At 46.4% G+C, this 144,179-nt stretch overlaps 2 protein-coding genes and 2 long non-coding RNA genes across 4 annotated transcripts in view; 1 reads left to right on the top strand and 3 right to left on the bottom strand.

Annotated features, from left to right (window-relative positions):
* Positions 1 to 52,002: 52,002 nt before the first annotated feature.
* Positions 52,003 to 102,570, bottom strand: LOC139050179 (uncharacterized). Its single transcript, XM_070526387.1, has 8 exons — positions 101,736 to 102,570; positions 86,629 to 86,842; positions 84,367 to 84,520; positions 81,827 to 81,954; positions 72,894 to 73,041; positions 62,015 to 62,191; positions 58,904 to 59,026; positions 52,003 to 52,376 (listed from the first exon to the last, which is right to left on the bottom strand). Exons 1-8 carry the CDS (start codon positions 102,568 to 102,570, stop codon positions 52,194 to 52,196), a joined length of 1,962 nt encoding a protein of 653 aa, XP_070382488.1. The 3' UTR covers positions 52,003 to 52,193.
* LOC139050180 (uncharacterized) lies at positions 102,569 to 103,076 on the top strand. The gene is made up of 2 exons (XM_070526388.1): positions 102,569 to 102,976; positions 103,065 to 103,076. Exons 1-2 carry the CDS (start codon positions 102,569 to 102,571, stop codon positions 103,074 to 103,076), a joined length of 420 nt encoding a protein of 139 aa, XP_070382489.1.
* A 20-nt stretch (positions 103,077 to 103,096) lies between these two features.
* On the bottom strand, positions 103,097 to 111,545 carry LOC139050001 (uncharacterized). The gene is made up of 3 exons (XR_011508703.1): positions 111,439 to 111,545; positions 108,384 to 108,545; positions 103,097 to 103,235 (listed from the first exon to the last, which is right to left on the bottom strand). It is a non-coding gene; the product is annotated as an uncharacterized lncRNA (long non-coding RNA).
* A 22,774-nt stretch (positions 111,546 to 134,319) lies between these two features.
* LOC135907205 (uncharacterized) overlaps positions 134,320 to 144,179 on the bottom strand; it is a 10,412-nt gene continuing 552 nt past the window's right edge. The window contains exons 2-6 of the long non-coding RNA XR_010565930.2: positions 138,341 to 138,470; positions 137,833 to 137,911; positions 137,707 to 137,739; positions 136,852 to 136,878; positions 134,320 to 134,567 (exon numbers count right to left, since the gene is read on the bottom strand). This is a non-coding gene — a long non-coding RNA (uncharacterized lncRNA). The remainder of the gene's footprint in view (positions 134,568 to 136,851; positions 136,879 to 137,706; positions 137,740 to 137,832; positions 137,912 to 138,340; positions 138,471 to 144,179) is intronic.

Here is a 144,179-nt window from a genome sequence, read left to right on the forward strand (position 1 = left end):
GCGTCGATGTACAAAGGAGCAGTAGGACAAGCTTTTGCTTCGATAGTATTTCAAAGAGGATAACTGTAGCGGAGTGGTCTTGAACTCATTCTTTAAAGACTGTGTTACACCTTCATCGGCGTTGTAATGCAATATGCATCTCCTTGACTTTCTTGCTTTTCAGGCGGGCGGAATAGTAGCAGATTCGGTCCTCACAGAAGAACTGCAGTGAGTCGGCACCGTAGTATGGCATATGTGAATATGAATTGACAACACTTTTGATAGCGCCCATGCGCGACACAACGTCCCTACGAGCGTTGCCACGGCAGGTGTTGCTGCACTGTTGTCATTCACGCAACCAATGGCGGTCCTTGAAGGCGATGTCAAAATAATAAGCGTGTTGTCTTGACACGTGAACTGCATGTTGTTTCAGTTGTACTCTACATAGCGCTTCAAAAGAATTACTGGATATGTAGAAACATCCTTTGTTTAGGTAACAACGTGACTGCGTAAGATACAGGAAGCATATTTTGAATTCGACACAGCCAGCATGCTCCTCATGTTAACTAACTAGTAGAATTCCTAAACCTGAAGATGGTTACGTATCGTCTGTTATGTGAAGTGCTTTTATGGTGGTGCCGAGTCAAACCAGATTTAAACACCACTAAGAGCGAAGCGCTTTTTATTTCAGCTATCAATTTTGTGAAAGCGCACCGTAAATACAGTAATTGACGTGAGTTCCTGCTCCTCAGCTTGCATATATTTGGTAATTGACTGGTGAGTCATTATAATGGCAAGAGGTGGTCACGTTCGGGCACCAGCCGGCGCTCCGTGAAATTGGAAGAGGTTCAGGAGACATTTGATAATTAAGGTACGTAATGACAAAAGATGTGGAAAAATTGTGCCGATGTGAGTATACCAAGATGGTATACATTCGCTCTCTGTGCCAATACTCAGTTTAACAGGCTGTATGTGAAACATTATCTCGTAATGGCTGAAATATGTGTACGCTTTATACGTGGCAATGGTATATTATTTTGCCGCCACTAATGTAACAGACCATCTCGCCAACCAGGATGACCCTATCTCGTAGCTGGAACGACTGAGCCCCTTCAGCGCTGATATTTCTTGAGCACAAGCGCCATTTTTACGTGAACCGGAAGCTTCTCAAGCTCCACAAGTGCCTATGAGCCAGCAATGCATGGCCAGCCCCACAAGTTCACTACCTCCACTTGTTCGGAAACGTAGCGTAGAACGTAGAATGACAAGAACTTCAAAGCTCGAAAAAAAAAAATCCACCACCGCTGGAAGCTCTTGCACCACGAAGCGCTGATTCGCGAATGGAGCACCTCCTGCGTAGGGGAATTATGAGTGCTTATCGAAAAGAATGGAAGGTCATCAACGCGCAAATACTTAAGTACATTGAAGCCAACGGAGTCCATCTGAATTTGAATATATGCAGCTGCTGAAAAAGCACTTGGAATAACAATAATTTTTTTTCAGAAGCAGTGTTGTTTGTGTGTTCTTAGAGAGAACTGTAACGAATAAAACGCCTGCGTTCTCTAAACCCATCTTCAGAGTGAGGTTGCTCTAGCTCATCAGGTGGCAATTATGGACCAAGCTGTGCGGCAGTAGGAGGAGATGCAGCAGGAGCTGGGGGGCTGCATTCAGGTGTCACTATGAATGTGTGCCACTGGAAGAACCCTTGCTTCGTTGTCCACAACTTTGGTGCAGTGCCTTTCGGCGCCCGTTCCTGCGCTGAGCATCGGCGTTACCGAGCAAACGAGCACAGGGAAGGATAAGATAGCGAACGCGAAGGGTAGCAGGATATGAAAAACGGCGATATCGGAGAGAGTTCGAGGAGGAGTGAGCAACGAAACCATGAGGCAGAAAGCGGAGGGGGATGGTATGGCGAAACAGTGAGAAACAAAGCGCAGTGCCGCGAAAGACGGGCTCGGCAGCGCCGACCGCTACGAGATGGCTCTAAACTAGCGCGCTATCGTCTGTTTACCGATCGCATGCGGAGACCGCGTACACCGATACCATATATGGAAACAATGCGCTGCTTGAGCGTAGGTCCGTATGCGGCGGCTGCTGTGAATCGTGCCTCAACGCCACCCACGCGCTGCCTCTGGCAATCTCCCGATTAGCGAGCCAGTCCCGCTACACTTCGCTCCGTTTGAAATTTCTCGGACGAGATATATTGTCTGCGCCAGCAAACATACTGCGAAGTGAAAACACGCATATATTTCGCATTAGAGAATACCGTAATCGTTGGTGAAAAATGGTACAACCTGGACCGAACCAGAAGGCGGTTCAATGTCTCGCAGCGGCTTCGTCGCATTCTGCTACGAGGAAATGACTGGTCAATGATCGCCGGCTGCAACTGCAACCCCAAATGCGGCGTTGCAGTTTAACACAGCGTCCTAAACAATAAGCTGCCACAAGTTGAGAATAGGACAAACCTATAGCTGCCACTCGTAACGCAAGGAAGAAAATAATTAATTCTTGTGGCTGAAAGGAAGCTACAGCGCACGCAACTGCACCAGCTCGCGCTATGTGGGACGTCACTTATACGTGCCAGTCATGTCAGAGAACTTGAATGCAGTAGAACGCCTTTAAATCGGATTGCTTGGGTCCTCCGGAATCCTTCGTATTACCGGTCACTCTATTGTACAGGTCCAGCAGCGCACAACTCGCACAAGAACGGGGGCAGAGTTATTTCTTCGTTATACAAGTCATCTGGTTCTAGAGACGTTTGTTAGTGAGGGGATAGCGTACAGTAGGCGTAGGCAAGAGAGACGCATGCCTACGGTTTGAACATCGCGTCCGTATGGCTGCGGCATCATCGGTTCGATCCAACCAGCTAGGCGAAGGTACGGGACATGAATTCTAGTGTTATTGCAGCCGAATAACAGACGTACAATCCTACGTGTTATCGCTCATACCCATGTATACACTCTGGTAAACTTTGTAGTCTTCTGACAAATACTTCCTTATGGTGCGATGATCGACAAAATCGAAACAGTCTTATTGAACAGCCTCGGTAGCCACGAAAGGTTCTTTATATCTCTTACGCAAAGCCTGAGAAGATCACAAATGCGATCTTGAAAGTCAAAGTTACCGAAAACGCGCTTTTTCAGAGCTGAAAAAAAAATTACCGTAGACGCCGACATTCATTTGCAAGAAAGATCGCTTTACGTGAATGTCGCTGGCTATGTGTGATGTGATACATGCAGTGACCCAATTTGATGTCAAATAAGGTTTCCTGAAGAGTGGCCGATTCCCTGTTTGTCCCTGGGGTACACACCCATTGCCCTCATGGCTACTTAACCAGTCAAATGTAAGTTATACATTTCTGATACTTAGTCGGCGAATTATTTTGTGCCATTTTCCCATTTACGTGATTGGGCGCGTGGCAATGTTATTGTGCACAACAAAATAACACGTGCAATATAAATTTTAGTGCTCCATGCCTGAGCTTGCCACGTTGAGCTCTGTCAGCCGGGTGCATTTTCATCCCAATTTGCAATAATCTGTTATATATTACGTCATACCAGGAATATGTTCTCCCTCGTACAAGTGGGGACCTTTAACTGAAGCGGACACACGAAAATGCGTTTTCCGTAACGTCAGGCCTTAAAACCCGCAGTGCGATATCACTGAAAGAACCGTGAGCGCAAGAGACTGCTGGCAACCAGTCCTTCACAGTGGAATACATTTAAATCAAGTGCAGGCCGTCCAGAAGGCCCACGATATGGCGTTGACGTTAAACCTTACTGTCCGGACATGGCCACTGCCTGCGTCAACCTCAATGTTGATCTCTAGGACGTGAATAGATTTCATCATACCATACCACACATTGAGCGCTGTCGTCCCGTCGTCTGCTTCACATACCTGTGCTCCGACTTCTGCCGCTCGCCAGCGCGTCGCTGGCGTACTTCAAAGGCCGCCCGGTGCCCATAAGCTCCCGATGAAAGTCACACGGGCGAAAGCACTCATTCGAGAGTACATTTCCTATTTGGTGAACTTTAACACATGGTGTCACACGAGACAAACCTAGCTTTCAACCAAGGGCACCACAGCTACAAGAAGCAGAACCGGCGGATTGTCGATGGAGCCAGCCCTTTATGATATTCGCACTCTTGCTACGTTACACAAACTCCGTTCATGGCCTGGAATCTTTTCATAACTTTACCTTTATTTCTGAGAAAGTACTGTACATCTGCAAACATTCACAAAATAAAATGCATGTAAAATATCTGCAGCTTACATATTTATATGGACAGTCTCTTCTTGCGAATGAAAAATGCTAGTTTCCTCTTTTTTTATTTGGAAAGTATGCTTCGCTATCGACTGCGTAGCTTGACTGCGCAACAAAGTGCGACATCGTCATGATCTTATCGCTAAACTATTAAAATAAACCTGGGCGTATAATAACCGTCCACTTCAAAGGGGCCGCCAAGTTGCTACCTCCAATATTTGTGATGTTAAAATTTTGCGAGAACTCCTATGCGAGAGCTAGCATTTACACAAGCAGGTACGACTGGACAAGGTGCCTATACCAAAGCCAAGGGGAGGGATCCTCGGCACCTCGAAAAGGCACGTGGAGTTTCCAGAAACCAGAAAGCTTGCGTCCCCAGATTTATATGATTACGATACGTTCTAAGCAATGAAGTTTCAGTATAATGAGATAGGGGGGACGTTCCTACGAGGAGGCGGCAGCTGCGCCTTAATTCGAAGTCTAACAATACCTACTTTTTAGTATTGACACTTCATTTAACTATATATTTCCCCTATTTCCACATCGCTGCGCATCACACCACAGCGTATCTAGCAGCAGAGCGAGGCATCCCTTCGAAAATTCAAATATGTTTAATAAGTTCGCTTGCTGTGGTAACTAGCAAAGAAGAAACCATGGTACTCTAGAGGGCTGTATATATAGGTGCCCGTAAAAACGACTAAGCCTTGCTCACGCTTGCAAGACTTACAGGATACCTGAACCAGCCACCGGAATTCGTAAAAGAAACACGCCGAGGATAACATAAGCTGTGCAGAACCTCTTAGCCGGATTTTGTACCCATGCGCAGCGCGCGGGGGTCCCTAACAGAGCGTAAGGTGACCCTTTTCTCGAAGAAGCGTGCGACCTGTTGGGCAGGGAACGGTCACATTTGGGGTCAGTGGAGCAAACCTTTAGAACCGTCAGACCATGACGTCATCATGAATAGGAACAACGCGTCGTACATTTTCAGTAATGTCACCAGAGTTGCGCACCCGGACGCCACTTTTTCTAACGACTGCTGAAATTATCTGGTGTTCGAAACCGGAAATGTTACAGAAGTGAGTGAGCCGAGTCGACAATGGGTCGCACAGTAACACCTGGCTTCTGTATCTTTGGTAGGCCATGAAGTGCAGGAGCTGATTCGTTGTGGCAAAGCCGTCCGTAACAAAGTGTTTGGGCTGGGGCGGAGCCTAGCCGATGGCGTGAGCTCAAAGTTGCAGTTTTTTTTTGTGGTATCAAGCGTCAGGCCAGTATAGGTGGTGGCGTCACTAACCAGTTTCAGCGTCGCCTTGGCGCAGTTGCCGTAATCAAGCAAAACAGTTGCGCTTCCTTTATCAGCCGGAAGAATGACGTTGTCTAGATTGCTTCGAAGCTTGTCGATAGCCTCAGGATCCTCTATCGACAGCGTGGATTTTGAAGAAGGGTTTCGAAGTCTAGAAAGTAGATTAACAACACGCGTGCCTGTTGAAAAAACGTTCAAGAAAAGTAATCGGGCTTCGCTTGTAGGTAGGTGGTTTGAAACGTTTGGTGTTTGCACCAAAAAAAGCCAAATTCAATATATGGCAAGCATGGCGGTCATGCGTCAAGATTGCAGGGAGTCCCTCAACGAAGACGAGGGGAATGATGAGTATGGCGAACAAATTGAGTCAATTGGCAAACATTCTGATTTCCACGCTAGGCTAATAAAATGCAGAATGTCCAGGATGAGCTTGTAAAGCGGATCGAAGAGCTGAAAAATGAGCTCAATATGTGGTGTGATACACAGAAGACGGCAGAAGAAAGACTCCACGCAGCCGGCGAAAAAGTGAACATGGCCGTCATCATGAACGAAAATGTAAGTGATGGTGGTACACCGGTTGTGCTGACAAATTGCATGGAATGCGAGGAACATGAGCCATGGGCAACAGGAAGGGGGGTTACCTATTTTGAAGGTACCAGAAAAGGAAAGCGGGGACGCAAGAATCAATGTCCGAAGTCAAATACGAATCACGCGGAAACGGTTGACAAAGGGAAACAAGTAGAGGCCTCTTCAGTAGGAAAGATTGAAAAGGTAATTATCGCCGGAGGCTCACTTCTGTCTACGTGAACAGAGGTAGTTGTGGAGTGTGTAAAAGTCGACAAAGGACTGGCAGTAGGGGCCTTTCTAGGGCGTATATTGGGGTACGTGAGAGAGCTAGCTACAGAAAATGCTGGCGGAATGCACAGGGAGAAAACCTTGTAGTAGTAGCGGATGGTATCAATGACGTGTGAAACCGGAAAGCGGCGGGGATAGAACAGCATTTGGCGAAAGGTTTAGGCGACCTGAGCGTGATGTACCTTCTGTCGCCGATTGTGGTGGGCAAAGTGCCTCAGTTCCGTATACTTGACGCTAACGTACAAAGAGCAGTTGGGCCACTAATACGGAGATGTGGAAAGTGAGGCAAGTGAAAGGTTGCTATGTTGTAGAAGTCAACAGGGAAGTGAAAAATGGCTTAGGCTTAGCTAAGGTTAAGCCCAGGGTGCGAAGCATACTAGCCTTTATTTTAACGCGATAGCGTTAAGGAGCTCGTGTCGCAGAAAAACCGGTGTCGTCGGCGTCGGCTCAGGCGTGCGGCGCTTGCTCAGGCGCACATTTCGTTGTCCCGCCGAATGCTGCGTTGCTCGACGCTCACCGCGTCCGATGCGGGGGGCGACGCCGCGAGCGACGGCGCGAATTGGAGCCCCGTTTCTCCTCTGTCGTTACGTCACGGCGTCACGTGGTATTGAAGGCGACACCGCCGCGCCTGAGGAGCTGGGTTGAGCTCTAGTAATATGCTTCGCATAAAAGTATGCCGACTTTCAAAGAGGCGGAATGCACTTCACTCACCTGCTTTGACGAGAAGTTTGCAGGCGACTCGCTGGTCGTGCATTTGCATTCTTCTTTGTTTTTATTGGGGGGGGGGGGGAGGGGGGGTGGCACACGGGCGCCCAGGACGCCTGTTTAAGTAGTAAAAAAGAAGGCGCACTAAGGGCACTTCAGGCTGGCATCACCGAGAACAACATAAAAAGGAGGAAAAAAGGAAGAAAAGAGCTCGACTTGCAACAGGTTAGTCAGTGTTGCAATCCCACCGCTGCCACCAGCTGTTGGAATCCCTCCGATGGCACCGGTTGTTGGAACCTCAGTGCTGACACCCGTTATTGCAATCGGACCGCTGGTGCCCGTTGTTGCAAATGGGTCGCAAGCCCCAAGGGTAGCGTTGGCCTGGCGGCCTGGGGCACACTGGAAGCATCCGAAGGTCCCGGCAAAGCATGAGTCGACTGCTAACAGAACAACTTGTTTATTCTAGCATCGCAAAGAGCGGGCGATCAGGTCGACCGAAGTGGAGAGACGGGAGAGCACGTTACTCAACAGAAGAAATCGGAGCCTCTCTCCTGGCGTCCGGGGGCAGCTGCTCTTATACTCTCGGAGTTGAGGGCAAGAGGGAACGTCACGGGACTAGGTCACGTGACGGTGGGGCACAGACACGCCGACAGACACGTTGGGACAAGGAGGTGACGCATCAGCCGGGCCGGCGCCGGTCAGACCTCCTCGCTTTATACTGGGGGAGCTCCTCTCCCCGGCTGCCGCGCTTTGACAAGCGTGGGCACACACACACACACGCACACCCAAAGACACGTGGCACTGAACATGCCGGGACGCGCTCAGCGGGGATGCGTCGCGGCCGCTCCGAACGGGCCAAAATGTCCGCCGCTTTGAACGAAGCCCCGGCGTTCGTTGCATCCGCGCCGGATACACCGCGCGTCGTAGGCGAAACGTAACATCAGCCATGTAAGGCGGCTGAAGAAAAGTGGTTACGGATTGAGGATAATTTAATAGAGAATAAATTGGTGTGTATGTGATTACGGAAGCGCACGTTAGAGACGAGGAAGAGCAACCAGGGAATTGATAATCGCGTTTGGGCACGTTGTAAAAGAACAAATTGAGACAGAAAGGGAGGGGGAGTCGGAATGTTCATACATGCTGGAGCCAAATGAGAAAGACTAACGTCGAAGTGTCAAGATCATCTCTAGTTATCAGGCGCAGTCAGCCGAAAGGACTTGTCTAGCCGTGACGTACTTATGGACACGTAAAAATTGCCAGGAATAGAATCAGCAGTTAGTGCAATGCCTAAGCGGTGATATTAAGGGTTTCAGGAATGACAGCGGAGTTAATCTGTTTGTTGACAATAATGCTCACATAGAGGATCTATACGGCCGTAACGACAACAACGTCAATATTATGCTAGGTTTATGTGAATAACGTAACCTCGTTATCATGAATACGTGGCTGAAATGTGATGGCCAGATTACGCAAGTAGGCAAATTGAGACAATTTGCGATCGATTACTCTCTAATGATGGAGTTTGTGATCCATTGGGAGAACTGATCATTGATGAGGAAGGTGTAACAGTATAGGGAGTAGACAAAAACGCATAATTTTGTATATGGTATGTGTTGTTGGTAAAAAGAGCAAAGAAGGAAGAATTTGCAGGGCAAGTGTGAACGCTGAACTAATAAATGTGGTTGGAATAGTCGAGGAAAACTTACCATATGGCCAAGCAATGAGTGGGGATATAGTTAGCTTTGATGTCTAATGAAGAGAGAAATGAGGAAAGTGGCGAAATATGTTTGCTGGAAAAGAAAAAGGAAACCGAAAAGTTAGTGGAACAGGGAGGCACGAGAAGCGATCGACCAACGACAGAAAGGATCACGAGCGCATAGGGAGGCAAAAACGCACGGTTGCCGCAGATTGAAAACTGTGATTGAGAAAACTGAGAAAACTGCGATTTGAACACTGTTTCCATCCAAAATAAGAATGAAGTGGAAGTTCGTTGTGAGAAATGCGCTAGAAATAGAATGCTGCACCTTGGATATTTTGGAATCACAATAACTCAGTATTGAGAGAGTCGGGTGCAGTACATTATCTAGACGAGCACGGCAACAAACTGGAAGGGGATGCCGAGTTAATTTAATTTGAAAAAGAACAGCCGAATCATTTCAAGGCCATGGCGAGGTGGCTTGTGAGGGAAGTAAGAGAAGGAGCGAGAACCAGACGGGAAAGCAGCCGGTGCTGAGAAATTCAAACTGGAAGACAGCTGCAGAGAAAATTGCTAAACGCATAGCCACAGGTTTAGGCGACCTTCCCCTTTAGGCTAATTAATAAGCTGGTGCCCAAAAGTAAGGAAGCTCTGTTGAAAGCGATAGAAAATCAAGATTATATTGTAGGCGAATACCTGACTGTTTGCGACAAAGGAGAATGAAGTTAATCTGTAGAGGTAAGGTCGAAACAAAAATCACCCATACATACCGTTGACCACTACATCGGTAGTGCACAGGTTGGCAACGCAGGCGAGTAGATAAGAACTGGAAGCATGGGCAAAACAAAATGTTGTATTGGGAAAACTACAGGATGGCCTGTAAATCAGTTGGCGTCGGCTTGATAACCTATTTGTTCTCCATCGGTGTATTGAAATATTGAGATTACAAAGAAGACCATTACATGTGTCTATTTTTCTGCATTACCGGAGCGTATCACAGTGTAGAGCGCCACATTCTGTGTTATTATTCTGGAAGGAGAAGGTGTAGGCCACGACTGTATCGAGCTTTTGAGGGAGATTTAGGGAGAAAATGCCGTTTGCTCTGAAATATAAGAAATGAGGAGCAAACAGGAAGTTGATATCACCAAGGGACATAGACAGGGGCGCCCTTCATCAGTGCTGCTGTTCATGGTGCATATGGTAAGGATGCAAATGACGATAGAAGGAATGACTATTGGTATTTGCCACTGATGCAATCAAGAAGGAACAATAGTGGAGAAGCAGGCTCCAGATTTATTTTATGCGGAGGATATTATGTTGTTTGCTAAAGAACAATATGATATGTAACGTCGGGCTTATTTCTGTCGGTGAGAAGGTGAGAATTTAGAATTAATATTTTGCGTCCAAAGATGAGGTTCTATAATATTAAATGAAAATTTGTCAGCGAAAAGCTTTAATACAGCGCCGGGAAATACGTCGTATAAGGAAATACAAATACATTAGTGCATCGATAAAGGAAGGTGGTAGATCTACGGAGACACAATCATCACAAACGACAGCATCCGCGTCTTCGACCTGAGGCACAGCGTCTCATCGACCGCATCGCATACCTCCAGCTGTCAAGAAGTAACAATGTGGTATTTTTTGTTAGCACTGTATATTATTATTATTATTATTATTATTATTATTATTATTATTATTATTATTATTATTATTATTATTGTTGTTGTTGTTGTTTTGAAAATAAACAGACACTAGAAAAAAGGGGAGAGTGAGGGGCTGGCTAGAGACTGCCCCCTTAAGGGGCACACCAGCTGCCTACTCTGAGTAAATGGGGACAGAAACGTGCGAATGGCAGATAAGCATGAAACAGAAAATAAACAGGAATATGACCAATTTCAAAGTTGCGCAGAACACACAGAGTACAGGTCGTACATTTACAGGAGTACAGCAGCGCCAGTCACTGCTAGTCGCGCCAGTAAATAATGCCGAAATACAGGGAATTGTGTTTGAGGGCCTATAGTGAATGTATAAGAACACTAGACGGAAATATGTGAAGTGAAAGGTCAATGAAACAATACATTTAGTGGCTTTTCACTGCCTGAACGCGAGTTACGCGCAAGCGAATGGACGCAGCGAACACGCACAGCGAACTCCTCGTCGTCGGTGCAGAAACGGGAAATGCGCGAATGCTGTGAATCGCTTCTCCACTTTCAAGAGCTTTCCTCCTCCGGCCCTCGCTTCCGTCGCGTGGCAAACATAATTTTGTCGTTTTGACAAACGGGGGGCATCTGTGCTTTCTCATTGAAAAACTGGACGGAGACACTTAAGAATCTTTACGGGTGCGAACGCAGAAGAACATGAGTCCCTTTGGCAAAATGCTTTGCTTTTTTCGTGCGTTCCTGGTCGGAGAAAGCTCTAGCCTACGTTCTAACTACACCTCGGTAATGGCAAATGACGAAGTGTCGCTGCAGACGTTCTCCTGGAAAACAAAACTGAACGAAAATTATCTGCGAATAATATAAGCCGATTCTTATTTAAGGCAGACAACATGTGAATCGTTGCAGAGGCCGCAGTAAAAACGCCAGGCGAACTCCTATTTGCTGTATTCCTGCAATGAGGCGGGGGGGGGGGTGAATGGGAGAGAGTAGCCTTAAATTAATCCGGTACTTTTTAGCTATTACTCAACTATTGTTTAAGCAATACTTGGTAAACGTAATCAATAACGGATTGCTAAACAGGTCAGCGTGATCGGTTACATTATTAAGGTCACGTGTACAAGTCTGGCTACCGCACACCTTCGAAAACAGTGAGCAGTGAGCACTTTTATTTCGCAAAGTTCACTACTAGTAAAGAGTACACTTAGATAAGCACTCTAGCGCATGACCATTCATTTCGGGAACGCATAGCTCCCACGCATGAACACGCGTCGGTGTCAATAGTGAAGCCGTTCGTAGCTGAACGACGCGATTGTTGAAGGCTGGGGTATTGAGGGGGCACCGCCTGTTGCTCATTTGGAATTTGAGGCAAACAATGCATCTAGGAAGTTAAGTAAGGAGTCACCTTACCAATACGTTCACTTGCACTTATTTGCACAGCCACATTTATTAAAGCAAGCACTGGGAGGGAACACGTGTTGCAGCCTTCGAGTAGAATAATGTACGTATGCTTATTGTCTGCCGTACCGCCATTTCTACCTTTTTGGCTATGAGCTTTACAAAATAAAGAGCGGTTGATTTCATATCCCTAGGGCGAAACATGAATTATATCAAAAGAACCTTTTACTGGCACAAGCATCGATTGACCCTCTTGATCATTGCGCAGCACCTATAGCTCGCCTGCTGAGAGGACACGGGAGAAAATTAAAAATAAATCAGACACAAAAATACAAAAGACGCTGCGGTAAAATATACGCGTTTTGTTATAGTGATCATATGAGAACCTAAGTTTAGCCATGAGTTACTGAAGGGCGTGGCAATAAATAAAATTAATCAGAAATCAGTGATGACCGCACACTGAAGCACAGAATCATAAAATTTCGAGACCCGGCAAGTGAACATGATTTTAGCAAAATTTCGTGAATTCTGGTATAAGAAAGCGGCGGTAACGACATCACAGAAAAAGGGTGGCATGGTGTTTACCCGCTACTATATGGAAAACAGTTGCCTGGCATAGACTGAACATCTGAATGGTAGAGTGGATGTGACGTCACTCCCCCTAGTCGCTTTTATTCTCCCGGCGCGCCCTTGCTCACTCGCTCAATCGCTTGCTCGCAACAGCTGTGCGCGTGGTGCTGGTTGTATCTTCACACGTTAGCACCAGAGAGGGCGCGAAGGGTGGGCTTTGTGCGACGCCTACTAGGGGCTACACCCCTCCAGGTGGCGCGCGTTTCGATTCCTGCTCGGCCTCCCTCATTTCTCGCCCGTATATTGCGCCATGGTAAAGACGTTCCCTCGCGTAACCTAAAGAGTACCGACATCGAGATGCAAGTGCCACTTAGAGGCGTACAAGTGTAAGATTCAGGTTATCTACCATATTTCTTTTCATTGTAATGGCTGATGCTTCGCTTCAGGTCTTCCAGTAGCAGGCACACCAAATCAGACATAGTGCGAAGCCTAACCTTATCGGATTAATGCGAGAGACATTTGGCCAAGCTGTGTTTCCGGCGCGTGAAGACTGAAGCTTGTGCATCGAACAACATATGACGACTTATCAATTTATTTATTTATTTAGCCTATACTAAGGGCCATTACGGCATTATATAGGGGAGTGGTTACAAGGAAAACGGGTAAATTCAACACAAAGCACTTACTAATGCCAAAATTAATATGTATGTACACACAAAAAGATTTAACAAATGGCACCTAGATATACAGTGTTAGCTATGGCGTTTGTAAATACAGGTTGAACAATGTGAAGGAAAAGGTTGCTAGTTATAGAGTGCTAGCTATGGCATTCTTGAAAAATTGGTGGTCTGCGATGGTGGCAATCGAAGCGGAAAGGTGATTTCACTCATTGGAAGTGCATGGTACAAATGAGTGCAAGAAATGGTTTTATCTCCAAATTCGAATGCCGACCTTATGAATGCGATCTAGTCTGGGCTATACATACCGAGGCAGAGATGTAAGTTTATTGCGTAGCCGCAGGTGATTAAATTTTTTATCAAAAAGCCACAAACGGAACATTGTGTGACGTGATGGCAACGACGGTAAGTTCAGGCTAGATTTCATCATCATCATCATCAGCCTGGTTACGCCCACTGCAGGACAAAGGCCTCTCCCATACTTCTCTAACAACCCCGGTCGTGCCTGCAATGCCGTGCCTTCAAACTTCTTAATCTCATCCGCCCACCTAACTTTCTGCCGCCCCCTGCTACGCTTCCCTTCCCTTGGGATCCAGTCCGTAACCGTTAATGACCATCGGTTATCTTGCCTCCTCATTACATGTCCTGCCCATGCCCATTTATTTTTCTTGATTTCAACTAAGATGTCATTAACTCGCGTTTGTTCCCTCACCCAATCTGCTCTTTTCTTATCCCTTAACGTTACACCTATCATTCTTCTTTCTATAACTCATTGCGTCGTCCTCAATTCGAGTAGAACCCTTTTCGTAAGCCTCCAGGTTTCTGCCCCGTAGGTGAGTACCGTAGTGAGTATTATACACTTTTTCCTTGAGGGATAATGGCATCCTGCTGTGCATGATCTGAGAATGCCTGCCAAATGCACTCCAGCCCATTATTATTCTTCTGATTATTTCCGTCTCATGATCCGGATCCGCCGTCACTACCTGCCCTAAGTAGATGTATTCCCTTACGACTTCCAGTGCCTCGCTGCCTATTGTAAATTGCTGTTCTCTTCCGAGACTGTGAAGCATTACTTTAGTTTTCTGCAGATTAATTTTGAGACCCACTCTTCTGCTTTGCCTCTCGAGGTCAGTGAGCATGCATTGCAGTTGGTCCCCTGAGTTACTAAGCAAGGCAATATCATCAGCGAATCGCAAGTTACTTAGGTATTCTCCATTAACGTTTATCTCCAATTCTTCCCAATCCAGGTCTCTAAATACCTCCTGTAAACACGCTGGATTTCATGGCACTGGTACTCGCGGTTCTGTTGTAGTTTGAAAGAATCAAACAAGGAGAGTTATTCTGAACCCTTCGCAGTGAGTGCGTTAGATTTATTTGACCTGAATCCCAGTTTGAAGAAGCATACTCAATTTAGGTAGGATTAGAGTTCTATAGAGGATTAATTTTAAGGAAGAATGTGCTTTAGAAAAGTTGCGTCGTAAGTAACCTAGCATCAGGTTAGCGTTACTTATTAAATGGGTGATGTGGGTATTCCAAGTAAGATGAGAGGTGATGTGAAGGCTAAGGTACATGGAAGTTGTTACCAAATCTAATGGAGCGTTATAAAGGGAGTACAGAGGTGGTTCACTGGTAGTTCTAGATACACGCATGAATTTACACTTGTTAAGCTTTAGTTCCATTGGACATAAATTGCGCCATGCAGAAACAGCGTGAAGGTCAGCTTGAAGCATGGTTACGTCCTCATCTCAAGTTATTTCGGTGTAAATTACACAGGCGTAAGCAAATAGCTGAATTTGATATGAAACACAGGAAGGTAAGTCGTTAATTTATATGAGAAATAGGAGGGGTCCAACCACGGAGCCTTGTGGTACACCTGAATAAACAGGACTTAGATTAGAGGTTACTTCGGTAGCTGAAACAAACTGTGATCGGTTGGTGAGGAAAACCTCAAGCCAGTATAAAATTTTAGGATCAGGGTTTAGTTGTTGCAGTTTGTAGATTAATAAGCTATGGGACACTTTATTGAACGCTTTTGCGAAGTCTAAAAAAATACGTCTGCAACCATCACATAGCCCGTTCACAGGGCGTGTAACTTCTCGCGACAGCAACATCTCCCGCCGAAACCTGCCTCATGATTGTCTACTTATGGGTGCTGTCGTCTTCCACTGATTCCCAGCATGCTCGGCGTACACCGCATTACAATCATAAGAAAATGTGGCTAGTAATTGAGGAGACGACATGGTGCCAGGGTGAATGAGAAAGTATTTGATCTTATTTTTTTGGCCAAAGTATGGCTCTAAATGCGATGTCAAGATATCAATTCCCAGCAGTGGACCTTTCTTGGAACAGCCAAGCGTTAGATGGCGGTGGCACCGTGACACGGCGCAACAGTCAGTTGTTGACGACGGAGGTTGTGCTTCACATTTGCACGGCGTACTTAAGTGTGATAGCAACGAAGTGTGATTTGTTGTTTTCTGTGGAGAAAGGGACAAATGCCCATAAATATTCACAAGGAAATGCAGCCCACATATGGTCATAGGTGGTACGCTTTAAAACATGTGAGACGGTGGTGTGATTTCGCAAAGGCCACGAGACTTGCATGACGACGAACGCTCGGGGAGGCTGAGTGCGTCGATGACGTACAACATTTTTCAAAATTTTACTCCACGATGGCACAAATGTCTTAACTATGACACGGCTGGTGTAAAATATTCTGATGCTGTCGTTGTAGCCTGGCCAAATGGCGACAATATAAATAAACTGAAAACAACGGCTGGTATAACGCAAAACTATTCCATTTTTTTTTATTGCAAATCGGACATCTGGTCACCGTGACAGGTCAAAATGAATCGGACTCTACCCATATGTGTGTGCCATCCGCCCATGTGGGCTGCACCCGGACCATTCTTACCTATATATGATGGGTGAATTGAAATTAAAATAGATTGGAATAGTTTCAGGTTACAGGAATCGAGGTCCTGTGATTGCCTGCAATAGGATAAATGCAGCTATTATTAAATGCTTTCATGAAGGCATGCATAAGGCACGTCGCATAATACCCTTGTTGTAATGTGAAAGTGCATCATTACTGCAATGGAACAGTAAATCTGGTGAGCTGAACAAATTTGCCATGGTAAAATGACACTTTAATCTCTCAACATTCTTTTGTGTAGTAAGTAGTGCAGTATATTTGTAAATTGAATAAAAGAAAGCTTTTATAATCTTAATAATTCCGTCCCGATTCGATTACAGCAGCTGCAAACAAATATGTTCAAGGAGATGCCGTTAGTGCTGAAAGCCATGAAGCATAATATGTTTTGAGTTTAAAATAATAATTTAGCTTAAATTTTTTCTCAGAGTTTCTTTAGAAGCTGCAAGATAAACCGAATTTAGCTTGCGCCCCCATTTTAAAAGTTTCATTACTCGCTATAACTACAACATGAACTTTGCACATACCTGAACAGTAAAATAAAAACATAATTTCCTTCGGTGAAGCACTTCCGCGTTATTGCCTACAGGGTTCCTGATTCAGATGTGCGTGCCGTCCATGCAGCCTATCACGCATGAAAACTTCGCTATGCGATAAAATTTTTCCACCCCTCGAGACGCTTGTGCGACATCGGGACGCTTCACGAGTGTTGTGAACAGGGTAGAAGCGATGACAGCTTGTGGCATGTTCAACGATGCGAGATGCTGTAGGCTGGGAGACGTTGAACAAGTCACCAGTAACTATATGAAATGTCCCCGCGCCATAGAAATGGAGGGCCACCATGGTGTGTACAAGTGGCGGTGCGAGAGGACCGCAATCGCCTGGACTTGGAGCAAGTGGCAGCAGGGAGAGAAGGTGGACCACGGCTTGTTTCGAAGAGCAGAACCAGCCAAGAAACTCGCCGTCGTCGTACATATCCGTGCTATTCTGACGGTCTCCGGGTACACGCAGTGTTAGTTGTACGCATGGATGCTCTTCGCGAACATGGCTTCCTTTAAAAGGGCAACAAAATCGACCATCTCAGAAAATCTACTTGCATGGCCGGCCATTGTTCCCTGGCCCGGGTTCCCTGGCCGGCCATTGGAGCCGGCCAGGGAACCCGAACCCTCCTTGGTCGAGGCGATAACGTTAAAGAAGGATTCCACTTAAGTGTAGGGCTACTTTATGAATTGCAATAAGGCGCTGAAAATGTATGGCAAAAGATTAGTATCAGGTAGCTTTCTGAATACGGGCCCCAATTCAGCTATTACATCCTTGAGGGTTCAAGAGACGATATTTCAGAAATAATGTCCAAACAGAAAGTAATCAGGTCTAATCTTTCCCTCGCGCATAAGAACACGAGTGCAAATTCTCCAAAGTCATCAATATACTGTTTCTGTGGTAAGTGAATAATGGCAAAATGTATGGTTGATCTTACCTGGTGACATGATTTCAAGGCCATCGTCCATCCATATTCCAATTGTACAAGCTGAAAGATCGAAAATGTTTCTAGAAATCTAGTAGAGATAATGTCTTTCCTAGCAGAAATCTAATATGACAATTTAGAAAAATCAAAGATGTAGTACTTAGTTCTCACTTTTTCGCTCTTCGGCTCGTTCCTCAATCACCGAAATTTGTACGGCCAGTTTCAATGCAGGTCTCCTTAGTAGGAATCCTGAGACTAGCACAACTTCTGTTGCATTCCTCTTCAAAATCTGTCTACAATCACAACAGTGTTCCACTTGACTTTGACCTGCCTTACTCGACGAGAGCTTCTTGGAGCTCGGTTAAGTACAACTCGCTTTAATATTTAGGAAAGTTTGGTGAGGAGTATCGAGCGAAGAATTCTAGCTGCCGCTTGAATTTCACTGTCACAGAGTAGCGTCTTGACTGATTTTATGAAGAAGTTATTGGACATGTATAGCTAATAAATTATTCAGTGTTTACAACATATTTATTGATAATTGACTGTACGAGGCGCCAGCATCTCCTTACGTACATTTGACCAAAGGAATGATATTTTGCGCTTGAAGCTATTTTCATGAAGCATGTGCTTGCTGTAAATTAAGAAAATGTTTGAATAGCTGATTCAAGGCATTAACAACGAAAAATAAAAGAAGCTCTCGGGCTACTAAAGTAAACATGTCCTATGGATGCTACCACCGCTCAATAATGAACTTCATTGATTACTCTGTGCTTTGCTCTGTACCTCTAAATATTTATTACGGCGAATTCTAGAGTTCAAAGGATGTCCTTGACTGTGGCTGGAGACGTTCCTCTGCCCGAGCACATCGGCCATGCCTTAAATACCGCTGGGTTGAGAGCTACGCCAATTTCCTTACAAAGGAATTTCATCAAATGTCTGAAACCACATGCTAGAGGAATAAGAAATTCCTTGCCCCTCATTTTTATTATTCGAATTAAAGTACATACAGGTAATTACAAACATGCGTAATATTGTACGCACCCTACACATCTTTTTCACATACCCCCAAATCGGTTAAGACACTTGTGCCATGTTGTAAAAATGTTGTACGTCATCGACGCACTCAGCCTCCCCGAGCGTTCATTGTCATGTAAGTCTCGTGGCCTTTGCGAAACCACCGCCTCACACGTTTTAAAGCGTATGCCCTATCGCCATATGGTGGCAGCATTTTCTTGTGGATTTTGATGGGCGTTTGTCCCTGTCTCAACAGGAAACGAATCACACTTCGTTGCTATGGTACTTAAATACGCCATGGACATGTGAAGTACAACCGCCATCATCAACAACTGACGGCTGCACCGTGTCGTCGTGCCACCTCCATATAACGCCTGACTGTTCCAAGAAAGGTCCACCGCTGGGAATTGATATCTTGACATCGCATTTGGAGCCATGATTTGGTTAAAAAAATAAGAGCAAATACTCTCTGATTCGCTCTGGCACCTTGTCGTCTCCTCAATTACTGGCTTCATTTTCTTCTGATGTAAATGTGTATGCCGAGCATGCTGGGAATTAGTGGCAAAAGACAGTGACCAGAAGTCGTCAATCGTGAGTCAGGTTTCGGCGTGAGATGTTGCTGTCGCGCGAAGTTACGATCCCTGTAAACGGGCTATGTGATGGTTGCAAACCTAATTTCCTTAGACTTCGCAAAAGGGTTCGATAAAGTGTGCCATAGCTTAATAATCTACAAACTGCAACAAGTAAACCTAGATCCAAAAATGTTGTACTGGTTGAGGTTTTCCTCACTAACCGTTCACAGTTTGTTTCAACTAACAAAGTAAACTCTAATCTGAGTCCTGTTTAGTCAGGTGTACCACGAGGCTCCATGCTTGCACCCATCCTATTTCTCATATAAATTAACGACTTACCTTCCTGTGCTTCATATGAAATTGAGCTATTTGCTGACGACTGTGTAATTTAAGCTGAAATAACTTGCGATGAGAATCTAACCAGGATTCAAGCTGACCTTAACGCCGTTTCTGCATGGTGTAATTTGTGGTTAATGGAACTAAATGTTAACAAGCGCAAATTCATGCTTGTATCAAGAACTACCAGTGAACCACCTTTGTACTCTCCTAATACCGCTTCATTATATCTGGTAACAACTTACAATCGCCTTGGCCTTCACTTCACCTCTGATCTCACATGGAATACCCACATCACCCATTTAATAAGTAACGCTAACCCAATGCTAGGTTACTTACGACGCAACTTTCCCAAAGCACCTTCTTCCTTAAAATTAATCATCTATAGAACTCTAATCCTACCTAAATTGAGTATGCTGCTTCAATCCGGGATTCAGGTCAAATAAATCTAACGCACTCATTGCGAATGGTTCAGAATAACTCTACTCGTTTCCTTCTTTCTAACTATATTAGAACCGCCAGTGTCATTGGCATGAGATCTAGCCTTAAATTACCGTTCTGGTCATCATGTCGCAAAATGTTCCGTTTGTGCCTTTTTTGAAAAATTGTTTCATCGCCCGCTGCTACGCAACATACTTATTTCTCCACCTCCGTATGTATCGCCGAGACTAGATAGCAGAAACAACAATCACTTTCTGCATTAGTAGCTCCTGTGTGTTCAATTTAGACGTTTTGCTTCTAACCACTCCCCTCTATAATGCCGTAATGGCCCTGAGGATATGCTAAACAAATAAGTAAATCGATAAGTCGTCATATATTGTTCGATGCCCAAGCTTCAGTCCTCACGCGCCGGAAATACGGTTTGGTCAAATGTCTCTCGCATTAATCCGATAAGGTTAGGCTAAGCACTATGTTAGATTTGGTGTGCCTGCTATTGGAAGACCTGAAGTGAAGCATCAGCAGTTACAGTGAAAAACATATAGTAGGTAACCTCAATCTTAGGTTAATTTGTCTCTTAGTGGCACTAGCATCTCGATGTTGGTGCTCTTTAGGTTAAGGGACGGGATGTATTTACCATGACACGATATAAGGGCGAGAAATGAGGAAGGCCGAGCAGGAAGCGAAACGCGAGCCACCTGGAGGGGCGTAGCCCCCGGCAGGCGGCGCACAAGGCGTACCTTTCGCGCCCTCTCCGGTGCTGACGTCAGAAGATACAATGAGCACCACGCGCACAGCTGTTGCGAGGAAGCGAGCGAGCGAGTGAGCAGGTTCGCGCCGGGAGAAGGAAAGCGAAAGGAGGGAGTGACGTCACATCCGCTCTGCTACTCAGATGTTAAATGTATACCAGGCAACTGTTTTATATGTACTGGTTCGGTTAAACACAATGCCACGCTTTTGTGTGTGACGTCATTAGTGACGTCATTACCTCCGCTTTCTTATACTGGGTATCCAGAAATTTTGTTCAAATCGCGTTGACTTGGCGGGTCTGCAAACTCTACGATTCTGTGCTTCGGTGTGTGGTGATCGCTGATTTCTGATTAACTTGATTTATTGCCAGGCCCCTCAATATCTGAACTTGCGGCTAAACTTATGCTCTGATATGATCACTATAACAAAACGCGTATATTTTTACCGCAGTGTTTTTTGTATTTTTGTACCTGATTTACTTTTCATTTTCTCCCGTTTCCTCACAGCGGGTGAGCTAGAAGTGCTGCGCAAGAAACAAGAGGGTCAATCGACTATTGCACCACTAAAAGATTATTTTCATATAGCTCATCTTTCGCCGTAGGGATATCAAATCAACCGCTCTTTATTTTGTAACGCCCATAGCCACAAAGGTAGAAGTGGTGGTACGGCAGACAATAAACATCCGTACATTGCTGTTCTCGAAGGCTGCAACACATGTTCCCTCCCAGTGTTTGCTTTAATAAAAGTGGCTGCGCAAAATAAGTGCAAATGAACGTATTGTTAAGGTGACTCACTACTTAACTACCTAGATGCATTGTTTGCCTCTAATTCCAATTGAGCGAAAATCAGGGGCCCTTCTAAAACAGCCGCGTTCAACAACCGCGTTGTTCAGCTACGAACGGCTTCAGCAGTGACAATGACGCGTGTTCATGCGTGGAAGCTATGCATTCCCGAAATGAATGGTCATACGCTAAGAATCATTATCTATATGTACTCTATACAAGTAGTGATATTTGTGCAATAACAGTGCACGAAGAGCGACACATATGCATTCGTGCGTTTGATCTTCGGCTCACTGTTTTCGAAGGTGTCCGGTAGCCAGACTTGTACGCATGACCTATATAATGTAACCGATCACGCTCACTATTTTAACAATTCGCTATTGATTACGTTTACCAAAAATTGCTGGAACAATACTTCAGTAATAGCTATAAAGTGCTCGTATACTTTAAGGTTACACTGTGCCATTTTTTCTCCCTCCTCATTGCACGGATACAGTAAATAAGAGTTCGCCTGGCGTTTTTATTGCGGCCTATGGAACCACTGACGTGTTGTTTGCCTTAACTAAGAATCGGTTTCTGTCATTCGCAGATAATTTTCCCTCACTTTTGTTTTCCAGGAGAACGTCTGCAGCGACACTTCGTCATTTGCCATTAGCGAGGCGTAGATAGAACGTAAGCTATAGCTTTCTCCGACAAGGAACACGCGAAAAAAAAAAGCATTTCACCAAAGCGACACCTGTACTTCTGCGTTCGCACCCGTAAAGATTATCAAGAGTATGCACCGTACTTTTCTACCAAAAAGCGCACATGCCCCGTCTATCAAAGCGACAAAATTACGTTTGTCGCCGCGAGGGAAGGGAGCGCCGGCGGAGGAAAGCGCCTGAAAGTGGAGGAGGGATTCGCCACGTGCACGGACTTACCGTTTGCGCACCGACGACGAGGAGTTCACTGCGTCCATTCCCTAGCACGTAATTGCCGTTCAGGCAGTGAAAAGCCACTAAGTTTATTGCTTCATTGGCTTTTCACATCATACAGTTCAGTCTAGTGCCCTTGTACATTCACCATCGGCCCTGAAACACAATTATCTGTATTACGGCATCATTTAGTGGCGCGACTTGCAGTGACTGGCGCTACTGTGCTTGACCTGTACTGTGTGCGTTCTGCGTGACTCTGAATTTTGTGTTATTACTCTTTATTTACTCTTCCCTCCTTTCCTTCTTCTCTGCCATTACCATGTTTGTCACTTCTTTCTAAGAGTAGGCAGCTCGTGTGCCCCTTTCGGTGGCAGTCTCTAGTCTCTAGAAGCCCCTCACTCTCCCTTTTTTTCTAGTGTGTCTATGTTTTAAAAACAACCACATAGAGTGCTAAAGAAATATTCCCTCATTCTTCCTTTTTGACAGCTAGAGGGAGGAGATGCTGTCGATGAGACGCTGTGGTTCAAGTAGAAGACGCGGACGCTGTCGTTTAGGATGGTTGTGTCTCCAGAGATCTATCACCTTCGTTTATCGATGCACCAACGTACTTGTATTCCCTTGCCCGACGTATTTCCCGGCACTGTATTAACACTGTCCGTGGGCTGTTTTCATTTATTACCATAGAACCTGATTTTGGACACCAAATTTTAATCCTAATTTCTCAAGTTTTCGCCGAAAGATATCAGCACTACGTTGCATATCGTATTGCTTGTTAGCAGGCAACACAAAGTCATCCGCATAAAATAAATCTGGAAACCGCTGCTTCACTAGTGTTCCTTCTTGATTGCATCAGTGGCTAATACCAATAGTCATTCCTTCTAGCATCCTTTGCATCCTTACCATATACACGATGAACAGCAGCGCTAGTGGAGGGCGCCCCTGTCTATGTCCCTTGGCGATATCAACTTCTAGTTTGCTCCTCATCTCCTATAATTCATAGCAAACGGCATTTTCTCGCTACATCACCCTCAAAAGCTCTATACTGTCATGGCCTACACCTTCCCCTTCCAGAATATAACACAGAATGTGGCGGTCTACATTGTGATACGCTCCGGTAATGTAGAAAAAACAGCGACATGTAACGTCTTCTTTGTATTCTAGATTTTTCAGTACACCGATGGAGAACAAATAACTTACCACGCCGATGCCAACCGATTTTCAAGCCATCATGTAGTTGTCCCAATACGCCATTTTGTTTTGCCCATGCTTGCAGTTTTTATCTACTCGATTGCGTTGCCGACCTGTACACTACCGTTGTAGTGGTCAACGGTGTGCATGAGTGATTTCGGCTTCGACCTTACCTCTAAAGATTAACTTCATTCTCCTTTGTCGCAAACAGTCAGGTATTCGCCTACAATATAAGCTTGATTTTCCATCGCTTTTAACAGAGCTTGCTTACTTTTTGGCACCAGCTTATTAATTAGCGTAAAGGGGAAGCTCGTCTAAACCTGCGGCTGTACGTTTAGAAATTTTCTCTTCAGCTGTCTTCCAGTTTGAATTTATCAGCACCGGTTGCTTTCCCGTCTGGTTCTAGCTCATTCTCCTACTTTCCTCACAAAGCACCTCGCCATGGCCTTGAAATTATTCGGCTGTTCTTTTTCAAATTAAACTAACTCGGCATCCCCTTCCAGTTTGTGGCCGTGCTTGTCTAGAAAATGTACTGCACCTACCTCTATCACTAGTAAGTTAATGTGATTCCAAAATTTCCAAGGTGCGGCATTCTATTTCTAGCGCAGTTCTCACAATCAACTTCCACTTTCACCCTTAGTTTTGCTTGAAACAGTGTTCAAATCGTAGTTTTTTTTTCTCCAAGTATATTTCTCATTTACTGTCTGTTTCATCCTGCGGCAACTGAGCGTTTTTCGCCTCCCAATGCTCTCCTGATCCTTTCTGTTGTTGGTCGATCGCTTCCCGTACCTCCCTGTTTCACTCACTTTTCGGTTTGCTTTTTCTTTTCCAGCAAGCATGTTGCGTCTCTATCCTAATTTCTCTCGTCATTATACTTCAAAGCTAACTATATTCCTACACATTGCTTGGACATGTGCCAAGTTTTCCTCGACTATTGCAACCACATTTATTAGTTCAGCGTTCACACTTGGACTGGAATTTCTTCGTTGTTTGCTCTCTTTCCCAAAAACATATACCATTTTCAAAATTATGCGCTTTTGTCTACGCCCTATGCTGCTACATTCTTCCTCATCAATGATCATTTCTCAAAACGGCTCACAAACTCTACCATTAGAGAGTAATCAATGGCGAATTGTCTAAATCTGCCTACTCGTGGGATCTGGCCATCATATTTAGGCCACGTATTCATGATAACGAGGTTACGTTATGCACATAAAGCTAAGATAAAATTCACGTTGTTGTTGGTACTGCCGTCTAGATCCTCTATTCGAGCATTAATGTCAACAAACACGATAACTCCGCTATCATTTCCAAAACACTTAATATCACCGCTTAAGCATTGCACTAACTGCGGATTCTGGGCATTTTTTACGCGTCCATATATTCGTCACGGCTAGACAAGTCTTTTTGGCTGACTGCACCTCATAACCAAAGATGATCTTGACACTCAGAGTGTCAAGATCATCGCCATTTCGCTCTTTCTCATATGGCTCCAGCATGTTTGAACATTCGGACTCCCCCTCCCTTTATTTCCCAATTAGTTCTTTTACAACATGCCCCAACACGATTATCAATCACTGTTTGCCCTTGCTGGTCTAACGTGCGCTTCCGTAATCACATATACACCTATTTAGTCTCTATTTAAATGATCCGCAATCCCTAACCACTTTTGTTCAGCCGCCTCACATGGCTGAATATCCTGGTGCAAGTAGAGCTGTTTTCTATCTTTTTTTCTCGTTTTTCTGTTGTTACCGGTGATGCTAGCCTGAACGCCCTTAGGGGACCTTCTTTATTACTACTTGCACTAGCGTCCTGGGCGCCTGCGTGACCCCCCCCGCCCCCCCCCCCCAATAAAAGTAAGGAAGAAAACACATGCACGACCAGCATGTTGCCTGCACACTTCTCATCAAAGCCGGTGAGTGAAGTTGATTCCGTCTCTTTCAAAGCCGTCATGCCTTTTCACTTCCCTATTGACTTCTACAACCTTGAAACCTTTCACTTACCTCACTTTCCGAATCTCCTGATTAGTGGCCCAACTGCTCTTTGTACGTTAATGTCAAGTACATGAACGTACAGTACAGGAACAGTGTCTGTATTGAAGAATTGCTTTAAGCTCAAGAAAACAGGTATATCGATCTGTCACGATTACTGTAAGGCTACGCTGACTAAGCGTTCTCATCTTTGGCGGTATGGTAAGCAATTTAAAGATGAGGCGCGAAAAATTTCACTGGACTATGACCGGCTACGTGTAGACGACAACATATACGAATGGGACGAAGTAAGCTCGCAGGTTGTCGCTCTTCATAAATCTCGATCTACACGGACATCTGACTGACCCGAAACGAAGGAACTCCGTATTATCTTGCTTAATGCAAGAAGTCTTGCCAATAAGTCTAATCAGCTTGAAGATATTCTTTTTCTTCACAACCCACATATACTTGCCGTAACTGAAACGTGGCTTACACCTAATATTAATGATTATGAAATTATTCCGCCTTCCCACAAAATAATAAGACGCGATCGCGAAGGACGAGGAGGGGGCGTGGCTATAATAACAAAAAATGAAGTACAATGTGTCGAGCTTGAGGGGATCCGAAACCATGAAAGTGTCTGGTGTAAAATCAATTACAGAAATATTTGTACCTTGTTTGGCGTGGTTTACCGGCCACCAAAAAGCAATGTGTCATATCTGGAAGCACTGGCCGCTTACCTAGAGCGCATGCTCAAACCAAATCACAAGCTGGTGCTCACTGGTGATTTCAACTTGCCAGGCATAGACTGGAATGTACTCGCTATCTCGGGGCCCGATGATGCAGACAACGCACGCCTACTTCTCGATTCTTCATTTTTTCATGACATGAAACAAATAGTCACTATTCCCACTCGCACCACTGCAACTGTGCAATCGGTTCTCGACCTTGTTTTTCTGAAAAATTTTCCTGAAGATTACTCAGTTGCTACTTCTGATGGCATCTCGGACCACAAGATTGTTCAAGTTACCCTAAAGATCAATAGCACAAAAGCACCTCCCTCGGTAGCAACTTTTCATGACTTTTCTGCTGCAGATGATGAATCTGTCCTAGATGCAATGCATTTCTCACTTTTTGATTTTGAGCATGGTGGCGATGTTTCTCATCTTTGGAACGAGTTCAAGAAATTAGTGTCATCATGCATTGACAGGTTTGTTCCTTTGCGTAGAAAGATTACAAAGCGTCGGAACCCATGGATTAGTCGGGACATAATCCATCTAAAGCGGCGTATTAAGCGAAAAAGGAAGGGTAAAACTACGTCAGCATTAACCGCCCTTCAAGAACAGCTGGTTACTAAATTGAAGCTTGCGCGTAGTAAATTTTATGGCCAAACTCTTACAGCTTTCTTGAAGGAATCTCCTGAGAAATTCTGGCGCTACTTGTCAGGTTCCCAACCGCGCGTAAATTATCTAAAGATTAATGGTAACATGTGTACAAATCTTACTCTTGTTGTAAATGAATTTAACACTACTTTTCATCAAGCGTTTACAAGACCAAATGCTCAACATTTACGAACGCAATACTCTGACCCACCGCCCGTTGCAAACTCAATGCCCGACCTAGTTCTTGGTCGCGAAGGAATACTTTCTCTTCTTTTAAATATAAAAGTGAAAAAGTCAAGTGGTGCTGACGGCATACCGAATGCCTTCCTTGTACGGTACTCAGAGATTGTGTCCCATTACCTTTATATTCTGTTTAACGCATCACTCAACCAATGCTCCTTACCCGCAGATTGGCTCACGGCAAGAGTAGTTCCCATATTTAAATCGGGAGACAGGCTAGAAGCTCGTAACTACAGACCAATTTCTCTAATAAGCACATGCTGTAAATTGCTGGAGCATGTAATAGCTCACCATATATCTCAGTACCTTGAATCAAAAAAATTCTTCGTTGAGTATCAGCATGGTTTCCGGAGGACTGTCTCAACAACTACACAACTAATTTCAGTTATACATGATTTTGCTTCAGCTCTAGATAATTGTTGGCAGATAGATGCGGTTTTTCTTGACATGTCAAAAGCCTTTGATCGTGTGCCACACACTTTACTCATTGACAGATTAAGGGATGCCGGGCTTCCTGAGAGATTGATATTATGGTTGCAGGCTTATCTGAGTAATCGATCACAGTTTGTGGAGTGTGCGGGTGTTAGGTCTGCTGATCTGCCGGTATTGTCTGGAGTTCCACAAGGTTCAGTGCTTGGTCCTCTGTTGTTTTTAATTTATATAAACGGCATTGCTTCTAACATCGATAACTCTGTTACAATAAAATTGTTCGCTGATGACTGCGTGATGTATAGTGTTGTCAAGAGCTCCTCTTGCCAAATACTACTGAACAATAGCCTCTGTACACTCGCGGACTGGTGCGAACGAAACGGTATGCAAATAAATTTTGATAAAACCGTTGCCATGACAATAACCACAAAGAAAAAGCCACTGTCTCATACGTACCACATTGCTAATAAAGCTATTCAATCGGTAACGTCTGCCAAATATTTAGGACTAACCATCACAAGCAACTTAAAATGGGACAAACATTTGAAGAACGTTTGTACAACAGCGTTCAATAAACTTTGCTTTTTGCGCAGGAAGCTAAAAGACTCGCCGTCAAGTGTTAAACTCGAGGCATATCGCACTTTGGTTCGACCAGTCCTTGAGTACGCTTCCGCAGTATGGGACCCATACTACGTTAAAGATATCGCACAAGTAGAACGAATTCAGCGCCTGGCTGCTCGATTTATTGTGTCTGACTATCGATCTACATCATCTGTTACTGACATGTTGCAGCGACTGAATCTGGAATCCCTCTGTGTACGCCGAAAGATTGCGAGACTAAAGATGCTTTATTTGATATATCAAAACAAAATCGGTCTCCCGCGCGAAACTTATCTTTCCCGCTCACAACATAGATCTTCTAGAATTAATCACTCGAATGTTATCCGCCCGTACTTTGCGAGGACGAAAATGTTTCAGAAGTCTTTTTTTCCGCTCACAATTGAAGAGTGGAATTGTCTGCCAGCGTCTGTTGTTGATTGTGCCAATGTAGATTCCTTTGTGAAATCTTTGTCATTGCACTTGATGTAACCCTCTCCTGCTAGGGCAGCATTGCTGCCTGCAGTATTTTGAAATAAATAAATAAATGGCACTCCGGCACTTTGCCGACCACAACCGGCAGCAGAGGGTACATCACGCTGAGGTCATCTACGCCGTTTGCAAAGGCTGTTTTAGTCCCGCCGCTTTCCTATTTCGCACGTCATTCAGACCGCCCGCTACTACTACAAGGTTTTGTCCCTGTGCATTCCAGCAACATTTTCTCTAGCTAGCTCTATCACATAACCCAATGTACGCCCAAGGAAATTCTCTACTGCCAGTCCTTTCTCGACTTTTGCGCAAACCACAACTACCTCTGGTCAAGTAGACAAAAATTGAGCAACCAGCGATAATTACCTTTTCAATCTTTCCTATTGACGAGGTCTCTTCTTGATTGCCTTTGTCAACCGTTTCCGCGTGATTCGCCTTTGACATCGGGCATTGACACTCGCGTTCTCGCTTTCTTTTGTGGTACTTTCAAAATAGGCAACGCTCCTTTCAGCTGCCCACGGCGCATCTTCCTCGCATACCACGCGCTTTGTCGGCATAACCGCTGTCATCACTTCCATTTTAGTACGTGATGACGGCCCTGTTCCGTCAGTTGCGTGGAGTCTTTCTTCTGCCGTCTTCCACGCATCACACACATAGTGAGCTCATTTTCAAGCTCTTTGATCCGTTTAACAAGCTCATCCTGGACTTCCTCCATTTTCTTTAGCCTAGCATGGAGATCACAGTGTCTGCCTATTGACGCAATTTGCTCGCAATTCTCATCGTTTCCCTCGTCTACCTTGAAGGACTCCCCGCAATCTTGATGCATGACCACCATGCTTGCCTTATATTGAATTCAGCTTTTTCTGGTGCAAACACCAAAAGCTTTAAACCACCTAACTACAACCGAAGGTCGATGACTTTTCTAAAACGTTTTTTTCATCTGGCACGCCAGTTATTGGTGTACTTTCTAGGCTTCTAATCGCTTTTTCAAACTCCACGCAGCCGCTAGAGGAACCGGAGGCTATCGACCAGCTTCGAAGCAATCCAGACATCGTCATTCTTCCGGCTGATAAAGGAAGCGCAACTGTTTTGCTTGATTACGGCAATAGCACCAAGACGACGCTGAAACTGGTTAGTGACGCCACCATCTATACTGGCCTGACGCTTGATACCACAGGAAAACTGCAAATTTGAACTTACGCCTCCCGTTAGGTCCCACCCCAGCCCAAACACTTTATTACAGACGATTTTGCCACAACGAACCAGCCCCTGCACTTCATGGCCTACTGAAGATACAGAAGCCAGGTGTTACTATGCAGCCCACTGTCGACTCCGCTCGCTCACTTCTGTAAAATATTTCCGGTTTCGTACACGAGATTATTTCGGCAGTCGTGAGAAAAAGCAGCGTCCACGGGCGCAACCCTTGTGATATTATTGAAAATCTACGACGCGTTTTTCGTATTCATGATGACATCATGTTCTGATTTGATGTTGTTTCGCTATTCACAATTTTCCCGGTAGAACTGGCTGCAGGTGTTTCCACCAGTGACACCGAATTTGACGGTTCCCTGCCCGACAGGTCCCACGCTTCTTCGAGAAGAAGGGTGACTTAACGCTCCGATAGTGAACCCCGCGCGTTGCGCACGGGCACAAAATCCGGCTGAGATGTTCAGCACATCTTATGCTATCGCTGGCGTGTTTCTTTTTACAAATTCTGGCGGCTGGTTCAAATATTCTGTAAGTTTCGCAAGGGTGGACCAGGGCTCAGTCTTTTTACGGGCACCTATATATACAGCCCTCTAAAATGCCAGGCTTTGTTTTTTTTTTGCTAGCTACCACACCAAGCGAACTTATTAAACATATCTGAATTTTCGAAGGGTTGTTTCGCTCTGCTGCTAGATGCGCTGTGGTGTGATGCGCAGCGATGTGGAATTCGGGGAATTATGTTTAAATGATGTGTCAAAAATGAAAAGCAGTTAGTGTTAGACTCGGAATTAAGGCGCAGCTGCCATCGCCTAGTAGGAATATCCCCCCTACCGGAATATACTGAAACTTCATTGCTTCGAGCGTATCTTAATGCTATAAATAAGGGTACGCAAGCATTCTGGTATTTGGAAACTCGTCCTGCCTTGTCAAAGTGCCGCAGAACCCTCCCCTTGGCTTCGGTATACGCACCTTCTCCAATCGTACCTGCTCGTGCAAATGCTAGCTCCCTCATAACACATTCGCAAAATTTGAGCATCACAAATATGGGACGTAGGAAATTTGGGGCCCCTTTGCGGTTGACGGTTTTTATTCGCCCAGGTTTATTGTGATAGGTTTAGCGAAAAGATCATGACGGTTTCGCACCTTGTTGTGCGATCATGCTACGTAATGGATAGCGAAGAATACTTTCCAAACAAAAAAGAGAATACTAGCATTCTGCAATGGCAAACAAAATTTTCCGTATAAAAACATACGCTGCAGGTATTTTTCGCAGATATTATTTCATAAACATTTGCACATGTACAGCCTTTTCTGAGAAATAAAGATAAAGTTTTGAAAAGATGCCAGCCCACGAATGGAGTTTGTGTAGCGCAGCATGAGTGTGAGTATCATAAGGAGCTGGCTCCATCGACTACTGACGTATGGCAGACATTGCGAGACGTAATATATACCAGATTAATGCAAGTGGCGATGTAAAGGCAGCCCGCCAACAGAGCTCAACGCCGCGAGCTCCGACATTGATCCCCAGCATTTATATTAAACGTGGTATATTGCTATGCACGATAACACTTTCACTTGCCTAATCACGTAAATGGCAAAACGCAACTAGAGAATTCGCCCACGACGAATAAAAAAATGTACAACATACATTTCACTGGTTATGTAGCCATGATGCAAATGGGTATGTGGCCCAGAGACAATCGAGCATCAGCCGCTCTTCAGTAAACCTTCTTTTGTTGTCAATTTGGGTCACTGCAAGTGTCACATCACACAAACACTGTGCAATTCACGTAAAGCGATTTTTCTTGAAAATGAATGTAGGCATCTAGGGTGATATTTTTTGCCTCTGAAAAAGCGCGTTTTCGCTAAATATGACTTCGAACATCGCATTTGTGATGTTTACAGCCTTTGCGTAGGAGATATACAGAAGCTTTCGCTGCTTCCGAACTGTTCAAAAAGACTGTTACAACTTTCTCGATAGTCCCACCATAACATAGTATTTGTCAGAAGACTACAAAGGTTACCAGAGTGGATGCATGGGTATGAGCGGAAACTTGTAGGATTGCGCGTCCATTATTTGGCTCCAATATCGGTAGAATTCACATCCCGTACCGTCGCATAGATGGTTAGTTCGAACCACTGATGCCAAGGCTTAACAAGACGATGTTGAAACGGTACGCATTCATTACTCATGCCTACGCCAACTGCAGTCCAGCACATCCATAACGAACATCTCTAGAACAGGATGACTTATAGAACGAAGGAATAACTTTGTCCCTGTGCTTGTGTGAGTTGTGCGCGGCGTGAACATTACAATGAACTGACTGGCATAACGAAAGATTCCTGAGGTCCCGAACACTCCGTTATAAAGGCGTCCAACTGTATTACAGTTATGCCACCACTGGCACGTATACGTGACGTCCCACATGGCACGAGCTGGTGCAGTTGTGTGCGCGTAGCTTCCGTTCAGCCACTGGAATTAATGATTTTCTTCCTCGCGTGACGGGCGGTAGCTATGTGTTTGCCCCATTCTCACCTCGTAGCAGCTAACGCTTCGGGACGCTGTGTTAAACTGCAACACTGCCTTCGGGGTTGCAGTTGCAGTCGCCGCTCACTGCGCAGTCAATTCCCCCTAGCAGAATGCGACGAGGCCGCAGCGAGTCATTGAACGGCCTTCTGGTTCGGTGCTGGTTGTACCGTTCTTCTGGGGCAAAAGATTCACCGACGATTACGGTACTCCCCAATGCGAAGTATATGCACGTTTTCCTTTCGCAGTATATTCACAGGCGTGGACAATCTGCCTCTTGCAGGAAATTACAAACGGAGCAAACCCCAGCAAGACTACTCGCTCATCGGGAGACTGTGAGAGGCAACGCGTGGATGACGCTTAGGCGCAATTCACAGCAGCCACCGCATACGCACTTCCACTCAAGCAGTGCTTTGTTTCTATATATGGTACCGGTGTACGCGCTCTACGCATGCCATCGCTAAACAGACAATAGCGCGCTATTTTAGAGCCATCTCGTAGCAGTCGTCACTGCCGAGCCCGCCTTCCACGGCACTATACTTTTTTTTTCGCGCTTTCCCCATACCATCCTCCTCCCCTTTCTGCCTCATTGTTCCGTTGCACTCTCCTACTCTCGCACTCTGCGCAATCACCGTCCGTCACACCCTGTTGTGCTTCGCGTTCGCTCTTGTATCCTCCCCTGTGCTTGTTTACTCGGTAACACCGAGGGTCAACGCAAGATTTGGCGCCGCAGAGCACTGCAATAAAGTTATGGAGAAAGAAGCGAGAAGTACGTCTCCTTCTTTTGTTTCTTGAGCTGTTTCGCGTATCGCAAATGTGTTGGTAAGTTTTCTTTCGCTGCTGGCTGTAATTATTCTAATCTTTGTTTCGTAATTCTTAGTGTCCTCGAAACTAGCCCACTTCCGTCATGCGCCATTTCACACAGCCTAGAGCGAGGACAGCGGTCGTTGGCGCCAAGTGGGAACACGCCACTGCGTTCGCCATCGATGCACAGCAAACAGTCATATGCCGGACGCAACTAGAGCTCGGAAGCACGGCGAAAGAGAGTATACCTCAAAAGGAAGACTGATGCACAGATAAGACGGCAAAGCTGCGACTACACATTTGAGTGTTCGGCTTCGTAGCCCATGCTTCGGAGCCTTTACAGATGCGTAGGCGAAGACAGCTCATTCTCACGGGACACGAAGCCCTTCCACATGAACGGCTCTTTTATTAATGTTAGAACTACAAGGCCATAGCAAAGCAGCGTCAGAGCTATTGAAACACATAGTCGGAGCGCACGGATGCCACAGTTTCTTCCTTTATTTTTTTTGCGCTACAGGTCAGCTCTGTGTGATCTGCGTGGAACCAAATTAAGTCACCCTGCGTCACAAAGATACTCGCTTTCATTGTATACCACGATGCATCAGCTCGGTGTCCGCAGGAGTTACAGTCGGTGCAAAAAGCGCCGGCGAGCATGCCCTTCGGGTATCGCGTTTACATTTCTAGTCACTCTATGCACTGTTACCTACAGAAGGCGCGTATCCCGTCTATCCTTCTATCTAGCGAGTCCGCGATGAAAAACGACGATTGAAGTAAAAGGCCTAAGCAGCTGCAGGCGTGTTTCAGAACTGTTCGTGCACTCAAAATGCAAGATCTTTGATCGGATTTGTTTTCACGTGTTACTATAGCAACGCAATACAGAAAGAAAACGACGCAACATATTAAATCAACATAGGTGGCGGCAACGCCTGCTCAACCCGGCCTTGACGTCACAATGCCATTACACTCGTGACACCGGCTCATAAAGGCGACATCGGTCCAAGGTCATCCCGCTCCCGCAGGGGCGTCTGCGTCAGGAGGCGTTTGGTGTGTTGCGAAACCACGTACCCGAGCACACGAGTGTTGGACCCTCCCGTGTGTAGCCGTGCGGCTTAGCCGTGTCTGGGGAAAAGGGTATCCTGGGGGTTGAGCCGATGCTGGGTGTTTGGACCTTGAAGGCCCCCCGGCGGAGGCAACACACCCCTTTGGCCTCGGCTTCACATAGACGGCACCCCCGGACTGACCCACCCGGGGGAAATCGGCAGTTGCCTTTTCCTATCCCCCTCTCCATTCTGCGTCTTTTTCTCTTCCTTTCAATCTTTCCTGTCTTCTCGTCTCTTCTGTTTACTTCCGAATTTCCTGGCAGCGAGGGTTAACCTTGTGTGGGTGGACAACCTTGGGTACTCCAGATTGGGTTATAGCAGCACCGTACAACTGGCGAGGGCTTGTCTTACACATAGGATCTGCTCCGTCTCCATGTTGGGCTCGGTGGTGGGCGGTTGGCGCTGCTGCCAAACTCAAGACCCCTATATGGCTTCAAGTAAACCACTATCCCTTGATCGCCCTCTGAAAAGAGGGCGCACCGATGCAAGCTTCCAATTCTTTTTGAAGAGCAATGAGGAACATTTCCCTAAGTACCATGTCATACACAGTGAAAGCAACACAAGCGTGCGCAAATTCTCCCCATTCTTGGTGGCGAAATGCCTTGCAAGCACGATAGGACCTGGCTATAAAGCCACAAAGATGTCTAATGAACAGCTACTCCTTGAACTGAAAGATAAAATCCAATATGAGAAAATGAATGACCTGAAATGCATAGGCGATGTAGCGGTCACTGTGTCCGCACATCGAACCATGAACACGAGCCGTGGAGTAATCTCTGAAGACGACTTCATGGACCTTAGTAATGAAGAGCTGCTTGAAGGTTTTCAGGATCAAAATGTCATCAAGGTAGAACGAATTCTAATCGGCAGGAATAACGAACAACTTCGAACAAAGCACATTGTACTAACCTTTGGTACCAGTGTGTTGCCTAGTACAGTGGATGCAGGCTATATCAAAGTTGCTGTTAGGCCGTACATTCCAAATCCTCGACGGTGCTTTAAGTGCCATAGGTATGGACATGGATCCCAGACATGCCGAGGAAGGCAGACTTGCGCGAAATGCAGCTCGAACGATCATCCAACAGACACTTGCGACTCATCTCCACACTGCGGGAACTGCGATGGAAGCCATCCAGCCTACTCTAGAACGTGCCCTAAATGGAAGAAAGAAAAAGAAATCATTGCAATAAAGGTCAAAGAAAACATTACATTTCACGAAGCAAGGAAACGTCTTTCGTACTTAGATCACACAAGCTATTCCGAGGTGGCGCGACGGGGGGCAGCGTCACAAATACCTCGGGAGTCTACCGCGGTCTCTAATAGTAGTCCGGTAATCACTCCGCCTGCCCCTCTGTTGGCAGCAGCAGATGCTGCTCCATCAACATCGAAGGTGGGACTGCAGACTTCGGTTCCGCAGGCTCCAAAGCTAAACTGAACTCCACGGCCTGGGACGCGAGTTTCAGCGCCTAGTTCACGATCCTCCAGCACCTCCGAGAAGGTTATGGAGGTCGATCAGAAATCCTTGGCGTCATCGACGCCGAAAGATCAGCGCTCCCAAGAGCGCGCTAAAAGAGAAAATACCTGTAACTGCACAAAAAAGGGACCGGTAACCTAAACGGTTACCGCTCTTGTACACATATCCATCTATATTTACCACGTGCTCTTGAACACAGTCAACAAAAATCTTCCTCAAAATGGCTACACAAATAATTCAGTGGAATGCCAGGGGCCCCTTTCGCAATCTAGATGATGTCAAAGATCTACTAAAGGAATATCAGCCACGACTGTTCTGTGTTCAAGAAACACATTTAAAGTCTACACACCAGAACTTTTTAAAACAGTACATAATTTTCCGTAAAGATAGAAATAATGGTAATTCTTCTTCAGGTGGTGTGGCAATCATAGCCCAAAAGTCAGTTGCATGCCAGCATGTATCCCTCCAAAGTTCATTTGAAGCAGTGCCTGTTCGGGCTATATTGTTCAACCAACTTATACCTATCTGCTCTATATATTTACCGCCTGATGAACGGTTTGACATTGCAGAATTTGAAAAGCTGATTCACCAGCTTCCTGAACCCTATATTATAATCGGAGACTTCAATGCTCACAGCACATTCTGGGGTGACTCAAGATGTGATGCGAGAGGACGGGCAATAGAGAACTTCCTTCTTTCTACTGGAGCCTGCCTATTTAACAAGGCAGAGCCAACCTTTTACAGTTCCACACACAACACGTATTCATGTATAGATTTAGCAATAGGGTCAGCGTCACTTCTTCCATACCTGGAATGGAGAGTTATCAGTAATCCATACGGGAGCGATCATTTCCCTACACTCCTAGAAACAACAAAGTGGCACGATGGACCAGCTTACCCCAAAAAGTGGAAAATTCATAGTGCAGACTGGACGAAATTTAGAAACACATGTAAACTGTGCCTGGAAGATGTGGACCACCTAGGTGTAGAGGAACTGGCCAGCTACATTACTGAACATATTCTCTGTTCTGCTAAACACTGCATCCCTCAGTCCTGTACACATAAAGTCAATCCAAAGCCATGGTGAAACAAAGACTGCGAAACTGCAAAGAAACGCCAGAACAAAGAATGGAGTAGATTTTCACGCTACCCAACCACAGAAAATCTAATAGAATTTAAGCGCTGCAAAGCAAATGGACGCCGTATCCGCCGAATATCCAAAAGAGAAAGCTGGACGCGCTACATATCCTCAATAAACTCATACACGGCTGTTAGCAAAGTATATAACAGAGTACGCATACTGAAAGGACAACGTCCAAATCCTTTTCCTCTCGTCACTGGTTCTGGTGATTCAGTAGAAGATCAAGCAAACACTCGTGGCGAGCACTTTGAGAGAGTATCCAGTTCAGAAAATTATTCCGAAAATTTCTTAAACCATAAAAGAATAGTTGTAAATATTCCTCTGCGTCCAAAAAAGTCATCAGAAGGGAACAATAGACCATTAAGGTTCCATGAACTCAAGCTTGCCCTAGGCTCTTGTGGTTGCTCGGCTCCAGGTTCTGACGCAATAACTTATGAAATATTCAACAATCTGCCTTATGAGACACTAAACTGCCTTTTAGGAGTTTACAATAAGATATTTGCTATTGGTCATATATGTGCATCTTGGAAAGAAGCAATAGTCCTACCAATACTCAAACACGGCAAAGACCCTTCCTTAGTTAACAGTTACAGAACAATTGCACTCACTAGCTGCTTACTCAAAGTATTTGAAAAGATAATTAACCGACGCTTTGTCTTTTTGGAATATAATGGTATATTGGACCCTCGCCACTCTGGCTTCCGAAGAGCGAGGTCTACTACCGATAATCTAGTTCTCCTTGAATCATATATACGTGATGCATTTGTATATAGCCAATATTGTCTGTCTGTATTCTTTGATCTTGAGAAGGCATATGATACTGCCAGGCGATACGGTATTCTGCAAGACCTGTCTTCCTATGGAATTTGTGGTATATGCTAAGTATTTTGCAAAATTACTTATCTGAAAGAAAATTCCGCGTTAGAATTGGCAATGTACTATCGCACACTTTTATTCAAGAAAACGGTGTACCACAGGGAGGAGTGCTCAGTTGCACACTTTTTATAATCAAAATGAAATCTCTCCGCTCTGTTATACCATCAATGGTGTCTTATTCTGTCTATGTGAACGACATCCACATCAGCTTTAAATCTTGCAACCTGTCCATATGTGAACGCCAGATACAGTTGAGTGTTAACCGGCTCACGAAATGGGCAGACGAAAACGGGCTTACATTCAATGCAGAAAAGACTTCCTGTGTGCTGTTTTCAAGACGTAGAGGGATATTTCCTGACCCTTGCATTACAATGCATGGGAGAAACCTGATAAATAGAAAAGAACAAAAATTCCTAGGTGTAATCTTCGATAGTAAGCTGACCTTCATGCAGCATATAAAACAGTTGAAACTGAAATGTCTTAAAACCATGAACCTTTTAAAGGTCTTATCCAATCAGTCGTGGGGAACCGATAGGTATCGCCTGCTGTCTCTTTTTAAAAGCCTTGTGTTGTCCCGCATAGACCATGGATGTATTGTATACCAGTCGCCTTCAAGGACAACACTTAGAGTACTCGATCCTGTCTATCACTTAGGTATCCGACTAGCTCTTGGTGCCTTTAGGACGAGCCCTGTCCAAAGTCTATACGAAGAATCGGATCAGTGGCCGCTGCATTATCAACGTACATATCTGGGAGTCACCTATGCAATAAGAATCATGTCACTAAAACACCACCCATGCAAAGCACTCATAAGTGATCAGTCCACAAACCAGTTGTACTTAAACAGGCCTTCACACGCTCCACCGTTCCAGTTGGCAGTAATATCTGTTGCGGAAGAACTCGGAGTACTTTTCACAGATCTATAGGAAAGCGACAATGCTGAACCTATTCCACCCTGGGAACAATGTAGTTACCTTTGACTTGTCCTTTAGAGAACTGAACAGAAAGAGTTGTCCAAGTGCCCTCATCCAGCAACATTTCTTGGCTCTTGAAGACAAGTATAGATCAACGGCATTTTTCACTGATGCTTCGAAGTCGGCAACTTCGGTATCATGTGCAGCCCATGGCCCAAACTTCTCCAACTCTAAAACCTTACATAACCATAGCAGCATTTTTACAGCCGAAGCGTACGGTATCCTGATCACTGTTGAATACATAGTGCAGCACAAGATACAAAAGTCCATAATATACAGATTCCTTAAGTGTTGTCACAGCCCTGTCCTGTGGCCGAAACCCGGTATTAAACATGCTCCTTAAACACATTCACCTAGCATATAAACAAAACCTAGCTCTTGTTGTATGCTGGGTGCCAGGACACTCTGGGATCGCAGGCAATGAAATGGCAGACAAGAATGCTGGACAAGCGGCTCATAGGGATATTATTGGTGTAAGCTGGGTACCTGGTGTAGATATGAAACCTGCTGTACGAAAGGTGCTTCATAACCATTGGCAAGCTGAGTGGGACAAGCAAGTGGAAAATAAGCTGCACCTGCTTAAACCGCGATTAAGCAAACCTTTCCCACTGAAGCATGATAGGCACACCGAAGTCACCCTAGCACGACTCAGAATAGGACACACTTATGGCCCACACAAACACCTATTGACTGCAACTGACCCACCGACGTGCACACGCTGCGGTGAGAACTTAACCCTCCTACATGTCCTCATTCAATGTCCCGAACTTCACGGAGAGCGAGTAGCTCATTTTAAGGAACTCTACACACACCCTATACCACCCCATCCCTCGATGTTCTTATCAGAGGAGGCTCTTTTTAACTTTAAAAGAGTGTTTAATTATCTTGCTCAAGCTGACTTACTAGATATCATCTCATTCATCTCATTCCATCAGATTGTGCCTCACAGATGAAGCACCATCTGATGCACATAAGTATGTCAGAGGTCTCTTGCACTTCTTGCGTGAGCAAGAATTGTACAGCAAGGGACTCAATCAATCCGCAACAATTTAGCATGTGTGCCTATAACCAATGCGTTTAGGACTTTATATTTCTCTTCATAATTTTAGAATTAATTCACTAGTATTTATAGATTTGTCTTACGTGCAGGCCTCTATACAGCCTCTTTTTTAAAGTCATAGCATTAAACCCACAATTTTACTAAACAAAAACACATGTCCTGGCGCTCTTTGGCCTTAGATGTCCTTGCGCCATTAAACATCAATCGTCATCAACTTTGGAAATCTGCTTTTTTCTGGCAGTATTTTGGATTATAAGTGGTTTAACCCGCGTAGTGGACCAATCGCTGGAAACGATTGTGGTGATTTAGACATATATTTAAATAAATGATCAATAATTGCAGAATAGCAGTAGCCCTGGAAGGAAAAATGTCTAAGTAGTAGCAGCAAATACAAGATGCACGCATGGCACGAACGTACGTGTGAAAATGCTCAGTGATTCGATACAGAATTACAGGGCCAGCCAAGGAGGTACGAGAACATCAGAAAAACGCATAGGCGTTGGCCTATGGAGAATACGTTCCCTAAACCGCTACTGTAATTGCTACATATGAAGGACCTCAACTGTCGTAGGTCATACTGGCTAGAGTTAATACACTTTTTGTACCAGCGCTTGAAAGCGCTAGAAGCGTACTTTGCCAACCACGTTCGAAGTTTTACCAACCACGTTCGATGTCTTGATAGAATTGAACGTACCGCGAAGCTTATATTTTATGCTTACTTGTTACTTTCTGATTAAAAAGCACGTATCTCGTGGCCTTTTTCTTTGCATACCACTGCCCTCATTCCGCGGACAATTTCCTTATAATATGAGGTTTCAGACATTGAAGATTTCGTAATCATCAGTGCAAGTTACTTCAACTAGAGCTCTTTCAAACGGTTGTGCGCGGACGTCATGTGGCGAATGGAGGCAACGCACCAATTAAATTCGTTCTATGCATCTTGCCGAGTCCGTTCTGCTTGTTTCTGGGTGTCCTTGCAAACTTGGCGCAACGACGACACGCGGCGGGTGCGTCGACAAAAACCGGGTGCGACGAGGGACGTTCACCGCGTCCATACCTCCAGTGTGGTCAGTCGCACGACCAGTTGTCGACGTTGGTGTGGCGACAACTGGCCGACGGGACGTGCACCGAAGGCGTCACACTTCAAGATTTATAACCCCCGGTTTCCCGGCTTTCGTCGATTGACGTTGTCTTGTCATGGCTGTTGTCACAGCCGGGGATCGCTGCTACGGCTCCGCAACGCGTGAAGACCAAGACAAGGAAGAGTAGGAAGTTTTCGCTGCCGACGCGCTGATATTAATGGGCGGCGTACGCGATATCCATGTCTTCGCACTTCACCCGCACAAAGCTGTGGTCCCTCGCAGTGGTTGCTTGATGGCTATGGTGTTTGGCTGGGAAGCACGAGGTCGCGGGATCTAATCCCGGCGACGGCGGCCGCATTTCGATGGGGGTGACACGCGAAGACGCCCGTGTACTTAGGTTAAGGTGCGCGTTAAAGAGCCCCGGGTGGTTCAAATCTCCGGAGTCCCGCACTACGGCGTGCCTCATAATCATATCGCAGTTTCGGCACGTAAAACCCCATAATTCGACGCACTTGTCGCACACGGTGTGGGACGTAGCACACGGTCCCGATATCGTGTGGCAGCGACGTCACCTGGCCGAATGCTGGATGCGTCGAAACCCCGTTCTTTTGAATGCCACGTCAGAACGCTTCTCGTAATTTCGAGCCCACTGACAGACTCACAGAAAATTGGCGATCGGCCGCGGAACTGCACAAATCTCCCACAGTGCGATAATACCCGTTTAGGGCATCACGTGACAACCTTCGATGCTGTTGGCGCGAGCGAATAAACTGGACGTTGAACGTGAGTATGAAAGACGTCTTGGTTTCCAAGCGTTGCAGTTGACCTCCACAATCGGCTGCTTCGTTTTAACGCGAATGCGTTAAGGGCGCCGTGCCGCAGAAAATCCGGCGTCCCGCGTCGGCGTCCAGCGCCGGACGTCGTTTCATTAAAAAGATTTTCGAACCACCCATGCCCAGTCTGTCCTTGTGGTGCAAGGAAGGTTTCGAACTAATTGAATTTCTGAAGCTAAAATACGAAGAAAAATTGTTAAGAACAACTTACAACCTACACACCATAGCATCGTATTGTAATTTCACTTGTAATTTGATTTTCAATCATAATAGTAAGCTTCATCCGAAGATATCTGCTTTATTCGCTCCAACTAATTTTTATTCTTCAGTAGATTTCCTTTTTATGATCAGGGTTCCCTGTGAGTAATTGACCTAGGTAAGCGCATTCCTTCGCAGACTCTAGAGGCTGACTGGCGATTTTGAACATTTGTTCCCTTGCCAGGCTGTTGATAATTATCTTTGTCTTCTGCATAATAATACTTAACCGCAATTTTACACTCTCTCTGTTAAGGTCCTCAATGATTTGTCGCAAGTCGTCCCCAGTGTTTCTAACGTGGACAATGTCATCAAATTCACCATTGATCTTTTCCCCTAAGCCTTCCCAGTTTAACAGCTTGAATACTCCATCCAACCATGCAGCGATTAGTATTGGCGAGATTGTGTCTCCTTGTCTGGCCCCTTTCTTTATAGGTATCTTCCTACCTTTCTTGTAGAGAATTAAGGTAGCTGTGGGATATCTGCAGATGTTTTTCAAGATATTTACGAAAGCCTCTTGTGCTTCTTTATTACGTAATGTCTGTTTGACGGATGGTATCTCTACTGAATCAAATACCATTTCGTAGTCTATGACGGCCATATAAATATGCTGATCCTTGTCTGTGGATTTCGCTATTGCCTGATTGATGACGTGGATGTTGTAAACCAGACGAGTAGTAGGTAACAAAAAGCACTTTATTCCGAAGCGCAGCCGAGTAAATAAGGAGCACTGCGATAAGTAGTGGGCATGTTGCACATGCGCGCTGGTTGTCTTCCAGGCACGATACTGCGCTCCAGTACAGATGTGCTCCCTCCTAAAGCATCCCTTCCTAAAACCAGCGTATTTTCTTGGTAGACTGAAGTCCAGTGTTGCCTTTATTCTGTTGGAAATTACCTTGGTGAATATTTTACACAGTACTGGAAGTAAGCTAATGGGCGTAGAATTTTCGAATTCTTTAACGTCTCCCTTTTTGTGGATTAGTATAGTGTTGACATTCTTCCAGTGCTCTGGATTCCTTGAAGCCGTGAAACAGTTCGTATAAAGGGCCACCAGCTTTACCAGCATGATGTTTCCTCCATCTTTGATTAAATCAACTGTTATTGTATCTTCTCCTGCCGCTTTCCCCCATTTCATGTCTCAAGGCCCTACTAACTTCACCGCTTTTACAGAAGGAGCCTTTGTAACCAGTTCATTTTTGCTTCGAATTAAGCATCGCAGCTGCTCAGGGTACTGCACAGGTCAGTATAGAATTCTTCCGTTGCTTTTACTATATCTTCGAAATTGCTAATGACCTTACCCTGCTTATCTTTCAGTGCATACGTCTTGGCTTGTCCAATGTCAGGTTTCGTCTGAACGATTTCAGGCTCTATCCATTTTTTACTCCTTCCTCAGGCTCTCTTACGTTATAATTTTGAATATCTCTTATCTCCTTCCATCTGATCTCTTGAATTGGACACTATCATTCTTTGTCCTTTCTTTATTATTTCCTTTGTTACGTGGAACAGTTTACCTATACTGGTTGCTTTGAATACTGGTTACAACCCACTTCAATTTCTGCTTCGGAAACCAGCCTATTATGGTTTCCAAATGCGGAAAGTTGCCATATGCAGAAGTAATGCCAGATTAAATCTCCGTTCTGAATGTGCCCGTGAACCTCCTATAATAATTAACAAACATAGTAATAGTGTGCTCTGGTGGCTTTTTGGCACGTTCTTCGCAGGTCGTGACGCTAACGGGGGTCATGTGCGTGGCGTCACCAGGGCAAACGCTGTCTGTTGTTCGTGGAAGATTGTGAATTATTCCAAACTCTCTCCTATCTCGCCTTCATCGTGCTATCGCAGGCTATGCTCGTCTTCGTCTTCTTGCTCGCCTCTAGATAAGCCTCAACCACAAGGAACAAGTTGGCGACCCATATTGGCCGTCAGCCAGCGTCGTGAGGCGGCGGAGTCGAGAAGAAAGCGACGCGGACATGACGCTCGCACGACGTCGAAGTCTGCCCGTCGTAGATCACGGCGCCGACAGCTGAAGCAGCCAGCAAAGCACGAAACCCAGCTGACGTTGGCCGACGCCGCCTGACGCTGACCGGCTCCGACGCCGAAAATCTATTGGCAACTGATTCTTTGTGGTTGGCCCCAATACACCAATTTCACCTTGATTTTACCGAGCTTTCGACTGCGTGTGCAGGGAGGGCCCACAGCCTGCAACCATAAAGCGTGGAATTCATAGAAGAGACCCCAAACGGGCGTTATCGGCACTGATGTACACAGTGCCCGCAAGTAGGAGAGAACGGTCTTGGGGAGGGAGGGGAGCTAAGGCGAGAGAGAAACAGTCCGCGTGACGTCACAGCTACTTAAGACATCTTTATTATTTGCGCCTGCAGTGACGGGCCTTTACGTTAACTCATGATTAATGAAGAAATGTATTCGTCCAGAGGGTAAGAAAGAATTGGAGGACGCTTAAGCATCGCCTTCAAGAGTAGAATGCGATAGCGTTATCGTACCCCGTTCGCACCGCCCACTCATTCGTTGGCACTGCCCACAAAGACGAAACGTGCGCCTGAGCAAGCGAAACGAACCATAGAACTCGGTGCCTCGGAGGGAGAAAAGATCGACGCGAGCCAAACGTTGTGATCGGCACGGACACTCGGGCCGCAACGCGCCATGAAGGCGGACATGATCATGGGGCTGACGCCTCGATGGGATCGTCCTCTAGAAGCGGGCGAGTGGCGCGCCAGCTGTCGGGGTAGCGCCATACATTGCGAGAAGGGGGCTTCTGTGTTTGCCGCAGGATGGCCCTGCGTGTGCGACAAGCGCAGAAATGTAGCGGAAACGGACTTCGGACGCGTTTAACTGCGACTTTTGTATTTGACATACTCATAATTACCGATATACACCGCATCATAACTTTCTACGGCACGTTTCTAAGGCAACACCGCATTCACTAGAGGCGCTTTTCTCCCGCTTTGAAGCATAGAACTCATGGCTGAGTGGTCGCGTCTCCGTCTAGTACTAGTACTAGCACAAATGTAACTAACAACCACGTGTAAACCCACAAAGGAGAAATGAAATAAGGTGTATTTTACAAGATGGGTGGGGGGGGGGGGGGGTCTGTGTATACACCTCACCTTTACTTGGCAAACAAGGAACTACGTCAAATGGAGTTGCACAGGAAAGAAGCGCGGGAAGAAAACTGCCAAGAACAAGTAAAGAAGCCAGAGTGTAAAATAAGAATAACTTCGGTAGAATTCAACTTAAATGGATAGAGCAGTTGGCAACCAAGGCACACAAACCGCGCGGGGTTGTGTTACTTCGCCAGCCAATCGCAGAAGCAAACAAAATCGTCGCCATGTGGCCTTTTCAAAATGGCGTCGTACTTGATACCTGCGGAACATCTGCTGGTCTTGAAGAGTCTTTTCATCGGCGGAAACACTGAGGTGTGCCACAGACATAGACAAAGTGTATGGAGTCTGAGCATTTGACTCTTCAAAAGTCTGCGGGGCAGGTTCATTTCACTGATGAACCCGTTTTACTCATGAAACTTCACTTCCAACTGAAGTTCAACTTGACAATAAATAGTTACGACTAAGCAAACATGTTATTTCAGTTCAATAAAGAAAGAGGCTTTGGCAGTTCCTCTATAACAGGCGAGGCGAAAGGTATAAAATTAGGTGCTAATAATTTTCATTTTTGCGGTTACTGCCTCATTTGAGTCACAGGAAAAAGTTTGAAGTACGAATTAGTTGCAGCCTTGCGGAGAAGCAGTGGCTGGCGGTTATGAGGGCGTGGGAGGGGCTTCACTGCAGGCTTAATTTGCATCCGACTATAGTAGCGTTTTTTGTTGGAATTAGATCTGGCAGAATTATAGAGAAATATATATTTGGGGAAAAATCACAGTTATTTTGGATCCCTCGTTCATGCTCTACGAAGTGAAGTGCCAAAACCAGCGCGTATTTTTATTCGGTAAGTTATGTAACGATGCGTGGCTACAACTCCCGTACAACCGCGTAGTGCGCAGGACACTGCGATTCCAGACGTACTACGCCCACCGCAGAAGGTTAGAAAAGCACCTACATAAGCGCAGCAGAGAAGTGGCTACGTTAGGCGGCTCGAATGATAACTGTAGAACTTTCATTCAGAGCACAAGAAATTGTTCACTTCCTTTATCTAGTCTTCTTCCTTTTTATATAAAAATATATTTTTTCATAAGTATTTTCATAAACAACGTTTAAATTTGTTAATTGTCGCTTTTTCTTCCTGTCTGCCTATTGCCTTGTCTTTCTCCATTAGTAGAACGCCTCATTTCTCAATTCCTTGCGACACTTGTTTCCAGTTGGCAACTTTGAAAGAAAAGAGCTCTACAATTAGGGAAAATCCGCACGAGTTAATGGGTGACAGTCATATTGTTTATGAGTTTAAGGGTTATTCCAGGGTTTCATGATAGACACTGTCTTATATTTATTTATTTTCCATCTTATCTAAGCCACATCGCCCGTATATGGTTCCGAGACTGAGTGAGCGCTGTGGCTGGCCGTTACTCGTGGAAATAGTGAAGTAAAAGGACAAATTAAACGCAATTGGCGTTCTCTCTGGCCGCAACTCTTTCCACGTCCATACAGACCAGCCGACCACGAACCGAATCCATTTCCCAGTCCCTGGATAAGTCTAATCAAAGAAGGTTGAACTAATGAAGCAACAGCGATGCGCGTAACCGTCGAGAAGACGGTGACAACTGCATGCATCTCCAGTTATTCGCGTGGGCACAGAATGGATACAGAATGAGTATGTGCCACCGCATGTGCCACAGGAACGCATCACCCTAAATACCAAAACCATAATGGAATTCTTAAATGCACAGAACATTCTGAAAGTGATGTGTCCATGCTATTTGTGACACGTCTCCCATTGCAGGTTGTTGTTATGAGCTCAACTTCTTTTTTCTTTTAATGGATAGCAGAGCTTTGGAAACGTTGTTTACCCTGCAGCATCTTCCATCTTCCAATTTACACTGTGATTGTCAATATATCCTCATATACCATGTACATTAATGTGCATTATATAATAAGTACAAACATGTTGGGCAATTACAGGTTGTTTCACTCAAATTGAGCCAAACTTTAGATATCTGCAAATTCTTCGTAGATGGACAGAACCAAGGTAATGTTTGCCCTCGCTTGGGGATGCTCAGATTATTTCTTGCATTCCGCCTTGGAATATAGTTGAATTGAATAGTTGAATAGTGGAATGATAGGAATATCGTGACACTCCGTGTAGTAACCTCTACAATATTCTTAAGCAGTTACTGAACTCGCAAAACAGCCACACGACAGGCCGCTCGAGGCGCCTTGCGTGTATTCGCAAGCTTTTTTCACACTCGGAAAAACAATCTCACGTAGCATGTAGCAATCTCATTGAGCTGTATCGGGAGTTTTCCACGTTGCTTTAGAGTTTCGTCACTTACGCTTCCATTGAATTGTAATGTTTGAGTAGATGATTAATTAATGAAGACAAATAAGTAATGAGACGGAATGAAAAAAAAAACAAGAATGATCTGAGTATCTCCGAGCGACGGAAAACAATACTGACTCACTACTGTGCAGCTACGCGGCATTCACATACTTTTAAAACACTGGCTAAAGTTAGCCGAGATGCCCTGTAGTTAAATTTAAATTAAAATGTGGGGCTTTGCGTGCCAAAACGAATTTCTGATTTCTGCTAGGGTTGGCGTCTGAGACCACGTGGCGAAAGGAATTTCAACCGACTTCTCAACCTTCCCCGTCGAAATGAGGCGTGACTTCGCCTGCTGTTGTGGGCGTCCTGATCCACGTGCAGAAAGAACTTTCTCTCGCCGGACCTTTTACCATGCCTCGTCAAAATGAAGCGTGACCGTTTCGAGTGTGCCTGTCTGCCGGAAGCCCCGCAGTGTACAGCCTCTTTTGTGTGTGTGTGTGTGTGTGTGTGTGTGTGTGTGTGTGTGTGTGCGTGTGTGTGTGTGTGTGTGTGTGTGTGTGTGTGTGTGTGTGCGCGTACGCGCGTGCGTGCGTGCGTGCGTGCGCGAGTTGAGAGAGGCCGTTTCCTCGAATGGGACCTAGAAGAAAATTTCCACGAACCCGCAAAGCGCAGAAGAGGCTGACACGCGTCTACGATTCCGGGAGGCGGGAAGACTTGTTCCTTTCAGCAGGCTCGCTATAACCAGAGCAGGAGGGACCCTCTTTCCGGGTCGGTCACCTGACATCGACGGAAGCAAGATCCGGACCACGATTGTAGAGAGCCTATTTAGGGGCTCCGAAATGTACTTTTAATCACTTCATGCTCTTCACATTTTCATCATCATCATCATCATCAGCCTGGTTACCCCCACTGCAGGGCAAAGGCCTCTCCCATACTTCCCCAACAACCCCGGTCATGTACTAATTGTGGCCATGCCGTCCCTGCAAACTTCTTAATCTCATCCACCCACCTAACTTTCTGCCGCCCCCTGCTACGCTTCCCTTCCCTTGGAATCCAGTCCGAAACCCTTAATGACCATCGGTTATCCTCCATCCTCATTACATGCGCGGCTCATGCCCATTTGTTTTTCTTGATTTCAACTAAGATGTCATTAACTCGCGTTTGTTCCCTCACCCAATCTGCTCTTTTCTTATCTCTTAACGTTACACCTATCATTCTTCTTTCCATAGCTCGTTGCGTCGACCTCAATTTGAGTAGAACCCTTTTCGTAAGCCTCCAGGTTTCTGCCCCGTAGGTGAATAGTGGTAAGAGGCAGCTATTATACACTTTCCTCCTGAGGGATAATGGCAACCTGCTGTTCATGATCTGAGAATGCCTGCCCAACGCACCCCAGCCCATTCTTATTCTTCTGATTATTTCGGTCTCATGATCCGGATCTGCCGTCACTACCTGCCCTAAGTAGATGTATTCCCTTACTACTTCCAGTGTCTCGCTGCCTATTGTAAATTGCTGTTCTCTTCCGAGACTGTTAAACATTAGTTTTCTGCAGATTAATTTTTAAGCCCACTCTTCTGCTTTGACTCTCCAGGTCAGTGAGCATGGATTGCAATTGGTCCCCTGAGTTACTAAGCAAGGCAATATCATCAGCGAATCGCAAGTTACTAGGGTATTCTCCATTACCTTTTATCCCAAATTCTTCCCAATCCAGGTCTCTGAATACCTCTTGTAAACACGTTGTGAATAGCATTGGCGAGATCGTATCTCCCTGTCTGACGCCTTTCTTTATTGTGATTTTGTTGCTTTCTTTATGGAGGACTACGGTGGCTGTGGAGCCGCTATAGATATCTTTCAGTATTTTTACATACGGCTCGTCTACACCCCCGATTCCGTAATGCCTCCAAGACTGCTGCGGTTTCGACAGATTCAAACGCTTTCTCGTAATCAATGAAAGCTATATATAAGTGTTGGTTATATTCTGCACATTTCTCTATCACCTGATTGATAGTGTGAATACGATCTATTGTTGAGTAGCCTTTACGGAATCCTGCCTGGTCGTTTGGTTTACAGAAGTCTAAGGTGTTCCTGATTCCATTTGCGAAAACCTTAGTAAATAGTTTGTAGGCAACGGACAGTAAGCTGATCGGTCTATAATTTTTCAAGTCTTTGGCGTCCCCTTTCTTATGGATTAGGATTATGTTAGCATTTTTCCAAGATTCCGGTACGCTCGACGTTATGAGGCATTGCGTATACAGGGCGGCCAGTTTCTCTAGAACAATCTGCCCACCATCCTTCAACAAATCAGCTGTTACCTGATCCTCCCCAGCTGCCTTCCCCCTTTGCATATCTCCCAAGGCTTTCTTTACTTCTTCCGGCGTTACCTGTGGGATTTCGAACTCCTCTAGACTATTTTCTCTTCCATTATCGTCGTGGGTGGCACTGGTACTGTACAAATCTCTATAGAACTCCTCAGCCACTTGAACTATCTCATCCATATTAGTTATGATATTGCCGGCTTTGTCTCTTAACGCATACATCTGATTCTTGCCAATTCCTAGTTTCTTCTTCACTGTTTTTAGGCTTCCTCCGTTCCTGAGAGCATGTTCAATTCTATCCATATTATACTTCCTGATGTCAGCTTTCTTACGCTTGTTGATTAACTTCGACAGTTCTGCCAGTTCTATTCTAGCTGTAGGGTTAGAGGCTTTCATACATTGACGTTTCTTGATCAGATCTTTCGTCTCCTGTGATAGTTTACTGGTATCCTGCCTAACGGATTTGCCACCGACTTCCATTGCACACTCCTTAATGATGCCCACAAGATTGTCGTTCATTTCTTAGTTACTAAGTTTCTCTTCCTGAGATAAAGCCGAGTACCTGATCTCTAGTTTGATCTGGAATTCCTCTATTTTACCTCTTACCGCCAACTCATTGATTGGCTTCTTATGTACCAGTTTCTTCCGTTCCCTTCTCAGGTCTAGGCTAATTCGAGTTCTTACCATCCTGTGGTCACTGCAGCGCACCTTGCCGTGCGCGTCCACATCGCGTATGACGCCAGGGTTAGCGCAGAGTATGAAGTCTATTTCATTTCTAGTCTCGCCGTTCGGGCTCCTCCACGTCCACTTTCGGCTATCCCGCTTGCGGAAGAAGGTATTCATTATCCTCATGTTATTCTGTTCCGCAAACTCTACTAATAACTCTCCCCTGCTATTCCTAGTGCCTATGCCATATTCACCCACTGCTTTGTCTCCAGCCTGCTTCCTGCCTACCTTGGCATTAAAGTCGCCCATTAGTATAGTGTATTTGGTTTTCACTCTACGCATCGCCGATTCCACGTCTTCATAAAAGCTTTCGACTTCCTGGTCATCATGACTCGATGTAGGGGCGTAGACCTGTACAATCTTCATTTTGTACCTCTTATTAAGTATCACAACAAGACCTGCCACCCTCTCGTTAATGCTATAGAATTCCTGTATGTTACCAGCTATATTCTTATTAATCAGGAATCCGAACCCTAGTTCTCTTCTCTCCGCTAAGCCGCGGTAGCACAGGACGTGCCCGCTTTTTAGCACTGTATATGCTTCTTTTGGCCTCCTAACTTCACTGAGCCCTATTATATCCCATTTACTGCCCTCTAATTCCTCCAATAGCACTGCTAGACTCGCTTCACTAGATAACGTTCTAGCGTTAAACGTTGCCAGGTTCATATTCCAATGGCGGCCTGTTCGGAGCCAGTGATTCTTAGCACCCTCTGCTGCATGGCAGGTCTGAGCGCCGCCGTGGTCAGTTGCTACGCAGCTGCTGGGGACAGAGGGCCGGGGATTGATTGTTGTGTTCATATAGGAGGTTGTGGCCAAGTACTGCACCAGGGTGGCCAATGCTGCTCTGGTGAGGGAGTGCGTTAGCGGTTCTGGTCACCGGGATCAGGCCACACTCCAGGCCTGTTTGTGCAATTGTATCAACACGCGGATTTTTTTTTAATCCGGTGGAAAATTGCCGGCACCGGGATTCGAACCATGGACCTCTTTCACGCGAGGCGGGTGTTCTACCTCTACGCCACCGCTGCACCTCATCATCATCTTCCTTTGAATAAAGCGTGCAAGTTTCGCACTAGAAAATCGTCTCGCCCTTGCTTGGTCGACATGGTCTACCGGATGCCTGCAGCCCGCCGACAAAGCCACGCTACTCAAGAAGTAACGTCGGTCGAGCTTCGATAGGCAGGCGCCACTACTACTCGGCAGCAGTACGATAGGCTACCATGGAGTACGCAACATAGTGAGGCAAGCCGTAGTGGAGAACTCCGGAAATTTTGAGCACCTGGGGCTCTTTAACGTGCGCCTAAATCTAAGTACACGGGTGTTTTGGCATTTCGCCTCCATCGAAATGCGGCCGCTGTGGCCGGCATTCGATTCCGCGACCTCGTGCCCAGCAGCCCAACACCATGGCCACTGTGCAACAAGGGCGGGTGTCATGTAGTTCACTCATAATGAATGGAGTATCAGAAAATTCGTGCCGCTCTGTGGTTTTTTCTTCGCCGGCTCATTAGGCTAACTTTCTTTAGATAACCGCGGCTGGTCGTAATCAAACAGTCGGTCTGGAGCTCCCGCTTAGAACAACGCCAAACACAAGAATAAGAGGTACGCTGATATTGTTGAACTACGCAAAGGGACGACTAATGAGGAAACGCAGTCATCCTGTCGGGTGTCGCGCTTTTTGAAAGCACAAAACGAGGTGAAGGCCAAGGCACAAGCTTGTCACTACCGCCACACACACCACTCCACAGTCCGACGACCACTCTTCCCCAAGCTGCCTCGGTTCGGCTTTAGGGCAACCCGAGCCATGCCCTAAATAATCTGATTCGGTAGAACGGGTCGGTTCGGTCTCTTTCGCGGTACCGGGTACACGGGTTCTCTCCGGGGCTCCTGAAGTCCCCGAGGTGGGCGTTGAGCAGCAGCAGTGACATATTCGGCCGCAGGAAGGTGGAATTCTTGGCCAGCTTTTTGATCTGCGCGTGCAAGCAGAAAGGCGTTTTTTTGTTTTGTTTTGCGGATCGAGTTGACTTTTGGAGAACAGCTTGCGCTCGTCTCAGTCAATATAGAAGATGCCTCAGACAGGTTTTCACAGTGTACGGACAAGACGCTTTCTGCAACGTTTCAACACAAAAGAAAGAAAAGGAAACTAATTGAGCAGAGATCGGCAAAGCGCCGCGAAGTACCTCGTATATTTGAGGAAAAATAATTATTTTTGCGGAAGGAGAATTTGTCCTGGTAAGGGGTTGGAACCCGCGAACAAGGCCTTTCCGTGTACTTTACTTTGAGTTCTATCTACGCAGCATGCCAGCTGATTGCAGAGCGACGCTAATTTTTTTTGAGAAGTGCAATTGTTTGGGCGAGCAGGTAGCAGTCCATAATAAATACTTGCTGCGCACAAACTGAATGACGAAGGACAGGGATTTTGACAAACACAAGCGAACAATTGCGCTTGTGTTCAGCAAATACCTGGCCTTCGTCATTCAGCTTGTGCGCAACAACAATTTATTATGGTGAATTATTCGGTACCCTAAATATAGCCCGAACCCACAAATAAGACACGGCCCTGAGTTACGCAGAAATAAAGCATGCGAACATTTTTTTTTTCATTGTGACACCCGCACGCATGTCCTTTGTTATTTCGCGTTATACTCGGGCCGAATACAGTTGTCCCATTTTATGAAATTCGCTCCCATAATAATCTAGAAGTGATTAGGCAGGGTTAAGAAACATCAAGTTTTTCTCTCGTGTGCACAGACTCCGGCCTTTCGTGCGTGAAGTGACGCCTGGAAAAAGTGCTCGGAAAATTCGTCATCCAATAAAGGTTTCGATGTAGCTGCGCCCGATGTATTGCAAATAAATATTAATGATTGCTGCGTTCAAAAAACTGAGAACGGTGCAGGGGTAAGAGAAACGAGACTTCGCGACGTCTATGCAGCCGTTATTTCGTCACAAAGATCAGGAACAGATTTTAACCCTTTGGCCTTTCTGCTAGTAAACTGAAGTACTCGCGTCAACAATCTTATGTTCCAAGCAGAAAAAATTAATTAAGACACCTGGTGCAGCAGGTACACGCAATTTCACGCGCATCTTCAGGTCTACCTTGCAAACGGTGTCATCAAATTGTGTCGTCTTGATCGTCGATAATTCAGGTGAGAGTGGGTGAACCCGCATGTGGCGCCATCTGGTAGACAGTCGGGGAAACGACTACTTCAGCCTCCGACGTTTGTCTCGGTGGCGCACGTGACATAAGAGGTTGCACAAATCGTTTCCAACACTTACAATACCAAAATAGAACTTGCTATCCTAAATAAAGGTGTCCTGTTAGGCGTGAAACGAGAGGCAGGAAAATAATAAATAAAGTTGATGTGCTCAAAAAAGACAACGTCGAATGATAGTGGCACACATACACCTAAATTATACAAAACCACGACAGAGACCTTCGCACTCATGGCGAATTATGGGTTTGTGCAGGAATTTTACCGACGTACAGGTCAATCCCTGGGTGCAGCTGTTCCTGTACTCGGTCGTGTATGTGCCTCGCAGGCTCATCACTGGATGGCTAATTAGTATAAAGCTGCCGCTTCGGGACCTCAAGGCTACAATGGAAGCGGCATTACATCGCATGCACGTTAACCACAATTGTGCTTCCGACATAATTTAAGTTTGTCACCCGATGGGAAGATCGATCGAATCTTCGATTCTTCAACCGGACCGCCTTAAGGAGCTCGTGTCGCAGAAATGTCGTCGCTGGTGGTCTTGTGACGTGAAAATCCTGATTGATCGATAGGGCCGTGAATGCGAGTCACGGTGTGTCTTTCTACGGAACGCGACAGGTGATGTTTACGTGAATACATGCTCACCAGTGTAAGGGAGGAACAGGGAGCAGTATAAACTAGCCAAGGGACCACCGAGTCGGTCTCCGCACGGTGCCGCGATAATGTGACGTTATACGACTCGTCGGTCTAGAGTAGTGGACTGATGGAATCTTTCCATTTGTCGGCCGAGGAGTCTGCCAAGCGGCGTTGCAATCCTGAAATTACTGTTCGTCTGTGGGGAATGGGCATGCCGATTAAGTGCAGACTGGACCCGTTCTTGGCCTCCGAGAGAAAACACGTGTGAGATGGGTGCGGTGACGTCTTCCAGTGCGTGGTGCTCTTTTGACTCGTCTTCTTCTACGAGTTCTGATGGAACGCCTACTCTTGCTCGGCGGCGAGGTCGTCCACGCCAGACTGAAGCGGGGAAGGCGGAGATGAAGGCTGGGCACGCTGCCGCGATATGCCAGAATTGTTTCCAATAGGATTCAGAATATAGGGCGAGAGAGGCGGAGGCAATGCGGAATAAGCGGGCCGGGAAGCCGGAGTAACGAGCAAAGGAGGCCCAAGCCAAGCGACTGAGACGCCAATCCGAGGAGCAGCAACGAGCACGAGAGAGACCACCGGCCTCATCGCATTCCATTCGCGAATGCGAAGCTGAAGAGTCACCCACGATGTTAATAAATACTATTTCAGTAGTGCCCTTCAGCATAGCCATGTGATTGCTGCGGTTAAGCTTGGGAAACAATGCAACCCATTTTATACTAAAGTGAAATTATCTACCCAGCTGGGGGTTTAAACTTCTCTGGCCTCCTTGAAGCCTTAGGGTTCTGAGACAGCAGGGGTAAACATTTCAGCAAAAGGTATTAGTAAGAAGCGCTTGGGTGTTCGGTGGCCAAAAAGCAGAGACGTAAAATAAAGGTGTACAAGCACAAAATTCCTAGTAGTGGTTCAGAAAGTTTGATGCTGGGAATTCTTGGTGTCTGTGTGTGTTTCAAAAAGATTGGTAGGAGATTAGGCCAAATAAGAACAAGAGCTTGGTGGCGCAACCCACCATCCCATTTGAAAGGGGTGCTCATAGCATCCATCCATCGACCATTCCATCCGCGAATGAACCGGCATGTTCTGAACGGGGGGACTTCTATGAAACTTCGCTACCAGGTATATTGTATACCAAGGTACATTAGCATCATCATCATTATCATATTTTGCGTCCACTGCAGGACCAAGGCCTCTCCCTGCGATCTCCAATAACGCCTGTCCGGCGCGAACCGGTCCCAGCTAGCGCCCGGGAATTTCCTAATTTCATCACCTCACCTATTATTTTGCCTTCCTCGACGGCGCTTCCCTTCCGTTGGCACCCATTCTGTAACCCTAATCGTCCACCGGTTACCTAATCTGTGCATTACATGACCTGCACATCTCCATTGTTTTTCTCTTAATGACAATCAGAATATCTATTATACCCGGTTGCTCTCTGTTTCGAACCGTTTTCTCTCTCTCTTTTACCGTTATACCTAGCATTCTTCGTTCTATCGCATTTTGCGCGGGCTTTAACTTGTTCTCGAGCTTCTTTGTCAGTCTCCAAGTTTTTGCCCTGTATGTCAGCACCACTGAAAGGCACTGATTGTACACCTTCCTTTTAAATGTTAATGACTAGCTTCCAGTGAGGAGCTGACAATGTCTGCCGTGTGCGATGCAACCCATTTTATTCTTCTGTGGATTTCCTTCTCATGGTACGGGTTTCACGTGATTGATAGACCTAGGTAAACATACCCCTTTAGAGACTATAGAGGCTGACTGGCGATCTTGAAATCTTGTTCCCTTGCCCGGCTATTCATGATTATCTTTGTCTTCTGCATATTATTCTTCAACCCCACTTTTACACTCTCTCTGTTAAGGTCCTCATTCATTTCTAGTAACTCGTCTCTGGCGTTACTGAACAGAACAATGTCATCTTGAAACCGAAGGCTTCAGGATATTCGCCACCGATCCTTGCACCTAAGCCTTCTCAGTTTGTTTGCTTGAATACTTCTTCCAAACAGGCAGTGAATCGACCTGGAGAGAGTGTCTCTTCGTCGTACCCCTTTCTTTACAGGCATCTTCCTACTTTTGTTGTGTTGAATTAAGGTAGCTGTGGAAACTCTGTAAATATTTTCCAAGAAATTTATACAATCAGGCTGTAAGATTAGCTGCGTAATGCCACTATGACTGCTGCTATCTCTACTGAATCAAATGCCTTTTCGTAATTTTTGAAAGCCATATAGAGAAGCTGATTGTACTCTGCGGATTTCTCGATGACCTGATGACATGGATGTGATCGATTGCAGAGTATCCCTTCCTGAAGCCAGCGTTTTCTATTGGTTGACTAAGTGCAGTGTTTCCTTTATTGTATTCCAATTATCTTGCTGAATATTTTATATAATAGTCGGAGTAAACTAATAGACCTATAATGTTTCAATTATATAATGTCTCCCTTTGTCTGGATCAGTAATATGTTTGCATTCATTCATTTTTCTAGAACCCTTGATGTCGATAGACACTTCGTGTAGAGAGCCACCAGTTTTTCAATTATGGTCCCCCATCTTTGATTAAATCGACTGTTATTACATCTTCTCCTGCCGCTTTTTCCCGTTTCATGTTTTGCAAGGCCCTTTTGACTTCATCGTTAGCTATAGGAGGAGAGTGTGCAACCTGTTCATTACTGCTTCGAATGGAGGTAACGTGGCTCCTCTGGGTACTGCACAGGTCAGTATAGAATGCTTCCGCTGCTTGTGCTATACCTTCGACATTACTCATGATATTACCCTGCTTATCTTTCAGTTCACACCTTTTGGTTTGTCCTGTGCGAAGTTTCCTTGTGACTAATTTCAGGCTGTGTCCATTCGTTACGGCTTCTTTAGTCTTCATCACGTTATAGTTTCGAATATCACTTATTTTGGCGTTGTTGATGAGTTTTGATAGTTCCACGAATTCTGTCTTATCTCTTGAGTTGGACACTTTCGTGCTTTGTCGTTTCTTTATTAGGTCCTGCGTTACTTGGCAGAGCTTGCCTACTGGTTGCCTTGGTGCCTAGGCTCCCACTTCCATTATTACCTCTGAAGCCAGCCTCGTTACGGTTTCATTTATTACCTCTATGTCATCATCATCTCTCTGTTCTAAGGCTGCATATTACGCTTACTGCCTGTAAGTTGACCTGTTTCTTCTCCACTTATTTTACTCTTTCTCTGTTCAAATTTAGGTGAATCCTAGCCCTCGCTAACTTATGATCACTGAAATTCACCCTACCTATCACTTCTACATCATGCCCTATGCTGAGATGGGCAGAAAGCACGAAAAAAATTTCATGCCTTGCTTCACCATTAGGGCATTTCCATGTACGTTTTGTGTTGCTTCGCCTAATGAAGAAGGTGTTCATCGTTCGCACCTTATTCTTTTCTGCAAATTCTACCAGCATCTCTGTTCAAGGGTTCCTAGAATCGACGCCGTTGTTGCCAATTGCATGTTCACCAGCCTGCTTTTTCGCCACTTTTGCATTGAAGTGGTCCATTACTGCAGTATACTGAGTTTGAACTTCTCTCATCGCTAATTCATCATCTCCATAAAGCTGATCTACTTCATCACCATCGAGAGTGGATGTTAGAGCGTAGGTAAGCTTGTAGCACCTTTATTCTATACGTCTTATTATGTCTGACTGTGACTACTTCTACACTCTCACTAATGATGTAAAATTCGTCAATGTTGCCCGCTATATCCTTATGGATTAGGAATCCCACTTTGTATTGCTTTTTATCTGGGAGACCTCTATAGCAGAGGACGTGGTTATTGTATAATGTATAATGTATAAGCAATGTATAAGCCTCACCTGTTCTTCTAATATCACTAAAGCCGATGATATCCAAAACCATGTCTGATAGTTCCTGAAAGAGTCCTGCTAAGCTATGCTTACTCGACAGAGTTGAGGTGTTAAAAGTTGGCAGGGTCAGTTTTCGTTGGCGGCCTGTCCGGATACAGAGAATCTAAGTACACTCTACTGCGTGCAATCTTATTGCCTTTCAGCCTAGCCACGTACTTGCGGCGCTAAAGCCAGGGAAACAATGCAACACATTTTATTACGATGTGAAGCTATCTTCGCAGCATTGGTATAGCTCTGTAATAAAGCTGTAAATTGTCTTTAGTTCCCCAAGAAGCTGTAGTGGCGATTTAATTGGTAAATATTGCAACCATGTCAAATAACGGAGAAAGTATTTTTGCCCGACTGCCTCTCGACCCATATTGCTGGCTTCCTTGACATTGTGAAATGAACATGGCGCATCAAGCAAACAAGAGGCACGACGAATTGTCCAAGTCAATTTCATCGACTGCTGCTTTGGGAGAGGAGATAACAGTACGGCGAAATATCGTGCCTGGCCAATGCACATCTGGCCTTGTCCTGCAAATGCCCCACCATCTGAAATGCGCTATGTGTGTGCGGCTCACACTTCGCTGTCCCTCACAAATAGCATGTGTCCGTCTGCATTTGAACGTCGCACACACGTCACGTGATCTACTAGCACCTTTCACACTCGACAACACGTGTTCCGCAGTGCTATAACATCGCGCGGCGTTTTAATTGAGGCGCGCAACACGGGGCGCGCGCGTGGAGAAATATAATCGGGGTGCGCGCTTTAGGAGCGCAGGTAACTCACCTTGTAGAAGATAGTATTGTTGCTCTCGAAAAGTATGACCTGCATTATATCGGCGTGTGATTGGGCCACCTCCACGCCTTCAGATATTATGGCTCGGTTGGACTGGAGGTCTCCTAGGCAAGGCTAGAAAATAAGAAGAGCGGAATAGCATATCTTTGTAACAAGAGGTAGCGCAAAAAAAAGAACACGATCTTCTGAGACCGCATGAAGAACGAGCGCTCGTTCTTCGTATTCTACAGAGAGTTGTAGGAGGCGAGGGGTTAAAGCGTATCACTGCAGAAAATAGACGCGGCCTGGCACGGGGGCACTTGTTCGCTGTTACGATTTGCTGCTGCATACGTAGACCCTTCATACCATAATACGTAGAACCGATAGGGAAATCAGTTCTCTCCTCTAAACGGTAAACCTTTTAGCTGTTGCATGCCGAATTGATTAACTTATGAATATATTTTCGTTGTGCTAGGCGGACCTACTAATCTCTCCGGCGTCATGCGCATCGAACTTCAACTCTGGAGCAAAAGATTACAACTGTATTCGTAAATGTAAGTTACAAATTACAGTAAACAGGAAATCGTTTACGTGCACATAATAAAGCTTTGAAATATCATGCAACAAAGCACCTCGTATGACACCTGACGTCACGGACACATACTCTAAAATTATTTACGCCCTTAAAAATGGATGGCTTTGTATAACTGTTCTGTTACTCGGTTCGACGAGTTTTTGACCCACGAAATTGGGCTTGGGCCAGAGGGAACACCTCAGGGGATGGTGATCTCCCCCAGGCTGTTCAACATCTCCCTGATGAACCTGTCGAGGGCCTTGAACAAAATACCGAACATTAACCACACGATCAACGCGGATGACGTCGCCATCTGGTGCTCCAGTGGATGTGAGGGTCAGGTCGAGGGTGTTTTGCTAGAGGCCATCGATGTGACAGTGGTATCTTATCCCCACCAGGCTAAGGTGCTCCCCCGCTAAATCCGAGCTCTTGCTCTACAAGAAGAGGCCCAGAGGCGGTTCTCACCGGTCCTGGAGGCCAGCAACAGAGAGCCACATTACGTTATTCACCAGTAAGGGCTCCCCAGTACCGCGGTTAGACACTACCAGGGTCTTAGGAATGTTTATCGAGTCGAACGGGGCCAATGGAGCAGCCCTCAAACGCATTTGATCCAAGACTGAAAGCGCCCTGGGCCTGATCCGAAGAATCGCCAACAGGTACCGCGAAATCAGGGAGGACAATCTGATCCGGATTTTCCACGCCTTCATGCTATGCCACCTCGCTTATTCAGGGGCTATGCTCAACTGGCTCGTATCGGAGTGCAACAAGAATAATGCCCTAATCAGAAGGGTCTTCAAGCTTGCCCTCGGCTTTCCAATCCGAACGCACACAAAAGACCTCCTTAATTTGGGAATAGCCAACACGTTGGAAGAAGTCATTGAAGCCCAAGAACGTTCCCAGTTTGTCAGACTCCCCGATAACCCAGCGGGCCGACCCATACTTGGCAAGCTGGGACTTAACCCCATGGTCGTCAGTCTCGACGCTGTGAAGCTGCCGAGCAACGTAAGATCCAAGATTTACATACACCGGATGCCATGCAATATGCATCCCACCTACATCGAAGGACGAAGACGAGCTAGGGGTAAAGCTCTGCTCGCCAGAGCCCGCTTGAACAAGGACCGAACATGCTTCGTAGACGCTGCTTCGTACGTTCAAGAGGCCTTCTCCTCAATGGTCATCGACTGTGATTCTAAAATCCTTAGCTGCGCTACCATCCGCACTTCTAATTCCAGCGTTGCAGAGAAAGTTGGTATTGCTCTTGCATTGACGGACAGTGTGCATGACACGACTTATTCAGATTCCAAGGCCGCTGTTAGGGCCTTTCAGATGACAATGGTGGCTCTCAAGGCTCTACGTATAATTCAAAGTGCTAAAGACATGAAGCATCACTCATTGGACTGGTTCCCTGCGCACTTTGGAACCATTGAGGGTGCCTCGAATAACCCCAACGAGGAGGCGCACTCGGCTGCACGAGGTTTGACTGACCGTGCGCTGGGTAACGCGTCCTCTCCTGGGCCACCCGAGCCTCTCTGCTCGTACAACGAAATTAGCGAACATAATTATCTGTCAAGAAGATTCCTGCCTTTGCGGCACTCCTCCCTATGCAGGGCCCATGCAGTCACTCTCAGACTTCTGCAAACAAGCACTTACCCGAGCCCCGCGGCGCTGCACACAATGTACACCGAACGGTTTCCAAGCCCGGACTGCCCGTTGTATGTTGAGTATGCAGATTTTGAACATGTCCTGTGGGGCTGTGCCTCTGCCGGTCCCCTTTTCACCCAAGAGGAAATGATGAGGCTAATTAAGGCCCAGGATGAGACCTCTCAAATCCTGGCAGTCGTGAGGGCTCGGGGGAGGGCCGTCAGGTTTCACCTGATGGTCCCCGAGCGGGCCTAGTCAGGTGACGTTGAGTTTGCTTACGTCTATAGTGGACCAAATAAAGTTGTTTCACTCACTCACTCACTCACTCACTCACTCACTCACTCACTCACTCACTCACTCACTCACTCACTCACTCACTCACTCACTCACTCACTCACTCACTCACTCACTCACTCACTCACTCACTCACTCACTCACTCACTCACTCACTCACTCACTCACTCACTCACTCACTCACTCACTCACTCGCTTTTTTATTTATTCACGTCGCGTCATTTGGTCTCACAGGCTCCAGCATCGGAGCAAGAACACCCTTTTTTGGTGCAAAAGTGCGATTTCTAAACCAATCTACGCCCTTATTCACATTTAGGCTTGTACACAGTTTTACCGTGCAGTATTGCAACTCGGTCTACGAATTTCGCGCTTGTAAGCACGCGAATTCGGCGACATTGTGGTGGTCCTCGACATCTTTCTTTCCCCTTTTTTGAAGTGAAAACCAATTTAGATCACACAATTCTACGACTACTGTTGCCTACATGTATTGCCTAGCTGTTGCGCAGGTGCAAGCAAAGCCCCGCCTGAGGCAATTGCAAATAGCGTTCGGATTGCCAAGTAACATGCCAAGCAAAATGAGCATGTGGCCGCGAAAAAGAATAGGAAAAGCTTACCGCGACGTCGAAGTTGGTGACGTAGAGGCTCTTGCAGGGAATGTTGACCAATTCTGAGAGGACAACTTTATTTGCGTCCTTTACGGTGTACACGAGGGTGCCCAGCTCGAAAGATAGCCCCACCTTGGTGTGGGAGGGGAACGGCTTGTCTCTCGTCATGAGCCTTGTAATACTTTTCTACGCGCAGGGTGCAGAAATAAAATAAAAATGGCTAAGCAAGTAATGCAGGAGGCGGTTCTTTAAACGACACATACCGAACTCCCAATATATATATATATATATATATATATATATATATATATATATATATATATATATATATATATGTTGCCAGGTCGTATCAGTTATATCTATATATAGCAGTACATGCACGTGTACACTTGCACATAATAAACGAAAAAGGAAGTACATATTTGTGTTTATTCTGTCGAAGGCCGCGCCACGGCTGAAATGCTAAAAACACTAAAGATGCAATTTTCGTAAGTGTGCACCTTCGTTATATACATATATATATATATATATATATAAACGAGAGGAAAGGGAGTTAACCGAGGGACCCGATATTTATTAGTCATATAATGAGAAGCCAACAAACACTGACACCAAGTACAACATAGGGGAAATTGCATGTGCTTAATAAATGAAATAAAGTAATGAATAATTAATGGAAATTAAAGTGGATGAAAAAACAACTTACCGCAGGTGGGAACCGAACCCACAACCTTCGCATGTCGCGTGCGCTGCTCTACCAATTGAGCTACCGCGGCGGCGTTTCCCCATCCACTTTCTTGGGTATTTATGTGTACTAGTAGAACCCTGGGAGTGTTAGCCAGCGGCCCCACTCACAGACCTTGGCGACGGACGTGGAACGTTTTTGCCGCAGGCGTCACGAGAACGTGATCTTTTCGGGTGAAGGCAACTGGTCAATAAACCCACATATGCTACCTGAAGGCATCATTGTTGCCGGATTCGAGACCCTCGTTATGTAATAAACGAGAAGAAAGGGGGTTAACCGAGGGACCCGATATTTATTAGTCATATAATGAGAAGCCAACAAACACTGACACCAAGTACAACATAGGGGAAATTGCATGTGCTTAATAAATGAAATAAAGTAATGAATAATTAATGGAAATTAAAGTGGATGAAAAAACAACTTGCCGCAGGTGGGAACCGAACCCACAACCTTCGCATGTCGCGTGCGATGCTCTACCAATTGAGCTACCGCGGCGGCGTTTCCCCATCCACTTTCTTGGGTATTTATGTGTACTAGTAGAACCCTGGGAGTGTTAGCCAGCGCCCCCACTCACAGACCTTGGCGGCGGACGTGGAACGTCTTTTTTGCCGCAGGCGTCACGAGAACGTGATCTTTTCGGGTGAAGGCAACTTTTCAATAAACCCACATATGCTACCTGAAGGCATCGTTGTTGCCGGATTCGAGACCCTCGTTATGTAATAAACGAGAAGAAAGGGGGTTAACCGAGGGACCCGATATTTATTAGTCATATAATGAGAAGCCAACAAACACTGACACCAAGTACAACATAGGGGAAATTGCATGTGCTTAATAAATGAAATAAAGTAATGAATAATTATTGGAAATTAAAGTCCCAGGGTTCTACTACACTCCCAGGGTTCTACTAGTACACATAAATACCCAAGAAAGTGGATGGGGAAACGCCGCCGCGGTAGCTCAATTGGTAGAGCATCGCACGCGACATGCGAAGGTTGTGGGTTCGGTTCCCACCTGCGGCAAGTTGTTTTTTCATCCACTTTAATTTCCATTAATTTTTCGTTACTTCATTTCATTTATTAAGCACATGCAATTTGCAATTAAGCACATGCAATGGAAAATAAAGTGGATGAAAAAACAACTTGCCGCAGGTGGGAACCGAACCCACAACCTTCGCATGTCGCGTGCGATGCTCTACCAATTGAGCTACCGCGGCGGCGTTTCCCCATGCACTTTCTTGGGTATTTATGTGTACTAGTAGAACCCTGGGAGTGTAGTAGAACCCTGGGACTTTAATTTCCATTAATTATTCATTACTTTATTTCATTTATTAAGCACATGCAATTTCCCCTATGTTGTACTTGGTGTCAGTGTTTGTTGGCTTCTCATTATATGACTAATAAATATCGGGTCCCTCGGTTAACCCCCTTTCTTCTCGTTTATTACATAACGAGGGTCTCGAATTCGGCAACAATGATGCCTTCAGGTAGCATATGTGGGTTTATTGACCAGTTGCCTTCACCCGAAAAGATCACGTTCTCGTGACGCCTGCGGCAAAAAAGACGTTCCACGTCCGCCGCCAAGGTCTGTGAGTGGGGGCGCTGGCTAACACTCCCAGGGTTCTACTAGTTCACATAAATACCCAAGAAAGTGGATGGGGAAACGCCGCCGCGGTAGCTCAATTGGTAGAGCATCGCACGCGACATGCGAAGGTTGTGGGTTCAGTTCCCACCTGCGGCAAGTTGTTTTTTCATCCACTTTAATTTCCATTAATTATTCATTACTTTATTTCATTTATTAGGCACATGCAATTTCCCCTATGTTTCTGTTTATGAGCACTCTAAATGCCTGGCTTCAAGGACACATCTGACGTCATATATATATATATATATATATATATATATATGTTAGAGACATCGGAAATCGAGCGGCCCGATTTTGTCAATTATGGCCATATAATGTCAAGAGACAATGAAGCCAAGGAAAGCATCGGGGAAAATACCCGTGGTTGAAACTGCATTGTAGAACATGAGGAAAGGGAAGTGAAAGTGGGCGATAAGGTAACTCGTCGGCGTTGGGAGCCGGAACTGCGATCTCCGGATTTCGCGTGCGTAACTGAGCTACCGCAGCGCCGTTTTGTCATCCACTCTTGTTCAATATTACGCGTGTTCTAAATCAAGGCCTGCGATCAGTAGTAATTTACGCTTTCCTACTATTAACTGTCTGTTGACGTCACACGTCTGACATTTTGGCCGATGATTCGACACGATACGTGAAGTGCAGGATCAGCAAACCTCGCATAGGGATGTTCTGCATGCCCCACGATCGCCCCATGACGTAACGGTGGCCATGTGACGTCACGATGGCCATGAGTGCCGTTGGCTCGCGCACCCAGAGATACGCATGCATTAAAGGGCCTCTGAAACGGTTCGGACAAATTTTGTAGACGTGTAGAGTACAGCTTCAGTAGAACATTCGCACCACAATTTAAGTGAAGCGTTACGTATTAGTGGAGCTACAAGCGATTAGCAGTTACCCTCCTCCCTAACCATGCTTTTCCTCCTCAGCTCGTTCGCCGAGTGATCTGGGCTAAGCTCCGCCTTGACTGGTTCTGCGTCACGATGCGACGTCACATCGGCCACTTCCGGCTGTTTTGTAGCCCGCCCACGCGAAACGTATCCGCTAGCGGCTTGGCCGTCAACCCCAAGCGAGAGCTATCGAAGCAGCGTGCGTTACGAGCATACTGTCGTAGCGCCGAACGTGTCTGGTAATCCAGTAATCACACACTAGTAGAACGTTTCGCTCAAGCTGATGAAGGAACTTTAGCGCAGACGTACGTGCGCTGCCTCATCGGTCTCCACGGTCCAGCCACTCGTTGCGGCAGAGCTTTACCAGCCAAAGAAAAAGCTAATATTGCTCTAACCAAGTGTAAAACATTTTAAACATTGACAAAAACAACGTGTTAACGATTACACTTCTGTGAAAAATTTACACTAGCAGCAAAGAAGAATACATTTTGTTACTGCTATGGTGTCTGGTTGAGCTCTCTGCCACCAGGTAGCTGCACCGTGCAGACCGTTCACATTTGCGCTTCTGTTCATTTCCTGAAACGACAAGCAAGTGCACACGGCCAGGCCCCATCCCCTCGCGCTTGCGTTTACCCTAATAGCGGACTCGAGAAACGCTATTGCGTTAGTAATCTGCTGGTGTAAAGTGACGGCCGAAATAGCGCAAATCCTGGCGCCAATCGGATAGCGGCTGTCCAATGCGCTGCAGCCAGTCCTCTCGTCTATTGGCTTGCAGGAGGACACGATGTCGTGGCTTTACATTTTGCCAGTCGTTACGTTTGCAGTCCACGACGCAACAAAGTCAAATCATAGCGCTCGCGAAAAGGCAGACCGCCACTGACTGCGGAGCTCTCGTCAAAGAGGGAGCACGTTGTAACATAAGCAGACGACACTTGCAGTGTGCCGGAAGCGCTTAAGTGTACTGAAAAATTTTTCTTGTGCATTCTCCTTATGTTACATTCTTTTTTATAAAAACAAATTAACTAACATTCCAACTATTACAAACATCATTTGTTTACCCTAAAGTTGGAAAAATTATCGATCACGCGGATAGCCAATCGGATAGCTTGCCCCACTGACGTCATATGGGCGATTTCCGTCATATGGGTAGGGGCAGCTTAAAATTCCGCCGAGAAGTGTGCTGGGATCGGCAGTGATGTGCATTTTTAAAACCTTATAATAAACTACACGCTTTACGCGGAGCACTTAGTTGTGTCAACTACTGATCAGGAGAACCTACTCTAACGACTCAGTACGTTTCTAGAAAATCGTCAATATCGTTTCAGGGTCCCTTTAACACCCAAGAAAGTTAACGTGAGGACAGCCACCATCGTAGCACAATTCGTAAAACGGTATTTTTTTAATTGTAAACGGTTAATTTTTGTTTCCGAAACATGCACAATGCGTAACTCAAATATGAACGCCACTTTCAGCCAGGCTTAAAAAATTTTCTGGCTGCAGTGAACACCACGGGGATTTAATTTGGTGGCGGGGCTGCTTCCGGCAAGAGCTCGTTTACTGCGGCCGTAAACCACCGGTCACGCTATGCGAAATCCACTGCCTTGCCACCGTCGCAGCCAGTGATCTGCGTTGGTTCCTTTGTCTTATAACTATTGATTTTTTTTTGCCGCGCTGCACCTTGAAAACTGACCGAAGCCGTGTTCACACTCCTACATTTGCCTTCTGGAGCGGCGTGGAATCAATTTCGGCGGCGGCGATATCCGCCGGTATATCGCTTTCCGCGCCGATCGGTCCCGGACCCATCTTTAGTTGGCGCTGGATTCCCTCACCGCGGACCAATCAGGTGCGAGTAAAGAATTCCAAAGATGGAGCCGAATTCCGATGCGCTAGTTCGGTCGCAGTCCCTACGTGCGCTGCGACATCGGAAATGCTAACCTAACTGGTGCGTAAACACCTCGTTCTTTTCGACGAGCGCCACGTAAAGTACAAGGGCAACGTGCTAAAGAATGGCCTGGGGAATAAGGTCGGTCGCGAACACGCCACTGGCAACATTTCTTCGGTGAACGCTTCTTCTGCGCGTCATGCATCTTCAGAAAGGTGCTCACCAGCAGGCTAGCTCAGGATTTATTATCGTCGTTGCGAGAAGTGATGATGAGACGCAAAGTAAAAACACGCGAACGCTACACGAGTTGAGATAACTGCACAGTTTCGAGCCGCGGGAACAACCGTGATGCCGAGCCGGCCACGAGGCGTTCATTTGAGGAATCGCCAGCTGTTTGTGCGCCGGCGCGAGTTAGAGCGGGCGCGAGAGAGAAAATGTGGGGGCTTTTGCACCTTCAATATATGGCATTGCCTAGGCACTACGGAGCAGGTTTCATAACGAGCGTTGTATTCGCTTGTCCCCATTCATGCCGGTATTTCTGAGTGCGGTCGAGTTTGTTTACGCTCCGACGCTGGCTGCCCGCGCGGCGAGGCAGTGGGCACGGACGCCCCATTTCGTGATCACTGTGTCAGAAGGGGAAAGGTTCTGACTGCTGTTGCATAAGTCTCGGGTTGCCTTTTTCGTCATGACGATAGAGTGGATTTTTTTACGAGCACTGCTCCAGGAGGGCACATGTAACCGACAAACGGAGGCCTCAGGAAAGCAAGGTGGCGCATGATCTCCAAGGCACCCAAGAAATGGCGGGGGGAGGGGGGGGGGGAGCGGGGGGAGGATCAAAGCTGGAATCAGGATGGCCCGTGGGCTGCAGCCGCGGAGGCCGAAGCGTGCCTGCCACGCGGTGTTCGCATAAAAAAATTGGTGCTCCGCGACAGCAGACAGCCGATTTTATACTTCCGTGGCACGCGCTGTTCTAGCATTGCTCTCGCTGTTGCTGCTTTTGTGTCCACGAGGCGCCGGCGATAATGCGAAATAATGACACGTTGTTGCAATAAGTAAAAAAGAGAGTTGAATAAATATCGTTACGTCCAGCCACCAACCAACGCTAAGTTCAGCACTACCGCGCCCCGCAACTTCTGCAACATCAGTCAGAACTTTGCCTCTGAAAGTACGTCGGAAAGCCTTTCCCACGCCTGCGGCCCTGGTGCTGAGTCTGTCATGAAGGATTAAACCTTTCTTGCTTTTTACGGCGCTATACCTTTTAAAAAACCGGCTGCGTTTCCCGGGGGTACAGCAGGGGCCGTAGTATAGGTCCGGCGGTCGCCAAATCGGGCGTCAATGCCCTCTGCCTTCACCTATTGTTCCGCGCTGGCAGCCAGTGTCCGAGCGCTAACTCGACCCCACTCCGGAATGCCTGCACGCCTAGGGACAAACTCCTACAGGAAACCTCGAGCACATCATAATTGGATTTCTCCGCTCTTTTTGCGCATGCGCGAGGAGCAGTGGTTGCGAGAGAGAAATGCGGCGACTTTCGGTCCTTGAGATTTCTCTTCGCCTAGGTACTACGGGGAATAAAGTTGTTAGCTCCGTTCTTCCATAGCCGAGCTAGCAGCATAATCGACAGAATGCGTGGCAGGCATTCTGTGGCGTAGCCGGCAAGGCGAAGAAGCCGTGTCCAAGGTGAGTTTGTTGCTTTTTTGTTGCGAGGTAGCATATTAAATTTTTTATAGTCGCAAGGGGATACGTTTGGAAGTGAGGTGTCTTCTCGGATGACTTTAGTGGCAAAGCATTACATCGTGCCGATGGATTTGTTCATTAGTGTCGTTGAGCATACCACATACTTAGACATTCTTGGGAATGGAACATTTTGTACTCTGTATGTGAAAGTACTAAAAGTTGCGTCGCCATGCAATGTGAGACGCAGATCGTTGTGGGACCTGTTCAGCCACATTAGAAAAACACTACGCCCTGCGGATGAATACGGAACAAATGTATGCTATTGAAAAATGGTTGTCATCGAATTTCATAGCAGTAGACCCTTGTGAAAGCTGTACAGTAACACTGATATTGGCTACGTGGTTTGTGCAAGCAGCCAGCTCATCCAGATTCTGCAAAGACTGAAGACCAATGGAAAATTTCTAAAACTACAAGACGGCAGCCTGATTTGATAAATCATAGTTTGGATGTTTCCAGTAAAGGCACCTGCACTAACGTAAACTAAGTTGCAGCAAAAGTTGGGCTTCATAAAGTAAGTGCGTCAACATCACACCAACTATAAACGCAACTCCACTGCATGGACGACTTGCATTGTGTGAAAACATTGTTTTCACCTTTTGCGCTCGTGTTCGCTTCATAAGAATAGCGGATTAAGACGAAGTCTCACTGTTTAGTGCGATGCGTTTGTCACTGGATGACCACAAATTAATCGCTGTCAGTGCCGTATAATGAACATTAAAAGTTGGGTTCAGCTCCTACTTTCAAACTGCGGAGCCGGTTGTGCTTACATAGGTGCAGATCAACCTCCAGAGGGTCATCACTGAATTGCATTTTTTTTTAGAGGAACGTGGCCAGCTGCATAAATAGTCTTTTTTGACTGACTGCACATAGGTTACCAGGCTTTTTGTCATTTTTTTTCAATCACCCACACAGCGTACGTTATCCTCTTTTGTTAGTAAAGAGGGGTAAACATCTATAAAATGATGCAGCTGAAAACATGCATGCGTTTCCTATACGCAGTGACAGACAAGACGGCTCGAGGGTTGCATAAAGCCGTTTGCCTTAAGTCTGCTTCTTCGCAATGCAACAGTGTCGCGCAATCAAGCATACGTAGTGTATTGCGGCGAAGTGCACCAAAAGTGGAAAGCGGCCACTGTCAGAAGATATAGTATGATATACGTGCGCACCTGCCGTGACGTCTCCTGTCGCATTACAGGCACGGAAACGCCGAAAAAGTGTACTGGCAGACCTTTAGAGCTATTTAGCACGCGGTCGTAGCGATCTGAGCCCTTGTTTCGCCCAGACAGAGCGCCCCGTATAAGAGTTAGAAATCGTAACAGCCGGGATTAGTAATAGGCGCTCCTTCATTAATTACCCTTGCGCGCAAGCACCTCCGAATCGCTACGAATCTGCACCACGTAGCCAATTTGAGGGTTACTGTACAGCTTTCACGGGAGTCTACTGCTATGAAATTCCATGACAACCATGTTTCTTTAGCACACATTTGTTCCGTATTCATCCGCAGGGCGTAGTGTTTTGCCAGTGTGGCTGTACAGCTCTCACAACCATTTACGGCGCAGATTGCATGGCTACGCAGAGTACAAAATGTTAAATTCCCACGAATCTCCAAGTGTGTTGTACGCTCAGTTACATTAACTAATGCATCGGCACGGCAGTTGAATTCATAAACTGTTTCCGTTCCCACGATTCGCCAGAAGTGTGTGGTATGCTCAACGACACTAATGAACAATGCATCGGCATCGCGTAATGCTTTGCCATTGAAGTCATCCGAGAAAACGCCTCACGTCCAAACGTATCGCACTGCGACTATCAGAATTTATATGCTACCGCCGCAAAAAAAGAAAAAGAAAGAAAAACGCAACGAACTCGCATCGCACGGCAGTCAAATTCATAAACTGTTTCCGTTCCCGCGAATCTTCTGAATTTACTGTGGGGTATGCAGACCTTGTTCAACGACACCAATGAACTGCATCGGCGCAATGTAATGCTTTGCCACCAAAGTCATCCGAGAAGACCAGTCACATTCAAACATATCCCCCTGCGACTATAAAAATTTTGTATGCTACAGTCGCAACAAAATAGCAACAAATTCACCTCGGACGGAGGTAACAACTTTCTTCCCCGTAGTACCTAGGCGAAGAGAAATCTCAAGGATCGAAAGTCCCCACATTTCTCTCTCGCAACTGCTGCTCCTCGCGCATGCGCAGAAAGAGCGGAGATATCCAATTATGATGTGCTCGTCCAGAAACCTCCTCCGCAGTGCCTAGACCGAGTCAACTATTCAAGGAGCAAAAGCCCCCAAATTTTCTCTGTCGTGCCTACCCTTACTTGCGCCTGCGCACAAACGGATGGTGATCCCTAAATTGAAGGTCTCATCAACCGGCCAAATCACGCGCTTGCTTGCAGATGAGCGCTTTACGCGGCAGATGTCGCCTATATCGCGTTCGGGCGACTCGGTATGCAAGCGGTGACAACGACGTGAATTTTGGTGGCAGGAGAATTCCGTTCGCCTCGAAGCCGTATTCGCCAGTGTGAACCTGACCGTAAACCTTTTTTGCTTCCGGAAGTTCTTACCACGCTTGTCAACGAACGCCTCAGTGTCCACCGTACCACTGCGGCACTTCACCCGCAGACCAAAGGTCTCGCAGCACACCTCAACCGTGCTTTCGATGGCGCGCTTTTTTATAATGCCGCCGGTTGTGACCTACTTTGTGTACACTATTCCGACCGATTCCTTATCTCCCGTGCAAAGGTCACGTGGTCTGTATCCGATACTGAGGCCTTAGTCTAACACCATCTTCATCTACACTAGGCGTGTCTCGCACTGAACAATTACATAGCAGCCATCATGCAGTTCTTTTTTTTCTCTCTTTTGAATAGTTCTCGCGTTTCGTTCTGTCCTACGGACTCCTCATACTCTCATAATATCTGTCTCGCCATCGCAGCAATGCAGTATGCACAGGACGTTGCTCGTCTTACTGACTCGTGCTTCGCGTAACAATATGAACCCGTCAGCAGCGGATTGAGTCTGCTGGTCAGGCTGCAATCGGGTGGTCGATCTCATGTAAACCCCATCGGGTTGCGTCGCCATAGCGTCGAGTCAGGCTGAGTCAGCCCGACTGCACGGTGTAGGTTCACCGAGCCCTAGCCATTTCCTATGCGCATGTAAAAACAGACGCGTCGGATCAGCAAGTGATGCGATTTGCGCGTGCCCACTAAAACATCAGCGCTCTTTCGCGCCGGTATCGGATTTGGTATCGGGACACGGCAAGTACATGAACCGTGCAGTGAAACGTCATCCATCTGTTAAGGGGCGTGAAATTGAGCTCTTGGAAACTGCTGGTTCGCATCAAATGCCTCATTCCGACGTCCGGCGTCTGTAGCAGCGAAACGGCAGCTAAAATCCCGTTGGCTGCCACGCCACTTCACGTGCACAACTCGATGGAGTTTCCATTAGCTGAGATGCCAAGGCACGAACGCGCCTCGATGGAGCGGAGCGTGGCAAAGCTGACACTTGCTGCCGCAGTAGCACACCAGGTGTTGTGTGAGGGGAGAAGACATCACCTCGACGCCCAATTACTTTCAAGCTTGTCTTATCCGCACGTTCCTTGAGAGCGCTAGTTCACGCCAGTATTCTAACTGCGCCTCGGTAAGGCCAAATCGAAACGTGTCAAGCGTTTCAATGCTGCTGCTTGCCTGGAGGTTCATTACTCCAAGGAAAGCTCAGCGGCGTTGAATTGGACATTAATGCATTCGCATTCACAATCTTCAAGCCCACATTGCAACCTTCGCATTCACAACTCGTAAGAAATTTGTTAGGTATCCTCGTGTTTTTTGTCACGGCCCTCTCGCTTTGGGTTCATGCAAATGAAGCAGTTCTAAACCTTCGTTTGTTATTTAATTGTTATTTTAGTGAAGTGCTCGTCTCAAGGGATATCCGTAGTGGAGCGCCATGTGTCGAAGTGTTAATGCAAGAGCATTGAACCACGTGGGTTTACTCACCATATCTGGTGCCCGGTTGGCATGATCGCGAGCCACCCCTTTCAGGTCGCTTCTTTGAAATACAGATGGCGGGTGGCTGTAGCATTCGCTCTCTCGCTCGATCCAGCCCACAGAGGAGTAGACGATGACCGTATCCGCAACGTGGTTGCTGCAGCGAGTGATGCACGATGCCCCTCGTTCAGCAAACGCAGGCATACAAGCTTTGTTCGCTAGCAAAGCACCTCGTGCACGCACACACACACACACACACATACACGCATATATATACATATATATATATATATATATATATATATATATATATATATATATATATATATATATATATATATATATATATATATATATATATATATATATATCGAACGCACAAAGTTCAGGAGACGTCCCGTACTAGCCTGGAGTCTCGCCAAGGGTTCCAGTGCTTCATTAAGGCCGCAAGTGCTTCGTCAAGCACGGGATCTCAAGCTGTTCCACTACCAGTTCCAGAGCAGACGTGACCTGACCGAAGTGCAGACAAAATGTTGAGGAAATGCCTTCTGTACAAGCAGGGGGCAACTGCCTTCACCGATTATGGCCCGTCACAAAACTCGTCAGGGCTTGCTGATGGAGCCATTCGTAGAGCTGTTCGAAACTCCCGTGCAATGTCGGTCACGGTTGGAGCTTGGGTAACCACCCTTGTCCTACATTCCTCCTCGTTTTGTGACCAAATGCGCAAACATCGAGACTGGCGCGTATACCTTCAAGATGTTCTGGAGCTCCCTTTCCTGCCCCGATCCCTTTCCCACCTCTGGGAATACTCTTGGAGTTCGCAGTAGGACGGCGCCCCAGCAAAACAATCCACGAACGACTCTGCACCATGTCGCCGATGTCGCACTCTCGTGACCGACTTCATTCCAGCTGAACAGTGGCCGGAGGGCTGCCCTTAACTAAATCCAATGGACCCTGATGCCCTGAAAGGATCCCTGATGCGATCGTGTAACAAAATTCTTCTGGGGATGCCTTGCAGGCCGTGATAAGTGTAAGATAAAGGCTAAGAGCGGATACTTCCATTAAAATGTTTTACGTTGGATTGCTTATATGTCTGGTGAATTTCTCCCGTAGCATTTCCTGATAGTTCTTTTATTCTCAGGGTAAATACTTGGCGTAAACCTTGTGACAGAATTTAAGGCGTATCCTAAACAATGTATACAGCCTCGCCCATTATTGCAAGGGTCGGTGTCAAAATGTCAGACCAGCTAACAGGGCAGTGAGATTCGTCAAGCACATGTAGAGGTCACCTTATACTGCAAGTATCAGATCGGCTTCACTGTAACCCTCTGTATATTCGTTCCCTTGTTCTGAATTGTATTATACAAAACTGACATTCTCAAACAACTAAAAAGATGAATACTAATTTAGCCTTTTTTTTTTCGAATGCTCCGAAACATGGCAGGGGACTTGTGCGACCTTGCAGAATCACAGCGCAATCTCGAGCGAAGCAGTTTCCTTCGAGCTATTGTGAAAACTTCTGTTGAGTAATTACTACATTGCGGAATTTAAAAAAAGTTATCTGTATGTGATTGTAGTTCTTATAAAACTTATTCGCGAATTTTTCTGGTGCTCATGAAATTCAGTCATGCACGCGTTGAAGTGCATGATTATGCAACTTAATGCGCAGCTCCTAATCAACGAAAACACTTTTAAATTTTGCCTACACGTAACCCACACCCTACCCATTGTTCTCGTCTAATACAAACTTTGGGGCACGCACTTTCACCTCCTCGACGCTGGGAAGTGAGCGTAGACGGGCCATATGCAACGCCATCGCGTCCTTGGCCAAGAAATTGTTCTCAAAGGCTATACTCGATCAACGTGCAAGTACCTTTGCTCACAGGTGTGACATAGCTTTCGCGCCATTTTCGATAAGTTTGATATCGGTAGAATTTAGAGACCTGGCAGAGAAATAGGGTAAAATTAGACGGTTTTTAAGACACCTTTCAATCTCCGGAAGGTTGGCGAGTGTAATTTAATAGACATAACGTGAGAAACCCACCTGCGATCACCTCTACCTAAATGTTACCTAAGATCCAGCTCTTAAATTCGCCAAACATAAACAAGCCGCCTCAATTAGTGCACTGAAGTCACCAGGTAAACCTTGTAGTACAACGCATGCAGGTACCGACGAACAGGTATAATAATGATTTGTAACGCGGCTAATTAGGGAAGAGGCGTTGAAACTGCGCGATACAAAAGGCTTTAAATGCTGCCCATTGCTGTAATGTATCATGTTGCTGGCGCTCAGGGACTCCTCGGGAAACCGAAATATAGCTGATAACGGACGTGTGACACTCGTTTCGAAATGCTCTACCAAAGCTGAATTTCGTTGAAGCGCATTGAAATTTCGCCCACAGATTTATCATAGCGGTCCGGCATTTTTAATTGACCAAATGTGATCTTGCTGGCATTTGTGAGCGCCAAGTTCCATGCTCTCCGCCGCTGACAAAAACTAAAGTTCTGTCTACACACGACTCATAACATTGCCCCGTGTTTTCGCCAAATATAAATTGTGTCTAGCAAGGAGCTCGATCGGCTGCGTCGTGATACCGACCTTGAGATAAACCCACAGCGCTTTGAAGATTCTCAGAAAGGAACGTTTCTGAAGTGCTGTATTTGATACACGTAAACTAAAGTTCGCACACACATTGGCGATGGGATTCCCCTATCATCATCAACATCATCATCATCATCATCATCATCCTAGTTACGCCCACCGCAGGGCAAAGGCCTCTCCCATGCTTCTCCAACTACCCCGGTCATGTACTAATTGTGGCCCTGCTCCTGCAAACGTCTTAATGTCATCCGCCCACCTAACTTTCTGCCACCCCCTGCTACGCTTCCCTTCCCTTGGAATCCAGTCCGTAACCCTTAATTACCATCGGTTTTCTTCCCTCCTCATTACACGTCCGGCCCATGCCCAAATCTTCTTGATTTCAACTAAGATGTCATTTACCCGCGTTTGTTGCCTCACCCAATCTGCTCTTTTCTTATCCCTTAACGTTACACCCATCATTCTTCTTTCCATAGCTCGTTGCGTCGTCCTCAATTTCAGCAGAACCCTTTTCGTAAGCCTCCAGGTTTCTGTCCCATATGTGAGTACTGGTAAGACACAGCTGTTATACACTTTCTTTATGAGGGATAGTGGCAACCTGCTGTTCATGACTTGAGAATGCCCGCCCAACGCACCCCAACCCATTCTTATTCTTCCGGTTATTTCAGTCTCATGATCCGGATCCATGGTCACTACCTGCCCTAAGTAGATGTATTCCCTTACCACTTCCAGTGCCTCGCTACCTATCGTAAACTGCTGTTCTCTTCCGAGGCTGCTAAACATTACTTTAGTTTTCTGCAGTTTACTTTTCAGACCCACCCTTCTGCTTTGGCTCTCCAGGTCAGTGAACATGCATTGCAATTGGTCTCCTGAGTTATTAAGCAAGGCAATATCATCAGCGAATCGCAAGTTGCTAAGGAATTCTCCATCAACTTTTATCCCCAATTCTTCCCACTCGAGGCCTCTGAATACCTCCTGTAAACATGCTGTGAATAGCATTGGAGATATCGTATCTCCCTGTCTTACGCCTTTCTTTATTGGGATTTTGTTGTTTTCTTTGTGGAGGACTACGGTGGCTGTGGAGCCGCTATAGATATCTTCCAGTAGTTTTACATATGGCTCATCTACATCTTGATTCCATAATGCCTATATGACTGCTGAGGTTTCGACTGAATCAAACGCTTTCTCGTAGTCAATGAAAGCTATATATAAGGGTTGCTTATATTCTGCACATTTCTCTTTCACTTGATTCATAGTGCGAATATGGTCTATTGTTGAGTAGCCTTTACGGAATCCTGCCTGGTCCTTTGGGTGAAAGAAGTCTAAGGTGTTCCTGATTCTATTTGGGATTACCTTAGTAAATACTTTGTAGGCAACGGACAGTAAGCTGATCGGTCGGTGATTTTTCAAGTCATGGGCGTCCCCTTTCTTATGGATTAGGTTTATGTTAGCGTTCTTCCAAGATCCCGGTATGCTCGAGGTTATTAGGCATTGCGTATGCAGGGTGGCCAGTTTCTCTAGAACAATCTGACCACCATCCTTCAACAAATCTGCTGTTACCTGATCCTCCCCAGCTGCCTTCCCCCTTTGTATAGCTCCTAAGGCTTTATTTACTTCTTCTGGGGTTACCTGTGGTATATCGAATTCCTCTAGGCTATTCTCTCTTCCACTATCGTCGTGGGTGCCACTGGTACTGTATAAATCTCTATGGAACTCCTCACCCACTTGAACTATCTCATCCATATTAGTAACGATATTGCCGGCTTTTTCTCTTAACGCACACATCTGATTCTTGCCTATTCCTAGTTTCTTCTTCACTGGTTTTAGGCTTTCTCCTTTCCTGAAAGCCTGTTCAATTCTATCCATATTATAGTTCCTGATGTCCTCTGTCTTACGCTTGTTGATTAACTTTGAAAGTTCTGCCAGTTCTATTCTAGCCGTAGGGTTAGAGGCTTTCATACATTCGCGTTTCTTGATAAGATCTTACGTCTCCTGCGATAGCTTACTCGTTTCCTGTCTAACGGCGTTACCACCGTCTTCTATTGCGCACTCCCTAATGATGCCCATGATATTGTCGTTCATTGCTTCAACACTAAGTTCCTCTTCCTGAGTTAAAGCCGAATACCTGTTCTGTAGCTTGATCCGGAATTTCTCTAGTTTCTCTCTTACCACTAACTCATTGATTGGCTTCTCGTGTACCAGTTTCTTCCGTTCCCTCCTCAAGTCTAGCCTAATCCTATGGTCACTGCAGCGCACCTTGCCGAGCACGTCTACATCTTGAATGATGCCAGGGTTCGAGCAGAGTATGAAGTCAATTTCATTTCTAGTCTCACCATTAGGGCTCCTCCACGTCCACTTTCGACTAACCCGCTTACGGAAAAAGGTATTCATTATCCGCATATTATTCTGTTCTGCAAACTCTACTAATAACTCTCCTCTGCTATTCCTAAAGCCTATGCCATATTCCAATACTCACTTGTCTCCAGCCTGCTTCTTGCCTACCCTGGCAATGAAGTCGCGCATCAGTATAGTGTATTTTGTTTTGACTTTACCCATCACCGATTCCACGTCTTCATAAAAGCTTTCGACTTCCTGGTCATCATGACTGCATGTAGGGGCATAGACTTGTACCACCTTCAATTTGTACCTCTTATTAAGTTTCACAACAAGACCTGCCACCCTCTCGTTAATGCTATAGAATTCCTGTATGTTACCAGCTATTTCCTTATTAATCAGGACTCCGACTCCTAGTTCTCGTCTCTCCGCTAAGCCCTGGTAGCACAGTACGTGCCCGCTTTTTAGCACTGTATATGCTTCTTTTCTCCTCCTAACCTCACTGAGCCCTATTATATCCCATTTATGACCCTCTAATTCCTCCAATAACACTGCTAGACTCGCCTCACTAGATAACGTTCTAACGTTAAACGTTGCCAGGTTCAGATTCCAATGGCGGCCTACGTTCGGTAAATTTGATGTTGATGGCATTTGTACTTCTGCCTGAGCATCTGGATACATCTCCTACCACTCGTAAAATTTAGTCATTCACGCTTTGGGGTGCGTCGATTCGTAATTTATTACGCAGGCGGTGTTAACCACAAACATTTTCAACTTCGCATAAACATAGCTCATAAAGTCGCGTTTGCTTTCGCCAACTATAAGCTTTCCGAAATGAAGAGTCCCTTAGAAACACTGGGAAACAACTAAAGATGGCCTAAGGTCACTTTAAGACCTTTTGAAAGTAATGGTTTACAAAGGCTGCATTTGTTTCACGTGCATCTAAGTTTGCACACACAATTTCCAAGGCTTTGCTCCCGTGCTCAACGAATATAAAGTTAGAGGCATTTGTAGTTTTGCCACAGCAGCAGGCTGGATCTTATGAAGATTCGGAGCACTCATATACGTAATTTATGGCGAAAGCCGCTACTTCGCCTCACGCTTTGTACTTCGCCTATGCACAACCTGTAGCCTTCCCCTTATTTTCTCAAAATATACACGAGGAGTTCCCCCGGAATAGAGGGAACTATAACGAAATGGGACAACAATACAGAATTACGGAATAGCGTTTGCAACCAAACGTAAACGCATTACGTACTTAAAATGATAGCGTCATCCTGACTGCGCGTGCTCCGAACGTCGTTGGCTTTCTGCGGTTTGCGTGCGCTATGATAGCGCACTTTATTACGGATGCTACGGTTACGGATGCTATTATGGAGCTTACGGATGCTATGAAGTAGCGTTGTCGAACATGGCGGCACCCATGGCTCCCACTTCAGAGGGAATTCTCTGGTGATGGCTGCTCTTGGACTCCCGTTGATCATGAATAGCTATTGAAATGAGCTTTCGCTTTCTCTCAACTAACCTGAAATGTTAGTTATAAGTGCGTAACGTATCCGATTTCTGAGATCGTCTTGCGACTACTGCGCCCGTAGTACAAACGAGACGAGTGCGCATAGCAGCAACCGAGTGGCTGCTAATGGAGTGTCTTGGCTTGGATACGTTTGGCAGTATAGGCACCATACGGCGCGCTGTTTTAGGACGTCTTCCGTGCGTTCTAGATGTCCTGGAAGGACGCGCACCCTAATTCCCCGCAAATGTGTTCGCGTTTAACGTACGTGATCGTGAATAGCTATTGAAATGAGCTTTCGCTTTCTCTCAACTAAACTGAAACGTTAGTTATGAGTGCGTAACGTATCCGATTTCTGAGATCTTCTTGCGACTACTGCGCCCGTAGTACAAACGAGACGCGTGCGCATAGCAGCAACCGAGTGGCTGCTAATGGAGTGTCTTGGCTTGGCTACGTTTGGCAGTAGGCACCATACGGCGCGCTGTTTTAGGACGTCTTCCGTGCGTTCTAGATGTCCTGGAAGGACGCGCACCCTAATGCCCCACAAATGTGTTCGCGTTTAACCTACGTAAGGTGAGAAACAATATTCTAAATCTCCCTAGTGAATATTTTACAAACGTCACATTTTATGCTCATGCATTTGAGCTTATGCACGTATCTTCCATATTGTGCATGTTATTGAAGTTTCACTCCGTGGTGTTTGTAGTTATATGGCAGGACAGGCAGATTAGATTTGCGTAGGCATTTACTGCATTTACTACATTTAATGCAGAAAGCACAACTCACCCACACGGATTGATGTTTGCCTACACATTACCTATAGCGTGCAGCTTCCACCTCTAGGCGCTAATTCGGCTCGTCAAAAATTTAATTGCATGAGATTCCTTCCATCTTGAAATCCACGTTGAGCTGCCAGGCACGAGATCCCGGGTTGAATCCCGGGACGAAATCATGAGAGGAAATAAAAAAACACCCGTGTACTTGGATTTACGTGCCCGTTAACGAAGCCCAGGTGGTCGAAATTATTCAGGAGTACCCCACTATGGCGCACCTCATAATCAAATCGTGGTTTTGGCAAGTGAAACTTCAGATTTTTTTTATCTTTAAAAACACAAAAAGCTTAGTTTCAGAACTCATTAGGATTTTTTGTTTCTTCGACCCGCTTTGTCAGGTTTACAAAATGTAGACTATATGCCAGGTATGTCAACGGGAAAATCAAACATGACAGCATCAAGTATTTTTTTCTTCACTCCATCCCCAAAGCCCTAATCCAGCCACATGAAAATGATGTGTAACGTAAAATATTCTGAAGGAACCACGAACCAAGACAACTAGGTAATATCGTGCGCAGTATAAGCTGGAACGCCCGACCGCTTTATCGGGCGCTTGCATGTAGCGGCAGCTCGTACTCAGTGCGATACTACATGACGGCATAGGGACGTTAAGAGGAAACATTCAGCTGTCTGTTTTCCCACACTTTTTACTAAAACACCTGGCACATAATATTGAAATTTGCAGTGGAAATCCAATGTGAAGTGGCTCACGAGGTACGAGAGACATTTTAGGTATAAATTTAGTCGTCTGTGCCACTGTTTTGGTTAAGTACCATGACGTGCGCAACTGCGAATGGAACGCCCCATGGCACTAATTTCGCTAATTAAAAACAAGGGTCCTTGTTTAGTTCAGCTAGCACGGCGTTAAGAGCAACTACGAACCATGTTTGAGGCATGACATTGGAGAAAGGCCCTGGTTTACAAATTATTGGCAACGCTCTTATTTAGGCCAAGGTTCTGGTGGTTTCGCCAGACATTGCTCTTAACGTTACATTTATTTTCACTGAATCAGACATTACGCCTTTCACAGTCATTTTATGGCTGCGAGAAACTTTGTGGATAACCGCACTGTGACGCCCTGTAAAACTTGAATCTTCTCCAAAATTTGTTATTCACTTACACTTACACTGCATAATTTGTTGTTCGTTGATCACTACATATTTGCTGCTTCAACGAAATATACTGAGGTGCTCGCGTAATTCACTCAGAAGACCGCAAAAACGCAATTTTTTTATACGGCATAATAAATCGGCAGAGCTGGACTGAGTATATTAGAGCGCAATATTAGCATAAGCACTTCATGCTTTCGATAGCCATTTGGAAGACAGTGGCCCTCATTTCCTGGTAATATGAAATTTCAACCATTTTTGGTCCTCCCGAAGAAGCGGGGAAACTCAGTCAGCGTGTCATATAACGCCTCTAAAGACGACGAAAATGAGGGCTTAGAAATTTTTATTTACCCTCTGGTTAACTGACACAATTTTCCTGTGCACTGCCCTTCAGCTTCCACGCATTTTCTCACAGTATAAACTTCGTGAGTGATTTGATTTTTTCTCAGAATATTGTAAAATACATGGATATAAAGTTTTGAAGTGCTTCTAGCTTCATTAAAAGCTTTGCTGTAATACACGATGGGAAATGATATGTTCGGACATTCTATACTTACGTGACAGCGTCGTTGAACATATCGCTGAGGACGCCCATCGCGTTATTGCCACGATAATTGAATATGCCAAGAGCAATTAATGTTTTCGAGTTGACGGCGTTTGTTGACACTTGTAGAGCCTTCAGATTCTGAGAAATCAAAATAAAATTGAATGATAAGACGAAATGATTGCGTCGGTCAGTGGTAAATCTAAAGAGCGAAAATGGAAAGAAAAACATACAATTCATAATGATCGCTTCTTTTATAGGCGTGTTTGCGTTTGCGTTTTCGTGTTCCTAGGCGTGTTCCTGTTCCCGTTTTCGTGTTCATAGGCGTGTTCCTGTTTGCGTTTTTCGTTGACATAAAGAAATTAGTGGCATTTCATCCCGAGGTGCCGTGTTCCAGCGCGTATTTAGGGGCGGGCAGGAGGGCAGGCGGACACGCATCTCCTCTAGCTCGGCCGTGGCTGTTCATGCAGTCACACGTAGTTGTGCGCGTATGCTGCCCGTAAGCGTTATCTGTGGCGGGTGCAAACGCAAAGCGAGCCGAGATGGCTAATGCCTGCATGTGCGCTGTGAACCCATGCGCCTAGTTCTGCTGGTCGCGTAATCTCCCGTTTCGGAGACATGCTGAAGCGAGAGGCAGCGGTAGCGTTTGCTTCTTTCTGTTTGCGCTCATCCCGCCAGTGTCGACACATGTGTTCGCGGTCATCGAGTGAGTTCGCCTGTGCCGGTGTGAAACCATGTTTGTTAATTTAAATATTAAGCGAAGTGTTTGCTCCAGTATATGCGGTCTAAAAAGCAACCTATTCTTTGCATAGTTACCTAATACATTTCTGTAGTCATCAATGCTTCGCTTTGGTGCGGATTGGTGATCTGTTGTTCTTTTTTTAGCTACCCGAGGACACTTAGCCTTCTTCGGGAAGCTAGTTGAAATGTCAGATTTCCTGACAGCACGCAGCCTTGCACGATGTCTACAAACTACAGTTACTAAATAGCGAAACCTCCACATTCGAAAACTATACATTCGCTTTTTGGATTTACGGTTGCTGTATTGTTCGTGTTGTGGTTTGTGAATATTTGCATACGCCATAAGTAATAAAGTTAGAGCTGTTTAAAGATCATGTCTTAAACCGAACCCGTGATGATACGGACAAATTTGGCGGTCTCTTCAAGCTATCAACGCCAGCCTAAGGTATATGCATAGATTCACAGCTTTCAGTGCGCCCGGACCTTATATCGCGCAGCTATAAACACCCTTCTGTTTTTTTGTGTGTGTGTGGTGGTGGTTAAAGTTTCATTTCGAAAAGCATCCTGGTGGAGCGCAGAACGCATTTACCACCTGTTTACTCGCATCCTTATAACGCATGGGAAGAGAACATCGGGATTGCTGTTTTCTGCTTTTGCTTATTTTCACGCTTGCTTTATTGCGGCAGCTGCACTACGAGCCGTTCATTTTCTTAGTTGTCTGTTTGCGTTACCTATACCGTGCTTCATTCCCGACCCTTGACTTCTCTCGCTCGGCTTCGTTACACACACTGTTAACCACAACAACAACAACAACCATAAACACCAACAATTGCGATACTCCCTATTGCTAATCTTTAGCGAAGCTCTATACGTGTTTTCATTTCTCGTGTAAATACTTTGTATTATGATTATTAAGGCACGCGGTTTGTAATAATAAGAAAACACTGCGAGTAGCATGCATTGTTTCCATACTGATGAAGCATGCTACTCTGACGCCATATCGTAGCCATCGTCGCCAAATGGCCCGTCTCGAGCGGCACTGTGCCTTCCTTCTCTCGGTTTCGCTCCACAAACGAAGAGAGCGGGCCCTCGGTCGCGGTGGAATCGTGCCGTCGGCGACAGCGGCGACAACACCCAAGGGAGCGTCGCATCGAGCCTCGCTCGTAGCCGCTCGCCATCGCATCTTTCAGGGGCAGCGATACCAGTCACATACACTTGCACCGTGGACCGACATGAGCAGCTGACGCCTCGGGTGAGCGTAGCACTCCCCACCTCAAGCCACCATGGTGACGTGATAACGCCACTGCTAGTGATACTGGTGCACTGGAGATTGCGCGCAGTAAACCTTTTGTTTGTCCACATGACACGAAATCGCACTTACTGGCGCTCATACCGTAGAAAACTGGTCAGTGAAACAGCAAAGGTCTAAAATTTACGATTTCTCGAAGTACGAAACTTCAGAAACGTCTTAGAATTGCGGAAGATCGCTTTATTTTTAAATTTGTGTGTGGAAACCGGGTGCTCGTTACAAACGAGGGTGAGTAAGACCAGAGGGTTAGTTGTACCAAGTACTGCAAAGCTTGATGTTCCTGTGGGAACATTCACACGTATACGTATTATGTAGCCATCCACTGCACGTGTCTTTTATTCTGTCCTTGCAGCGGCCTTGATAAATCGGTTTGGCTGGTAAACCACAATTCTCATCCGACCAACGCCTGTCAAAACGCTCATTTTAGGGAACAGAGCAAGCGCACCGACAAAAAGCATTAGATTGCGATGTGACATGCGGACCAGGAGTAACGATGTACTTACTGCAAGAAGCACTTTCGCCTTGTCGTATAGACCCTTTACTTTCGTTGATGTGTGCAACACGTTCAACACGCCGTAGTGCTTGAGGTTGCTGTGCCTAGAATGATTTTGCAGTTCCTGTTCGGTCGTTGCGTTCATACTAGTCTGGGCTGAGTACCTGAGAACGAATGAACGTAGTGAAATGTCGTACACCTATTTTCAAGCGTTTTGCAGAGATCCTAAAACATAGCGGTAGTTTCCACGGCGGAATGTAACAATAGTAACGTCCGCTTTAGACGCCTGAGTAGGCTCGGTAAGCGCAGCCTTTTTCGCGAGCCCTTCCGAACTTTCTTCACCGTGTCTGTTGGCTGGGTGCTGCTGCTGCTGCTGTCTTGCCGAATGGCTCACACTCAATGTTGCTAACCTCCAAAGTAGGTTTCCCTCTAATTAAAATAGAAAAAAATTCCATATATTTCTGTAGATATAGGGAAAATGCGGGTGTTTTGTGAGTTGTCTGTAAGATAAGCAGCGTTCGTGCTGTGCAAATACATTGTAGATTTTAGTTTTAATACTTATTTATGTATTCGTTTGTAAGGATTTATTCAAGTCACTGTGGTTAAGCTAAAATGATGTGACCAGTGGAAATTGCAATGCTGGCAACGGCAATTTATTCGCGCACAGCCTCCACATTGTCAAACGTAGGAGTAAAGTTATTCAAATGTTAAAACACATGCATACATCAAAGAAAAATGCAATAAATGCTAAAATTATAGAAGACTCTACGGCCCGGCTGGAGGCACACGACCGTTTCTACTCGTGTGTCGCGTAGGATGTTGCAAAAAAAATGTTTCGATGGTCGACAGATCGTTCATACCAAATTGTACATGTCTTTTCGCATGAGAAGCATGTGCCGTTGGTGCATAGAAAAATCGTAACAGTGCGCTCCTAACAAAACTTGCTTGGCATCAAGGGTCACCTGCAAGGTTGCTGCTTCCAGGTTGTTGCTTGTGTTTGCCTTGACAAGGTTAGTTTGAAAGGAAACTCTCTCCGTGGTAGCACTGCAATGAGGCCGGCCACAAGAGTTTGCTCACGAAGTCACTCAGTGTTGGAAACATAGGGACACGTCACCTTGAGTGGTTTGTCGCACGCACTTCCGAAAACGCTCCCCACACACATCTGCAGGTAAACCTGGGTCCGCGTTTTCGAAGATGCCTCTATTCATTGTCGAGCTTGTTGATGTTCTCTACCGTAAACAATCAAGGGAACGAAGAAGCAAGAGGAGCAATCGAAGCAACACGTTTCTCCACCACAAACCCGGGATCGATTGCCTGAAGCCGCTTCATCGATAAATTGCCTAGAGGAAGTCTTTTGATTATTTACATCGCCTTCAATATAAAATTCCAAACATTTCAGGCGGAACTTGTGCACAGCTGTAGGGTCAGCGTCAATTAGTATAGATAACCCTGACGTTACCATGCCACCAAAGTAAACTTGCTCGAGTGGGACGAAGTTGGTTCGGTCTTTGTAACGCAATCGATCGAGCAGCGTGTCACGGAGGTATCGGGGTTGCGATATGCTTCAACAATTATTTAAAGGCAGTGCAAATGTGGTCACTCTGCATGTAGAGTCTCGCTCCTTCCGCCTGCATTTCCTTGTTCAGCGTTGTGAGGAGTGGGTGAACATACTTGAGTAAATACAGGTATACAACTTGGTCGTCGGGTCTTTCAGTTTGCCGAGTATAGAATCCATGGCTAAGAGTCGGACCGCACGACTCGGTCATGCGGACCGACTCTTAGGCCATGGTCGCAGGACCATCGCCTAAGAGTCCATGGCTTGGTCCAGCGACCATGGCCATGGTCGTTGGACCTAGGCGATGTCCTGCGGACCGGTCGGGCGTCCGATGAAGAAGCCCATGTGGTGAATCCGAAGCCATCCACCATGGCGTCGTCATTTCACCTCTTGCTCTCTCTTACGAAAACGCCTATTTTACATTTTAATGCTTTTGCGTGAAGTTTTCCTTCGCTTCAGAAATTTTCTCTAAGGAGGCGACTGAATTATTCTGGTAGTTGCTGTCGTGGCTAGAAAAAGAAGCGTTATAGATGAGTTGGCAGCGACAAAGATTTCGTCTAAACCTGTACGCAGGCTAAAGCCACTAAGCTATCACACGCCTCAAATTGGATATTTCTCGGCGCCAAGTGTTTTCCATTTTCCCATTAAAAAAATTCAGCAGTTCATATCCGCGGCACTTCTTTGTTTGGCATAATGAGATAACTGTAAATCACTAACCGGATATCGAATCCGATGCCACCCGAAGTCTTTGTGAGGGTCTTCATTATCATCTTGAACGTTACCCAGCTTTCTTCGGTTTCGATGCCGTGCATGACGCCGTGAACCACGGCGACGTTGGCGTAGTAGATGTAATCGCACAGCCCGTCAGTCGGGATCATTTCGGGGAAGATGGCCTTTCCGCCCACCGTGCAGATGAGCTCGTCTACAGAGACTGCAAACAGGGCGTGAAGAAGAATGGGTTCGGGTGGGAAAGAGCAGTGCCTAACCTGCTTCATCCGAATTTCTCGGCCGATGTAGATCTAGTTAAAGAAAGTTTAAATGCTGGGACACCACGTGAACCCGTCAATGCAGATTGTTACTTCGAACGAAATATGCTTCCTCGTTTCGCGGTGTCCGTTTGATATTCAAGAATATTGCCGTCACATACTAAGCTCTATTTTCACAGCGTTTCGTGTAGCATATTAAAAAGTGTAAAGCAACTAGGAACTACTTTGTACATATCATGTATAAGTAACCCTTCTTTTTGCCAGTAATACTGCAATACTAAACATGAATCACTGTTATTTGTGTACAAACTAATAATTATATCCCTAGGATATACTTTGTGCATATTGGGTATAAGTAATCCTCTGTTGTTGCCAATAATTGTGCAATACTAAACCTGATTCACTGTTACTTGTATATAAACTATTAATTATATACCACCCCTTACATTATTCGACTCGCCCTCCCGCCCATAATACGTAAAAGTAATAAATTGCAAAAGCGGTGATAACCAAGAGCATCTTTCAGTTTTAAAGCTCTTTACTGCAAGTGACGTGGTTTGTGTCTAGTACGCTCAATGGTGCTGTGTGGCAAGACCGAAACTTATGCGCGCACCTTCGGAGAAACACATTTTTAGTCTGTTTTCAAATGGAGAAGGACGAACCGACTGTGGCCACCCAGCGACTGTTAGAAGGATAGCAGAAACACTTGGTTTGGCCAAGTCGTCCGTTCGTCGGATTTTGACTAGAATTTTTGAAGTGAGAGAGGTTTGTGCCGAAACTGCTGACACCTGAGCAACATGCGCGGTGAAAAGAATGTTGTGTGAATCGAAAACATTAGACGGCGGGCATCAATTCTTGCAAGCGGTCGTCGTGGGCAAATAAACTTGGATTTACGAAAGTGACATTGGATTGAAGCCACAGAGCAAGGACTGAGAAAATAAAAATGAGCCAAATCCGATAAAAGGTAAATTTAATAAAGTACAAAGCAAAAAAAAATCCTCTCAGAACTTTTCTGGGAGTTATCCAAACGATGCATAAGCATTTCCTGTATACATTAAAGACGTGGTGCTCCGTGGTCATATGATCGTGTGTTTCGTATAATTTCGTATAACGACCGCGAAAAGATCGTGAAACGGAGAACCGTGGTTTGAACCCCGAACTGATGAAGACCTGCACGAGACGACGTATGGAACAGGCGTGTAGGAGCAATGTTCACTCGTGTTGCGTGTCGCTGTAGTTCCCCCCCCCCCCCCCCCCCCCTTTGTGCTGCGTGCTTGAGTTGTTTCTGGCATAATCTGTATCGACGCCGATACTCTGCAATTTTGCGTTTCCGTTATTCTTCAGTAAGCGGCCATGGTCGTTTTGCTGCCATGACGGTAAATGCCACAGCGCTGCGGTGATACGAAGTGCTGCACAAGGTTTGCGCAACATGAACTGATGACGCCAGCAAAGTGCTGCAGGTGGTGGCGCCAGGTGGACTGATGACATTGCGCTCATTATAAGTCATTATCCCGCTTTAGCGCCTTATCCATCCTCGTCGAACCATTATGAACCGTCATTAACCGTGCTCTGGCCGCGGCTCCTTCTGGCTCGGTGGCGTGGACCGTATTTTCAAAGGGATGTGCGATGCCGACAGAGAGTACCGAATGCTGATAGCTTGGTGCGCCATGTTCTCAGCGCTTACTTAGCGTTGAAGAGAGACGCATGGGCCCGTATCTTGAAAGCGATCTGCGAAACGGGTAGAGTGCGGCCTGTGCTGAGAGCTCCGTGAGCGCTGTGTTCTCGCCACATCGGTCGCGTTGAAGCGACAGGCAGCACGAAGGTAGAGTCGCTCACTGCTGCGGGATCTATCGGGAAATCGTTCGGCTTGTATGACGGACGCAAGGAGGTATGGACGGTCGGTTATCTCGCCGGGTAAGCATAGAAACGCTTATGCATTTAAACTCTAATTTCTTGGTCTTGAGCGCCTTTTAAATGCGTTGTAAAGGGGGTTTATTCGGCTCGTATTCGGCTCGTATTCGGGGGTTTATTCGGCCACAATAAAAACACATTGGGCGATTGTCTTCCGTGCGCCAATGATCTTGAGGTCATGCATACTGCACCGGTGGCCGGGCTGGAATGGATACGGGTGGGCGCAAAGACGCGCGAAAGGGATACGTCAGGGGAGGCGTACGTCAGGGGAGCGGCAACCGGAGCCTGCTGGAGAGAAGGTGGAATGTTGTCGGCTACCTGCTCCTTGATGACAGATTGGAGAGCGGGCGCCAAGGGAGAATTCGACTGGCCGTGTGTAAGGGGAATCAGAGAAAGCTGACGAGCCACCTCTTCACTGACGAACTCCTTGATCTGTAGCAGTAGCGACGTGTTATCCGGGGAAACAGCCAAGCTCGACATTGAAGTCACCTGAGGAGGAGATTGGCGGGTGGCTAGGCGTTGTTTGCGGAGTTCGTCGAAGCTTTGGCAGAGACTCACGAGTTCAGAGACTGTCGCCGGGTTTTTCGCCAACAGCATCTGGAAGGCGTCGTCTTCAATGCCTTTTAAGATATGGCGGATCTTCTCGGCATCAGCCATTGTGACGTCAACGTGGTTGAAGAGGTCGACAACATCTTCTATATAACTTGTAAATGTCTCCCCGCACTGTTGCGCACGACTGCGCAAACGCTGCTCGGTGCGATACTTGCGAACGGCGGGGCGCCCGAATACCTCCGTCAGGTTAGTTTTGAAGGCTGGCCACGTCGTGAGATCGCGTTCATGGTAGCGGTGCCACACACTGGCGACACCACTCAAATAAAAGGATACATAATTCAGCTTTTTGGTGTCGTCCCAGTGGTTGTGGAGGCTCGCCCGGTCGTAGTCAGCGAGCCAGTCTTCGACGTCATGGTCTTCGGTACCGCTGAAGATGGGTGGGTCGCGTTGACGCAGCGGGCCGGGGCAGACCACGGTAGTCATTGGGGCAGCGGGTTGTGGTTGCGGTGGTACTTCTTCCGGCATAATGAAGACAGGCTGCAGTGTCCGGTTGCGAAGTTCCAGAATTCCGGTTGTACCCAGCACCTCCACCAATTGTAAAGGGGGTTCATTCGGCTCGTAGAGCAGCAGCGACCAACGCGGCAACAGCAGGTAGGGCGCAGCCAGCCATCGAGCTGAGTACGAGACACACGATGGCAACGGGGCTTTTCAGCCTGCCGATCTTCTACGTCACAGCGTGAACATTCTTCTGTCTACCCACCGAGGAAACCTGTCCGTCACGTAAGACGAATTGCTATAAATAAAGTAATATATAAAACACCAGTTTCTGCCACGGCTTTGTTGGAAGATATGATGTTCGTTGAATAAAAGCCGTCTCTACAACCATATGTAGAACTGACTTGGTATGTTGAATACACCAGTAAATTGCCTATTTTGTGAAAATTCAATGACCAACCGCCGCGTAACCGTTGCGTTCCCGTGGTCGCAGGATGCGCCTTCCGCTGGCGCGTTCCTTCATCAACCGAAATGCCACGAATCTATGAGGGTTCACCCGCTTCTCGTCGCCCATCACAGACAGCAGTCAGTGACTTGATAAGGGTTTTAAGGAGTGGTGAGGAGTTATATGGGTCTCATCACATTGAGAATGGTTCGACGCTGATGGATGACGTTCTAAAGAAGGATAAGGGCTTATAATGGTAGGATCAATTTTGATAATGTTCGCAAGTCAATACGCATTATCAGTTAATTCTGATTATGATTGATAAGAGGTGAATCAGGCTCGATAATGTGGATAAGGACCGATAAGAGTGTGGAAAGGCCCGATTATGTCTTGTATGTCAAATAAGGACAAATAAGGTTTGATAAAGATCGGATCCAGTCTGATAAGGTAACCGGTAAAGTTGGATAAAGGTATGAGCTAGTCCGATAAGACTGATAACGACTACTATGGGTTGACAAGCTTTGTACTGGCCGGATCCAGTTTCCTAACACTGATAATGACACCGGGCGGCATGGAAATGAGGAAGTTGCACGATGCTTGCGCATACTTAGACTACTCCCTGAAGAGTTCTTTTTTTATGCGATAGAATTCTGCACCTCAAATTTGTACCTGTAGGTCAGGATTGGCCCCCCTGGTGCTATACTTGGCCACAAATTCCTATATGAATACAACAATCAAACCCCGGCCCTCAGTCCCCAGCAGCTGCGAAGCAAATGACCACGGTGGCGGTCAGAGCTATAACGCAGCCGAGGGTGCTAAGAATCCCTGGTTCCGGACAGGCCGCCATGGGAATCTGAACCTGGCAACGTTTAACGCTAGAATGTTATCTAGTGGTGAGAGTCTAGCAGTGCTATAAGAGGGCAGCAAATGGAATATAATAGGGCTCAGTGTAGTTAGGAGGATGAAGGAAGCATATACAGTGCTGAAAAACGGGCACGACCTGTGCTTCTGAGGCTTAGTGGAGAGACGAGAACTAGCAGTGGGATTCTTGATTAATAAGGATAATTACAGAATGAGGAAAGAGGAGATTGGGTAAGGGAACAAACGCGAGTGATTGATATCTTAGTTGAAATCAAGAAAAAGAGATGGGCATGAGCAAGACATGTAATGAGGAGGGAAGATAACCGACGGTGATTAAGGGTTATGTACTAGATTCCAAGGGAAGGGAGGCGTAGCAGTGGGCGGCAGAAAGTTAGGTGGAAGGATATAGCTGGTGATATACACGAATTCTATAGCATTAATGAGAGAGTGGCAGGTGTTGTGGTGAAACTAAATAAGAGGTACAAATTGAAGGTCGTACAGGTCTACGCCCCTACATCCAGTCATGTTGAACATGAATTCGAAAGTTTCTGTGAAGACGTGGAATCCGCAATGAGAAAAGTCAAAACAAAATACACTGCACTGATGGGCCACTTTAATGCCAGGGTACGCAAGAAGCAGGGTGGAGACAAGTAAGTGGGGGAATATGGAACCGGCTCTAGGAATAGCAGGGGAGTGTTATTAGTAGTGTTTGCAGAACAGAATAATATGCGGATAATGAATACTTTTTCCGCAAACGGGTTAGCCGAAAGTGGACGGGGAGCAGCCTGAATGGCGAGACTAGAAATGAAATCAACTTCATGCTCTGCGGGAACCCTGGCATCATACAAGAGGTAGACGTGCTCGGCAAGGTGCGCTGCAGTGACCATAGGATGGTAGAACTCGAATTAGCCTTGACTTCAGGAAGGAACGGAAGAAACAAAGGTACATAAGAAGCCAACAAATGAGTTAGCGGTAAAAGGGAAACTGCAGGAATTCCGGATCAAGCTACAGAAAAGGTGTGTGGCCTTAACTCGGGAAGAAGACCTTAGTGTTGAAGCAGTGAAGGACAATCTTATGGGCATCATGAAGGAGTGTGCAATAGAAGTCGGTGGTAACGCCGTTAGACAGCAGACCAGTAAGCTATCGCAGGAGACGCAAAATCTGATCAAGCAACGCCAAAGTACGAAATCCTCCAACCCTACAGCTAGAATGCAATTGGGAGAACATTGTAAGTTAATCAACAAGCGTAAGACAGTTGGGGAGGATCAGGTAACAGCAGTTTTGTTGAATGATGGTGGACATATTGTTGTAGAAAAACTGGCCACCCTGTATACGCCATGCCTCATGGCTCCGAGAATACCAGAATCTGGGAAGAACGCTAACGTGATCCTAATCCTTAAGAAAGGGGATGCCAAAGACTTGCAAAATTATAGACCGATCAGCTTAGTTTCCGTTGCCTACAAAGTATTTACTAAGGTAATCGCAAATAGAATCAGGAGCACATTAGACTTCTGTCATCCAAAAGACCAGGCAGGATTTCGTAAAGCTACTCAACAATAGACTATATTCACACTATCAATCAGGTGATATGATGCGCGGAATAGCACAAACCCTTAAATATGGCTTTGATTGATTACGAGAAAGCATTTGATGTAGTTGAAACCTCAGCAGTCATGGAGGCATTACGGAAACAGGGTGTAGACGAGGCGTGTGTAAAAATACTGAAAAATATCCATTGCGGCCCCACAGCCACCGTAGCTCTCCATAAGGAAATCAATAAAATCCCAATGAAGAAAGGCGTCAGGCAGAGAGATACGATCTCTGCAGCGCTATTAACAGCGTGTTCACAGGAGGTATTCAGAGACCTCGATTGCGAAGAATTGGGGATAAGAGTACCTTAGTAATTTAGTAACTTCCGACTCACTGATGATAATGCCTTGCTTAGTAACTCGGAGGACCAATTGCAATGCATGCTCACTGAACTGGAGAGGCAAAGTAGAAGGGTGGGTCTCAAAATTAATCTGCAGAAAACTAAAGTAATGTTTAACAGTCTCCGAAGAGAACATCCGTTTACGATAGGTAGCGAGACAGTGGAAGTGGTAAAGGAATACATCTACTTAGGACAGGTAGTGACCGCGGATACGGATAATAAAACTGAAACAATCAGAAGAATAAGAATGGGCTGGGGTGCATTTGGCAGGAATTCTCAGATCATGAACAGCAGGTTGCCATTTTCCCTCAAGAGAAAGGTGTTTAAAAGCTGTGTCTTACCAGTACTCACGTACGGGGCAGAAGCCTGGAGGCTTACGAAAACGGTTCTACTTAAATTGATAACGACGCAACGAGCTATGGAAAGAAGAATGATGGGTGTAACGTTAGGGGATAAGAAAAGAGCAGACTGGGTGAGGGAACAAACGCGAGTTAATGATATCTTAGTTGAAATCAAGAAAAAGAAATGGGCATGGGCAGGACACGTAATGAGGAGGGAAGATAACCGATGGTCATTAAGAGTTACAGAATGGATTCCAAGGGAAGGGAAGCGTAGCAGGCGGCGCCAGAAAGTTAGGCGGGCGGATGAGATAAAGTTTGCCGGGACAACATGGCCACAATTACTACTTGACCGGGGTAGTTGGATAAGTATGGGAGAGGCCTTTGGCCTGCAGTGTGCGTAACCAGACTGATGATGATGATAATGATGATGATGATGATGATGATGATGATGATGATGATCTGCTAATGGTTTCATCGGCACAATTATTGTAAAGTGGCTGTGCCTTGGAGTCTCACCTGCTAGAATTTGTAAATTGCCAAATGCGCCATAAGCTAATTAGACAATTAATCTGAAGTTTATTAATAGATAATTGTGAATTTCAATTTTTTTCACGTGCATCTTTGGGCAGACAAGCTCGTGAACTAGAATTGCGCAATCTGCCAAAGGACATTGTTTCAAAAATGTTGGAAGTGTTTGCTAGAACGCCCTGTAGACACAGATTGAGTGGTGCGTTTAACGTTGGTGCGCACCTGCATAGTCGATAGCAGTTAGATTTTGCATGCAAACTGGAGGACGAGGCTCAATAGGCTCAGAAATCTTCGCTGTAATAAAGCGTCAGGAGTGAGTTGTGCCACGAAGCAGCCACATTCCATTGGCTCGCTTTGCTCCACATGTAGTTTTTTGTCTGACGTGTGTAACGTGGTGGTAAGGCTTAAGAAGCTTATGCACCTGAATACCGACGAACTGGCGCTAATGCAAGCAGCAGTGGAATGACCAACTTGCAAGAACAATGGGTGGTAGGTGCCTCGCCCCGAAGACAGTGAATTAGTCTTTCTTTTAGCCTTTATAAATTAGGAAATTTTCATGACTCCCACATGATCATGTCTGCCTAAACGTGTCTTACATTAGAATCTAAAGTTGACGTTTCCAGCACATTGCATTAAAATTTTGCGCTTAGTGACAAAATCCTTCGGTAAAGGTGCGGATGTCATTTTAAGGTTGCTGGCTGAAAAATGCGGCCACTAGAAATTGTGGAATATACTACAACCGGTGAGTGCCTGGGTTCTTGCCGTAGCCAAAGATGCATGAAATGCGAATTACTGATCTTGTAAGAAGGTGACCGTGGAAACATGCTGCAACGAAATAACACAAATAAAAGAGAGACTTCGGAAGGACACGACAAATAAGGTTTCAGCAAATGGACTTCAACAGTTGGTTAAAAAAACAATTCATTGCGTATATGGCTTGTATGCTATTGGAGCGTAACTTGTTTGTGTAGACATAGTGGAGCACAGTTTCCAATAAACCATTATTTCAACCACAACCGAACGGCGCCTATGAAACCTTTGAGGGCTCCATGACCTCTCGCTCCCACAACACTCCACCCTCCTATGTTATCCTCTGTCCTTTTGTCTTCTTTTTTCTTTCCTTGTCTTCTCTTTTTCTTTTTATCCCACTTTCCGACTCTCCCACTCTTGTGCCCCCGTCTTAGAAGCCATGCATAGAGACACCAAACGACAGCGCCCATTTTCTTTAAAGTGTCTCCCGTTACAGTAAGTCGCCGCCCACAACGACCACACGGGACGTTATTCTACCAACCCGAGCGTTCCTGGCATGGTGCTAAGCTCGCTGTCTGCGCCCAGTGCCACGAATGCTTTTGTACGCCAAGTTTAACGCGGCCGCTCTGTAAAGCGACGCGTAGTGCCTACACAACAGGGTATCACTGGGTAGGGACAGCTCGATCATAACGCCCCCGAAAAAATTACCATTACTATACAACGAGCGGCATGGCACCTGAGGACATTAACATGCAGGTTACGCGAGACGCTCGTCGCCAAAATCCGCTGCACGTTTGTTGTCACAGCGCTCCGATTTCAGGGTGTCTACCAACCGGGAAAACCGGGAATTTTCAGGGATTTGTAGTATGGAAAAAGTCAGGGAAAACCCAGGGAATTGGGGCCTCCATCAGGGAAAATTAGCGGCAATTTTATTGAGAGGGTCGAAAGTCGCGTTAATGCTGGCTCGAGCAACAGACAGGAATTGTAATGAATCCTCTTTGACGTGCTGTCCTCGGGTGTAGGAGTTGCCAGTGTGCAGTCAATGACCGACTTTCCCTATTCCCGATAATTTGACAGCTTCGCGGCACCACCACGTAACCCATAGAGTCAACGTATCAGAACGTGTGAAATTTCGGACGCAAGAGCTCTTCGCCGTCCGATTTTCCGGGCGTTTTGCCGTGTCCGCAGGCCCGAAACAGCAATAATTAAAGGCACCACCGCTGCCGTTTTGATTACTTCGCCACCTCGAACCGGCACTCACACACGCAGATCCGCTGGCCGCCGTTGCCACCACTGCGGCAACGCTAGGCCTAGCTGCTTCGACGTTCTCTATGAAGCTTCTTGCCGTTGGGTGCCGAGTTCATTATTCAAAGAATAAGCTGCTGTCAGCAATGGCACGGACTCCGCATTTGTGGTCCTCGCGATTGGCTTAGGAACTTAAAAAACGCAATTCATTGCGTGATGCCGGTTCCCGAAGGTCAGCTTCGCCTCCGTACAGCAATGTTACATGGTGAAGCATACGCAAAAGTATTGCAGTGAAGCATACCAAGCGTGGGAAGGGGCTATTGCCACGGAACACAGTATGCATTCCTTAATTATACGCACGTGCACCCGGTATTTCCTGCCACAGTACGAGTGCCGATATGCCTAATATGTGTACCGACAGGCCTTTAGAGCGTGTTCGAACGTACCTGTCGCGGTTTGAGCCCCTAAGGGCAGTAAATGACACGCATTAATTTTTTTCCAACTGGCCAATTTTTCGAAGGTTTTCCCGACCGCTACGAGTTCTAAAAATCGGTCGTGGACTCTGCAACTGACCAAGATGCTTGAAATGGTCCTTGGGGCGAACAAGTGGCAGGAGGAGGACAAGAACAGAAATTATGTATGCATTGAGGAATAAACCGAAAAGGAAGCTTGCTGCCGCCGTTTTGAAGAAGCTTGAGCTAAAAAAAAAACAAAATTTTGGTGATGCCGAGATGCAGGTGTCCCTCATCCAAACCAAACTCTTTAAAGCAGTGAAACACAACACTCAGGTGTCGTGCGCGGGCTGAGAGTATGTCAGGACAGTTGAGATTGACTTACGAGCGGTTGAGAGAGAATCTCAATTGTGACAGTATTCGGGTCTCATACCACTGAGATTCCTATCAGTTGATAGAAATAGCTCATATTCGAATATATTTGCTTCTATGTGCATCTCCTTTTTATTTGTATTTGTCAATGTACGACTTCATTTGCAATTTTTTTCGAAGACACTTTATTTGCTGTGGATTTTGCTAACCCCTGCCTTCTATTCTCTTCTTGAATAACATAACCACTGCTTCTTAGTATTCAAATTGGGTTAAGTCGCTTTTTCCTTTTTTCCATGTGCTTACTGGAAAGTGACAGCATCGGGCGATATGGTTTCAGCCCATCTTGAAATAAAACATAGTTAATAATAATAATACTTGGGGTTTTACGTGCCAAAACCACTTTCTGATTATGAGGCACGCCGTAGTGGAGGACTCGGGAAATTTTGACCACCTGGGGTTCTTTAACGTGCACCTAAATCTAAGCACACGGATGTTTTCGCATTTCGCCCCCATCGAAATGCGGCCGCCGTGGCCGGGATTCGATCCCGCGACCTCGTGCTCAGCAGCCGAACACCATAGCCACTGAGCAACCACGGCGGGTTAAAACATAGTTCTGCATCACTCAGGGAAATGTGCAAAGCCACTCAGGGAAAACCTGGAAAACTCAAGAAATTTGGAAATGTCAACTCGGTAGACACCCTGTATTGGTCTTGTCGGTTCGTGAAAGCTTCATTCACCTTTTCCGTATTAGGTATGCCTTTTATAGCATCTTTCCGGATCTAATCTGGACATAGTACAGTCTAAAGAAGTGGGCTGATCCCATAGGCTGTGCAGTGCAAATTAGGTGGGCCGCTCCTGTGGGTATGTACTGTCTAAAAATAATTCCCCGATCCCGAAGGTAGATAATCTAAATGATGTGCGCAGTTTAATGATGTTGGAAGGTCCCAAAGAAGTCGCAGTGGAAAAAATTTAAGCAGACGTACGATCCTCCTACTTCTTCCATGATAGGCGTAATGTAATGAGGAATGAGGAAATAAACTCAGGTCAGGCATAATGAGGAAATAAACTCAGGTCAGGCATCTCTTCTAAGTGAAATGAAATCAATTCAAAATAAACTATCTCAGAATGACAAAATTTTTGACGACATTAAAAGGCGACTAACAAAAATTGAAGGTGATGTTTCCGCCATAACTGCACTAAAAACCGAAGGTAATTACATCAGGACAGTGGTAGATACAAACACTAAAGCCATTTCCGACATTTCATCAAGACTAATCGATTCAGAAGATAGAGCTCGTCGTTCTAACCTTGTGTTTTTTGGGGTATCTGATACTGATCGTGAAACGTGGCAAGAATCGGAGAAGAAAATTGTGGAACTTCTTGCTTCTAACTCTAATATCAAGTTGGATCCCTTAGATATTGAGCGCGCTCATAGAATTGGCAGATACAGCTCTAATAGAAACAGACCCATAATTATCAAATTAGCTCATTTCAAATAAAACAACACATTTTTTCAAATGCTAAACAACTTAGAGGGTCCAGCTAGAGCATATCGGAAGACTACTCAGCTAACACACGGCATGCACGTAAACAACTAATCGAGTTCGGCAAGATGCAACAGGAACCTTTCAAACTCCGGTACGACAAACTAATCGTGGATAACAGAAGTTACAAGTATGATAACACTACAAATAGAGTTATATCGACTTCATAGCTACCATCACGCACTATCGAAAAACCATATAGCATCCCTGTATCATTTGTTTATACTAACATTAGAAGCTTGTTGCCCAAACGCGAAGCACTCTGTAGCCTTATCGATTCTGCTGATTGTAAGCTTCTTGTACTAACAGAAACGTGGCTGAATTCTACTGTCGATAACACAGAGCTTAATTCTTTCCTTCCTGATTTTGACATATTTAGGCGGGATCGTGTAGGCAAACGCGGAGGTGGTGTTCTGATAGCTGCCCATCGCAGCCTTTGTTGCTCCATTATCAATATCACGTCACCTCTAGAAATCTTATTCGTATTGTGCAGTTCTTCATACCTACAAACCATTATCGGTGTATGCTATCGACCCCCCGATGCAGACGCTTCCTTCACTATTCACTTCCACGAGGCACTGCAAACTGTTACGAAGTCATTTAACCATGCGCAACTACTCCTCTTATGTGACTTTAACTTTCCTGATATAACAAGGTCCGAACCAGCCATAACACTGTCCAAAAATAACCTTGAATGTAATTTTCTTAACACATGCATCACCTTTGGTTTGACGCAGCTAGTGTCTACCCCAACGCGGAAAAACGAACAGTGCTCTAACATACTCGACCTTATCTTAACATCCCATCCCGACAGTGTTTCTTCTATAACACATCTACCAGAACTAAGTGATCACTCGGTACTACATGCAGAATTATCCTGGCAGCTACCTCATTGCAAAAAATCAAAAAAGAAAATAACACTCTACGATAAAGGTGATTACATCAGCATCAACAATGCACTAACCGAGTTTTACAACTGGTTCATTATAGATTTCCCGAAGCGCACAGCAGACGCCAACTGGACGCTTTTTAAAAATAAAATGATCGAACTCACTACGACTTACATACCAACCATCATTTTAACAGAGCGACCTTCGTCCCCATGGTTTAACAACACAATAAAACGACTAAACAATAAAAAGAAAAGATTGTTTCGTAAAGCCAAGCGTTCCAATACCGCTCCGGCCTGGGAAGAATATTATGTCACTGAAAAGGAGTTTGATTCCTTGGCCGCAACAGCTAAACGAACCTTCTACTCAACTACACTCCCTAACATGCTGCAAAACAATCCCAAACAATTCTGGAAATACATTAACCCAAATAACCGTAAACCATTACTATTATATGATAACGATAATAACCGTGTTCCAGACCATAAAGTATCTGAAGTACTAAACTCTGTCTTCTCTTCCGTGTTCACTTCTGAACCTAACACTGACCTCCCAGACTGTCCTTACCTCAGCAACCCAACGATGCCTGACATAACAATCGAAGCACATGGTATCACCAAGCTAATTGAGTCCCTCAAATTAACATCCTCAGCTGGCATCGACGGCATCAATTCCAAAATGCTTAAGAACTCCGCGCACATCTCTAGTGTATTTTTGTGTCATATCTTTCAGCAATAATTATCATCTGGAGTGGTGCCGGAAGACTGGAAAATAGGTAAGATAACTCCAGTACCAAAAAAAGGATCATCATCATCGAGCCACAATCACCGTCCAATTTCCCTCATCAGTGTTTGTTCTAAACTAATGGAGCATATAATTTATTCTCATATTGTAAACTTCCTAACATCCGCTAATTTCTTTAATCCAAATCAACACGGTTTTCAGAAAGGCATGTCCTGCGAGACTCAACTAGCCCTATTCATTAATGACATCAGCTCGCATCTTGATCAAAACATACCCATAGACGCCCTCTTCCTAGATTTCCAAAAGGCTTTCGACAAGGTTCCTCATGAACGGCTCCTTCTAAAACTATCATGTCTTAATCTTAACCCTCGTGTTCTCCAATGGATACGCAACTTTCTCACTAACCGGCAGCAGTTCGTTTACGCTAACCAATGCTCGTCTACCTTATCACCCGTTATCTCTGGCGTGCCACAAGGCACAGTCCTGGGACCACTACTCTTCTTAATATACATTACCGACTTACCTATAGGCTGTTCTTCCATAATTCGTTTATTTGCCGATGATTGTGTAATCTATCGTCCTATTACTAACGACGCTGATTCTCGCGCCCTCCAGTCCGACCTTAACGTCATTGAAACTTGGTGTAACAATTGGCTAATGTCCCTCAACGTCAAAAAAACATCACTACTTACTTTCCATCGTCGCCAATCATTTATGTCAGCTAATTACACTATCGCCGGTTCGGAAATATGTGCTGTGACTTCATATAAATACCTAGGCGTTAACTTGTCCAATAACCTCAGTTGGTCCTCACACATTTGCAACATTAGCAATGATGCCAATCGTGTACTAAGCTACATGCGCCATAATCTACGTCTTGTCCCGCACTCAGTAAAACTACTCGCATACTTAACAATCGTTCGACCCAAACTAGAATACGCATGCTCAGTGTGGGACCCACACCAATCTAACCTGGCAACAGCACTAGAATCCATACAGAATCGTGCAGCAAGGTTCATTCATTCTGACTACTCTTACCACACTAGCGTTACTAAACTTAAATCATCTCTGAAACTTCCAACCCTCGAGCAGCGCCGCAAAACAGCAAGACTGTGCCTCTTTTACAAATTTTATCACTCACTACTTCATCAGACCGACATCACGCCTGCGCATCGCACTTCATCCCGTCATGGCCATTCAAAGGCTGTTTATCCCCCTCCAGCTCGCACCTCCGCTCATCCTAACTCTTTCTTCATTCAAAGAGCGAAAGACTGGAATAATCTACCTGCTGAAGCGGTGCACCACTCCAGTCATTTATCGTTCAAGGCATTTATTGAAAATATTATGTAAATATGCCCACCCCTCATGTAAAACCAAAAATGGGGTATTTGAGGTACCAATAAATAAATAAATAAATAAATAAAATGTGAAACAGTGCCGTGCAATGCGACACCGCGCCATTCTCAACCCTAACTCGCCAAGGAGGACATTTTGTATCTACGTCAACTGAATTTTGAATTGCCTAGTAAATTTGCTTTTTTTTTCATTTCATAGCTGTGTAGCCGCTTTGAGCGTTAAGCAGTGTTCTTGGCTAACAGGAGCATAGGATCGTATGGTAGTGCCGCAGCAAAATTAATTCAAATGGGAGTCTTCTCATGAACGCTTACGCCATGTTAAAAGCATTTAAGCATGTATAGGTATGTAGACTCTCTAGATTCGTATCTCTTGGAGTACCGGACTGCGTAAAAGCTGTTAAAGTTTACAATACCAGCTCTTACATGCTTTCGTAGTTGTCGTAGGAACTGTCGTGGGCCGTGGACTAGGCCTTGGAGTAGGCCTCGGAGTAGGCCTTGGAGTCGACCTCGGAGTGGGCTTCAGAGTCGGCCCCGGAGTGGGCATTGGTGTGGGCATTGGTGTGGGCATTAGTGTGGGCCTCGGAGTGGGTCTGGGAGTGGGACTCGGAGTGGGACTTGTAGTGGGCCTCGGCGTCGGCCTCGGCGTCGGCCTGGGAGTGGGACTCGGAGTGGGACTTGCAGTGGGCCTCGGCGTGAGCTTCGGCGTGGGCCTCGGCGTGGGCATCGGCGTGGGCTTCGGCGTCGGCCTCGGCGTGGGCCGCAGAGTGGGCCTGGGAGTGGGACTCGCAGTGGGACTTGCAGTGGGCCTCGGCATGGGCTTCGGCGTCGGCTCCGGCGTGGGCCTTAGCGTGGGCGTGGTTGTGGGACTCGAAGGGGGACTTGCAGCGGGCCTCGGCGTGAGCTTCGGCGTGGGCCTCGGCGTGGGCCTTGGAGTGGGCGTGGTTGTGGGACTCGAAGGGGGACTTGCAGTGGGCCTCGGCGTGAGCTTCGGCGTGGGCCTCGGCGTGGGCCTTGGAGTGGGCGTGGTTGTGGGACTCGAAGGGGGACTTGCAGTGGGCCTCGGAGTGAGCTTCGGCATGGGCCTCGGCGTGGGCCTCGGCGTGGGCCTTGGAGTGGGCCTGGGAGTGGGACTCGGAGTGGGACTTGCAGTGGGCCTCGGCGTGGGCTTCGGCGTGGGCTTCGGCGTGGGCCTTGGAGTGGGCGTGGTTGTGGGACTCGAAGGGGGACTTGCAGTGGGCCTCGGAGTGAGCTTCGGCATGGGCCTCGGCGTGGGCCTCGGCGTGGGCCTTGGAGTGGGCCTGGGAGTGGGACTCGGAGTGGGACTTGCAGTGGGCCTCGGCGTGGGCTTCGGCGTGGGCTTCGGCGTCGGCCTCGGCGTGGGCTTCAGAGTGGGCCTGGGAGTGGGACTCGCAATGGGACTTGCAGTGGACCTCGGCGTGAGCTTCGGCGTGGGCCTCGGCGTGGGCGTCTGTGTCGGCTTCGGCGTGGGCCTCGGCGTCGACCTCGGCGTGGGCCTTGGAGTGGGCCTGAGAGCGGGACCCGGAGTGGGACTTGCAGTGGGCCTCGGCGTGAGCTTCGGCGTGGGCCTCGGCGTCGGCCATGGCGTGGGCCTTGGAGTGGGCTGTGGTGTCAGCGCTGGACTGGGCCTCGCTACCGGCCTTGGAGTGGGCTTCGGTGTCGGTGGCAGAATGGGAGGTGGTGTCGGGGGCGGAATGGCAGGTGACGTAATTCGTCGTATGGGAGCCGGCGTAGGTTTTGGTGTAGGCGTCGGAGTTGAGGTTGGAGTAGGACTGAGTACGACAGGTGGGCCAATAACTGGTGGGGCTACAGTAGCTGGCGAAGGCCTTAGTACTGCAGGTGGGCCAATAACTGGTGGGGCTCCAGTTCTTTGCGCAGGTGTTCTTTGACCAGCAGGCGTTGTTCCTGAAGAAATTACCTTTCATTGTAACCTTTTCGGTCAGCAAAGAAGAGCGGAATTACGCGGATTTAGGTACACTATGGTTAAATTTAACATTTGCAACGTGTGACCATGAAGTGAATTAGTCAAAGGTAATCAGTAATTTTAGGGAGGAGCAAGGGGACATTGCGATTTTTCTCGCAGGCAACACCTTCTACTTCAGATAATCTACCTGAAGTGACCAAGTTGCAGTATTTAACACAGGTGACAATATAAAAATCAGTTCTTAAGAAAAAGGACATGTGGTATTACAGTATGTCTCAGCTATCATGCACCGAGCTTAAAAAGAAAGGAACGGTTTTGATGACGATGAAAATAACTGCATCGTTTTTTAGTTCTTCCATATTATTATTACATTTACGGCAGACATGACAACAGTTTAGGGGTATGATCGCCTTCGAAAAGATCACTTTCAATTGGTTTCGACGCGCTCTATATTGAGCGACTCTTCTTTCCGCGCTTTAAAGAAAATCTTGCGAAATATGAAAATGCAGCACATTAAAATGCGCCGGTGCGCAACGATGACTATTCTCTTTAATGAGCTGAGTACGGAAGTAAACATGCTACGTCTAGCGCATCAGCTATCACATCAGGTCACGCTTGGGATTGATTTTAGGCACGTGGCGTGAGCCGATTACTCACGCATGCACGAACCTGGTCACGGAATAGCGATGACAAGCGTGAAGGAGCAAGCAAGAGCGATTTCATAGCGCAAACCATTATTTGCCTCATTCTTGGCACTTTGCGGCAGGCACATGGTTGCCAGTTAAGTTCCTGCCTCACTTTGGTAACAAATAAAAATAATATGTGACCAACGCTGCAATACAACCTCGTTCGTTTAGCACATCCCGGTGCAGTAATCATTAGGCGACGATCGCTTTTTTTTTCTTACCTTCTTAAGAAACATACGTAAATACATACAAAGCTCGTAACTCAGTGCTGAAAAATTGAATAACTCGTTTCGCTAGACTACTTATCGCAACAACTTCACAGAGGACATGAGAGACGAAACTGACAAGTTGCTGAAGCCACTGTGGCAAAACAATCATTTGTTTTAGGGAATCATGCATACACACAAGACTTTGAATTAGGCATTGACTTTGGAGACTGTTTATCTACGCCGGTATTAATACCATCCATACACGTTTCCCACGCGGTGCTTATACACAAAAGCATTATCATGTCAGGTCATACGTCAGTGCATGACGAGAAACGTGTATCAAAAGGTCTAATCAGAAGTTTTTTTAAGCTGAAATTCTTAAAAGGCTGATGTCCCGATGGTTTTGAAAACGCGGTGTGTGGTACAGAAAGTCATGTGAGGTCGCTTTGCGCAGATACGGGTTAGTGCTACTGCTCGCGTGTTCGTCGTTCTTTTATTACACAGCTGGCTCCGATGCCGCTGATTAAGTGAAAAAAGAAATAAAGGCAATGCTTATTAAGATAGAGTTAGTTCAGGCACTCGAACCCACGGCCTTCGGTGGGAGTCGAACCATGGAGCTTATGCGGAAGTCTAACCCATGATCTTTGGGGATAAGGCGAAATAATTAAAACGCTGTAATATAGAATTCATTAAGGCACCCGAGCGCACGACCCTTCAGAGAGTCGAAGCCATTTCCTTTGACGTTAATTACGGTGATTCAATTGTGCGAAGGCACAGTTGGTTAAGGTAGTGTCTTTACTCCCTAACCAGAGCAGGAATCGGCCATCCTGTTGCCTTATTCGGCCACTCCCTCCAAAACTATTCAATAGATCAACCAATGGCCCTCAGTCCCCAGCCGATGTAGAGCACCTTACCAGGGCGGCGCTCAGACCTGCAACGCAGCGAAGGGTGCTAAGGATCTCTAGACTCGGACAGGTTGCCAATGCAAACTGACCTTGGGACCATCTAACATCCGAACTTTTTCGAGTGAAGCTACTTTAGGAAGCCTCTTTGAGGAACTATCAGACATGTTTGGAATATCATCGGTTTTCGTGAGGTTGGAAAAACTGGTGAGGTTTGAAGAACTGGTAATAGCCATGTCATCTGCTATAGAGGACTTCCAGATAAAAATCAGTAGAGAGTACGATTCCTAATCCATCAGGATATAGCAGGCAACATTGACGAATTCTGCAGCATTAATGAGCGAGTAGCGGTAGTCATAATAAAACCTAATGACCTTCACCGAATGAAACAAGTGACACCGGCTAGTTATTTCCTTAGTAGTGTGTCTACTGTATACGCGGTGCCCCATCATTACCGGCTGACATCTTGATTGATAATTTTGCCTTCAATATTTAAGCATATCTCCACTTCGTTTCGCCAACCATCTTTTAGGTCTGCCACATTACGATCGTGTTTTACATCGAAGCTGCTTATGACTAACATCCCGGGATTTCTTCGAATTCGTAGAGAGAAAACCAATCACAGCAGAAGGTGCGCTGTCTTGCGCCGCTGGGTTATTTGCAGCACCACCAGATGGCGCTCGCCTCCGTGCATCCGCGGCAGCGGTGGTGCCGGCCGCGCAAGGGAAAGAAAAAGAAAGAACTGAACGCTCGCTTTCGTGCATAGCGTTCTCCGCAAGCGCTTCCTGGTAAAATCTACGGTCACATAAGCCTCATTTGCTGAGGAGCTAAAACGGTAGCACACGAAGCAGGCAGTGACGCCACTACATTTTCCTATCTATATATGAACTCGCCTAGTAAATGATTTATTTGTGTTGTGATAGCGCTGTGGGGAGGCCATGGATAGGACTACCGAAGACAAGCGCGAAAACGATGAGTGGCAGCAGCAACAGCAACGTCACTATGCACAACGGCGTTGTGCTCTTACTCGGCAGGACCAATATCAAGGCTATGTCGCATTGGTCTATTGGATCAGGTGATACTGCAACTTCGCTAGCCAGCCACCTACACAGAATGGGATCTAGCCCATGTTTGTTATGGTTTATTTGTTTTACGGAGAATGGAACGCCTTCCTTCACTCCCACCTACAATGTATTCATTGAGCGAGGCCGGGCACTCTTTACGACATCGAAAAAAGATTCTAAAAATTCACCGCAAGGTTCTCGATTTCGCTCTCCAACGTGGTACTCATAACGACATAACCCGCAATGGTGTTCCTGTCTCCGCTGCTTAAAATAATAGCATTGTGATGAAGAGAATCGAATACCAACAGCGGAGAATCATCAAACTCGCGCTTTGGAGGTCAGCGTGTGTTGCAACAATGAGAAAAGCGCTGCCAAGGGATCTCAAGTTTTTCTACTTCAAGTTCCGGTGAAGACATGGACTGACAGAGGTGCCAAGAAAGTGTACATGAGGAAAATATGGGCTGCTCTTGGCACGGGCCGGGAACGGGGAACACTTCGTAGCGGTCTTCACCGATGCGAAAACTTTCAAGTTGGAGGACCGTGACGACATTCAGAACGCCCGTGTGCCTGTTGCGATGTCAGAGCTCGCGGATGCAGCAAGTTCAACAGTTTGAAGAAACTCGCATGTGGTGTCTGTCGAGGTTTGAGCTTAGTTGAACCAGTGACGTCGCAATCTGTATTTCTCTCGTTTACCATAAATCCACTACCTATGTAAACGTTGACAATTAGGATGCCCTAGTCTCGCGTAGGGCCTACGTAGATGATGGTGTTTACGGCATACGGCCGTTTTTAGCGGGGTCGTCATCGCGCTGCTGTAATCACAGACACGCGTGCTCGCCAACCATCCATACTCTGTTAACAAAGACTGTGTTTGTCCACCTGATACCGCGTTACGGAACACGAAACAATGCCTTGCAACCATGTAACCACAAAATTCTTGTCATAACATCCATTCCTATAGTGCTTGCGATCTGTGCAATATTTCTTTCTTGCACCAAAAATTTTAAGGATTACAAGCATAAGGAAATGTGCATTAAAATGCACATTTCTAAACCCCACCCTTTATGTAATACCCCCACTGAGGGGTCTTTAAGGAAATAAAAGTGAAGTGAAGTGAAGATAAGGTAATGCGTATAACGTGTATGTGTCAGCAATATTCGGCTAATCAAACGCAACGCGCTGCTCAGGGTGACGCGCTCGAGGCGAGATTTTCCCTTTCCCACCGAGCCCTCAAAAGAGCGCTGTCGTAGCTGTGCGCTGGCGCGTAGTCACGTGGTTTACCATTATATTTCGCGCATTCTCTTTAACACGCGGTTTACGAGATAAAATGCCAGCCAGTCCTGATACTGGCAATACTTTGAGTGAACGTGTGCTAACGGCCGCCTACGAATAATAGGGTTTGTCTATTCAACTTGTAAACATTTTCTTTCTGCGCGTTAGCCGAATGAATGCCGGCATTCATTTGAAACGCCAAAGGTGAAGTCTTGCTGATATAAACTCCATACAAGATGACCGTGAAGTTGTAGAAGCGGAAACGGGCAGAAATGCGATCACCGGATAAACAAGCATGCGTGTCCATATTGAAGAAGCTTTTGTCTCGGCTCACGCTACCGTCGTATGGTGGTTAATAAATGGTAAAAGAACTTTTCAGAACATTGTTCTATGTACCTCAGGATAGGCTTGTGGGAATCCATCAAACCTCGGTGCTCTCAGCTGCCTCACTAGCTTTAACTGGGGACAGCACTACTTAGCCCTGTTTGTTTAACGACTTTTAAAATTCTCTTTCATGTTCAGGGTAAACATCTGCATTGACCACCATTGACGCGAGCAGTTAAGCTGCCTTCTTTTTACGGTTTCTTTTGACAACTGCTTTCTGATAGGCCTGTGCCACTTTATGCTGAATCGCGTTGTCACAAAGAATGTGTAAGTCTTTGTCAGTGTCTTTGTGTGGTGAAATACCTCATTTATATCTTTCGGGTATATTATTTCGCTCGCGGCAGGGGTAGGTCCTGCTGTTTTATCTACAGGTAAAGCGACCTTTCCTTTTATTCTAGCTATGCTAAATATGTAATAATCACTGTACCTGACAGTTTCATTTATGCGAGAATTGGTTTTGTCAGTGACTGTTTTTGGCGTTACTAATGCAAGTTACAAGTATTTAGACACCCCACAATTCTATAAATATGCGTCTAAGTACTTTTGCTCGTTTTTCTTTCCTTCATCTAAAAAGGAAGATTAAATTTGAAGCGCAAGACGACGAACACTCACCGGGCGTCCGAGCTGTAAATGGTGGCAAGGGCACATCTGGTGGCAGCGAGACGTCTCCACCACTTCCATCACCTCCAACATCACCACCACCCCCACCATCACTTCCACCACCGCCGCCACCACCGCCGCCACCGAAAACGTCGTCTCCTTCCGGCTCTTCAGCTGTCCACAGAGGGAGAATGGGAAATTCTATCTTTGTCGAGTCAGCGTTAAGTGTAACGTTACTACCTGTATTAAAAAAAAAAAAGGCCATCGAAGGCGTTTCAATTTTCGCTTCGTCTAAGGCAGATGAGAACAGTAGCAGCTGAAGTGGATGGTTGGGTGAGTTGTGCAATGCTGGTATTTGAAAGAGCGCACGTGGTATTAAAGACACGGGGAAAAGTATAAGCAACAATTGCTTGTCCTGGTAAGTCACGGGACAAGTACACGGGTGAATTGTTTGTCCTCAAAAGACGCGGGACAGGTGCGCGGGAGAATTTTTTGTACTCGGGAGACACGGCCAGTAAACACGGGACTCGAAAAAATTAAAATTAAATTATGGGGTTTGACGTGCCAAAACTACTTTATGGTTATGAGGCACGCCGTAGTGGGGGACTCCAGAAAGTTTGACCACCTGGGGTTCTTTAACGTGCACCTAAATCTAAGTACACGGGTGTTTTCGCATTTCGCCCCATTTGAAATGCGGCCGCCGTGGCCGGGATTCGATCCCGCGACCTCGTGCGCAGCAGCCTAACACCATAGCCACTGAGCAACCACGGCGGGTTTGGCCTCGAAAGACACGGGACACGTCCAAGGTATGATCGCTTGCCCTGTATACGCTTTCTTTTTCCACATCTTTCGGCCTATATGTGCTGTTTGAAACATGATTGCAGACGATACACGTGTTTACGTTATATTGTGGCCATCATGTGCTTCGTTCATTAAAAAGAAGCTTCAGCTCATAGCCAACACCATTTTTTTTCTTTTTTTTTGTTCAGACACAAGAAAAGCTCATAAATTGTTTTAGTAAAGAACGACTAGATCGGTTTTAATCAAATTTGATGCAATTTAGAGAGAGACAGGTAAATTAGGCCTACTCGTGATGCGCGCAATTCTGGACCAGAAACAAGCGCTGCGTTTATGTAGACTGCACCTGTTATCTTAAGCCGAAAGAAAAAAACTGAATATACAGGTTACGTGAGATTGTTACAATGTTAACGAGGGTTCTTCAAAAGTCCTAATCATATAATTATGGGCGTATTTCAGAGCGGTGCACAATATAATAAATTTGTAAGTCCTAAATGTAATCTCCGACAAAATGTCTTGCGCAAATGTGATGCGAGTTTCTTTCTCTCCGAGTTGTAATTGTAATCATCATAATTGAGTTGTCTTAAATTTAGAAATTTTCAATATGGTTTCCAAAACAAGCGACAGCCTAAACAAGAAGTTGGAAGGTGATTCAACCTCCAGTTGAAGTTCGTCAAAGACTGCCTTCCTGAGGGAGTTCCAGGTGAAACAGGGGTGGAGTCACTGCTCACGGCACTCTATCACGTCACCGCTAGACTGAGGAGAGTAGGAGGAGTTTTGGACGGTTTATATATTTTTTCGCTGCGGTATCTGAGCGATGGGCCCTAAGTTGGACGTACGACGATGTGTCAATTTTTTAAAATTATTTCCGGAGATCTGCATAAGAAAACAGGGACTGCAATATGATGCACTCCGATGTAGGGGAAGAGCGTCTGTTAAGTAATGGCTTCAATATCGGGCTTCTGTGCTAGAGGTCCGCTGTTGAAATCCGGCCGTCGGGCAATTTGTTTAATGAATTTATTTGAAGCTGGCACTTTGGCTCGAAGGGCGAAGAATTGACAGAAAGAACGCGCAGTTTTACCCGAAAGGCGCATAATCGATTGCGATAGCGGATTAGTAGGCAACTATATGAAGTAAAGGTAGTAGCATTATCGGCCGTGTAAGCTTGCAAACATTCGCTTATTAACTTATCTAACAAGCATGGCCTCATCACGCACAAGCAAACATGAACACATCGCACTCGATGGGCGCGGACACTCGCTATGAAAACGCTGGTGTGAGCAGAAGGGGTAGCTCTAGTGAGTGAACTGACCTTCTTGCAGTCTATCGCTCCAACGCAAGGGCTAGCGCCCTCAAAGGTATGAGCCGCCTGCAGATCCCTGTCAAGGTTGGGCGCACGCGACCATGCATAGCATGAAATTCTCTGCAAAGTCGAACTCCCGCCCCCTCCCCCCCGTGCATACCGCGCTGCCACTCTACCTTCTGCTATACCGCGCGTGGGATTGAAACGCGATCCTCATTTGCTTTCGGAGCACCACGCCTCACTCCCCTCCCTACCTAGCTACCGCCGACGGCATTCCGCGAGACGGAAGACAGCGCTTTGTCTCTCCGCTTTCTGCCTTTGCGCGCGCCATATTGAGCTGCGGTAGTCGGCTTCCCCCGCGTGCTTTCACTCGCACACACAGCATACGACGCGCTGCGACGGTGTTATCGCCTTTAGACTGCACTGGGAAAAGATCGCGGCGACATCGACGGTGACGGGGAAAATGCGCCAGGAGTGCCCATGTAATCGTTTCGAAATAATGACAAAGTTTATAGGGCAATGCTTGGACTTCCCGGACGGTTGTCATTTCATACGCGGGCGCGCCATCTCAGCCCGGCGCGGCACATCGTTCAGCTGCCGCTGGATAGGAGTAGCAGCGCCACGCCAGCTACGAAACGAAACGTCTCACAGAGCGTTGGCATGATGATTAGCTACGCCACTGGTGTCGGAGGCGTCGCAGGTAAATGGTGCTCTAGGCGAGAGTGACGGGCAGGGGGAAAAATTTTGTTGAGAGAACTAGTCTCACATTCTTCGCTATACGTGCTACGCCTTGATTTAGTTAATATACATACTTCGTTGAGAATGTCACTGAAGCAGCCTCTCACACATATATTCCTTTCAGTGGCAATCTTCCGAGGCATTCGCGATCACCAGCGATTCTGAAGGACATCCATGACTGCCTGCCATTCAACTGCGATTTCGTGTACGAATTCGCTTTTCACTTACCATCCGCTGATCCCAGCAACAGGTAGCCGAAGCAAGCGGCAACAAGGACGATGCAGCATATACCGATGACTCCGAAGATGATCGCCGTTGGGTCGGAATTCTCGCTGGAAGTTTGGATCGTATTTTCCGCATTCACAATCAGCAGTGCGCGAAAAACAATTCCACTAAGACGCTTCAGGCGATAAACATAGCCGTGGTCGAAAGGGCGATCGCATAGCGATACGTCGTGCACACTTTGGGATGAATTTCACTCACAGTTACTCTTTCTTATACCTGCGTCTTCTGACAGTCGACGCTGTCTTGTGCCTTCAAACTTATCACACCGCGCAATTCTCTGCTATCCACCGCAGCGCTTCCCTTCCTTACGGTTTCTCTATTCAAACACATCTGATATGTTCTATACATTGAATGATTTGCGCAGCGTTTCATTGGTTCTCTTTTAGCTCAGCAGAAAGAACCGTTATCGTTACCCCCGTTTGCTGTCCTGAATGTGAACTCTCCTCCTGCCTGCCATTTGATTATTCACTCTCCCCCGTTATTAATTTTTATTCTCCTGGACGTCAACTCCACCCTCAATATCATCTGAAATTTCCATAAGGATATGTGCTTTTTCGTCGCCCATGTGTCACCATGTTTTCTTATCCTACAATTTATAACACTACGGGTCAATGCCAGGAAAACAAATTCTGTGTATGTACATTTCAAGGACATTATACAGCCGCCTGACACAGTTACAAAAAAAGAAATCTTACTAATAATTCTGAGTTAGTATCGTAACTTTTGGATTACATATAACTTTGCCGCACGTATATTGAGCGGAAATACTTCAATATCTTCTTCCTAAACTGATTGAATAGCCAGGTCAGGCTTCGAATCAAAGTATAACCGTAAAAGATGAACTGTGTCGGTAAACTGTTGCGATCGCGCATTAGAAATTAAAAAAAACGGAAGTGAAACATAATTATAGTAAATAATAAGATGCTTGTGTGATCCGGATCACTCCAAGAAAGGGTAGGTGGGGCCCAAACTGACGCTCCAGCTGTGGTTACCTCTGTGAAACGGAAAAACATCTAGAAGGCTACGCCGCTCCTGACTCTGTTTTCATTTTTATTAATAAAATAAGTTTTACAAATCAAACTTGGAATGTAGCACAATTCCACTTCTTGATGTTGGTCACTTAGAGGAGGACAATGTCTTCCCAGGAAATCGAAATGAATATCTAATAACCCTGTTTCGCTCGTTCACACTTAAAATTATTACTTCTCAGCAAATACTGCAAATGACGAATTGTAGCCGGTGACTTCAAACGTCATATATGCTTAGGACAAAATATGGGCATGACATCAGTTTCTATATGTGTGTTCCAACAGTGTGGGATGAAATGCGTTCTTGTTCCAATAATTTTTGCATAAAGTCATTTTTTTTTAAACTAAAAGAAAAAGCAGCGAATCTTGATAGTGAAATTGTCTGCGCTTATATCAAGACCGGTGCTATTTTCAAAATTCGAAACCCATTCAGTCTGCCTTGAAATCACTGGCTTCAATTTGTCATTAACACAGAGTTGATAAGTGAAATTTTTGTTTATTTGTCAGGTATGAATTTTGTTTTCAGTATATTGTCCACCTGTCTGCATAATCCAGCTGAATGAATAGATATCTGCTATATGATATACGTGATATCAAAAAATCCTGTTAACCTAAAAAAAAAAGAATTATTTGCGCTTTCGCTCGAAAGGCACAGCGTAGATAGTAATAGCTCAGTATTCGACAACCACACATAGTGAGGTTCGCTGTTTTATTAGTTACACGTCCCAGAAATTGCAGTAAAGATTCGCTGATTCAATTACCAAGCATGGTGTCACGTGCGCGCAGGCAAACAAGAACAGAGCTTGTTCGATGAGCACGAACACTCGCTGTCACATTGCAGGCGTGATAAGCGAATACAGAGTGGGAGCGAGTGCTTCTGCTCTGTCTCGCCTCAACACGCCTGTGTAATTTGAGATAACGTGATCTCTAGCTTTACGTGTGCTAGAATGCGCACATGCGTTCACTGCGATCATGGCTCGCCAAGGCTTTGCACCCACCGAAGAGGACCTACAAGATGGGGCCCGGGTGGTTTACGCGCTCGGTCACCGCGCGGTCAGCTTGGCGTAGCCACGGCCGGGCTAGAGAGGAGGCGTGCGCTCACCTGCCTGCCTCAGAGCGCGCGTCATGGCGGGTGCTACTACCCAAATCGTTTTCTTTTTCTCGCTCTCATGAACCGGAAGGATCCGGTTATGAGGACGTGATCATTGCTCGAGCATGACAGCTGATCTTGAGAAACAAACTTCTAGAAGGATAAGAATGGGTTGCAGCACATGCGTTAGGTATGGCTCAGTCATGACCACGACCTTACATTGTACTCGAAAAGAAATCTGTGCAACCGTTGCTTTCTACCATTGGTAACATGAGAGAAAAAGGCGGGAGGTTAACAAAGAAACACGCGAAGTTATGAGACCGCGCTAATTGCTATGGAACAAAACGTAATAGGTTTGATGCTAAGAGGCGGGTAGGCAACGGTGTGGATTAGAGGGGAAAGGGGGTAGCCAATATTAATTCTGACGTTAGGGGCACGTTTAATTTTGCAAGACATGAGTAGGGAAAGGTAAGCGATGCTATATTACAATTATAGAATGGGTGTTATGGATAGGGAAGCTTAGTGGGAGACGGCAGGGAACGAAGTGGCGTGATGTGATGAAATTAGGAGATTTGCTGAAGTCAGAGTGCGTCCGATGGGACAAGACATGGGTAGCTGAATATCTCTGGGGGAGGACTTCATCCTACAGTGGACGTAAATTGGCTTAAACTAGGAGATATTTGACCAGCCCAGCGATGTATTTTTGATTTGACCAAAATTACCCTAAGATGAGTATCGTAAGTTTATTAGTTCAAGTGCAAATAAATTATTCAGGCATGGGCACTCGGAGGCAAATATTATTCTATTCTTATACATAAGGTGTTCTTCTATGAAAACTGCCATACCACCCTGCTCTATTAATACAACCGGCATAAAGCTGTCGGTATAGAACTAGAAGATCCCTCTGAAAGGAACAAATTAGGCCAGCATTGAAAGAACTGAAATCATTCTCGCAGTGCAGTTGTTTCTCAGCATAGTAGCTAACGTTTAGTACCTGCCGACGCAAGCATATTCTCTCAAGTGCATTCAAAATGTTTTCATGGGATGGTTTTAAAGTAAACTTTGATGTTCGAGCAATGTGTGATAAGATTAGGACTTAAGTAGAAATAAGGCTTTATGTTTACCTTACAATGGATATTATGTCAGACTATGATTATAACGACAGCGTTCGAAACACTGCAAGCTTGTTTTCGTGCTCTGCAGCTGCATTCATAGAAAAAGGAAACGTTTGGACTCAACAAGTCCTAAGCTATATATATAGCTTACCTGTCAGAAGCTGGAAAGAACATTCATGAAAACCGTGAGCAAACAGATCCGTTTTAACTTCTCATTAGCAGAGATATACAGTAGACAGTAGTGCAATCACAAAGTAATAATTAGGCAAGTTTTGTTTAATATAGCATGAATTGTACTGAAACCATGTACACTGAATGCGTACTGAGTGTGTATTTAAGCGCAAATATTATTTGGGGAGAACTCAATTACTTAACGCGATCACAAATACGGGTACTGCAATGTTACCCCTAACTGACGTATTGCGAATATTCTTTACACTAAATATTGTCACAATCCTGAATGCATTAGGAGGACATGGCTGCACGATGAGAACGCTCATGATTCATGCTGCAACCGTAGTTCGCTATGTTACTTTGAATACAGAATGCAGAAGGTTGCGCGACTGAATTTAACACACTAATTGTTAAGCGCTGGTATACTCTAAGTAAGCTTTATCTGGCCTGCTCCTTGTTCCCACTTTGGGACCATTCAGCTCCTGAACCATGCATCAGAAAACTGAGCTCTCTCCCTCTCACCCTGAAATCACGCACTACATTGTGTAGTTTAGACAGGGAAAACAATAACGCTTGATAGCCCCAAAGAAACTCAGGCTCTTCTCCGGGCCTCCTGGTAGGCTCATCCCTCCAGTCCCAACACGTTCTTGACGTGCTGCACCAGAAGCGGCCTCCATAGCTTTCAAACTTTCATGTGGGAATGGTCTACTGCTGCCAGATGCAGGGACGCCGGTTGGGTGGTAGTTTTGAAGGTTTTGTATTTCTAAACCTTTTGTATGAACATACAAGGTATGTTCATTAAATGGATACCCCTGCACTGTGTGCTAGTGAAGCAGCCGAGGTCTCTGTTAATGTAATGCGCATACTGCAGTAATGCGTGTGTGTGCTTTTCTTTTGATATATTTGAGAATCAGTCAGTTCTTAACCTTGTGCTTTGTATAAAACCTCTTCCTCAGTATTAGTACTTTAAAGCAGGTGTGCAGACTTTTGCCTGCGAGCATGTGTGTGTGTGTGTGTGTGTGTGTGTGTGTGTGTGTGTGTGTGTGTGTGTGTGTGTGTGTGTGTGTGCGTGTGTGTGTGTGTGTGTGTGTGTGTCTGTGTGTGTGTGTGTGGGTGGGTGGGTCACCCAACTCTTGAGGCTAGCACGTAGCACCCCTTTGGAAAGAACAAGTGCGGGGACGTGTGTGGACACAATTTGTTAGAGGTTGTGGCGCCTTCGCTGTGCTGCATTCGCTCCACGAGTTCCGGACAGCGCCATGCCAGCTCGCGTCAAGGATTATCCAGGGCTGGACGCAGCTCCGTAGCTCGCCACGGGCGGATTGCCCCTGCTTGTCAGAGTCAATGCGCGTGTTGGTTTCCAAGTGTCACTTAGGAAAACACAGGCACCATCGCTGGTGCATGTAGCTGCTATGTGTATGGAATCAAACTCATGCGCATTTTACGAAGCTGTACGGCTCGGCTTTCGCTGGCATCGGGGGTTTGGGTTCCCAGGAAATGAAGATGAAATCCCGAGATTCTGGAGGTACGATGCGCTCTCGGTCATATCAAACCATAGGGGCTGATGCGGATCTCCGGTGTCAGTCGTGCATCTCCTTGTAAAAACCTGGGGATCTACATGACTGAGCGTTGCGGTTACTCCCGATGAGTCCATGGAGACGGCTCACCAATTCTGCAGCCACTGACGTGGAAGATTTCGCATAAAGACTCAAGTTTCGCCGCCATGGCATTGAGCATTTTCTGAACCGTCCCGCTATATGTTTTTCTACAGCCATCAGCTTTGTAATAAAAAAAAGTGATGTGCCTTATGGCAGTGCTCTAGTAAATGTACGGGCCAACCAGATGTGCTCGTTCATAATATTGCGGCAGAAGTGCAGGCCTCATCTGGAGCTTTATCGTGGTACGCCACCATGGAGCTGATCCAATGCATACTGATTTATCCGTTCACCGGCGAGCTGGTGATGGCCCAGATTGCAGGGACCTAGACAGACTGTATTGACCCTAGTACTTGCTTGTCTTTTACCGGTGACCGCGGTTCCCTTCTAATAAATGGTAAAATTCATCGCTCAGTGTAAGATGCGCATTCTTCAATTCGAAGCTTGTCAAAATTTGTTGCTGGTTCTATCCATTGTCTGTCGTCCCCAAATCCTGTGTTACGAGATTCTGTGAGCAAGATGAATTGTTTAGTAATTTTTGGAAGGCACGCGTGCATTAACGAATAAACTGAAAACTTCGACGAGTCATGTCCACAAGCCAACGCGCTTCACCCCCAGATTAGATTTCATCGATTTTCGAGAGGGATTTCCACTATCATTGTGGCAAGTGTTACTTATTTTTCTGGGCTCAGGTTCGCCCAATAGTTTGGTGAAGTTCGTAGTGCCACTCTGGTTCTTCACCATCACTATAACGTGACGTCTGGTAGAGGCGCTTCTTCCTTTTGTAACGGGCCCCCCTGCATGCCCTAGTCGTGAAGACATCGTCCACATCACCAAGGCGCCGCGAGCTAGCCAAAGACTACAACGATTGCCGCTGAAGTTCGTAGTGATACCTTATACAAGGAAGCTCATGGCCAAGTAAACAGGTGCAATGATCGCCGCACCGTCGTCTGCACTAGTTATGCAATAGCAACCAAGGGAATCATTGACGTTCCGCTGATCATCGACTGAAAACTCAGACATTTGGCTCGATATTTAGGAAAGGGCCGCGACGTTCAACAACTGGAACTGAGATGACAAGTGACGGCATACCCATTTCTTTTTGGAAGACGCTACTCGGACATTATTCGAGAACTGTGAGTCATGCGTAACGTCATGAGACCTAATTCGCAACAGCTTCCTTCAGACCTTTACGAGGGCCGTATGGAGAGAAATAAGTGAAATTCTGCTAGAAAGTCGAAAGCGGCTGAGCAGCGAAGAGGTAGCTACCTTCACTGAAGAGGTTACCCCCTGCTTCATCAGGCTGGCTGACATGCCAGATGAAGCCTCGTTTCCTGATCAGGGCTTTGAACCAAGGGCTGTTCACCGTACTAGTTAGCATTCCTGCCAAGACAGTCGCGGAATTTCGATGCGGCAAATCCACGGCAAATCCACGGCAAATGGCAAGCCACGGCAAAGCCACGGCAAGCCACGGCAAATCGAAAAGGCGCTAGAAATGCGCACAAGGCTATATGATCGCTACATGGCTTCGCCGAAATAAGAGGTCTATGGAATTTGTAGCGTCTACTTGTCCGAGACAATGAGATCAATATCAATAGCAATATCAGAGCTCGAGGAGATACAGAGGGAGGTCCCAGTGTCGCAGCTTGAGGTGGCCTCGATCACTGACGTTATGCGAAATGAAACCCAGCAGTGATTTGGAGTTCCCGAAGGATAGCCCGAATCGCCGCCACCCCATCAAAAATCGCTGATCTACGCCGCCGTCAGCGACTACCAGGTTGCCCCTCCATCTCCGCGGCAGGACCCTACAACGCTGCAGTTCTGTTGTCTGCCGCCGCCACCAGACTGCCCGCCTGTCAGTGCGCTTAACACTCCGGGCGAGACAGACACATGGCGCACCTCTGACCACAGCCCCTTTACTATCAATTCGGTGAAGCGGGCACGTCCAACGCCGATGCCCACACGTCGACGTGGAACAACTAAGGTTCACCGTCAACGTTCCCCGTACACCACTAGGCGAACAACCTCAAGAAAACGCTGATTACCTCGCAACGACTAGTTGGTGACCTCGCCGACCTTCTCGTTTAACGTCGCCAGGCAGCTACCTGTCCTTAGAGAGCACACAGCACTCTGGCCCAACCCGTGCCCGTTTTTTAACCCCTACCCAGAAAACTCAAAGCAGCAACCGATGGAGGTGTGGTTGTTCATCGATGCGCCGAAGATCCTCCGCGACCGACACCGACGCTGCACCATACATCTCAACGACATAGCGACGCTACGACGCCACCAGAAAGAAGGCTCGAGGTCAAGAAAACGCCGCCATAAGACGTCCTGATGACACGACATAACATCGCTGCAACAACGCGACACACCCGTGACCCGAAGCCGCCATCTAACAGCAATACAAGACAAAGGATCACTGACCTCGACATGCTAATTAACAGCCACAACGTCTCCGCTCTAGTTTATACAGGAGCCGCCTACTCTGTCATCAGTTAACAATTGACTGCCTAGTAGAAGCAAATGAAGACCGCATGCGAAGGCCCTCAATTCTGCACGCAAGAATTACCGTTCATGACCGGGTTTACCCTAAGACCTTTGTTATTTTGCAGCAGAGTTCACGAGACGTATTGCTCGTTAAAGATTTCCTCGATCAGCACGGCGCAATCATTGATTTCACCTCCAAGCCTGTATGTTTTTCTGAGGACCAAGGATACTACCACAGAGTTTCCTGCGTCGCCGTGTTTTGAGTGTGCTTGAAGTTCAAGTCACTATGCCGCCACGAGCCAGCATGGTTTCTGTTCGTGCAGGAGACACTGGAGACACAGAAAGAATTGTCGAGGGGGACCAGCAAGAGCTGCTCGAAGGTGAAATTGCCGTCGCATGGAGGATCGTGCAATTGCGCCGAGGAAGAGCCCAAATATTGTTGACAAACTTCAGCCAAGAATATAAAACGTCCCTGAACAAGGGCACCAAAACGTTAAATCAGTCAGCAATGCGCTTGTCCTTTCGAATTCCGTCGAACCCTCAGTGAGGCTCACGAACAATTTTTGATATTAGTATGTCTTAAACAAAAGCAAGAACGGCTAAAGAGTTTCCTTCAGGAATACAAGGAGTGCGTTTCATCGCCATCAAGGATTCGTCAAACAACAAATGCTAAGCATCACATTTATAAACAAAGAATCCACCCGCCCGCTTTGTAACCCCTACCATGTCTTGTCAAGAGGCTCGTGTTTGCTTCTACTCAACGGGGTTCAGGTACTGGTGGAGCGTAGTCAATGGGGCAACCATGTGCTTGGGGTGGTGGTGGTGATAAACTTTATTGAAAGGGGGAAGGGTAAAGGGGGACGTGACTGAGGGATTGGGGAGCGTATAGCAAAGGTCGTGCCTTGCCAATGGCGGTCGACACAAAGCCGCGTTTGGTACGGACTTTCTCCATCACCGAAGGCCCCGGGCAAGATGACCGGGAGCGCTTCGGCTCTAGTAAAGTGCATCGAAAAGGTCGTTGATCATACCTGGACGTCTGACCCTTCCCGAGTTGGGGAGGTACTGCATAAACTAGCGCCCTTAGTTCGGGGCCGTGCACCGCACGCCATCGTTTTCCTCATTTCCAATAGAAGTTACAAGAACGGGCCAGTTGGTTGGTCATTTATTCGAAGAGAGGCAGTGAGGTCGGCATAAGCTATAGCTTTCTCTGACTTACTACTCTACACTGAAGGACGGAGAGGAAAAGGGCTGACGAATGATGACGACGACGATATGAGCAGAAGGTGCACATATACAAACAAGTTCGCAACGTTGTGGCACCTCCAAACCCGTGTGTCTAGCCCAGTTTCTAGAAAGGCTATACCTGCACTCGCTGTCAAGGACCAGTTGGCGATGCATGTTAAAGCAAATACAGCGCAGAAATAGACGAAGAATCAATAACAGCGACAGACAAGAGCGCTTGCACAAGAGCCTTTGCGTATATCCCTGTTAGTATTCTATGCGATTCTGCGTTGTAGCCGTCTCACTGAAGAGAAAAAATATTTTGAGGTGTCTGAGTAAGTTAGCATGCTACAATATTGCAAAAACCACTCTTATCGCTAAATGTATCCCAGTAAGCCACAAAATATGCAAAACAGGAAGACATGTGATGACACCGCCTCGACGTTGAAGCCCCAGCAAACCGTGATGACATGGATATTGACGACGTCTGCCGGGGTCTAAAGAGTTGTTTATTCGCAACGATAGATAACACAGCATTCTAAGGAGGCAAACATTGAATGCTGGTACAGAAATTTTACAGTGCCTCAAAGGCCAATATACGAGAAAACGCTTGGAAATATGAGACGTCAGGTAGTGTGTGTATTGAGAAAAACAAGACAACATAAGCATGGGACCAGCTTACACGTTACATAGGATAAAGATAGACGAAATCGAATGCTTTTATTACGACACATAGACATGAAATGCACCGGATGTGACCACCACGAGCAGGAAATGAACTTCCGCGTAACCGGCAACCGAATCAACTCCAGAATTTTCAAGGCCTGATGTAGGGAAACAAGATATATATATATATATATATATATATATATATATATATATATATATATATATATAGTGCTATAGAAAAGCCGCCACAGTGAGGCTGCACTAAGGAGGAAGAAGATGACGTGGGCCCGCTTGATATAGCGTCGCTATTTTTGCCTACCGTTAGCTTTCCTGTAAGTAACTTGCATATAGCATTGGACTTCAGCTACACGTAACATTAATTTGGCGGAGGAGGACGTTCCCCGTACTCATCATGGAGCTTCGCAGCGGTCGCAACGGCGACAGTGCAACTTCGGCTCCTGCTGGTGGCACTTCATCTACGCAACCGTCTCCGCCTGCAGCCCCTACCTACGTCGCCGTTTCCCCCCCTCGGGATCCTGGTGTTTTCAACGGAGTCGGCAGTCCTGATGTTGACGACTGGCTCCGCGTATACGAACGTGTCAGCACCAGTCACAGGTGGGATCCGACTATTATGCTTGCGAACGTTCTTTTCTACCTCGACGGAGCTCCACTTGCATGGTTCCTAACTCACGAAGAGGAGATCTCGAGCTGGGATCTCTTCAAAGAGAAGTTCCGCGACCTTTTTAGCAGTCCGTTTGGTCGCCAAGTCAATGCCAAGAAAGCCCTTGCCACACGTGTACAGACGTTGACCGAGTCCTACGTGTCTTACATTCTCGACGTCTTGGCCCTTTGTGCCAAGACTGACCCGACTATGTCTGAGGACGATGAGGTTAATCACGCCCTCAAAGGCATTGCTGACGACGCCTTCATTTACTGAATTAGGACGGCGAGCTGGGTGAGTTAGTGATTGAACATGTTCCTGTGGGTGGGCAGCGCAACCCGGACGAAGGGACGCTGCCTTAACATCCACCTTAGGGAGCACCAAGGCGCGATCAGGAATGAAACAGGTTCGAGTCTGGCCGCGCATTGTAGAGTTTGCTCATGCAAACCCATGTTTGAACAAACGGAAATACTGTATAAAAATATGCATCAAATTAACCGCGAGATTGTAGAGGCCTACTTCATGCATGTGAACTCAGGCGCATGCGTCAGCCAGCCTTCTATCACTCTACAGGATAAAGAAGCTGATTTTTTGAATGGCAAGATAGGCTAACACCCTTGTAAACGTCATTTTACACGTGTTTACATTTTCTGTATATTGTAGTACGTTGCTTGAAATAATAAACCAGTTGTTAGTCTGCGCTCGTGTTGTGTACTTCCTTTCGTCCTTCATCCGGGTTGCGCTGCCCACCCACAGGAACATGTTCAATTTACTGGTGTTTACGAACGTCACCAGCATCGATGCGACCCTCAAGGAGTGCTGCCGCCTTGAGCAGACTAAAAGCCGCCGGGTATTCCAGCGCATCACGCGACTTCCCAACACAGCTGCTATGTCATCCTGTGACGGCCTCTTCCACCAGCCGTCGCGATGTGACAACTTGGCCCGCATCATTCATCATGAGGTCGAAGCGGCACAACCGACGGCCCCTTCTTTCCCGTCACCTGATCAGTCTCCGGTGACAATCTCCTTGATCCAGGCCATAGTCCGTCAAGAGTTGTCCAACGTCGGCCAGCAATCCATTCGTTCCGTGCGCTCGGAACCTCCTTCTCCACGCACGTCCCCACCGCGCTCTTCTTACTCCTCTTAAGGACAGCGCAACTCCTCCGAATGGCGTACCCTGGACGACAAGCCGATCTGTTTTAATTGCCGACGCATTGGACACGTCGCTCGCCACTGCCGCCGCCGCTGGACTTCTCCGATGCGCTATTCTCCTGATTACCACCCTCGCCCCTCTTGAGCGTCCTTTTCCTTTCCCTCTTGTATGCCCGCTCCATCATCTGGCCCTGCGACACCTTTGACACGACCCCGCTACTCCCGCTCGCCTTCTCGCTCCCGTTGCCAATCTCGTTCGCCCCCGTCACACCGTGCTCCTTCTCCGGCCTACTCGCCGCACCCCCTACCGGAAAACTAGACAGTGCAGCTTCTGGAGGTGAAGCTGCAAAGATGACATTGGCACGAAATCCTCGCTTCACCTTACCCACGAACAAGAATCTTTTGGACGTTCACGTCGACAATGTTCCTGTGTGCACGTTGATTCACACTGGGGCGCATGTGTCCATTATGAGTGTTGCTCTTCGCCGTCGGCTCAAGAAAGTTCTGACGCTCGCCCCAACCAATTTGTACAAATCGCCGACGGAGGGACTGTAGCTATTGTTGGCATGTGCTCTGCCCGACTCACCACTGCTGGGAGACAAACCGTCGTTCTCTTCACTGTCATCGAGCATTGCCCTCACAAACTCATTCTCAGTCCGAATTTCCTTGCAAATCATTCCGCCATCATTGACTGTTTGGCCGGCTTACTTCGCCTTGACTTGCCTCTTCTTGCCGACCCTGTGGACCCGCCTCCAAGCCGTTTGAGTTGCATGGATTTTATTCGCCTACCGCCTCAATCTGTGACACACGTCGACTTGTTGTCCTCACCAGCTGTACCTGACGGTAATTACGTGGTCCACCATTTCCGGCAGTTATACTTACACATCGTGTTACCGTGCCGCACACTGTGCTTTCAATTACTGGCAACCGCACCTGCCTTCCCCTTGTCAATTTCGCGCTAACCACACAAGTTCGGATGATGAGATCGAGCCATTCACAGTGAAAGATCGTCCCAGCTCAGCCAATATCGTGACGTCATCACACGGTACTGATGTCTACATTGAGCAGATGGTCTCCTCTGAACTTACACCTGTTCAAGCGGAAGCCCTTTGCCGCGTTCTTGACGGCTATCGCGACATGTTTGACTTTGACAATCGACCCTTAGGTCAAACGTCCGTCGTAACCCATCGCATAAACACTGGCGATGCGAACCCTATTCACCAACGTCCATACGTCCATATCGTGGTTCCGAGTCCTAACGAGCTCTTATCCAACAGGAAGTCAAAAAGATGCTTGCAAGGGACATTATCGAGCCTTCCTGTAGTCTCTGGGCTGCTCCCGTCGTACTTGTCAAAAAAAAAAAGATGGCACGGGGCGTTTCTGTGTAGATTATCGCCACCTGAACAAAATAAAAAAAGGACGTGTATCCTTTGCCACGTATTGATGACGCTCCAGACTGCTTGTACGGTGCTACCTATTTTTCTTCTACCGACTTATGGTCCGTCTACTGACAGATATCCGTCGACGACATGGACCGAGAGAAGACTGCATTTATTACCCCTGATGACCTTTATCAGTTCAAGGTGATGCCTTTCGGTCTCTGTAACGCGCCCGCCACCTTTGAACGAATTATGGACTCTTTGCTTCACGGGTTCAAGTGGTCCACCTGCTTGTGCTATCTGCACGACGTCATCGTTTATTTGCCCACGTTTGACTTGCATCTAGACCGTCTTTCAGCGATTCTTGACGTGTTTTGCCGCACCGGTCTCCAGTTGAACTCGTTAAAATGTCACATAGCTCACCGCCAAATCACCGTACTTAAGACACCTCGTGGACGCCAGAGCCGTGCGACCTGATCCGGACGAAATTCGCGCCGTTACGAACTTCCCTGTTCCGAATTCTACCAAGGACGTTCGTAGTTTCGTAGGGCTGTGCTCTTATTTCCGACGCTTTGTGAACGATTTTGCGACTACCGCACGTCCCCTTACCGACCTCTTGAAGAAAGACGCCCCATTTTCTTGGGGAACTGACCATGCCACATCTTTTTCGCAGCTCGCTGCTCTCCTTACCACACCTCCGATTCTGGCCCACTTTGACCAGTCTGCCTCAACGGAAGTTCGAACTTATGCCAGTGCCCACGGCATAGGAGCAGTGTTAGCACAACGCCAGCCTGGATATGACCGCGTTATAGCCTATGCCAGCCAACTTCTATCACCCGCTGAGCGCAATTATTCAATCACAGAGCGCTAGTGCCTCGCTCTTGTGTGGGTTGTTGCGAAGTTTAGTCCATACTAGTACGGACGCCCCTTCTGTGTCGTCACTGATCACCACGCGCTCTGCTGGCTATCCTCACTCAAGGACCCCACGGGATGACTCGCTCGCTGGGCGTTACGCCTGCAAAAATATACCTTCTCCGTGGTATATAAGACGGGACGCTTGCACCAGGATGCCGATTGTTTGTCCCGCTACCCCGTTGACGAGCCGGCTGTTCGGACGCGATCGCTTGCGTTTTCTCTGTGTCCCAGTTGCTTGAAATCGGCAACGAGCAACGCCGCGATCCTTCATTACGAGCCCTCGTCGACCATCTGGAGTCAACGCCTGGCGACGCCGCTCTCCGGATGTTTCTCCATAAGGAGGGCACATTATACCGCCGCAATCTCGATCCACACGGCCTTGACCTTCTGCTCGTAATTCCATCACACCTGCGTTCGACTGTCCTCCAACAACTTCACGACGCTCCCATGGCTGGACGCTTGGGAGTCTCTCGCACATACGACCGTGTGCGTCGATTCTTTTGGCCGGGTCTCGCCCGCTCCGTGCGGCGCTACATTGCCGCTTGTGAGCCCTGTCAGCGCTAGAAGAAGCCGCCACACCTCCAGCTGGAAGTCTCCAGCCGATCGACATCCCACCGGAACCCTTTTTCCGTGTTGGTCTAGACCTTCTTGGACCGTTTCCTCTCACGGGCTCCGGAAATAAATCGGTCGCCGTCGCTACTGATTATGCTACACGGTACCCAATCAACAGAGCCCTTCCGACAAGTTGTGTTACTGGCGTTGCTGAATTTCTGTTGTATATTAGTGCATGGTGCTTCGCGCCAATTAGTCACTGACCGTGGCCGTAGCTTTCTGTGGCAGTTGTCGAGGACATCCTCCGCTCCTGCTGGACAAAGCACAAGTTCAGCACGTCCTACCACCCACAGACCAACGGCTTCACGGATCGCCTTCACCGGACCATCATCGACATGCTTTCAAAGTACGTTGCGACCAGCCACTACGACTGGGATCTTCACTTACCATATGTAACGGTCGCGTATAATTAATCGCGTCACGACACCGCTGGGTATTCACCATTCTATCTCCTATATGGCCGAGAACCCGGTTTCCCTTGGACACCTTGTTGCCCTCGGCAACACGTTCAATCACACAATACGCCCGCGACGCGATCGCACACGCCGACCACGCGCGCCAGCTCACCCGCACCCGTCTCGAGGCCTCACAGGAGCATCAGAGACGCCTCTATGATTGCCAGTATCGCGACGTGCACTTCACTCCGGGTTCTCTGGTGCTTCTCTGGTCACCCATTCGATGTGTGGGCCTTTCCTAAAAGCTGCTGTCGCGCTACACTGGTCCATACCATGTAGTGCAACAAGTGACCGATGTCACGTATGAAGTCATCCCCGCCGACCTGTCAGCGTCATCGTCGGCTGCGACATCGTTCACATGGCGAGACTAAAGCCATACCAGACACCTTTCACAGCGGATATGTAGATTAAGCACTGGGACGGTGCTTCTACCGCCGGGGGTGATGCTACGGAACAGCCGCCACAGTGACGCTGCATTCGGGAGGAAGAAGACGACGTGGGCCCAATTGATATAGCCTCACAATTTTGGCCTGCCGTTAGCTTCCCTGTAAATAAAGTGTTTATAGTATTGGGCTCCATCTACAGGAAACAATATATATATATATATATATATATATATATATATATATATATATATATATATATATATATATATATATAATACTGTGGCACGCTGATGACGAAGCTGTTGTCAGCTTGGTCGGAAGAAGACGACGCTCTGGACTTCGCGCGCTGTCTATCATCTTGTTAGCCTCTACGATTATTGTACATATTTTATAAATATCCGTCTGACTGTTTTTAACCCCGTAACTTTTTTGGTGGAGGTTACGGGATCATTATCAAGATGGATTTACGCATCGGGCGCTCCTTGGCTTCATCTAGAATGCAAGCACATGGCGAGGATGCTTCCGGCCCGTTGGCACCCACGTCCACCGTCATTCTAGCACAACTCCGCGACCCAGGAAACTTTTCTGGCATCGACGACACTGATGTTGAAGACTGGCTTCAACTATATGAGCGGGTTAGCTCCAGCAACCACTGGGATCAGACCATGCTGCTCCCTAACTTGATATTTTACCTCGTATGGTTTCAGACCCACGAGGAGAAACTTACCAGCTTGGACATTTGTAAACAGAAGCTGAAAGATTTTTTTTGGCAAGCCTGTTGGACGTAAGCGCTCCGCCAAAGAATACTTCGCTTCGCGTGTCCGGACGTTCACTGAAACCTTCCTCACGCACATGCAGGACGTGCTCCCTCTGTGCCGCAATGTGGATCCGAAAATGTCCGAACCTGATAAAGCTGCACAGGGCATTAAGGGCATAGCAGAAGATGCCTTCCACCTCCTTGTTTTCAAGAATTCTTCCAATGTGCAAGCCATTATTACCGAATGCCGGTGGTAGAAGAAGCCAAGAGTCGCTGCATTGCCCAGCCATCAGTGAGACGGTCGCCTGGAAATTGCCGTGGCAATAAGTTGGGGTTGTGACAGGAGAGGCGGCGTCTATTTCACGTCGGGTAATATGTAGGACGTCATCAGAGCCCGCCTTCCCTACACGGCTGCGACGTCCACCTACGAAGACCTCCGCAGTCCGGCCACGCCCGATCGCTCTGATGACGTCCTACATATTACCCGACGTGAAATAGACGCCGCCTCTCCTGTCACAACCCCAACTTATTGCCACGGCAATTTCCAGGCGACCGTCTCACTGATAACAGTCCGTCGTGCGCCAGGAATTGGCCAACATTGGCTTGACCAACGTCTGCTCAGTTAATCGACCTGACTCCACTCCGTCCAGCACTGTCATACGCACCCGCAGCCTGAATGCCACAACGCGGTATCGCAATCCGGCCGAATGGCGCGCTCCAGACGGCAAGCCTATAAGCTTCACCTGTGGCTGTATCGGCCATATTTCACGTCACTGCCGGTCTTCGTGTATTTCGACCCCCTGGCCCTACCTCCCATCCCACGGCCCGCATGCTGCTCCTCGGTTCCCCCCGCAAACGCAGCCAGTAAAATCTGGCGACACTTCTCTGCCTACCCGCTCTAACCGCTCTCCTTCGCCACGTCGCCGCTTCTCCCGATCACCCCCATCTCGCGGATCACCGTCCCCTAGCTCATACCGGCGCGCCCTTCCGGAAAACTACCGGGTGCAACACCTGGAGGTCATGCTGCCAAGGCGACCCGACGCAAAAATCCTCTTCTGACCTTGCCCACACATCGGAACCTCATTAAAGGGAACGTGGATGGTGTACCTGTTAGGGCTCTGATTGACACTGGCACGCACATATCTGTGATGAATGCTCAGCTTCGGAATCGTCTCAAGAAAGTCCTTACTCCTTCCCCGCCGCCTATAGTCCAAGTCGCGACGGTGGAGCATCAGGCGTTATTGGCATGTGTCCGGCTCGCGTGAGTGTCACCGGACATCATACTTCTGTTTTATTTTAGGTTCTAGAGCACTGCCTTTACGACCTCATTCTGGGCCTTGCCTTTCTGTCACCACATTCCACTTTGATAGACTGTTCTGCTGGTGTTGTGCGACTCACTGTACATGCTGCTGTTGACCCTCCCGATACTGATTCGATACGGCTATGTTCCACAGAGCATATTTGCCTCCCACACCGTGCCGTTAACTACATAGTTGTCTCCCGTGTTCCACCTATACCAGACGGTGACTACATTTTATCCCCTAATGCAGATGTCCTGCTCTTGCATAACGTCGCTTTTCCTCCCACCGTCATTACCGTTTCGGACAAGGCGTCCTGCCTTCCACTTGTGAAGTTCGAACTTTCTACAAAAGTACTCCCGCGCGGAATATCCCTGGCGCAAATAACGCCGGCCAGAGACTACAACATTTCGACTTTACCTTGTAACAGCTCCTCATGTTCAACTCTTCCTTCGCCCTCTGTCCCTCCAGACTTGAACGCCCTAACAAAATTGATTGCTCTCGACCTTCCGCCCCAGCGTGCAAATGAACTATGTTGCCTCCTTGCCTCATACTGGGACATATTCGACCTTGGAGAGCGCTCTCTAAGACAAACATCTGACGTAAAACATCGAATGAACACCGGTGATGCGAGCCCGATCCATCGGCGGCCCTACTGCGTCTCACCTACTGAGCGACAAATCATCCAACATGAAGTTGACAAGATGCTTTCTCTAGACATCATGGAACCTTCTTGCAGCTAATGGGCATCCCCTGCTGTACTAGTTAAAAAGAAGGACAACAGTTGACGATTTTGCGTGGATAATCGACACTTCCACAAGGTAACCAAGAAGGACGTCTATCCTATACCATGCATTGACGATGCCCTGGATTGCCTGCATGGAGCACAATATTTTTCGTACATCGATCTTCGCTCCGGCTACTGGCAAATTGCCGTCGACGACATGGACCGCGAGAAGACAGGATATATTACTCCAGATGGCCTGTATCAGTTCAAATTGATGCCTTTCGGTTTATGTAATGGCCCGGCCACATTTTAACGAATTATGGACGCCCTCCTACATGGTTTCAAGTGGTTCATCTGTCTCTGTTACCTGGACGACGTGATCCTTTTTTCTCCGACTTTTGCGACAAACCTCGAACGCCTATCGACAATCGTACCTGTTTTCCGTCAGGCGGGGCTACAATTAAATTCGTCCAAGCGCCACTTCGGTCGTCGGGAAATCTCTGTGCTCGGGCATCTCGTCGATTCTTCTGGTGTATGCCCTGATCGCGATAAAATATGGGCAGTGAAAGACTTTCCCGTGCCAACACGTGCCAAGGATGTTCGCAGCTTCTTGGGCCTTTGCTCCTACTTCTTCGGTTTGTCCGAAATTTTGCGAACTATGCACGCCTTCTCAATCAGCTCCTCAAGAAAGACACCGCATTCATTTGGAGCCCTGAGCAAGCTGGTGCTTTCACCGAGCTGATTGGGCTGCCGCCCATTCTCGCTCACTTTGATGCGTCAGCTCCAACAGAAGTCGATACCGATGCCAGTGGCCACGGTATTGGCGCTATCTTGGCACAGAAACAACAAGGGCGAGACCGTGTTATTGCCGTCGCCAGCCGCCTTCTTTCCTCTGCTGAGCGCACTTATTTCATCGCCGAACGCGAGTGTCTGGCTCGCATTTGGGTAGTGGGTAAATTCCGCCCCTATTTGTACGGACGCTAATTCACAGTCATCACCGATCACCACGCTCTGCGTTGGCTTTCGTTCCTCAAAGACCCTACAGGGCGCCTTGGCCGCTGGGCTCTTCGCCTTCAAGAATACAACAATTCAGTTGTATACAAGACCGGCCGGTTACATCACGATGCTGACTGATTGTCGCGCCATCCTGTCGACCCTGCTGACGTTTCTGCGGCCGGCATACCTGTCAACGTTCTCTCTCTGGCTCCGTTTCGCGATATTGGAGCCGAACAACGTCGGGACGCCTCCTTACAAGACCTTATTCAACGGCTCAGTTCAACGACGCCCGATCCTTGCCTTCGCATGTTTGAACTGCAAGATGGTATATCCTACCGCTCTAGCATGCGCCCGGACTGCCCTGCCCGACTCTTTGTTGTGCCTGAGCATGTGCGTCAGACTGTTCTCACCCAGTTTCACGATGTCCAGACTGCCGGTCACCTTGGCGTGTCATGGACCTATGACCGTGTTCGCCGGCGCTTCTATTGGCCTGATCTATACCGTGACGTCTGCCGTTACGACGCTGCGTGTGGCCTTTGTCAACGACGCAAAAAGCCGACCACACTCACTGCTGGTGGCCTTCAACCACTTGACGTACCCTACGAACCATTCTTCCGTGTAGGTGTTGATCTTGTCGGCCCTAATCCTACGTCTGATTCGGGAAACAAGTGGATTGCTGTAGTAACAGACTACGCCACCCGATATGCAATGACACGGGCTCTTCCGACAAGTTGTGCAACCGATGTCGCCGACTTACTCCTAGAGAACGTCATCCTTCACCACGGCGCCCCTCGACAGCTCCTGAACGACCGCGGCCGCTACTTTCTTTCTAAAGTTGTCAACGACATTCTGCACTGCTGCGCGACTAAACACAAACTTGCTACTGCTCACCATCCACAGACGAACGGTGTAACCGAGCGCCTTAACCGCACCCTTACTGACATGCTGCCCATGTATGTCTCCGCTGACCATCGCGACTGGGACGTTGTGCTGCCGTTCGTTACTTTCGCCTCTAATTCGTCTCGCCAGGATACCGCCGGCTTCTCTCCAATCTTCCTCTTGTTTGGCCGCGACCCCACGCTACCTTTCGACACCATTCTGCCTGCTAGCCTGAACTCCACGTCCGAGGTCGCCCGTGAAGCCATACTCAAAGCTCAAGAAGCACGCCATATTGCACGACGCCGACTTGTGGAGTCGCAGGACAATCAGCGGCGCTTATATGACGCCCGCCATCGTGACGTCCATTACACACCGGGCACCCTGGTTCTCCTTTGGTCGCCGCCGCGACGCGTTGACCTCTTGGAGAAGGTACTTTCACGCTACTCTGGCCCTTACCGTGTGTTGCGTAAAGTAACTAACGTCACGTACGAAATCGCCCCTCTTGAGCCAACCTTGGCTCAGCATCGCTCCAACATGGTCCATGTCTCGCGTCTTTAGTTGTATCACTCGCCCGCCTCCTAACCAGCACCGAGCCGGTGCTTCCGCCACCGGGGGTCATGTGACAGGCTGACGAAGAAGATGTTGTCAGCTTGGTCGGAAGAAGACGACGCTCTGGAGTTCGCGCGCTGTCTACCATTTTGTCAGCCCCTACGATTATTGTAAAAATTCTGTAAATATACGTCTGACTGTTTTGAACCCCGTAGCAAGATATATATATATATATATATATATATATATATATATATATATATATATATATATATATATATATATATATATATATATATACTTGACGTTTTCGGCTACTGGACCGTGTCTTCGTCAGACTACAGCGCTGTACTCGGTACTGTACGGTATGCTGTCACTGTACTCTGACGAAGACTGGTCCACCAGCCGAAAACGGTAAGTAAGCACGCCTTACTTCTAGAGGTTTCGTCTTCGCTTTGCTGCATATTCTACGTCCGGTCCTGCGTGCTGAACGTTGAAGAAACCTCCTATATATATATATATATATATATATATATATATATATATATATATGTATATATATATATATATATATATTTGCCTTGTGCCATGACAACGGGCGTTAAATGATATGTGGTACTACATTGCTTATGTGATGTGTATGCCTGACCATGTTATGAACACTGATGACTTTAACGCTGCGATGTCACAAGAACGTAGACAATGTACGTAGGATTCTTCCAGAGAGACAAAATAAACAGTGCTGAGAATTGCATATACAAATATACACATCATATATATACCTATCTATCTGTACATATATCTGTATACACTTCTAAATGTTTTTCTTTCTTTCTACAAGCATCATACATCGTCTACGTCGTTTTGACATCGCAGCGTCAACATCTAACAGGGAGCATCTGCCCAATTTCACGCTTGTCTTTCGGCATACCTTGCGAAAGGGGTATAGTGAATGAGCGTACAATTGCATGAGAATAATCTTCAGACCTGTACTCCCCGTGTACAGGTCTGAAGGCTCCACACTGCATGACATTAGCCGTGCCACAGCGTGAAAGTAAACAAAGTTGCCGTTATGTTTGATAGCATTGAACCCCTTCCCGAAAGATTGCCTTTATGTAGTTAGCAATATGTGCCTTTTATCGGTACCTTTCCTTCTTTTTTCGCAGTCATGCTTTTGTTAAGTTTTGCTGCTTGCCTGCTGGATATATCGAACTGAATTAAATTCCTGGGTTTTGCGTGCATAAACCACAGTTCGATTAGCAGGCACGTCGTGATGGAGGACTCGTGACTAATTTGTCCTATCTAAATACATGTAAAAGGAGAATTCGTTTTTCTCGGCAACCACTGCACTAAACTTGACGAACTTTGTTGCATTTAAAAAAAACCTGAAAATATAGTGACTGTTGGTTTCGAAATTTTGAATTAGGCCGTCAATTTTTTAATTTAAAATTGGCAAAAGTCAAAAATATTAAGAAAACGAGACTATTATGTTTGCAACTCTGTAACTCAACCATGAAAAACGATACCATAATTCTGTGAATTGCATCGAATAGCACATCTAAAGCGGACACAATTGAAATTTTACACATGAAACTCAAATAATTTTGTAATATGGAAATACAGCTTTTGCCAAGCCCTTGTACACAACGTAACAAATTCACGTAAGACACAAATTGACATATCAAATTTGTCCGCTCTGAATGTTCTAATAGATACCGTTTACAGAACATTGACATCTGTTCTTGATCCAGAGCAATTAAGCTCTAAAGTTCCTGCTTCTATAATTTCTTAAACTTTCGAATTGTTGAAAATCATTGTAACAAAATTCAAGCCCTAAATAGAAATTCCGCTTCCAACAGTCACTAGGGTTTAATTTTCTCTCTCAAATGCAACAAAATTTCATCAAAATTGGTCCAAAAGCTCGTTTGCGTTTTACATGTATTTGAATAGGCCGCGTTGGTGTTGGGCCCGAGCTAAAGCTTCCCTTTAACGTGCCTCGAATGCACGATGTATGGTATTTGCATTTCGCCCCCATCGAAATGCGGTCGTCGCAGCCAAGATTCGATCCCACGACTTCGTGCTCAACAGCGCGATTTCATAGCCACTACGCCACCGCGGTAGGTCTTGAACATATTGCCTTTAGTGCAATAAACCTGGCAGCTGGTAGGGGTCGCTCCGTCCTTGGAAGGTTTTTTGTTGTTGTTGACTGTTCACATTGGATTTTTTTTTTTCGTGATGACCACTTACAAAGAAGCTCACTTGTCTATTCTGTAAATATATTTAAACAGTTTTCCTTCCTTAATTTCGACAACACGTGTGCTTGTTCTCATTTCTTTCATTACCCATTGACACAGCCTACTCCCAATGTCCGTTTTTCATCCACGAAAATCAAATTTTTGTTCACGTCATGCTTTTTGACTAAACGTTCGAGACCATGTATTTACGGCTTAATATTATTATTTTTTTCATTCGCTCCATATCGATTTTCTGCCCTCACAGTTTCTAGAAGGTTAAAGAATTGCCTATCTAGGTGTACCTCTATGTACAGCTGACATCGCTTCCTTGTTCTATTAAACTATCAACACTAATGTTTCCTTTTCAACATACCCAACGCTGTTTCCCTTCCCTCACATTGTTCTCGCCTAACAACTTATGTTTGTTATGTTGTTTATGTGTGTTAACAAACCCCGGCATAGGAAAGAAGCTGGCCTAGCCTAACAAAGTCTTCCTGTCAAAACGTTGGCTCCGAGCCGAGGCTTCCCTTGTTCGTCCTACTTCTCGTCATACCGTTGTGGTTTGTGCCTCTATGGAAAGGGTATTTGATAAAAGCACTGCGCGAAACTCACAGTAAATTGCAGTGGCGCTCATGGCTGTAAAACAAAAGAAGCACAAAGAAGAAGGCATCAGAACATTACTTCTTCGTCACTTCTACCGCATGTGCGACTTCTGAGGATGGCACCAGTTTCGAGATATGCAGAGTCGAACTCGCGGTACAAATGTACTGCTGTGTCACGTAAAAAAAAAACGCTGCTTGACGCATTGCTGCACAAAAATAGGTAGAACGCCATTGTATTTCGTGGCATAACTGGAAAATAATTATCTAGAAACTGATGTCATCCCGAGAATTCGCTGCAAGTGAATGCAAGCTCGCTGGCTTCAATTCTTCAATTGCAATAAGTGCTGAAAGGTCACGAATTAAACAGTTAGCCAGTGGAACAATGTTAAATATTCAATAAGGCTAGCCTATTTCTCGTAGAAATGATGTCAGCCTCATCGAGTAATTTGTATCAAGGGTTAGAATTGCGCCGTTTGCCACAAAAGTAAAAAAAAGATGGTGCACTTTATTAAAAAAACTGGTATGACTCGTGCCACCTGATATGCAATTGAAATTTTTTAATCACATTTTTATTCATACATGTGTACAACGTTCACACGATATGTGTCACAATTAGGGAAACGTTGCGTGCCTCCTGACAAAGTTCAACGTCCCGGATGGTCCACTGGATAGTCAGCGGTTAAGAGATAAACGCATACAGGTACACGAGACCACGAGACACACAGTGATGTGGCATAATTATCGTACAGTTTTTTCAATTAAATTATAAATAGGTGAAATATATGCAGCATTGACTCCGAGGGGAGGCTTTCCTTATGCGCCCACTGTTTATCAATTTCCCTTCCTTCTTCGTGTTAACCCGTTGTCAGCAACAAACATAGCAGAATCTGATCCCCGAGGAAGTAAGAAAGAAAGGCATTTAGCAGAAATATGAACGAGAATACATAAAACATATGAATAGAAAATAATGAACGATACGGTATCTCAATGAACTAACGAACCTGCACCGTAAAATACCTTCTATCCTTAGAAATGAGCGCAGGTGTAAATGAATCTTTAACTTACACCCCACACCCAAACGGTGTAAGCGTGTTTGTTATAGACCCATTTACACCCTTATTCATTTTTAACGTTCTAAATTATTTCACATAAATACTTCGAAAAATAAAACGTTACCAATTCCCCAGTTCCCAAAAAGTTTTCAACCATCGACACCGATAGCAGCGCCTACGCTGGGCTTAAACTCCTTGAGGGCGCGCTCAAAATACGCAGGTGACACGTGTTGGCTTGACGCAGCCGTCCGGCAGCAAAACACGACAACGGCGGCGACGGCGATGACGGTGCGAAAGCGCCTATAGCGTCCGCTTAATTGCTCTCGGGATACTTTTTGTTTGCGACAAGAACAAGGAGAAAGCTAATACAAACCAACGACGACGATAACTTTCTGATGTGAATATACGCCTTTTTTTTTTGCACCACATGCACCTTCCTTGCTCCTGCAACGTTTTTGACGAAGGCGCGCGACATATAGACTCGGTAAATCGGTGCCCCCGTTTTCGGGAACAACCGCAGACCACGCGCATGTTAACACGATAAGCACGCGAGCTAGCAACGCTGGCTGCTGTGTGGGCTTAGTTACAGCGCAAACATTTCTCTTTAACATGTTTTGTTTAACATGTTTTTGACATGTTTGATCTCTGAGATGTTTTCGAGATGTCTGAGATGTTTTGGAGAGGCGTCACTAATTTAACATAATCGTCTTTCTTTTACAGCCAGTTGTGTTTCTTTCTATGAGGCTGTTGGTTCATGACGCGGCGACGCATAAGTCACGTGAGACAGCAGGGAATGACGACGTTGGCGCTACCGCTGGCGCAGTTCTCGGCCACGCGGCTAGATCGGGCCTCAAAAAGCGAGCAGCAGTGCATGAGGCTTCCTTGAACACGAAGGGGGGGGGGGGGGGGGGAGATTTCCCAGTACCACACTCGTATCCGCTCGCTTATGCAGGAACGAACCTGTCGCGTAGCGTACTTCATCGAGGTGAATTAGTTTGGAAAGAACATCGGACTAGCTTCACCAATAGGACACAATATCTGTGGTACAGGAGGAAAAAAAAAAACGGACGCAGCTTGCACATGTCTTGGAACGTAGACCACTACCCCGCTGTGCCACCAGTTTCTACGCATTCCTTCATATATCCGTGATTCGAACAATCCCTTATGCGGGCATAAGACGCATCTTTCTCAGTCGCGGTGTCGCATTGGTGATCGACTTAAACAAGCAGAAGAAAGAAAGGCGTCGGCTTTAACAGTACTTCTTACCCGACTCCTCAATCCCGGAGGGTTCGCCTGGAAATGCGAAAAAAAGAAAAGTACGCAGCAAAAATAAAAAATAAAGAACATCGCCATCAAGGGAAATTCATTTGTTGTTATTCTTATGTTATTTATCGGTTTTCGCTTCACCCTCTCTGGTGTGGCATCGCTGCCACTGGTCAATGCCGGTAGTATAGTTAGTATGTGATGGAAACATCTTAGTTGAAATCAAGAAAAAGAAATGGGCATGGGCAGGACATGTAATGAGGAGGGAGGATAACCGATGGTCATTAAGGGTTACGGACTGGATCCCAAGGGAAGGGAAGCGTAGCAGGGGGCGGCAGAAAGTTAGGTGGGCGGATGAGATTAAGAAGTTTGCAGGGACAGCATGGCCACAATTAGTACATGACCGGTGTTGTTGGAGAAGTATGGGAGAGGCCTTTGCCCTGCAGTTGGCGTAACCAGGCTGATGATGATGATAATGATGATGTGATGGAAACAGCACTGATCCATGTAAAAGCAACAGCCAAACCTACAACATCGAGGCCAGCGTGAAAAACGCCGCAATTTGACGCCAAACACAGGAACTGCACAGTACTATTATATTATCATTGAAAATTTGCTGCCAGTTCGTGTTAGACTCATACATTACAAAAAAAAATCATGGAACTGTGAGACACAGCATGACTATTCAAAGATGCATGCAAGCTTTCCATGTCAAAGCGTGTACGTAAATGAAAACTGGTTCCGTTAAGTCGATTCGTAGCTGCACTGTGACAAAAGCACGCCGGCACATGGGGCCGAAAACAAGGACGAAACCAAAGTGACTCTGAAAAGAGCCTTGCTCTAGACAAGCAAACTCACCGCCTGAGAACGTTGACCGCTCGGACATCTCAGCTGCAGAAAAAAAAAGGGAATCGGGCGTTAAGCACGTTCGAGCTCGTTACAGGCAAATTCATTCCGGAACTGGTAGTGGCTACCGGGACTTACTCATGGCTGGAGTGGATTATTCGCTCAAATCGGAGAACGGTCCAGGAACACAGCCAGAATGTCTTCAGAAGGGCGTGCACTGCAAAGAGTTAAAGCAAAGCGTATACGATCCAGACCAAAACGCACAAGCAACAACGCCCCTATAGCCTTCTGCACATAAGTTGTTAAATTATGTGTCCAGCAACGCACGCACACACGCACGCACGTGCAGACAAGCCGACATGCGTTGTCATTCACGAGAATTCTCTCTATATTATGGCATTGGCCGTCACCAATCAAGACATTAGGAACTGGAAGCTAAAACGAGGGCAAGCGGAGGTAAGCGGAGTAAATTGTTTGCCGAGTGCACTTGCAAGAAACTGCTTGCCGGCAGATAAGGGCAGCAAGGTTGGCACGGCGTCTGGAAGTTCTGCAACCGCTCTAGCGGTCAAACGGGACTGCCTTAGGTAAACGGGCTACGTTTTTCAATAAGTGATTATTCCCCTTGCGCCACACCGTTCGCACTTACCGAATTCACCAGCACAGCTTACGGGTTTCGACAGCACGCGATGCTTTTCTAGCGCGACGTCTTTTTTTCCACCACCGGCGTGGGCAGCACTCGGGGCAGAGCGGAGGCGTGCTTTCGAAGCGCTGGAAAACTGCGGACGTGAAAGGAGAAAAAGGTGACGTTAAGAGGCGGTGACGCTCACGGTGAGAGGTCGGCGCTTCCCGAAGAGCGTACACGTTCGCTGGGCTGCACACGTCACCGAAGGAATGAGACCCAACGGTCGGGGGCACGCAACGGTCGCGTGAAATTCACGGGTGGTGGCAGCTGTTAAAAGACGGCATCGGAAACTGGGGTGCATAACCACTGTGGGAGATCGGCCAAGAACCATTGTCAGCGTTATCGCGTCTTACCCTCTATGGTAGAGACCGGGGATCGTTAGTTTTAATTCTTCCAAGTAGTGGATGTTTTTCCACAGGGGTGAGCCGAGCCATGGTCACATCGGCGACTGTGTCTTAACGGTGGAGGGAGCGTGAATTTCAAAGAGCTAGAATTGTTTTGACAACTTTTCTTGATGCTATTGGGTTATTTTTTTACCAAATAACTTATACCTCTGTTCGATTGCAGCTATACAAAGCAAACAATTTTCTGCGCTCTATTGTACGACTCTCAGTGAAATCGGCTGCCTTTTGCAAAGAAGACAGCGACGAAAGTCCTTGCACATGCGCGTTCGGGACGTCGAATTTCGAACGCGCATAACTTATTTGGTGGCGCCACCTCGTAGCGGGACACGTCAGTACGCTTTAGGATTCTGAATATCAAGCGTTCGCACGCTCGGGCGACTCGTGTCCTGTGACTGTCCTTTCAATAGCCATTTTTTGTGACACTGCTCTAGCCTAGGTAGACGGAAGGCTTGAATGAACGAAAACTGGCGATTCTATTCTGTTATTTGGGTGCGTTTCGGAGGAGGGGGAAAGAAACGGGGAAGGCAGGGATGTTAACCAGAAGAGCGTCTGGTTGGCTGCCCTACGCTGGAGGAAGGTAAAAGCAGAATGGCAAGATCGAAGAGAAAAAAAAAACTACTTTGATGCACCGCACTGCACTTGTACAGGGACACAGACGGGCGCCAGCGCCACAAACTACAAGTCCTCTGCGTTGACGGAGGATGTGCCACTGAGAGTTTGGCAAGCCAGGAAACAATTATCAGCTTTCGCAGGCACCAGTGCGCTTGGCCCTGCCACTGGATGTCGCAGCGTCTGCAGAAAGGAGCGCGAGAAAGGAGCTCTCTTGCAGCATGAGATTTCTCAGGGTCCGCACCCACCGAGAGCCGTGCATTTCTGAGGCCATGCCCAGGCTTCGCGGTAGTGGCGCCAGATGGCGCTAAGTGTTCTTAGCGAAGCAAAAAGAGGAATGCCGCCGCGCTAGAAGCTTCACGCATAACTCGCTTCGACGGTTGCAATACGCTGTGTTGCTGTAGTGGTTCACTGTTAAATGCATTACCGCCGAGAGTCATCTACACACATGGCTTCTGCTGCAATTTAAGGAAATAGGATGTGCATCAGAAAGGACCATTTGAATTCTCGAGCTCTATTGCTCGTACAGGTGGACCTATTTGCGAGAGACGTCAATACGTATAATCAACCAGTTAGCGAAAATTCATTAGGTGCTAACTAACTACCTTACGGGACAATTTACAAATTGTATCCAGCAAAATCGCAAGGCAGGCTCAGTTGGAACACTTCATACTGTGGTACTAACTTCGTGGAACTGATTCCCAAATTCTGCGAACAAAAATACACTGGCTGTTCAGTTTCTTTCTCACTTTAATTCCTGAAATGGTCTTTTGTTCAAGTAAGCTTAATTACAGTGCATTTTTACTGCAAGTTTGATACCTCCCATCTAAGAGATGTCATTCAGAGAGTGCTCTCAAAAAAGAAAAAGTGAGGGTACACAAGTGCACGTGTTAGTATATTCCTTGAATGTTCACCGCCTATAATTTGTCTGTTGCAAAAGTTTCCGTGGCGTATTTAAACGAAAAAGCAAATTTGTGGATTCTTGTTAATTAGTCCATCATGCATTTCGATCTCATGCAAGTAATATCAACGCCTCTTCGAGCAAACGGGCTGAAGGACTAGACTTGTGCTGCCTTCGCGAGTCTGTTTTATGCAAATTACTTACCTTCCTGCGTAGAACGTTCACCGATTTAACAATCTACCTCGACTCGAGAAAGTGGACAGCAGCGCCAACGACCGACAGAACTGGTCACGGCGTTTTTTTAACACTTCACGGTAATTCGTAAGAAATGTAGTGCCTAGTTCAGTCGAGGGGCCGCGCATTGCTTTGTTCGGTGCAGTGAAGAAAAGCCTACTAATCGACTATCATTAGACAATAGGCGGGGGGGGGTTCATCACCATCATCATCATCAGCCTGGTTACGCCCACTGCAGGGCAAAGGCCTCTCCCATATTTCTCCAACAACCCCGGTCATGTACTAATTGTGGCCATGCCGTCCCTGCAAACTTCTTAATCTCATCCGCCCACCTAACTTTCTGCCGTCCCCTGCTACGCTTCCCTTCCCTTGGAATCCAGTCCGTAACCCTTAATGACCAGCGGTTATCTTTCCACCTCATTACATGTCCTGCCCATGCCCATTTCTTTTTCTTGATTTCAACTAAGATGTCATTAACTCGCGTTTGTTCCCTCACCCAATCTGCTCTTTTCTTATCCCTTAACGTTACACCTATCATTCTTCTTTACATAGCTCGTTGCGTCGTCCTCAGTTTGAGTAGAACCCTTTTCGTAAGCCTCCAGGTTTCTGCCCCGTAGGTGAGTACTGGTAAGACACAGCTATTATACACTTTTCTCTTGAGGGATAATGGCAACCTGCTGTTCATGATCTGAGAATGCCTGCCAAATGCACCCCAGCCCATTCTTATTCTTCTGATTATTTCTGTCTCATGATCCGGATACGCAGTCACTACCTGACCTAAGTAGATGTATTCCCTTACCACTTCCATTGCCTCGCTGCCTATTGTAAATTGCTGTTCTCTTCCGAGACTGTTAACCATTACTTTAGTTTTCTGCAGATTAATTTTTAGACCCACTCTTCTGCTTTGCCTCTCCAGGTCAGGGAGCATGCATTGCAATTGGTCCCTTGAGTTACTAAGCAAGGCAATATCATCAGCGAATCGCAAGTTACTAAGGTATTCTCCATTAACTTTTATCCACAATTCTTCCCAATCCAGGTCTCTGAATACCTCCTGTAAACACGCTGTGAATAGCATTGGAGAGATCGTATCTCCCTGCCTGACGCCTTTCTTTATTGGGATTTTGTTGCTTTCTTTATGGAGGACTACGGTGGCTGTGGAGCCGCTATAGATATTTTTCAGTATCTTTAAATATGGCTCGTCTACACCCTGATTCCGTAATGCCTCCATGACTGCTGAGGTTTCGACAGAATCAAATGCTTTCTCGTAATCAATGAAAGCTATGTATAAGGGTTGGTTATATTCCGCACATTTCTTTATCACCAGATTGATACTGTGAATATGATCTATTGTTGAGTAGCCTTTACGGAATCTTGCCTGGTCCTTTGCTTGACAGAAGTCTAAGGTGTTCCTGATTCTATTTGCGATTACCTTAGTAAATAGTTTGTAGGCAACGGACAGTAAGCTGATTGGTCTATAATTTTTCAAGTCTTTGGCGTCCCCTTTCTTATGGATTAGGATTATGTTAGCGTTTTTCCAAGATTCTGGTACGCTCGACGTTATGAGGCATTGCGTATACAGGGTGGCCAGTTTCTCTAGAACAATCTGCCCACCATCCTTCAACAAATCTGCTTTTACCTGATCCTCCCCAGCTGCCTTCCCCCTTTGCATATCTCCCAAAGCTTCCTTTACTTCTTCCGGCGTTACCTGTGGGATTTCGAATTCCTCTAGACTATTTTCTCTTCCATTATCGTCGTGGGTGGCACTGGTACTGTATAAATCTCTATAGAACTCCTCAGCCACTTGTACTATCTCATCCATATTAGTAATGATATTGCCGGCTTTGTCTCTTAACGCATACATCTGATTCTTGCCAATTCCTAGTTTCTTCTTCACTGTTTTTAGGCTTCCTCCGTTCCTGAGAGCATGTTCAATTCTATCCATATTATACTTCCTTATGTCAGCTGTCTTACGCTTGTTGATTAGCTTCGAAAGTTCTGCCAGTTCTATTCTAACTGTAGGGTTACAGGCTTTCATACATTGGCGTTTCTTAATCAGATCTTTAGTCTCCTGCGATAGTTTACTGGTATCCTGCCTAACGGAGTTACCACCGACTTCCATTGCACACTCCTTAATGATGTCCACAAGATTGTCGTTCATTGCTTCAACACTAAGGTCCTCTTCCTGAGTTAAAGCCGAATACCTATTGTGTAGCTTGATCTGGAATTGCTCTATTTTCCCTCTTACGGCTAACTCATTGATCGGCTTCTTATGTACCAGTTTCTTCCGTTCCCTTCTCAGGTCTAGGCTAATTCGAGTTCTTACCATCCTGTGATCACTGCAGCGCACCTTGCCGAGCACGTCCACATCTTTTATGATGCCAGGGTTAGCGCAGAGTATGAAGTCTATTTCATTTCTAGTCTCGCCGTTCGGGCCCCTCCACGTCCACTTTCGGCTATGCCGCTTGCGGAAGAAGGTATTCATTATCCTCATATTATTCTGTTCCGCAAACTCTACTAATAACTCGCCCCTGATATTCCTAGTGCCTATGCCATACTCCCCCCCTGCCTTGTCTCCAGCCTGCTTTTTGCCTACCTTGGCATTAAGGTCACCCATTGGCATAGTTTATTTAGTTTTCACTCTACCCATCGCCGATTCCACGTCTTCATAGAAGCTTTCGACTTCCTGGTCATCATGACTGGATGTAGGGGCGTAGACCTGCACAATCTTCATTTTTTTCTTTTTTTTTAGAAATTAGAATCACCCTCGCACTTCACGTCAGAATCGCACTCTACACGAATGTGTTTGCTTTAACAGTGAACCGCAAACTGCGGTCGTGCGTACCTCGTGTTATGTAAAAGATTCGGTGGGGGACTGCAAACGCTGACACCGGAAAAACGGGAAGGGCGACACAAACGTAGAGTGTTCAGCGACGGAAACGCGCTAAATGAGCCTCAGGGCAGCCGGTTGATTTTTTGCCACCTGTGAAGGCTGGCACCGGTGATTGCTGTGGGCCCGAACGTAGCCACAATGCATCAAGACTCTCGCTTTCGTGTAGCACAATATATGCGTTATCACGATGTTGATGATGATGTATTCCTGGGATCACCTTCGAAGCGGGGCCGGGACAAGTAGTCACGTAGAATACTTGAGTTGCTGACGTGATCTATACATATTTATAAGGCTACCATTTTGATTACCGCTCCTAAATATTTTTTTCTTCCCTGAAAACCTCTACAGCCACCCCGTATACAGGTACTGATGTCTCGATAATTCTATCCTATTAGGCTCTTCCTTGTTTTTTTTTTCGCTAACACCCTAAAAGCTTTTTTTTTTTTTGCTTCTATCGATAGCTGACTTGTTTAATGCTTTGATACGCTTTAAAGCTCGGTGCGTCGAGCGCTCTCATTGGCGCAAAACGTGCTGGGAACCACGCAGTCTGAGTATCACGTAACCAAGTAATGCACACTAACCACTGAAAGGTCACTGTGTGGTGTAAAAAAAAAGAAAGAAATACAGAGAGCCTATATTTACGCATGCTCGTGAGAAGGCAGCGCCAACCCGGCAATCAAACCATACCATTCACGACAGTAATCTCTCTCTTATCGCCGCGATTCTTACCAGGGAACATAGTAAAGGTTTAAAAGTTCAAGTCAT

Source organism: Dermacentor albipictus, chromosome 9 (genome assembly GCF_038994185.2).
Source record: "Dermacentor albipictus isolate Rhodes 1998 colony chromosome 9, USDA_Dalb.pri_finalv2, whole genome shotgun sequence".
NCBI lineage: Eukaryota > Metazoa > Arthropoda > Arachnida > Ixodida > Ixodidae > Dermacentor > Dermacentor albipictus.

Bases quoted from the DNA above. Each gene is read 5' to 3' on its own strand.
- LOC139050180 (XM_070526388.1), top strand. From the start codon at position 102,569: ATGGGCCTCGGCGTGGGCCTCGGCGTGGGCCTTGGAGTGGGCCTGGGA.
- LOC139050179 (XM_070526387.1), bottom strand. From the start codon at position 102,570: ATGCCGAAGCTCACTCCGAGGCCCACTGCAAGTCCCCCTTCGAGTCCC. The intron at 81,955-84,366 runs GTAAGTACATCG...TTGATTTCTCAG, and splicing joins AGGCGAAAGTGCTTCTTGCA to AATCTGAAGGCTCTACAAGT. The intron at 62,192-72,893 runs GTGAGTAAACCC...CCCTGCGCGTAG, and splicing joins CCAACCGGGCACCAGATATG to AAAAGTATTACAAGGCTCAT.